At 34.4% G+C, this 106,023-nt stretch overlaps 4 protein-coding genes and 5 long non-coding RNA genes across 13 annotated transcripts; 4 read left to right on the top strand and 5 right to left on the bottom strand.

Moving 5' to 3' along the window:
• Positions 1–10,653: 10,653 nt before the first annotated feature.
• On the top strand, positions 10,654–15,589 carry LOC11409301 (putative disease resistance RPP13-like protein 1). The gene is made up of 3 exons (XM_003599425.4): positions 10,654–14,592; positions 15,025–15,134; positions 15,354–15,589. Exon 1 carries the CDS (start codon positions 10,796–10,798, stop codon positions 14,552–14,554), a length of 3,759 nt encoding a protein of 1,252 aa, XP_003599473.1. The 5' UTR covers positions 10,654–10,795; the 3' UTR covers positions 14,555–14,592; positions 15,025–15,134; positions 15,354–15,589.
• Positions 15,590–43,148: 27,559 nt separating this feature from the next.
• Positions 43,149–43,814, bottom strand: LOC11405715 (uncharacterized). Its single transcript, XR_003010118.2, has 2 exons — positions 43,631–43,814; positions 43,149–43,372 (listed from the first exon to the last, which is right to left on the bottom strand). It is a non-coding gene; the product is annotated as an uncharacterized lncRNA (long non-coding RNA).
• A 422-nt stretch (positions 43,815–44,236) lies between these two features.
• Positions 44,237–49,588, top strand: LOC112419957 (uncharacterized). 2 transcript variants are annotated; one of them, XR_003010123.2, is made up of 3 exons: positions 44,237–45,266; positions 46,360–46,525; positions 48,907–49,588. It is a non-coding gene; the product is annotated as an uncharacterized lncRNA (long non-coding RNA). The 2 variants fall into 2 exon arrangements; XR_003010122.2 differs by having other exon boundaries at positions 44,240–45,266; positions 48,922–49,588.
• LOC11407253 (uncharacterized) lies at positions 46,998–48,659 on the bottom strand. Of its 3 annotated transcripts, none has more exons than XR_005645182.1 (3): positions 48,421–48,653; positions 48,244–48,323; positions 46,998–47,247 (listed from the first exon to the last, which is right to left on the bottom strand). XR_005645182.1 is itself a non-coding variant. In XM_039831438.1 (3 exons), exons 1-3 carry the CDS (start codon positions 48,494–48,496, stop codon positions 47,054–47,056), a joined length of 357 nt encoding a protein of 118 aa, XP_039687372.1. In that variant the 5' UTR covers positions 48,497–48,659; the 3' UTR covers positions 46,998–47,053. The 3 variants fall into 3 exon arrangements, 1 of the variants encoding a protein (XP_039687372.1); XR_003010120.2 differs by having other exon boundaries at positions 48,185–48,323; positions 48,421–48,639; XM_039831438.1 differs by having other exon boundaries at positions 48,237–48,323; positions 48,421–48,659.
• A 5,139-nt stretch (positions 49,589–54,727) lies between the features above and the next one.
• On the bottom strand, positions 54,728–58,231 carry LOC11406842 (uncharacterized). Its single transcript, XR_003010059.2, has 2 exons — positions 56,867–58,231; positions 54,728–54,988 (listed from the first exon to the last, which is right to left on the bottom strand). It is a non-coding gene; the product is annotated as an uncharacterized lncRNA (long non-coding RNA).
• Positions 58,232–59,967: 1,736 nt separating this feature from the next.
• LOC120579702 (uncharacterized) lies at positions 59,968–60,778 on the bottom strand. Its single transcript, XR_005645455.1, has 2 exons — positions 60,459–60,778; positions 59,968–60,358 (listed from the first exon to the last, which is right to left on the bottom strand). It is a non-coding gene; the product is annotated as an uncharacterized lncRNA (long non-coding RNA).
• A 5,167-nt stretch (positions 60,779–65,945) lies between these two features.
• LOC11406843 (uncharacterized) lies at positions 65,946–69,146 on the bottom strand. Its single transcript, XR_003010062.2, has 3 exons — positions 69,011–69,146; positions 66,991–68,913; positions 65,946–66,482 (listed from the first exon to the last, which is right to left on the bottom strand). It is a non-coding gene; the product is annotated as an uncharacterized lncRNA (long non-coding RNA).
• A 20,172-nt stretch (positions 69,147–89,318) lies between these two features.
• Positions 89,319–91,706, top strand: LOC25488790 (uncharacterized). Its single transcript, XM_024777731.2, has 2 exons — positions 89,319–89,802; positions 89,990–91,706. Exon 2 carries the CDS (start codon positions 90,465–90,467, stop codon positions 90,906–90,908), a length of 444 nt encoding a protein of 147 aa, XP_024633499.1. The 5' UTR covers positions 89,319–89,802; positions 89,990–90,464; the 3' UTR covers positions 90,909–91,706.
• A 1,026-nt stretch (positions 91,707–92,732) lies between these two features.
• Positions 92,733–93,475, top strand: LOC11426166 (dirigent protein 21). Of its 2 annotated transcripts, XM_039831296.1 has the most exons (2): positions 92,733–92,748; positions 92,796–93,475. In XM_039831296.1, exons 1-2 carry the CDS (start codon positions 92,734–92,736, stop codon positions 93,363–93,365), a joined length of 585 nt encoding a protein of 194 aa, XP_039687230.1. In that variant the 5' UTR covers position 92,733; the 3' UTR covers positions 93,366–93,475. The 2 variants fall into 2 exon arrangements, with proteins under 2 accessions (XP_039687230.1, XP_003599487.1); XM_003599439.4 differs by lacking the exon at positions 92,733–92,748 and having other exon boundaries at positions 92,756–93,475.
• The last annotated feature ends 12,548 nt before the right edge of the window (positions 93,476–106,023 follow it).

The following is a 106,023-nucleotide window of genomic DNA, read 5'->3' on the forward strand; positions in this document are numbered from 1 at the left end:
CGTTAGATTGTAACACTACCAAAAAAAAACTTCTATAAATGATTTGGGCTGTATAGTGCGACAATCGAAAGATCAAATTAAATAATATAAGTGAAACATTTTTAAGTAACTCTAAAAGAAGTCAGATCGTCTGCACCCTTTCGTGCAGATGTAAAAAAACAAAATTAAATTAAATTAATATACCATCATCTAAAGGGAACCACAAAATCAACTGACGTTAAATATCCATTTTTGTTCGGATATTTTTCTTAACAAATTTACAGCAACGCAGTTATTTAGAAGTTTAATTTAAATATAAACCATAATTAGAAGGAAACAATGGATGAATGTTCATGTTCGTCTTCTTCCTACTAAGTCTCTTGGTGAAATCTTAAGCATTTAGGAGTCTCAATAAGTTGTTATTAAGCAAATGTGAAGTTTTAAGCAGTTATGCTTAAGAAAATGGAAGTATCTTGGAGTTGTCCTTGAGCAGAAAGTCTTTAGGTAGTGCCTTATAGCAGGAAGTCTTAAGCAGTTGTGCTTAATCAAAAAGTATCTTGTAGTTGTTCTTGAGCATTGAGAAGTCTTTTGGAAGAGTCCTTGAACAATTTGTAATCCAGAGTGATTATAGTGAAATCGCTTGGAAGTGCAAGGGACTGAACTACTCATGTGTTATGGGAGGAAAGAGTATAAAATTTCTTTGTGTATGCTTTCTCTCTCTCTGACTCTTTATCTTTGAGTTCCGTTTTCTACTGCATGCATTCAGACTCCGAGTCAGAATCTATAACATCAGATTCTGACCAGGTTTTTATAAACACTCAGAAAAAGAAACCGTCAAAAAGCCAACACAATTCAACCCTTCTTATTGTATTTTTCTCACCTTCAGTTGGTATCAGAGCACGGTCTGTGTGCTGCCACTTAACCGTGCCATATAAGAAGATCTAGTGAGAAAAATATGTCCTTAGAAAATGTTCCTAGCACTTCAGGGAGAAACCACCATGCAACTGTCTACTATGATTACAACACTTCCAAAGTTGAAAATGACAGCTACTCTAAGAAATCTCAATTTTTCAATGGAAATGCTACTCAGGTTTTTTGGTGGAAGAGTAAAATGTATAGTCACATCATGAGTATTGATGATGAACTATGGGATATTATTGAAGATGGTATTGAGATTGCTGTTGATAAAGAAGGAATGGCACGTGACAGAAATAGTCTTACTGAGGCTGAGAAGAAGATCTACAGAAAGCATCATAGGGTGCGTGGAAGTCTTGTAGAAGCTATACCTTACTCAAAATATGTGAAGATTGTCAACAAATCCTCTGCCAAAACCATCTTTGAATCTCTGTGCTCGACTTATGAGGGAAATCAACAGGTTACGGAAGCTAAGGCTAACCATTTGGTAAACCAGTATAAGCTCTTTAGAATGAGCGAATATGAATACATTAAAACCATGTATTCAAGGTTTCAATTGATTCAATCTGGCCTTCAGGTATTAAAGAAGAGATATACCGTATCTGATCATGTCAAGAAGATTTTGAGAAGTCATCCAACCAGATTCCGGACAAATATAACAGCCATTCATGAAGCCAAAGACTTGGACACGCTGAGACTGGAGGATCTCATAAGCTCTCTCAAAAGTCACGAGATTGAGCTTGTTGGAGATAAATCAGCTGAGAAGTCCAAGCCTCTACCTCTGATAGCCAAGGATAAAACTTCTAAAGTTCTACAGACTGCTGAATCAATAGAAGAATCCTAAGATGAAGATTCTGAAAGTGACTCAGACGTAGTAGAAATTGCACACCTAACCAAAAGGAAATGATCCCTCAAGTAGAAACAACATCTCAAGTAGCTCAGACATCAAGGATCAGAAGAATGGGTCAAGCACAAGGAAAGCTCTATGACAACCTGGGAAGAACTGGATGAAGCAGAAGCCGACAAAAATGAAGAAGAAGCAAATCTAGGATTGGAGGCCTCATTAGCCTCTGATAGTATAATTATATAAACTTATGCCGTTGAAAAAATCGGCTAATTTTCAACCTTGCATCAGAAGTTATTTGGTTCTAATATAATTTGAGGGATACGTGGAGTTATAATTGGTTCTGATAACTTATATTTGATACAATTTATATGGTTTTATACAATTTATATGTGGTATGAACGGTTGTAATATTTTATGAGTCTATTTGGTTCTATACAGTTTATATTTGATAAAACCAACTTAATACTTAATGTTGTATGGGGATTGGTTACATTCTCTTTATTGGTGACGACTTAAATAGGAGCATGGGTGAAGAAGTCATACTATGTGGTATGACTTCGACTTAATATAGGGAGTTTGAGGATTGGGAGTCTCGTAGCAATTTCCTTTTCCTTTCCCTTAGATGGTGTTTTTGGTTTAGAAATCGAGGTATGATTTTTGTTAGCTTGGAGGAAACATCTTTTGGAAATCTCAATGTCTCCGTGCAGTATGGCGATGGTGTCATCTGTTGCATGGAACTTCAGTTTGAGATGGACAGTGGAACATGCAGCTCTCAGCTCCACCAATAATGGTCTCCATATGATGTAATTGTAGAGATAAGAAATCAATCACAAGGAACTGAACTTTCACCGTCTTTCTTGCTCCTCCTTGGCCAAAAGTGATCAGTTACTCCACATAATCCAAGGGTTTTGTTGAGGATCCGTTGAATCCATAGTGTTCGGATCCATAAGGATAGATGTTATTCTCTGTCAATAGGAGAGTCTTGAACATGGTAGAGTACATGATATCACAAGATGTCCTAGTGTTGACCAGAATCACGCGGACATCAAATTTAGACATATACGCCTAGACGGGCAAAGGGATTGCAATTTTAGGAGCTCTGTTAGGCATCTAACTGTTGTAGAAGGCAAGTGTAACGCCCTATTTCTATTAAAGTGGTTGATGACAGTCAGTTATTTGCTATTTTTAGAGTCTTTTTATGATATTTTTGAGTTCACAAGCAAGATTAAGCAGCAAGAAAAGCAAGATAAAGTTGAAGAAGCTGAAAAAAGGCATCGTGTCACGATTTATGAAAAACGTGACACGATTTGGAGCTTTCAAGAAATATGCATTCGACATTGGTGAAAACGTGTCACGATGGCAAAAACGTGACACGATTATGGAAACCCTAATTTCAGTTGTTTGTTAAACAAGGCAGAAAACGTGTCACGATTTACTTAAATCGTGCCACGATTTTAGGAGCAGTTCTTGCCTATTTAAGCTGAAGACTATTCTGAAAACAAGGGTTACGATTTGGAGAGAGCAAAATGCCATTTTGAGACTACAAGACGGCAAGAAGGGCGATTTCTTCACTCTTTTACCAGTTCATGTATGTATTGATTCCTCTAATGATTATGTTATTTGTAAACACCATTATGAGTAGCTAAATCCATTAGAGGTTAGGTCTGAGAAGATTCTTTGTAACCCTAATTGACTCATGTTGCTGTGAAACTCTATTTATTGTGAATGACAATCTAGTTTTTATTCAATTCAATTGTTATTAGTGTTTTTTATATCCTGATCAAATATAAACATGATTTAGTGAGAATGAATGACTACTAACCATAGCTTTATACTTAGACAGAATTGAATTGTTCTAATAAACAGGGTTAATCTAGGAATGGATAATCGTTTGTTAGTGATATTAGGTTAACGTGCTTAAACCTTCAAAGATTATTAGACCACTTAAGGAATTAGGGGCTGTAGTTTGAGAAGAGGGTCTTAAGTCAAAGGATTGATTAGAACTATTTTGTTAACTATTGTGGAACTAGAAAATCATTCATAAGAATAGGTGCAGTATACCAATTAGGGGAACATAGATGATTCGAAAGACTTGATCTCATCTTTCTTCATATTTTCTAACCAAATCTATATTTTCCAACTTAATCTTTATTTTATGTCATTTAATTTTATGCAATCAAATCAAATCTAAACAAAATAATTTATATATCCTAAATATTTACTTTATTGCTAAATTGATATTAACACAGTCCTCGTGGATACGAACTTATTTTATTACTTCGATACATTTTTAGTACACATGCTAAAAATTCTATCAAGTTTTTGGCGCCGCTGCTGGGGACTGTTGAGTCATTTCAATTTGGTAATTTTGTTTTTGTTTAGGATTTCTGTCATTTATATTTTTGTTTATATATTTAAAAAAAAAATGATTTATGCTCTTATTTTTCTTCTCATTGTACCGTGCTACTAAAAAGTTTATCCAAGTTTTGCAGCTATGATAGACAGGTTATACCTCCATGACACAAGAGATTTGTATGTTGAAGTATGAAAAATATATGCTATCTTTGAAGATAGGATATTTGGACAATAAAATCTCGAGATTAAATGAGATATGTGGTCGTTATGAGGCGAATCAACCAGGTGGTAATTGTGAAGAGAAGAAAGAGGTGATCAACATCGATTACAATACTCAACTTCAAAATATTTTAGATGATTTCTTGGTGTCAAATCAAGTTTCATTTGAGAAGTTTGATGGTCAATGTGGTGATCTTGTTGAGAAAGCACATGAGTCTCAGAGGAAGCTGGTTCAGATGGAGACTGAGTGTCACGAGGTTGTTGTGGAAGAAAATCCCAAAGTGAGGAGTGTGGATATTTTTTCGAAGTCTGGATCAACGGAGGTTAAGGAAATAACTCATGTGCAAATGGATGCACGTCCTTCTCTAAGGTGGGAGAGCTTAAATTCCAAAAGATCAACAGTGAGTGCATGAGAGTATCTGATTCTTTATGCCAAATTCATGGAATTCCTACCAAACAGGAGGAAGAAGAAGGGTGATATATTCCTTCTATCATTTTTGCCACCCTAATAGTGGTTGAAGCGTCAAGCTCAATGACGTAAAAGAAAGCGTTTGGTGGGAGGCAACCCATCCTTTTTATTATGTCTTTATTTCACTATTTTATTTCTACTGTTGAGTCAAACAATTTTTCCTTAATTTTGATTTTGGTTTAACTCAGTTGTATCCCCCCTGTGATGTAATTGAACTTGCACTTGTTTATTATTGATGAATTTTCTTGTTTTATTGACTTTTTCCAGTTTAGTAACAAATGTTTGTTCAAGTGGTATTCCAAAATTTCAAAATGAGGAGTGACTTGTGATTGAAAGGCGAACTGTACGACAGTGAAAGATAGGTAGTCACAACTCCCAGAAATCTAAACTGTAAGGTTCATGGCCAAATTTTATTTTTCAATTTACTTCTAAAGAGTGTTCCATGCATTTACATTTCTGGAACTTGCAATTTTTCTCTATTGTCGATTGATCTTTGTTATTAGCACACTGAGGCAAAAATGCTTGGTCCTGTGAGCCTTTTTGAAGCCTACCCTGTTATTATTTGAAATATTATCTTTTTTTAGCCAATTTGAGCCGGTAGGTTTAGATCTTTTTGTTCGGTGACAAACTATACAATAAGCGATAAACTTTTAGGATTTATCCCTTATTGTTTTTCTGAGTTAGGCATTGTAGAATGTTGCTAAATATTAAGTTTGGGGTTGCTATTGGAATTTGCAACCAACTAAGTTTTGGGTGGGGGTACTAGAGAACAAAGAAAAAAAAAAAAAGAACATTCTCATTAAAACAATATGCCAAAATGGTGTATTAAAAAAAAAAGATTAGAATGAAAAAGGGACAAGACATTGAAAAACCGAGTAACTTTAAACTCGATTGTCCCAATTGTTATAAATAATCTCTAGTACCCTTGCAAGAATTGTTGTTCCAAAAGGTGAATGAATGATGAATTGAATTTTGTGCTTAAATTCCGTAGGAATGCCTAACTCAAATTTTGTGTAGCCTACTTATCCAAATATTATCCCATCTTCACCTAAGCCCCGTTATAACCCTTTAAGACCTCAAAGTGTGCATTGACATTGATTTTGATTGACGTTTAGAAACTTTTCAAGCGTATGGTAATATGTAGATTGCATGTCGATTGTGTGTGAACCCTTTCATATTGTTGCGTGGAGTTGTGAATTGGTATGGTTGCTAACAAGTCAAACTAGCTCATCTTTAGCTAGTAAGGTGTTGAACTTTTGGGTACTATCGCTTGATCAGGTAATTGTTATTTTACTGTCGATTGTCAATATTACAAGTAAATTCCTTGAGGACAAGGAACGGTTCAAGTTTGGGGTTGTGATGACAGTCAGTCATTCACTATTTTTAGAGTCTTTTTCATGATATTTTGAGTTCACAAGCAAGTTTAAACAGCAATGAAAACAAAAAAAATAGAAGATTTCGAAGAAAGCAAAATCGTGTCACGATTGTTGAAAACCTGTCACGATTTGAAGCACAGGATTAGGTTCATTCGACATTGATTAAAACGTGTCATGATGGCCATTTCGTGACACGATTTTAGGGACATGTGGCACAAGGAAAGAAATGTAAGCAAGAGAAAATATAATCAAAAAGAGCAAAATAAAAGGTGTCAAGAAGCAATAGAATTAAGAATTCATATAAACTTATGTTTGATCCAAGAGAAGAAAACGTGACTTGCCACCAAGGGAACTAGGTTGGAAGGTTATAAAAGGAGCTGCACAAGAGGATTCAATAACTCACGCTTGGTACAGAGAGAAGCCACGTTTTGGAAGAAAGGAATTAGGCATTCACGCAGCACGAGAGAAAAAGAAAAAGCTTGCACATGGAAACAAAAAAGAACAACATCGATTGAAAGAAAATTAGGAGCTAAGCCGGCAACGACGGAACTTTATTGGTTTATTTTCTTTACTATGTTGTTTAATTCTTTGATTATGTTTAGTTAATTTCCTTTGATTAGGTCTGAGATGATTTCTTGTAACCCTAATTGAACCATGTTGCTGTGAAACTCTATTTATTGTGAATGATAATCTAGTTTTTATTCAATTCAATTGTTCTTAATGCTTTTATATCCCGATCATATATAAACATGATTTAGTGAGAATGAATGACTACTGACCATAGCTTTCTACTTAGACAGAATTGAATTGTTCTAATAAACAGGGTTAGTCTAGGAATGGATAATCGTTTGTTAGTGATATTAGGTTAACGTGTTTAAACCTTCGAAGATTATTAGACCACCTAAGGAATTAGGGGCTGTAGTTTGAGAAGAGGGTTCTAAGTCAAGGGATTGATTAGGACTATTTTGTTAACTATCGTGAAACTAGAAAATCATTCATAAGAATAGGTGCAGTATACCAATTAGGGGAACATAGATGATTCGAAAGACCTAGTCTCATCTCTTATATATATTTTCCAAAACTATCTTTATTTTCTGTTATTTACTTTTATTGCAATCAAACCAATCAACTACCTAGTGGCAATTCAAAAGAACTTTTATACATCTTAAATATTTACTTTATTGCTAAATTGAGATTAACACAGTCCTCGTGGATACAAACTTATTTTATTACTTTGATGCATTTTTAGTACACTTGCTAAAATATCTATCATATATATATATATATATATATATATATATATATATATATATATTTTTAATTTTTAGCTAAATATTATATTATATAAGTCAAATTTTGTAATTTAATCACATGTATATGGTGTTATGTAGTGGCAAAGGTGTGCCCCTTTCATCAAGGGAACTTGAGTTTGACTCCAGCATTGCCCATTTTAGCTTTTATTTTAACTAATAATACTATTAAAAAATGCATAAAACAAGTGTTGAACCAGAGTACCTAAAGTAAAATCCAATCATGTGTACCACTAATCTTTCTTGACAAGATACCACTAATCTATACAATTGTTTTATGAATAATATTGTGAGAAATAATATACAGTTTGACCTGCAAAAAATTGTGCTACATTGATTTTCTGAGGCCAGGTCCGCCCCTGGTCTCTAGTATGATTATTTTTTAGCTGAAGTGACTTAATTTGATGATGTGGCAAAACTGACCATGTTTAATATGCTGACTAATCAAGTACACACTACTAACTACATAATTAAATTATTAATAAAATATCTTTATGAGAAGCTTTTTGCTTTATGGAAACATGTAGGGAATGTGAAGATTTCCTCTTTGGGGAAAGGCTTTTATCATTTTCAATTTTCTTCAATGGATGACATGAAGAAAATTTGGGCTGCAGGTTCGTGGAATCTTAAACCAGGTATTCTTCGACTTTCTAAATGGTCTTCAGATTTCAGCATTCATAATCCTAGTCTGGATTAGATTGTTAGAACTCCCACAGGAAAATTGGAGACCTAAAACATTGTTTGAAATTGCGAATGGGGTGGGAACCCCTCTAGATTTAGACGTTGCGACTAAGAATCGTACTTTTGGTCATTATGCAAGGATCTTGGTTGACATGGATCTTTCAAAAAGATTTTTTGATGAGATTTTGGTTGAATGTGAAGGATTTTCCTTTTACGTTGATATTGCTTATGAATGGGTTCCTGCTTATTGTCGTAATTGTGCAACAATTGGTCACGCCATTGGTCAGTGTAAATGGCTGCATAACAACTAGAAGGCTTCTAGGGAAGTTGCTAAGAAACAAAAAGTTGTAAACAAAACCTCTGAGAAGTGGCAGGATGTAGAGAAGGGTAAGACTTCACCTTCTAATTAATGATGCTCAACAGCCTATTGTTTTGCAATCAACAGGTTGTAGTAAAATTATTGTAGATGAGGACCCTCTTCTAAGTGATATGATAATGTCTAAAGAGATGGGAGCTACCATTCATGTTGAAGATGTCATCAATCTTGTGGAAGAGACTGTTACTGGAACTCTTCTTGTGCAACTTGTACAGGTGGGAGACTCTTTAGCTTATGATTCTCATACGATTGATTAATATAACAGGGACCAACCCTTTCCTGATTTGCGTATAACCGGTCCTTGGTGTGATGCTGTAACCGATATAGATTACTATCAAGATTCCACCACTAGTGATCTTGAGCATGGTTTTGGTTCTGATAGGAGGAAACTTTCTATAGTTGCTCCACCTATTCCTGCTGCGATCCAAAGAGATGGATTTTCTTAGGCAATCATGGGATAATATGGCTGAAGTTGATGTCTCCAATCAACAATTTCAAATGGTTGTCTCAAAGAAAAAGAAGAAGCATCAGAAGCAGCAGGCAGAAGCTAGCAAAGGGACTTATCCTACTAGGCTCAGGGTAAGTACTTCTAAAGGTTTTCAATTGAAGCTTTGATCTCTCTTTCTATGGTTTTTTGCTTTCTTTTAGGGTTTTGGTTTATGTTGTCCCTCTTTTTTGTACTTTATTTTCTTTTTATCTATATATCATTTGGATGTGGCTAAGGAGACCCCTCTGCCTCATCTTTCGCTTAAAAAAAAAAATAGTACTCAATATATTTTGAAATAAGCACACAGTTGGAGGTGATGTGATGATCCGAATTCAAACTTAGAATTTCAAATAAAATATCCTCCATATCAAACCACAAGCTATAACAAGGATGACAATCTCATTATTTTATGTGAGTCAATATGTATTATGCCATGTCTGTTGTAACACGTTATCCAAATCATATGAGTTACCGAAATAAAAGTGTTTTAAAAATTACTCCAAGGTAAAATTACAATAAATACTATTCACAAATTTATCAAATGCATTGCAATTTCGTATTCTCAATAAGTCTCGAGGGTTATATTTTTTTAATTGATTTATTTATTTATTAGCCAACATCAGTATGTAATATAAAAACTACTTAGGTGGTTCTTGTAGCTGGTGAATAATTGTATGAAATATTATATTTGCTCATTGCCGGCCTAACTTCAATGGTTTACAGGAAGCAACATCTTTACTCCTTTATATTATTATATTTGTTCATCATTTTGCTTGTTCCTTAGAATATTTACTATACTATTATAATTATAAGAGTAAATTACACTCCCCTCCCCTCAAAGATGCTTGAATTACACTCCCCTCCCCTCTTAAGTTAAAATATACACTCCCCTCCCCTCTTATTCAAAACATATTAGAAAAAATTTCACTCCCCTCCCCTAAGAGAAGCTTGAATTACATCCCCCTCCCCTCTTATGTTAAAATCTACACTTTACTCCCTCAATATTCTTTTTTATTATTTCTAATAATCTAGCAAAAAATAATAATTTAACACACTTAAAAAAAAATAGTATTGCGGGTCTATTTTAATATAATAAAAAATTGAATACATATTTTTCGCTATTTTTTATTCCCAATTTCATTAACATGTAGTTTTAAACCCTATTATAAAATATGAAACAACCCAAAACAAAATTAAAAATGTGAAAAATTACTAAAATCATTGAAGCATGATTATTTAAAAGTTAATTTTATACTCTAATTTATAAAATCAATAGCAATATATTTAAATTTAATTATCATTGACATTTAAACTATAAAAAAATGAATTAATTTTTCTTAAATGGTGATTCAAAATTAATATACGTACATTATAAGAATATTGATTTATGTTCAAATAGATTATTAATTAAAGTGTAGTGCATATTTAATTATTCAGGGAGGGGTTTGTAATTCAAGCATCTTATATTGAAGGGGAGTATAAATTTTAACATAAAAAAAATATTGAGGGAGTAAAGTGTATATTTTAACTTAAGAGGGGAGGGGAGTGTAATTTAAGCATCTTTGAGGGGAGGGGAGTGTAATTTACTCTAATTATAATGATTGTGCTTAATGTAATAACTTATTCCAACTCTCAATAATTTGTGCTCCATAGTAATCTCAACGAAGTTTCCCTGCATAAAGAGGTACATTACCAAACTTGTTTTCCACCATTGATATAGATTTTCAAGCTACCTTACCTTCGTTAATCAACATTCATCAAAACAACCCCGCTTAGAAAAGATGGCAGCAACTTTGGTTGGAGGTGCATTTCTCTCTGCTTCTGTCCAAACCATGCTTGACCAACTAACTTCAACTGAGTTTCGTGATTTCATCAACAACAAAAAGCTGAATGTCTCACTCTTGAAGCAGTTACAAACAACGCTGCTGGTTCTTCAAGCTGTGCTGGATGATGCTGAGGAGAAGCAGATCAACAACCGTGCTGTCAAACAATGGCTTGATGACTTGAAAGATGCTGTCTTTGATGCGGAGGATTTGCTGAACCAAATTAGTTATGAATCATTGCGATGCAAGGTGGAGAATACACAATCCACAAACAAAACTAGTCAGGTGTGGAGCTTCCTTTCTTCTCCTTTTAACACCTTCTACAGAGAGATCAATTCCCAAATGAAGATCATGTGTAATAGCTTGCAACTTTTTGCACAACATAAAGATATCCTTGGTTTGCAAACTAAAATTGGTAAAGTTTCTCGTAGAACCCCTTCAAGTTCAGTAGTTAATGAATCTGTCATGGTTGGTAGAAATGATGATAAAGAGACAATAATGAACATGTTGCTATCAGAGAGCAGCACTAGGAATAACAATATCGGTGTTGTTGCAATTTTAGGTATGGGAGGTGTCGGTAAAACGACACTTGCACAACTTGTTTACAATGATGAAAAAGTTCAAGAGCACTTTGATCTCAAAGCATGGGCTTGTGTATCTGAGGATTTTGATATTTTAACTGTAACTAAAACTCTTCTTGAATCTGTGACTTCAAGAGCTTGGGAAAACAATAATCTAGATTTTCTTCGAGTTGAACTAAAGAAAACTTTGAGAGACAAAAGATTTTTGTTTGTGTTGGATGACCTATGGAATGACAATTATAATGATTGGGATGAACTTGTAACTCCTTTGATTAATGGAAACAGTGGAAGCAGGGTCGTCATCACAACACGCCAGCAAAAAGTTGCAGAGGTTGCACACACGTATCCTATTCACAAATTAGAAGTTTTATCTAATGAAGATACATGGTCTTTACTCTCAAAGCATGCATTTGGAAGTGAAAACTTTTGTGACAATAAATGCTCAAACCTAGAAGCAATTGGTAGACAGATTGCAAGAAAGTGTGCTGGGTTGCCCATAGCTGCAAAAACACTTGGAGGAGTATTGCGTTCGAAAAGAGATGCCAAAGAATGGACTGAAGTTTTGAACAACAAAATATGGAACTTACCAAATGACAATGTTTTACCTGCATTGCTTCTGAGTTATCAATATCTTCCCTCCCAATTGAAAAGATGTTTTTCATACTGTTCCATTTTTCCAAAGGACTATACACTTGATAGGAAGAAATTGGTTTTGTTGTGGATGGCAGAAGGCTTCATTGATCATTCTCAAGATGGAAAAGCTATGGAAGAAGTAGGTGATGAGTGCTTTTCTGAATTGTTATCTAGATCATTAATTCAGCAACTGTATGATGATTCTGAAGGACAAATATTTGTCATGCATGACCTTGTTAATGATTTAGCTACAATCGTATCTGGAAAAACTTGTTATAGGGTTGAATTTGGTGGTGACGCCCCCAAAAATGTTCGTCATTGCTCATATAATCAAGAAAAGTATGACACTGTCAAAAAGTTTAAGATTTTCTACAAGTTCAAATTCTTGAGAACCTTCCTACCATGTGGCTCTTGGAGGACCTTAAATTACTTATCTAAAAAGTTTGTTGATGATATTTTACCAACATTTGGAAGGTTGCGTGTGTTATCGTTATCAAAATATACAAACATCACAATGCTTCCAGATTCAATTGGCAGTTTGGTGCAGTTGCGCTATCTAGATCTATCTCACACAAAAATCAAAAGCTTGCCTGACATAATATGCAACCTCTGCTATTTGCAAACCTTGATTTTATCATTTTGCTTAACTCTCATTGAATTGCCGGAACATGTCGGAAAGTTGATTAATTTACGTTACCTTGCTATCGATTGCACAGGCATAACAGAGATGCCCAAGCAAATTGTTGAGCTAAAAAATCTTCAAACTTTAGCTGTTTTCATAGTAGGCAAGAAAAGTGTTGGTTTAAGTGTTAGAGAGCTTGCAAGGTTTCCAAAGCTACAGGGGAAGTTATTTATCAAGAACCTGCAGAACGTCATTGATGTTGTGGAGGCATATGATGCTGACTTAAAGAGCAAAGAACATATTGAGGAATTAACGCTACACTGGGGCGATGAAACTGATGACTCGCTTAAAGGGAAAGATGTGCTTGATATGTTGAAACCCCCGGTAAACCTAAACAGATTGAACATTGACATGTATGGTGGGACAAGCTTTCCATGTTGGTTAGGAGATTCTTCATTTTCTAACATGGTGTCACTGTGCATTGAAAATTGTGGATATTGTGTGACACTTCCACCACTAGGACGACTATCTTCTCTCAAGGACCTAACTATAAGAGGTATGTCAATATTGGAGACAATTGGTCCAGAGTTCTATGACATTGTTGGAGGAGGTTCCAATTCTTCATTTCAACCTTTTCCGTCCCTTGAGAATTTATATTTTAATAACATGCCAAATTGGAAGAAATGGCTTCCCTTTCAAGATGGCATATTTCCTTTTCCTTGTCTTAAATCTCTGAAGTTATATAACTGTCCTGAACTGAGGGGAAATTTGCCAAACCATCTTTCTTCCATAGAAAGATTTGTATATAATGGTTGTCGTCGTATTTTGGAATCACCACCTACTCTTGAATGGCCCTCCTCAATAAAAGTTATAGATATTTCGGGAGATTTACATTCTACAGATAATCAATGGCCGTTTGTTGAGAATGATTTGCCTTGTCTACTGCAACGGGTATCGGTACGTTTGTTTGATACAATATTCTCCCTTCCCCAAATGATTTTGAGCAGCACATGTCTTCAATTCTTGAGACTCGATAGCATTCCGTCTTTAACTGCATTTCCAAGGGAAGGTCTACCCACATCTTTGAAGGCACTTTGTATTTGTAATTGCAAGAATTTATCATTCATGCCTTCAGAAACGTGGAGCAACTACACATCTCTTTTGGAGTTGAAATTAAATGGTAGCTGTGGCTCACTTTCCTCCTTCCCATTAAATGGTTTTCCTAAGCTCCAACTGCTTCACATTGAAGGTTGTAGCGGTCTGGAATCCATTTTTATTTCAGAAATTTCTTCCGATCACCCCTCAACCCTCCAAAACCTTGGTGTATATTCCTGTAAGGCCCTTATATCACTACCTCAACGGATGGACACCCTCACCTCTCTTGAATGTTTGAGTCTCCATCAGCTTCCAAAACTAGAGTTTGCACCATGCGAAGGAGTTTTCTTACCTCCCAAATTACAAACCATTTCTATTAAATCTGTGAGAATAACAAAAATGCCGCCATTAATTGAATGGGGTTTCCAAAGCCTTACTTATCTTTCAAAATTGTATATTAAAGATAATGATGATATTGTTAACACCTTGTTGAAGGAGCAATTGCTGCCTGTTTCCTTAATGTTTCTGTCAATAAGTAATCTCTCTGAAATGAAATGCTTAGGTGGAAATGGGCTTCGACACCTCTCCTCTCTGGAAACACTTTCTTTTCACAAATGTCAAAGGCTTGAGTCATTTCCAGAACACAGTCTCCCTTCCTCTCTAAAGATACTGAGCATTTCTAAATGCCCTGTTTTAGAAGAAAGGTATGAAAGTGAGGGAGGCAGGAATTGGTCCGAAATTTCTCATATCCCTGTGATTAAAATAAATGACAAAGTGACAATATGAATAATGGGAATGGAAGGAGGCGTGCCATCTTGTTTCAGGTATGAATTTCTTTTACGTTACTAGTCAAGAATAATTTCTCCATTTTATGATTGTGATTATGTTTTTCAACATTAATAAATAAATGGAACAAGAACAAGTAGATTAACAAGATTCCATGTTAATGATCTTGTTTCTTAGTATTGTCTCAGTTGTTTGAGTGGCAGATATCCCTCATAAGATAATCTCATTTCATTTACAAATTTTTTTATTGAAGAAAATTTACGTGTCTCAATTTTTTTATTTAATATAATTATATAAATTTGAAATACACAAATTTCTTTGGAAAATTAGGCGAAAAAGGTAGATGTACTTTTGTTCCTGTAACTGATTTGGTTTATTCTTATTCCAATGTTGTTGATCTTCCAGCATCTCTTATCTTGAATTAACTATGTCACTAGTAACTTGGTCTTTCTGCCTATATCATGTTACAGATTGAAATGCTCAAGTGACTATTTTCGCTATCATGTGATCCCGTCATATCTTCAGTTTCGCAAACATTATAAAAGAGAAAGGAAGTTCTCAACACAACATTTAGGCAGAGGTACTGTGCTTTTTTCAATTTTCAAAGTTCTAAATAAACTGCTCTAGATTTTATAAAACGTAATAGTACTTGCTGTGTTGTAACATTCATTTTATTACATATTCAGTATAAATAATTTTATTATGTGGTTGTATATCTTTCGCTTCCTCATTAAACTATTCAAGCTCCGCCGCTGCACTTTTCCTTTTCCTGGACTCATACTTGCTTCTTGTTGTGTAGGTTGCTTGCTGATGTTCATCTCAATATTTAGGCATATTGAACTGTGAAAGATCTAATTTGTGAGGTTTCTTTTTTGTTGTAATGAATTACTACCTACACTTAGTTGTAATGAATTTTATTATGGCTTTTCTTATAAACTTTGTATAAATTTGTAATAATTAAGGTTTTATGTAAGACATCAGCTTATAATATAGTTATTCATTATAAGATTTGATTCACAATCGGAAAAAATAGGTCTTCCGATCATGATTTGAATCTTGATTTGATAATCGTGTTATAGAATGTATCTTTTTAAACACCCTGCAGTGTGCAAGTGAATCATTGAGTATTACACTAGACTAGAAAATTATCTGCAATTTAAGAAACGATACAAAAATAATTATTACAAACGAGTGATATTTACATAAAAGAATCAAACAATGGATTATTTTTGTTATTTCTTGAGTCGAAAGCCATCAACTAATTCAGTTCTTTGAGTCATCACATCATCAAATAGATGATCCACCTCCGTGCTTATATCATAAAATATCTTCCCTACCTCGCACAGATTTCTCTGGTATTCCTTGGTTAAATATCATCTTTTACTTCATCACCAGCAACAAGGCGAGCAACAAAATTCTTTTTCTCTTTGATCTCACTAAATCATGGCATTTTCTTCACTAACTTTTTGGTGATTTTGAGATTAAGTGTGGAAACTATAGAACTTTCAAAACCACCAGCAATTTTTCTTAGCTCCATGTATGGCATAGCATCAACATATAAACAAGATAAGAAAACTCCACATACCCAAAATTCAATACTCTTCATTTCCTTTACACCTACCCGAACAAACAACTCCTTACCATAAACAATCTTTCCTTTACCGTCATGTGTGTGAAAAGATTTACCAAAGTTGGAGCTAAAACACCCTACTTGGTGAATTGCTTTCATTTGCTTTCTATCCAAAGAAAGGGATTTCTTATTCTCCACCAAAGTCAAACCATGAGCCAAAGAAAGCCTTGCATGGCAAAGAAGAAATGGAATTCAAAACCACCAACAAACTCATTGGATAATAACGTCCACAAGAAGCTTCACAGAGACCTTATTGATGATAGACAAAAGGCTAGAACATTTTTGAAAGCATGATAACAATAAGATTTCCGACACGGGTTTCATTTCCAATGCTAATTTGTCAATGTGTTTGGAAACACGGGAGGGAAAATCATGTAATGATGAAGATGATAATTCTTCATTAGGTTGAGCAAATTAATATTTTGAGCCACAATACCATTTAATTCACAAAATTCAATTTCATATGTGATTCATAAATTAAAAAGTAATTTTCGTAGAAGACACTAAACTCGTATATAATTTTCGTAGAAGGCACATTGGCTTGGCTTGACCTAGTTGTGTGGTTTGAGGTTGACTGCGCAAAAAGCTATAACAATGTAGGAGTTATTTTCTTTACTAATGATTTTCCTTTTACGTTTTTTACTAATAATTTTCCTGTGACAACCAATTTGGGGGTTTCTGTAACAGGGCTCCTCGTCGTAGCGGTGATTCTTCAGACAGTCATGTTCGTTCCGCAATTCCTGATCTACCATATTTGACAGACCCCATTTTTTCGACGCTGAATGGAATATCAACGCTGTGTTGGATAACAAATCGCGCAAGTTTAAGACTGTTAGCACACTTATCTTAATCTCTTTTCTTTTCTTCTAATTTTTCTGCTTAGAACTATTCTTAAATATGGTTTTGGTTTAATTAGATAATTACCGCACCTAGTCCCAAATCATGTATTACCGCACCTGTATCTGTATCTGTAATTTTTTTTTCTTGCACTAGTCCCAAATCATGAAAATAGGTGAGGTTCTGAAGAAGATAAATGAGGCTGTAAAGGTTGCTGAGAGTGAATTTGGTGATTCTAAACTTGTGCTGGAGATGAAACGAGCTCTGAAACTGCTATCTTCTCATCAAGAGAAACTCAGTTCACTAAATATCAAACTCAAAGACTTGAATATCAAGATTTATGAAGAAAAAAAGGACACTTGTGGTGATTCTTCTTCTTGAATAAGAGTTTTGCAAATTTGTCTACTACCATTGATAATTTAAAGTTAGAACAAAATTTACTCCCTTTGGTTGACAACTAAAATTGAAAGAGTGGTATTGGTTTGTTTGGCTAAGCTACCTGGCAAGTTTATATAGATTAAGGTTGTGTGTGGATTAATTGATTTTAAGAGGTATAAGAGATGAGTTCATGGCTTATGTAGTTATATAGGCATGCTCATGTATAGAATCTTCAAAAAACATAGAAAATTGTCACATTGAAAACATGATAGAAACAAATGGGACATTAACTTGGTGGTGGTCAAATGTGCTTATAGGTTTGTGTTGAGTGAGTCAGGTTTAGACTAAAAACACGTACAATTGGGTCCACTTGGGACATGCCTTGAAGTACAAGGTAGATCAATGAAACTTGTACTGAAAACATAGTAGTACTTTTCTTGATTTTGTTGAACAATCTCAAGTCAGACTTAATCGGTATTGTAACATGCGATGTGTGTGATCCCTGCTAATTAAAACAAGAACAAACAGTACTTTCTGCTTGTTATTATATAGGTTTCCTGCTGATATTCATTACAAGAGTAAGGCACCCAAGAAAGAAACCTTTAACCAAGTTTTGGCCTATTGAACTGTGAAAACTCTAAATTGTGCCCTTTGTTTTTCTTTCTAATAAGTGTTTTTGGTTTACTTTACTGTTGTACAATGTAAATATTACTTTGTATTTTCCCTTTCTATCTTAATTATGTACTGATATGTCTAGTAATGAACAGATAAAGGCAACGTTGGTGTGTGGTGCTCCGGCATGGTGGCTGTGCAGTCTACATGGTGCAGGCACGTTAGCACTCCAACGCTCAAGTTAGTGTAGTAAATGAGGTCGAAAGTGTTAAGGTGTGCAGAAAATGAATCGTACCTTGAGGGCGACGCAGAATAACCCTTATGTAGGAGAAGGAGGTACTAAAAAATTTCGTGAAATGCGGCGCCTCGGCATGGAGCCATTGGAGGACATGTGTACGGTGCAAGAAGTGTGGGGGTGTGCTTCAGTGTGGTGGTGTGCACCGGAACTAGCGTGCTCACTCAGGCTGTAACGTCTTGTTTTGACGGTTTTGGGTCCACGTGTCTTCATGGAATTGGCGCTCTAGCCTGTCCAGAACATGTAGAATCATTTACCTTGTTGCACTTGTCTGTATTCATAACGATGCTTGCAATTTTACATTCGCCAAAGCACATGTTTTGGGTTAATTAAGAACACAACATCAATACTTATTATTGAACGCGTCTTTGTAGTTTTAGCCACAACACATTGAGCAAGTAAATCATCGAGTATTACTACTAATATGACATCATGACTTCAAATTTGTACAATAAGGTGTAGCCTAGTTGTGAGAGTTAACTTAAAATCAGAAATATGGAGTATCGTGCCACGATGGAGAAGCATCGCGCCACGATTGCTGAAGCATGGTTCCTAGGAAGCTACTGGAAATTTCGTGCCACGATGAAGCCGCATCGTGCCACGATGGTCGCGCTGAAGATAAAAATAAAACGTATTTTTCAGTTAGATTTGTTTCAGTTTTTTAAGGGTTTACTTTCCACTATAAAGACAAGTCTTGTATCAGATGATAAAGTGTGTAGAAAAATAGGGTTTAGAAACCAACATACAAACTAGGGTTTATAGAGAATTTCTCTTGGCAACAACACTAGGGTTGGGATTGTTTTGATTCACCTTGAACAAAGCACTATTAGGATTGATTCTCTTGGTCACGGGAAGAGGCTGGGACTTGGGTAGAATTAGGTTTGAAGACTGATTCTTGTAACTCAATATCTCTTTGTAAAGAAACTCATATCATTATAGTGGATCGGAGAGCTGCTCTCTCCCCCAGACTAGGTCATCATTAGACCGAACTGGGTAAACAAATTCTTGTGTTCTTCTTCTTCTTCCTTTTATCTCTTGCTGTTTATTTTTGTTTGGATTATTTGCTACCCGCTTGATTTGATTACTTGGTATTAATTTGTTCCACGCATCAAGTTTTTATTGGTGTGGTTTTCTCAACGAATTCACAACAATTGGCGCCCACCGTGGGGCAAAGGTCAAATCAATAATCAGGTATCATGGGTTCGAAGTGGGATATTGAAAAGTTTACCGGTAGTAACGACTTCAGGTTGTGGAAGGTAAAGATGAGGGCAATTTTAATTCAACAAAAGTGTGTTGAAGCATTGAAGGGAGAAGCACAGATGTCTGCACATCTGACACCTGCTGAGAACACGGAGATGAATGATAAAGCGGTCAGCGCTATCATTCTGTGTCTTGGGGATAAGGTGTTGAGAGAAGTATCAAGGGAGGCTACTGCTGTGTCTATGTGGAATAAACTTGATTCATTATACATGACCAAGTCTTTGGCCCATAGGCAATGTCTGAAACAACAACTCTACTTTTACCGAATGGTGGAGTCAAAACCTATAATCGAGCAACTGACGGAGTTCAATAAGATTATTGATGATTTGGCGAACATAGATGTTAATCTGGAAGACGAGGATAAAGCCTTACACCTACTGTGTGCTTTACCTAGGTCCTTTGAGAATTTCAAGGATACTATGCTTTATGGCAAAGAGGGCACTATCACTTTGGAGGAAGTTCAAGCAGTTTTGAGAACCAAAGAGTTGACCAAGTTCAAAGAGTTGAAGGTTGATGATAGTGGAGAAGGCTTGAATGTCTCAAGGGGGAGAAGTCAGAGCAGAAGAAAAGGGAAAGGCAAGAATTCCAGGTCAAAGTCTAGGTCGAAGGCTGATGGCAATAAAACATAGTACAAATGTTTTATTTGTCACAATCCAGCTCACTTCAAGAAGGATTGTCCGGAGAGAAAGGACAATGGAGGTGGTAATCCTTCCGTTTAGATTGCAAGTAAAGATGAGGGTTATGAGAGTGCTGGAGCACTAACTGTGACAAGTTGGGAACCTGAAAAGGGCTGGGTCTTGGACTCTGGATGCTCTTATCACATTTGTCCAAGAAAGGAGTACTTTGAAACGTTAGAGCTGGAAGAAGGTGGAGTAGTTCGCCTTGGCAATAATAAGGCTTGTAAAATTCAAGGTATTGGCACTATCCGTCTCAAAATGTTTGATGATCGTGATTTCCTTTTGAAGGATGTGAGGTATATTCCTGAACTTAGGAGAAATTTAATATCCATAAGCATGTTTGATGGTCTAGGCTATTGCACTAGAATTGAACGTGGTGTGATGAGAATTTCTCATGGTGCATTGGTTATAGCTAAAGGGTCTAAAATATATGGTTTATATATTTTAGAAGGTTCCATCGTAATAGCTCATGCATCGGTTGCTAGTGTTGACACTCTAGACATAACTAAACTATGGCATTTGAGGTTAGGTCATGTCAGTGAGAGGGGCCGGTTTGGTGGAGCTATCTAAACAAGGTTTGCTAGGGAATGAAAAATTGAACAAGCTAGATTTCTGTGATAACTGCACATTAGGAAAACAACACAAGGTGAAGTTTGGAGTGGGTGTACATAAATCTAGTAGGCCTTTTGAGTATGTTCATTCGGATCTGTGGGGTCCAGCATCAACTAAGACTCATGGGGGAGGTTCATATTTCATGTCTATCATTGATGATTATTCTAGAAGAGTATGGGTTTACATTCTGAAGAATAAAAGTGATGCTTTTGAAAAATTCATGGAATGGGTTATACTTGTAGAAAATCAGATTGGAACTAAACTGAAAGTGTTGAGAACTGACAATGGCCTGGAGTTTGTTTCAAAGTAGTTTAATGAGTTTTGCAGGAAGAAAGGTATAAAGAGGCATAGAACCGTGGCATACACACCTCAACAGAATGGTCTTGCAGAAAGAATGAACAGGACTTTGTTGGAGCGTGTGAGGTGTATGCTGTTGGGAGCTGGATTGTCCAAGAGTTTCTGGGGAGACGCTGTTAGTACTGTAGCATATTTGATTAACAGATGTCCATCAACAGGGATAGATCTCAAGACACCTATGGAGGTTTGGAGTGGGAGACCGGTAGACTACTCTAACTTAAAAGTTTTCAGAGCTTTAGCATTTGCTCATGTCAGACAAGACAAACTTGATGCTAGAGCTGTGAAGTGTATTTTCATGGGTTATCCTGAAGGTGTGAAAGGTTATAGACTGTGGAAGATGGAACCTGGAGGATCAAAATTTATTATAAGCAGGGATGTTACTTTTGATGAGACCCGCATGGGGATGAAGTGCAAAGACCTGGATGCAAGCTCGGAAACGGGGACAGAGAAAATTCAGTTTGAGGTGGAGCCTACCACTGATGAAAGGGAAGAGGAGGATCAGACTCCAGTACCTGATGAGAGTGAAGGGCAAGAGATAATTAATCCTGACTAGCAGCTAGCAAGAGATAGGACGAGGAGACACATTAATCCACCTGATAGATACGGTTATGCTGACCTTATTTGTTATGCTTTGAATGCGGCTGAAGAATTGCAAGACTCGGAACCAAAGAACTTCAGGGAAGCATTAGAAAGCAATAAAAACAATGACTGGCTGAAGGCAATGAATGAGAAAATGCTTTCATTGGAGAAGAACCAGACTTGGAAACTTATTTCATTACCTAAGAATCAAAGGGTAGTGGGAAGCAAGTGGGTGTTTAAAAAGAAAGAAGGTATACCAGGGGTCGAAGCACCAAGGTATAAGGCAAGACTTGCAGCAAAGGGTTTTACTCAGGTGGAAGGGATTGATTACAATGAAATCTTTTCACCGGTGGTAAAACATTGTTCTATAAGGGTACTTATGGCGATTGTTAACATGTATGATCTTGAGTTAGAACAGATGGATGTGAAGACCGCATTTCTACATGGAGAGTTGGAAGAAACTATCTATATGCAGCAACCAGAAGGTTTCGTATAAGACAATACAAAAGTGTGTTTGTTGAAGAAATCTTTGTATGGGTTGAAGCAAAGTCCAAGGCAGTGGTATCGTCGGTTTGATGAGTTCCTAGTAAAGGCTGGTTTTGTGAGAAGCAACTATGATAGTTATGTTTACATGATGAGAAGGAATGAGAAAGTCATTCTCTATCTTCTTCTTTATGTAGATGATATTCTTATGGTAAGTTCTGACATGCAAGAGATTCAGAAGCTCAATAAAAGATTGAATGATGAATTTGAGATGAAGGATCTTGGTAATGCAAAGAAGATACTTGGTATGGATATCATAAGGGACCGGAACAAAGGTGAGTTGTTCTTATCTCAGCAGGGGTACTTGAGGAAAGTGGTGGAGCGGTTCAGAATGAAAGATTCTAAAGTCGTTGGCACTCCTCTTGGTCACCACACAAAGCTATCTATAAAGCAGTGCCCTCAATCCGATGAAGAGAAAAGCAAGATGGAGGGTACTCCCAATGCAAGTGGGGTTGGAAGCATGATGTATGGTATGGTTTGTAGTAGACCGGACTTATCCTACGCAATTAGTGTGATAAGTCGGTTTATGGCAAATCCGAGTCAAGTACACTAGCAAGCTTTGAAGTGGGTTCTGAGATATTTGAATGGATCTTTGAAAGGTGGTCTAAGGTATACAAGGTCACAACCAGGTAGGGATGCTTTGGAGGGATATGTGGATGCGGACTATGCAGGTAACGTAGACACTAGAAAATCTTTGTCAGGTTTTGTGTTTACATTGTTCGGTACAGCGGTAACTTAGAAGGCAAATCAACAATCAGTTGTAACCCTTTCAACAACTCAAGTAGAATACATAGCCCTTGTTGAAGGGGTCAAGGAAGCCATATGGTTGAAATGTATGATTGGAGAAATGGGGATTAGTCAAGGGTGTGTGAAGATACATTGTGATAGCCAAAGTGCCATTCATTTGGAAAATCATCAGGTATATCATGAAAGGACAAAACACATTGACATTCGTTTGCACTTCGTCAGAGACATGATTGAGACTAAGGAGATCATGGTAGAGAAAGTGGCATCGGAAGAAAATCCAGCAGACATGTTCACCAAATCATTACCAAGATCAAGGTTCAAGCATTGCTTGGACTTGATTAACTTCATTGAAGCATAGATGAAGGATTGGAGAGAGCAGCATAGTGATTGATGGTTAAACTGACATCATCACTGATTTGAAGTCAAGGTGGAGAATTGTGAGAGTTAACTTAAAATCAGAAATCTGGAGTATCGTGCCACGATGGAGAAGCATCGCGCCACGGGTGTGTGAAGATACGTTGTGGGCTTGATGCCCTGGATTGGTACCACATGCATATAAGAGGTCTAAGTTGCATAGTCGAGTTGGAGTCGCATTTGTCGAGTCAAAGTTGTTAAGTTGCTAAGATGGTGAAGTTGTGATTCTTTATATGAACTATTAATGAAGTGATATTTGATATGTTATTATCTAAGATGATTATTATGATGTTTGATGTTGTTAAATATAATTGTTGAATTATATGCTTAATATTATTGTTTTGTGAAATCTCACCCCTTCTGCTTGGAAATGTTGCTCTTCGTATGAGTAACTTGCAGGTGATCTAGAGTAGGTTGCTGTTTGTGCTGTCGTGAGTGGCCTTTCCTCACTGAATATGCTTCTATTCCTTTACGTATTGACTTTTGAAATTATGATTAATATTATTGAACTAAATTTATGATGTGTTTTGATAAGGCTTGCGTGCCAAGGCAATTTATGATGTTGAATTTAATTCCGCTGCTTTTATGTTGAAGTTTATCTTGAAGGATAAATTATTATTTATCTATTTGAGATTTTCAAGAAGTGTAATATCCCGTTTATGTGATGTTTTACTCTGATTATTTATGAATTTTTTATGTTGGGAAAACGGGGTGTTACATCGTGGAACTAGAAAATCATTCATAAGAATCGGTGCAATATACCAATTAGGGGAACATAGATGATTCGAAAGACCTGATCTCATCTCTCTTCATATTTTCTAACCAAATCTTTATTTTCCAACTTAATCTTTATTTTATGTCATTTAATTTTATGCAATCAAATCAAATCTAAACAAAATAATTTATATATCCTAAATATTTACTTTATTGCTAAATTGAGATTAACACAGTCCTCGTGGATACGAACTTATTTTATTACTTAGATACATTTTTAGTACACTTGCTAAAAAAGCTATCAGCGGTAAAACACGCGAATAAAACATTTATTCAAGAAATAGATGGTACGTCTTCAACAAAAACTAAATCAACATGCATATAAAAATTCTCAACAGTTGCAGCGGATATAAATTATACACCTCAAAAGTATACATGCCATGAGATCAAAATACATCATCATATAAATTCTCCAAATCCCGACATATGGGTAAAATCTCAATAATAAATAAATCCAACAAAGACATAAAGATCAACGTCCCAGTTAGAGTCTAAATCTAAGACTTCAAGAAACGATAACGGAGATTAGCTCCCGCTATCCAAGCACTCACCAAAAGCAAACTACTCCTGCATTCCGTCTACCCATTCATACAAACAGGTAGGCGGTCAAAACCACTGGGGGTAAGCTTCATATCAATCATAATCAACATAAACAATTGAGACCCATTCATACAAACGGATAATTCTATTCCAACAATATTCAACAACATAAGCAATCCACCATGTCATAAATACATAGACCATTTATCATAACAAACACCAAGCACAAACACAACTAAGACCCATGTCAAGATATGTTATGCACTTAGACACGACTTCTATATGTACACGGTACCATCAACTACAACAAAGTCGTCAACTCATGATGCAACAAAAACATCATCAATATCACCAACACGGATATAATATCCATCAACTTCAACCATGTATGCATGAACATATGACTCGACAATAATGCATATGTTCACCCCACAATTACATCACATCATCACCATTTATTTAGCATGTATGTAATTATCAACAAATCGCCATTACTTAACATATACGCATTCACCAACAACATTCACAATTCAGTGGACACACATGTATTCATCAGAATATCATGTTCAATCTACATATATGTATTTACTAATATCAAATTCCTCACATAGTTCAATATCAACATACGATTTCCCACATTTCAAGTAAAGGAGAAAGTATCAGACCTTATGATAAACATCATATGCGACACTTGTAACACCCCGTTTTCCCAACATACAAAATTTCTTTAAAAAAAACATAGCATTTATCAGAGTAGCATCATAAACAACGGGATATCACATATAACATAATCCAAGACGGTTAAATAATGATTTAACATAATATCCTTAACATTGCAGCGGAATTTAGTTCGTAATCCATAAATCGGTTTTGGCACGCAGGCCTCAGCGTAATTCTTAAAAGAAATCAGTTCATAATCATAAATAGCATAAAAGTCACGTAATAGAATGAAACATGCGTAATTCATAAAGCCCCATCCCGTTACGTATCAGAGCGACCTAGAAGACACAGTGAAGGCAAGGCCACTCACGACGGAAACAGCACTCTAAGCTCGGTCACCTGCACGTTACCCACGGTCGAGGTAACATTCAAACAGAAGGGGTGAGATTTCATAACAGATTAACATTAAACAATGCAATTAAGAATAATAAGTTAACAACATGGTCATTTCATTAGTTAACTTTGCATAATTGTTAAACTTTTAACACGTAATCGTATATCCATTAATTAGGGATAACATAACATAATCAATAAGCACATATCACGTAATCACATATTCAATCATTATCAACAAGGCATCTTAATCATGACAATGTGACAATGTTCCTAGACTCCGTATATGCATGTGGTACCAATCGTCATCATAAGTATTAATATACTTTAACCGTGCGGAGGACAAAGCTCCTATAAAACGTGCGGAGGACAAAGCTCCTAATTTTCGTGGTGAGGACAAAGCTCAATGTTATGCTATGCATGGACACATATGAACAAAACAACGTAATCGACTTATCAACATGCATCCAATAATTTGGAGCTAAACTTCATCATATACTTATGCACTTAGTTAAACAACGGAAGCAGCATAAACAGATCACATAAACAAAATGATATCATTATATCAATAGCACATAAATTACATCATTATCAAGTTTTCATATCTTGCATGAATGTACAATACATTAGTTCATGTCCATTTAATATCAACATAACTTAAACAACTCTACAGGCTGCATTAAACGTCTCCACTAGGTCTCAACACCAATTAGGGGTTCACTCATGATCAACACATGCGACACAGATCGCACAAACACTCAAGCAACTACATTCTGGTTGTACTCGCGAGGCGAGAGTACTTACTCGCCATGGCGAGTAACACTAATCTCCCAAACTGATGTTGTTCTGGGTTCAATCCTGTCCTAAAATCATTCCTAATCATATCTAGGTATGTCTAGGTACTTAAAGGCACTCAAGGTCCAACTAAAAAGTCAAAAATACAAAATATGACATGCACTCTGCCTGAGCTCGCGAGGCGAGAAAGGGTTGCTCGCCATGGCGAGTTGGACCAAACAACTCGCGAGGCGAAGGAAAGGGGCTCGCGTGGCGAGCGATGAAGTCCATCACTCGCGAGGCGAGGTTCATCACTCGCTGTGGCGAGCGATGAACAGAAGCACGGGCAGACTAGGGTTTTTCTCAAAAATCCATCACACAACATGGTTCAAAGCCTAATTTTGATTCCAGAATTCATCCTAAACATATTCTAAGGTTAAAGGACGGTTTCTACATCAATCTAAACAAGTTTTACCGTTTGATCATCAATTTTTTAGGGTTTTAACCTAATTCCAAAACTTTTCTAAATCAATCCTAACTTTGTCAACTATTCATCAGAATTACAGAGGTTAATGCTACTGAGTTATTAGTCCCACCCTTACCTGGTTATGAAGAAAATCGCAGCCCTCTTGGTCTCTTGCTCCTCTCTAAGCTTTTTCTCCCTTTTCCAAAAGTTTTCACGTACAATAAGTTTCTAAAATATTAGGTCTTCTCCTATTTATATCTTTTTCTAATTACTTATTTTATCTCACTTTCTCCCCCAAAACTATCTAAAATATCAAAACAACTCTCAACTAAATATTTTATATTATTTTCAAATCTTTATTTTATTTAACAATAAAATATATTCTCTAATCTTATCAAATTCTCCAAAACTCATAACTTAACACGTCATCAATCAAATCATCAAAATCACCACAAATCATCAAAATATATCAAAATCATGTATATATTATATAATTATAATATAATTGCCTAATCTCGATTAAATAACGATTAAACGAAAGTGGGCGTTACAACTCTCCCCCACTTAAAAGATTTTCGTCCTCGAAAATTTACCTCAAGCAAACAACTCTGGATAAGACTCCAGCATCTTACTCTCAAGTTCCCACGTCAAGCTTTCACCAGTCGCTCCCGACCAAACGACTCTCACGAGAGGTATCTCCTTGCCTCTCAACGTCTTCACTTTACGATCGTCAATCCTCAACGGTAAAGTTTCTACCGTAAGGTTGTCTCTAACTTGTACATCGTCGCTTTGGATTACATGAGATGGATCCGGAACATACTTTCGAAGTTGCGACACATGGAAAACGTTGTGCAAATTCGAAAGATGCGGTGGTAAACCCACTCGGTAAGCCACCGTTCCAACTCTTTCCAATATCTGATACGGACCAATGAACTTCGGGGTCAACTTCTTTGACTTCAAAGCACGTCCTACACCAGTCATAGGAGTGACTCTCAAAAACACGTGGTCTCCTTCTTGAAATTCAAGATCTTTTCTACGCTTATCATGATAACTCTTTTGTCGACTCTGCGACGCCTTCATTTTCTCTTGGATCATCTGAACTTTCTCAGTAGTTTGCTGAACAATCTCTGGTCCTAAGACCACTCTTTCTCCTGATTCAAACCAACACAACGGAGTTCTGCATCTCCAACCATACAAAGCCTCGAACGGTGCCATTCCAATACTAGAATGATAACTATTATTATAAGTGAACTCGATCAACGGAAGATGACTATCCCAAGTTCCTCCTCGTTCAAGAACACAAATTCTCAACAAATCCTCTAGCGACTGAATTGTCCTCTCCGACTGACCATCTGTCTGTGGATGATACGCCGAACTCAATCTCAACTTCGAACCCAAAGCCTCTTGCAAACTTTTCCAAAATCTAGAAGTAAATCTTGGATCTCTATCTGATACAATGCTCGAAGGAACACCATGCAACTTCACAATCTCTTTGATGTAAATCTCTGCCAACTGGGCAACAGGGAAACTAATATTAATAGGTAGGAAATGAGCTGACTTCGTCAACCTATCAACAATAACCCAAATTGCGTCGCTCCCTCTCGGAGTATTCGGCAAACTCGTCACAAAATCCATCGATATACTATCCCATTTCCATTCTGGCACGTCTAAAGGTACCATCATTCCAGCAGGTTTCTGATGCTCAACTTTCGACTTCTGACAAACTAAACAGGAATACACAAACTGTGCCACATCTCGTTTCAAACCAGACCACCAGAAAATCTTCTTTAAATCATGATACATCTTCGTAGCTCCCGGATGAATACTCAAGCTACTTCTATGACTCTCTTCAAGAATCATCTTCTTAATCTCTTCATTGTCTGGGATACAAATTCTTCCTCGGAATCTCAACACACCTTGATCATCAATTTTAAAATCACTGTCTTCAGTCTGATCTCTAGCAACCAACAAGTCCACAAACTTTACATCAACTTTCTGTGCTTCCTTGATACTTTTCAGAAATTCACTATCAATCTTCAGCATACCCAGTTTCACACTCTGAGGTGACCATTCGCAAACCAAACACATATCTCTAAACTGTTCTAGCAATTCGAACTCTCTGACCATCATGGCGGACATATGCAATGTCTTCCTACTCAAGGCATCTGCAACAACATTAGCTTTACCTGGATGATAATTCAAACCGAAGTCATAATCCTTCAACAATTCGAGCCATCTTCGCTGTCTCATATTCAATTCCTTCTGATCGAAAAAATACCTCAAACTCTTGTGATCACTAAACACCTCAAACCTCGAACCATACAAATAATGTCTCCATATCTTCAATACAAAGACTACAGCCGCCAACTCGAGATCATGCGTAGGATAATTCTTCTCATGAACTCTCAACTGTCTTGAAGCATAAGCTACCACTTTACCTTCTTGCATAAGTACACCTCCTAAACCCAACTTGGACGCATCACAATAAACCACAAAAGGTTCATCTGACTTCGGCAAAATTAACACTGGAGCAGTTGTCAAACGCTTCTTCAATTCACTGAAACTTTTCTCACAATGGACGTCCCACACAAAAGTTTTACCTTTACAAGTCAACTGCGTTAGCGGAAGAGCTAACTTAGAAAATCCTTCAATAAACCTTCTATAGTAACCAGCTAAACCCAAGAAACTTCTAATCTCTGTAACGGACTTTGGAGTCTCCCACTGTGATACCGCTTCAACTTTAGACGGATCCACTGCAATACCGTCACCAGAAATAACATGGCCTAGAAAACTCACTTCTTTCAACCAGAATTCACACTTAGACAATTTAGCATAAAGCTTCTTCTCTTTCAACACTTGCAAAACAATCTTCAGATGCTCAAAATGTTCTTCTTCAGTCTTGGAGTAAATCAAAATATCGTCGATGAACACAACTACGAACCGATCCAAAAATGCATGGAAGATGCGATTCATATACTCCATAAACACTCCAGGTGCATTGGTAACTCCAAAAGGCATAACTTTATATTCATAGTGACCATAACGCGTTCTGAAAGCCGTCTTCTGCATATCTTCATCCTTTACTTTAATCTGGTGATAACCTGATCTCAAATCAATCTTGCTGAAAACTCGTGCACCCACTAGCTGATCCATCAAATCATCAATTCTCGGAAGTGGATACCTATTCTTGATAGTTACCTTGTTCAACTGTCGATAATCAATACACAACCGCATACTACCATCTTTCTTCTTTACTATCAAAACCGGCGCTCCCCAAGGTGAAACACTTGGTCTAACAAACTTCTTCTCAAGCAAGTCTTCCAACTGTTTCTTCAACTCAGATAACTCAGAAGCAGACATACGATAAGGTGCCATCGAGACCGGCTTCGTTCCAGGAACAAGATCAATAGAAAACTCAACTTCTCTCTCTGGAGGCACATCAGGAATCTCATCTGGAAAAACTTCAGGAAATTCACACACCACCGGTAACCTACCAATCACTGCTTGATTCTCAATAGATAAAGTAGCCATTAACGAAAACATCAAGATACCGTCGCGTTCCAGTTGCTTCAGCTGCTTAGTAGATAAAAACTCTGCACCACTTTCCTCTTCGACGGAAGAGAAATGCACTGACTTGCTAAAACAATTAATAAGAACGTGGTTGTACTCTAACCAGTTCATACCCAAAATCACATCCATACCGCTCAAAGGTAGACAAACTAAATCCATTTCGAAATGACGACCAAACATAGACAAAGGACATTTCAAACATACGAGAGAAGTAGTCACCGAACCCTTAGCTGGAGTTTCGACAACCATCTCTCCATTCATATCAGACAAATCAAGACCCAAAGCAGAAACACAATCGAAAGCAATAAAACAATGCGTAGCACCAGTATCAATAATAGCAACTAAAGGAGTATTATTAATATAGCAAGTACCTCTGATCAAACGATCCTCATTCTCTGTCTGAGTCCCAGTCAAAGCAAAGACCCTACCAGTAGTCGGCGCCCTCTTAGGCTGAGTACACTGGGAACTAATGTGACCCTCTCCGTTGCAATTAAAGCAAACAATGTCTGTACGATTGCAATCAGCTACAACATGACCTTTCTTGCCACACCGGACACACTTCTTGATTTCCTCAGGGCAGACGTTGCTTTTGTGGCCTTTCTCACCACAATTGAAACACACAATCTCTGCAACATCCTTCTTCTTAGGCCGCCTAACATCGACCATCTTCTGTTTCCCTTTATCAGCAGGGGCACTGTACGGCTTAGGACGACTCTGCTGTCCCTTACCCTTCCTCTCATTCACTACCTTGTAGTGAGCCTTCGTATCCTCTTCATAGATCCTGCAGCTATTAACTAAGTCCTGAAAAACTCTAAGCTGTTGGTACCCAATCGCCCTCTTGATGTCGGGCCTCAAACCGTTCTCGAACTTGATGCATCTCGAGAACTCAGCATTCTCTGCAGTATAGTGCGGATAGAACTTAGACAGCTCCACGAACTTGGCAGCATACTCTGTCACGGACATGTTTCCTTGCTTCAGCTCAAGGAATTCGATCTCTTTCTTCCCGCGAACATCCTCCGGAAAGTATCTTCTCAGGAACTCTCTCCTGAAAACAGCCCAAGTCACAACAGCTCCCTCCTGCCCAAGGGTAGGCAGAAGAGCAACCCATCAGTCATCAGCTTCCTCGGCTAGCTGATGAGTACCAAACCGCACCTTCTGATCTTAAGTGCACTGCATAACTCGGAAAATCCTCTCAATCTCCTTAAGCCACGTCTGGGCTCCATCAGGGTCATAACGTCCTTTGAAAGTCGGAGGGTTCTTCTTCATGAACGTCTCCAACATCCTAGCTTCAGCATTTGCACCAGCATTCACGTTAGGTTGTTGTCCCACAGCTTGGGCAACAACTTGTAGAGCAGCAGCTAACGTAGCATCATTCCTTCCAGCCATTCTGATATTCTACAAAAGTAGCAACAACAACAACATAAGATAGTAATATAAATATTACTAAGACTTGACACGACTCTCTAACTGACCGGACGGATCGACCTGCTCTGATACCAATTGTAACACCCCGTTTTCCCAACATACAAAATTTCTTTAAAAAAAACATAGCATTTATCAGAGTAGCATCATAAACAACGGGATATCACATATAACATAATCCAAGACGGTTAAATAATGATTTAACATAATATCCTTAACATTGCAGCGGAATTTAGTTCGTAATCCATAAATCGGTTTTGGCACGCAGGCCTCAGCGTAATTCTTAAAAGAAATCAGTTCATAATCATAAATAGCATAAAAGTCACGTAATAGAATGAAACATGCGTAATTCATAAAGCCCCATCCCGTTACGTATCAGAGCGACCTAGAAGACACAGTGAAGGCAAGGCCACTCACGACGGAAACAGCACTCTAAGCTCGGTCACCTGCACGTTACCCACGGTCGAGGTAACATTCAAACAGAAGGGGTGAGATTTCATAACAGATTAACATTAAACAATGCAATTAAGAATCATAAGTTAACAACATGGTCATTTCATTAGTTAACTTTGCATAATTGTTAAACTTTTAACACGTAATCGTATATCCATTAATTAGGGATAACATAACATAATCAATAAGCACATATCACGTAATCACATATTCAATCATTATCAACAAGGCATCTTAATCATGACAATGTGACAATGTTCCTAGACTCCGTATATGCATGTGGTACCAATCGTCATCATAAGTATTAATATACTTTAATCGTGCGGAGGACAAAGCTCCTATAAAACGTGCGGAGGACAAAGCTCCTAATTTTCGTGGTGAGGACAAAGCTCAATGTTATGCTATGCATGGACACATATGAACAAAACAACGTAATCGACTTATCAACATGCATCCAATAATTTGGAGCTAAACTTCATCATATACTTATGCACTTAGTTAAACAACGGAAGCAGCATAAACAGATCACATAAACAAAATGATATCATTATATCAATAGCACATAAATTACATCATTATCAAGTTTTCATATCTTGCATGAATGTACAATACATTAGTTCATGTCCATTTAATATCAACATAACTTAAACAACTCTACAGGCTGCATTAAACGTCTCCACTAGGTCTCAACACCAATTAGGGGTTCACTCTTGATCAACACATGCGACACAGATCGCACAAACACTCAAGCAACTACATTCTGGTTGTACTCGCGAGGCGAGAGTACTTACTCGCCATGGCGAGTAACACTAATCTCCCAAACTGATGTTGTTCTGGGTTCAATCCTGTCCTAAAATCATTCCTAATCATCTCTAGGTATGTCTAGGCACTTAAAGGCACTCAAGGTCCAACTAAAAAGTCAAAAATACAAAATATGACATGCACTCTGCCTGAGCTCGCGAGGCGAGAAAGGGTTGCTCGCCATGGCGAGTTGGACCAAACAACTCGCGAGGCGAAGGAAAGGGGCTCGCGTGGCGAGCGATGAAGTCCATCACTCGCGAGGCGAGGTTCATCACTCGCTGTGGCGAGCGATGAACAGAAGCACGGGCAGACTAGGGTTTTTCTCAAAAATCCATCACACAACATGGTTCAAAGCCTAATTTTGATTCCAGAATTCATCCTAAACATATTCTAAGGTTGAAGGACGGTTTCTACATCAATCTAAACAAGTTTTACCGTTTGATCATCAATTTTTTAGGGTTTTAACCTAATTCCAAAACTTTTCTAAATCAATCCTAACTTTGTCAACTATTCATCAGAATTACAGAGGTTAATGCTACTGAGTTATTAGTCCCACCCTTACCTGGTTATGAAGAAAATCGCAGCCCTCTTGGTCTCTTGCTCCTCTCTAAGCTTTTTCTCCCTTTTCCAAAAGTTTTCACGTACAATAAGTTTCTAAAATATTAGGTCTTCTCCTATTTATATCTTTTTCTAATTACTTATTTTATCTCACTTTCTCCCCCAAAACTATCTAAAATATCAAAACAACCCTCAACTAAATATTTTATATTATTTTCAAATCTTTATTTTATTTAACAATAAAATATATTCTCTAATCTTATCAAATTCTCCAAAACTCATAACTTAACACGTCATCAATCAAATCATCAAAATCACCACAAATCATCAAAATATATCAAAATCATGTATATATTATATAATTATAATATAATTGCCTAATCTCGATTAAATAACGATTAAACGAAAGTGGGCGTTACAACACTTAACAATCATTTCTTTATCTTCATTTAATCATATAAAGCTATTCATAAAAGGTTTATAAGGTAATCGACTTTAAAGAACCAATTTCGACAAAGTTCGTATCAAGTGGCAAAAACGGCCAACATAGATATTTTTCAAAGCAAAGTAACTTATTCAAGTTTGAAAACTTACAAATCAATCTTAATCAATCATGTAGTCATGAGCTTAAGCCACTTACGAACTATCAAACATTAGCTGTTCGCAGAGATTAAACAAGTTGAAAGAAGTATTTTACAAAGCTTGGATTGGCCCTCTAAAGCCCGGAACGCAAATCAAAAGTTGGTGAAACTGGGCTTGTTCGCTTAAGTCATCAAGCTCCAGAAGCTTACATTAGTTGTTCGCTTACTGTTCGCTTAAGCAATCAAGTTCCAGAACTTACTGTGGTTGTTCGCTTACCGTTTGCTTAAGCGAACAGTCATCTGTTATGCAGAAAAACTTTCGGGTTCCAACCCTTTTTCATCCAAAATTCCCAATTTTGATATCCCAACGTCCAAATATGTTTCCAAAGATTTTTTTACCGGTTTTAGAACTTAAAAGGGTTCCTAAAACACCTTAAACATGTAAACAAGTTCCATTTTAACATGATTCACCAAATCAACCCATTTTCACAAAACCAACAACAACAACTTAATTCACATCACAAACCCATGATTATGAACACCCAAGCTGTGAATCATCAACATCAATATCTCATGACAACAACAACATCAATTAAACATGAATCTCACCACATTTCAACCACAACATAGCACAATTCAACAATTAGAGCACAATTCACAATATACCCATTTTCACATATTATGGACATGCAATTTCATCAACAACAATTCAATTATCACCAAATTCATGTACTCAAACATATCATCATAACAAGAGCACGAATTTCAACAACTAAGTGAAAAATAATCACTTATTCACATAAGCACTTATGCATAGATTTAGGGAAGAAATTAAACTAAGAGATTATGATTGAAATCTAACCCCCTTATCTCAATAAGCAATAATCCTAGCAAAAGCTTCAATTTAGCTCCTAGAATCTCTATCACCTCTTGGTTCTTCAAGCTTTCTCCTTTCTAACCCTTTTGCCCTTCTCTTGAACTTTCTCTCTCTACCTCTCTCAAAGTTTTATGAAATGAATGAAAACCTATTTTTCTCTAAAGACTAGAGCTTATATAGGCTCCTCTCAAAGGGGCTTAACTCTTATTGCCTTAGTGGGCTTAACTCACTCATTCACTAATTCAAAAATGTTTCTACTCACGTAACGGTAAAATACTAACAACGATCACTTACCGGCTCACAACTAATTACCACACTAGTAACTTAGTAAAATAATGGTTCTCACTAGAAACACTACAAAATAGCCCTCACCATGAAATTATTAATTTACCCTTATTCACAAAATGACCAAATTACCCTTTTTGTACTAAAACCCATTAAAATGCACCCAATGAAAAATAATCACACACAAGCATATGTAAACACATATTAAAACAATTAAAAATAATTATAGTCAAAATCGGGCTGTTACAGCAAGTGGTGGTCGTCCAACAACTCGAGAGGGGGCGACAACCAAGTGGTTCACATTCATCAACTCTTTGAACTTCCTCTTCAAGGTTCCTACTATAGTGTTGATTCCCCCTGTAATAACATTGATGGTAAGGATATGTTCACAAGTGCATGAGTAAGGGTTACCTCGACATTTTTATGGAAGTGGGGGAAGTTCTCCAATCGATCCATCATAGTTATTATCTCTGCATCCTTGTTAGCAACGCTAACAATTAGTTCATCGGCGTTCTTTTTAGGCGAGGCATTTTTGGTGATTTTTCTCAACTTACCTCGTTGTGTGAAGATTTTGATTGCATTCTTAAGGTGGATGCAATCGTCAGTAGTATGCCCATGGAACTTGTGCAAATGGCAGTGTTTACTTTTATCATCTCAAAGTTTTTGTGTAGAAGCCTTGGGATACTTGATTCCTGCTTCCTTCAAGTCAACAGAAGCGATCTCAACCAATATCTTTTCCCTCGGCACCACAAGGGTGTGTACTTACCAAAACAGCCAATGGGTCGTTTTCCTTCTATGGCGGGTTTGCCTTCCTTCTTTTTCTCGTAAAAGGGTTTTCCCTTTGTACCTAATATAGAACTTTGCAATCCTTAGGAACTCATTGATAGTTCTGGGTTGGTCGAGTTGGACCGCCTTTTTAATATTCGTTTTAGGTCGAAGACGCTTCTCAATTAGCTGCTTTTTCGTCCTTTCATCCGCCCGTCGGACTTGCACAACTTCTTTGTTTAAACACTCAAGGTTGTCTCATAAAGGCTCGTTCTTTCCCTACACTATAGCCTCAAGGGAAACAACCGTTTTCAATTGTGTCTTTGATGTTGAAAATTTCGCAATCAACTCATGGCACAACTCGTCCCAAGATTCGATGGAGATTCTGTTGAGATTTTTATAACAGGCCAAGGCTCCTCGTCGTAGAGTAGTCATAAACAACTTACACTTGACGGATCTTAATACATTATTGTAGTTAAGCACAACATCTATGTTCTCAATGTGCTCGCCTAGATCTGTTGTGCCGTCGCAGGTATCCATCTAGGTAAGTTTCTCTAAATTAGTAGGGATCTAGGTGTCCCTGATCCTACGAGTGAAAGGAATGTATACCACACAATCATCGTTAGAATACGACGAGGACTGCGAGCATCTAATATGCCTATATGAGGACGGGGACCTTGATCTATTGTGACTCAACGAGTGTCTGGGGGATCTGGGACTCAATGGGAGTGGGCTCCTTCCCCTTATGCTACGTTGTGGGGAAGGAGGTCGAGCGTTATGTAGAGGGGCTAGGGACCTATTTTGGGTAACGGTTGGATAATGGAGTCGAAGTTGGATCCTCGATCATTTCCTTGATGCGCCTATTATGATCCTCAATCATTTCCGTCTGGCAGTGCAATGTTTGGAGCATAGCATCTGCAGGAGATATGTTGTTGGCCTCCTCATTGAGTCATGGCGGATCATATAGTGGAGCCTCGTGGAGAGGATTGGCTAGTTGAGAATATGGCAGTTGTGCTCTTCCCTAGGACTTTCATCTGGAGATGGAGTCGATGTTTGACTGTCGCGTTGGGTATGGTTAACTTTGCTCTGGATTTTGGATGTAGCACCGTTAGTCACCCTGAAGAGTGATTGTTTTTGGGATTTTTGTTGTTTTGGTCTTTTGTGAAAGAAATACATGCGGATAACTAGTTTACCACAAATGGCACCGCTAATCGTACTTGAGCAGATGAATGACGTCCAGTGCAGTTGTTATGGGTGTTTGTAAGCTTTGTAACGTCGTGGTGGGGGGGTTATAGAGAGTTATAGGGTCGATGAATCGTACCTTTGGGAATTGCAAAGAATCCACTTATATATAGCTTATATATAGCAAGGAGGCGTAGAAGTTATTGTTAGTGGCACACCGTGGCTCAACGGTTATAGATTAGCGGCTATATATTTCATATCTTTTAAAAGTGAACAAAGTCTTTGAGGCTATTAAAAAATTAAAATGAAAAATAAATATCGTATAACAATTATAACATAGATATCAAATAATAGATATATAGTAAAAGAAACTATTTTTAAAGTATTATAAGCGGTAGGTTATGAAAGAAAATTCGATATGTCTGAATTGAAGAGCACGCATGTGTCGTATCTCTAAAATAAAGAGAGAAGACAATCTAAATAATATTTGTTGCTGCTTTATTTAATTTCATTACCACTATCTTAGAATACAAGAAAATACTATAATGTTCTTGAAATTAAAAAAAGAAATAAATTCAAATCATTAGATGGCAACAAAATAGGTAAATGATAACTCATCGACGAAACTGCTCATCAAAGTTTTCTCTGTAAAAAACAAATACACATACACAACTGTTTCCAACACACTCCGCATTCGAACCATTGAGACATGAAACTTCTAGACAATCAGCATCATCTAAACAGTTGACTTTCTCTGTAATAAAAACAAGAATAAAATACACAGGTTTTAGCAAATTAATAAATATGAAAAAGGTTAAAAACGGATTACCTCTGGCATTTATTGAAAGTTGAAAGAGGGAAAGAATGATAATCATAACATAAATAAACTTCACAACTTTAATCATATTTTTCTCCTTTTCTTGCAAGAAATGTTTTTATCAGTTTAAAATTTATAAAGCTCGTCCTCCCTTTACATTAATGTAATAGTTTAGTACTTACGAAGTAGGAAAAAATTGTTTCCTAAACTTATTATTAATAAATGTCTTTTAAGTACATCAATGACTTGTGTTTGTCCTTTTATCACACCAAGAAATCAGGCCTCACACAAAATTTACGATTCATAAAAGTCTATTTTTTGTATCTTTAATTAAATTTTCACTTTTTTATAACCTATTATAATAGCAAAGGGAAAATAACAAAAAGATTACTAATAGGAATAACTACATTTCAAGTGACACTAGTAGAAAGGTGCACGCAAAGGGTTTTTGAATCAGGTTGATGAACGAATAAGAAGAGAACCTTGATAAAATAAAATGAATATAACTTTTTTTTTTTTGAAAGAATATAACTGTTATTTACTCCTTGCCTACCGTGATATAATAAATTTTGAATTTAGAAAGGTTATGGCTTGAGCTTAACCATAGGCGTCTGCATAAGTTGTTAAAACATTCACTACAAGAATAATAGCAATTTCCATGAGTAATACCCATGGCAAATCCATGGGTTATTGAAAATAAAAAACATATAAAACTTACCCATGGCAAAACCATGAGTAATATGTAAACTAATTTTTTTCCATGGTAAAACCATGGGAAATGTGAAAATAAAAATAAAATTATCTCTTTATTGTAGTAATTTAAAAATAAAAAAAATATAAAACTTACCGACGTTGTCGCTTGGTTTAAAAATCAAAAAATTATAAAACTTACCGACGTTGTCGCTTAGTTTATTTAACTAGAATCCTTAGTTTATTTGTTTAATTTAATGGATCATTTTAGTTTTACTATAATTGTTTGTTTTTAATTAAAGTTAGCTGAGATAAACTCAAAGTTAGTTAAGATACAAAATTAATTACATAGTTTAGTATGGATGTTAGCTATTTTTAAGCAAAGTTTGTTAGTTTGTTTGATTACTTGATAAACAAGTATTGTGAATAAGTTTGTATATAAGTATGATATAAACACACTTTCATTACCAATGAAACTTACAAAGTTCACGATCAAAATTATGTTCTTTTCTTCTCTTCTCTCTCAATATTGAAGGTGAGAAAAATACAGGGGGTTGAATTGTGTTGGTTTTTTCTGAATGTTTAATACTGGTCAGAGTCTGACTGCAGCGGATAAAATAGAAAAACAAAGAGAAAAGAGAGATAGAGAGAAAGAGCAGACACAAAAAATTTTATACTAGTTCCTCCCACAACACAGGAGTAGTCCAGTCCCTTGCTCTTCCAAGGGATTTCATTATAATCTCACATATTACAATGGCTTAAGGACTCTTCCAAGAAACTTCTCAATGCTCAAGCATTCTTGCAAGAGACTTCTTTGCTCAAGGTCACTACCAAGAGACTTTCATTGCTCAAAGAAAACTCCAGGAGACTTCTATTGCTCAAGCACACAAGCAAGAAACTTCCAATTCTCAAAGGGCACTGATGGTTCGATTAGGCAAGTGTACCAAATCGTTTACCAAATAATAAAGTGATAAGTAGAGTATCGTATCCACATGGATTGTTGTTTCGTCTAAACAGTTCGCATTACCTATTTGGGAAAAATAAAATAAATAAAGATATAAGGGTTTAAAGTCTTGCAATTTAATCTGCTTGCATCGACGCAAGGTTACTTGCTTGATTGAAGAATGTTACCTAACCAAAGGAAATAATCCCTCAAGTATAAACAACAACTCAAGAAGCTCAGACATCAAGGATCTTAAGAATGGGTCAAGCACAAGGAAAGCTCTGTGACAACCTGGGAAGAACTAGATGACGTAGAAGCCGACAAAGATGAAGAAGTAGAAAATCTAGGATTGGTGGCCTCATTAGCCTCTAATAGTATAATTATATAAGCTTATGCCGTTGAAAAAACCAGCTATTTTTCAACATTGCATCGTAAGTTATTTGGTTCTAATATAATCTGAGGGATACGTGGAGTTATGATTGGTTCTATAAAATTTATAATTGATACAATTTATGTGGTTCTATACAATTTATATGTGGTATAAACCGTTATGATATTTCATGAGTCTATGTGGTTCTACACATTTTATATTTTATAAAACCAACTTAATACTTAATGTTTTATGAGGATTGGTTACATCCTCTTTATTGGTGACGATTTAAATATGAGCATGGGTGAAGTAGACATACTATGTGGTATGACTTTGACTTAATATAGGGAGGCTGAGGACTGGGAGTCTCGTAGCAATTTCCTTTTCCTTTCCCTAAGATGGTGTTTTTGGTTTGGAAATCGAGGTCTGATTTGTTAGCTTGGAGGAAACATATTTTGGCAACCTCAATGTCTCCGCGCAATATGGCGATGGTGTCATCTTTTTCATGCTACTTCATTTTGAGATGGGCAGTTGAACATGCAGCTCTCAGATTTGACAATGTTGGTCTCCCTATCATGCAATTGTAGAGAGACAAGCAATCAATCACAAGGAACTGAACTTTCACCGTCTTTCTTTCTCTTCCTTGGCCGAAAGTGATCAGTTTACTCAACATAACCCCAGGGATTTGTTGAGGAGCCGTTGAATCCGTAGTGTTCAGATCCATAAGGAGATATGTTATTCTCTATCAATAGGAGAGTCTTGAACATGGTATAGTACATGATGTCGCAAGATGTCCTAGTGTTGACCAGGATCCTACGGACATCAAAGTTAGGAGCTCTGCTAGGGATCTCGCTCTTATAGAAGGCAAGGGGTGGTCGTACATCAACTCGAGTGGGGCGACAACCAAGTGGATCACATTCATCAACTCTTTGAACTTCCTCTTCATGTTTCCTACTATAATGTTGATTCTCCATATAATCACATTGATTGTAAGGATGTGTTCCCAAGTGCATGAGTAAGCGTTACCTCAACATTTTTAGGGAAGTGGAGTCCACCAATCGATCCATCACAATTATTATCTCTGCATCCTTGTCAGCAATGCTATCGACTGGTTCAACGGCTTTCTTTTCAGGCGAGGCATTTTTTGGTGATTTTTCTCAACCTACCTTGTTGTGTGAAAATTTTCATTGCATTCTTAAGGTGGATGCAATCGTCTGTAGTATTCCCATAACACTTGTGGAAATGGCAGTGTTTACTTTTATCATCTCAAAGATTTTGTGTAAAAGGCTTGGGATACTTGATTCTTACTTCCTTCAAGTCGGCGGAAGTGATCTTAACCGATATCTCTTCACTCGACACCTCAAGAGGTGTGTACTTATCAAAATAACCAATGGGTCGTTTTCCTTCTCTAGAGGGTTTGACTTCCTTTTTTTTCTCATAGAAGGGATTTTCGGAGGACTTATGTTGAGGATCCTCCTTCCTCTCTTTGTTCAAATTATCAGTGTACAACTGCCCTTTGTACCTGATATAGAACTTTAAAATCCTTAGGAACTCATTGATAGTTCTGGGTTGGTCGAGTTGGACCGCCTTCATGATATTCGTTTTTGGTCGAAGACCCTTCTCGATCAAGTGTTTTTTCATCCTTTTGTCCGTTCCTCGGACTTGCACAACTTCTTTGTTGAAACACTCAATGTAGTCTAGGAAAGGCTCGTTCTTTCCCTGCACAATAGCCTCAAGGGAAACAATCGTTTTCAACTGTGTCTTTAATGTTGAAAATTTCGCAATGAACTCATGGCACAACTCGTCCCAAGAGTCGATAGAGATTCTGTTGAGATTCTTATACCAGGTCAAGGCTCCTCGTCGCAAAGTAGTCATAAACAGTTTACACTTGACGGATCCTCAGACATTCTTGTAGTTAAGGACCACTTCTATGTTCTCAATGTGCTCGCCCATATCCGTTGTGCCGTCGTAGGTATCCATCTAGGGAGGTTTCTCTAAACAAGTAGGGATCTAGGTATCCCTGATCCTGCGAGTGAAAGGAACGTATGCCACACAATCATCGTTAGAATAAGACGAGGACCGCGAGAATCTAATATGCCTATTTGAGCACGGGGAGCTTGATCTACTGTGACTCAACGAGTGTCTAGGGGATCTTGGACTCTATGGGAGTGGGCTCCGTCCCCTTATGTTACGTTGTGGGGAAGGAGGTTGAGCGTCATGTAGAGGGGCTAGGGAGCTCTTTTGGGTAACGTTTGGAGAATGGAGTCGAAGTTTGATCCTCGATCATTTCCTTGATGCGCCTATTATGATCCTCAATCATTTCTGTTTGGCAGTGCAATGTTTGGAGAATGTAGTACCGTTAGTCATCCTGATGAGTGATTGTTTTTTGGATTTTTGTAGTTTTGGTCTTTTGTGAAAGAAATACATGGATAACTAGTTTCCCACAGACGACACCGCTGATCGTACTTGAGCAGATGAATGACGTCTGGTGCAGTTGTTCTGATCGTACTTGAGAACAAAGTCTTTGAGGCTATTAGAAAATTAAAATGAAAAAGAAATATAGTGTAACAATTATAACATAGATATAAAATTATAGGCATATAATAAAAGAAACTATTTTTAAACTTATCTATTTAAAGTATTATAAGCCGTAGGGTATGAAAGAACATTTGATATGTCTGAATTGAAGAACATGCATGTCGTATCTCTAAAGTAAAAAGAGAATAAGACAATCTAAATAATATTTGTTGCTTCTTTATTTAATTTCATTACCACTATCTTTGAGTACAAGAAATAACTCTAATGTTCTACCACTAAATGCATTAACGAAAATGCTCATCAAATTTTCCAAACCGCGGTGGAACACATATACAAATGTTTACAACACACTCCGCTTTCGAACCAAAGACACATAAAACTTCTAGACAATCAGCATCATCTAAACAGTTGACTTCCTCTGTAATAAAAACGAGAATAAAATACACAGGTTTTAGCAAATTAATAAATATGAAAAGGGTCTCGTTAACAAGTTCCTCTGAACACTCTTTAAGCATTCTAAAATAAGTAACTATTATTTAAAAACTCAAATATTTTGATTTACAAATGCATTAATCACACATATTTTCATAAATACTTACTACTTATGGTCCTGAAAGGATGTCTCAGAGACACTTGTTAACATTTCCCAATATGAAAAAGGTTAAAAACGGATTACCTTTTGCATTTTTTGAAAGTTGAAAGAGGGAAAGAATGATAATCATAACATAAATAAACTTGACAATTTTAGTCATATTTTCCTCCTTTTCTTGTAACAAATGTTTTTATCATTGAAAATTTATAAAGCTCATCCTCCCCTTACATTAATGTAATAGTTTAGTACTTACCAAGTTGGAAAAAATTGTTTCCTAAAATTATTATTAATAAATGTCTTTTAAATACATGTGTTTGTCTCTTTATCACACCAAGAAATGAGCCTCACACAAATTACGATTCATAAAAGTCTATTTTTTTTTATCTTTAAATAAATTTTCACTTTTTTATAACCTATTACAATAGGAAAGGGAAAATAACAAAAAGATTACTAATAGGAATTACTACATTTCAAGTGACACTAGTAGAAAGGTGCACGCAAAGGGTTTTTGAATCAAGTTTATGAATGAAGAGAACCTTGATAAAATAAAATGAATATAACTATAATTTGCTCCTTGCCTACCGTGATATAGTAAATTTTGAATTTAGGAAGGGTTATGGCTTGAGCTTGACCATAGGCGTCATCATAAGTTGTCAAAATATTCACTACAAGAATAATTGCAATTTCCATGAGTAATACCCATGGTAAAACCACGGGTTATTGAAAATAAAAAACATATAGAACTTACCCATGGCCAAACCATGAGTAATATCTAAACTAATTCTTTCCCATGGTAAAACCGTGGGAAATGTGAAAATAAAAAAATAAAAAATCTCTTTTTTGTAGTAATTTAAAAATAATTTTTTTTTTTGTGGTAGTCGGGGTTTGAACCCCGGATCTTGCATATATTATGCATTGTCCCTACCAACTGAGTTAAGCTCACGCAAACATGTCGCTTAGTTTATTTAACTAGAATCCTTAGTTTTTTTATTTAGTTTATTTGTATAATTTAATGGATCATTTTAGTTTTACTATAATTGTTAGTTTTTAATTAAAGTTAGTTGAGATAAACTCAAAGTTAGTTAAGATACAAAAGTATTACATAGTTTAGTATGGATGTTAGCTATTTTTAAGCAAAGTTTGTTAGTTTGTTTGATTACTTGATAAACAAGTATTGTGAATAAGTTTGTATATAAATATGATGTAAACACGCTTTCATTATTAATGAGACAAAGTTTACGATCAATAGAATGTTCTCTTCTTCTCTTCTTCTCTCCTCTCTCAATATCGAATGTGGGAAAAACAAAGGGGTTGAATTGTGTTGGTTTTTTATGATTCTTTTTTTATTCTTTTTGTGAGTGTTTAATACTAGATTGACTTTGAGTGCAGCGGATAAAACAGAAAAACAAAGATAAAAGAGAGATAGAGAGAAAGAGCAGACAGATGCAATTTTATACTAGTTCCTCCCACACCACAACATAGGAGTAGTCCAGTCTCTTGCACTTTCAAGGGATTTCATTATAATCTCACAGATTACAATTGCTCAAGTACTCTTCCAAGAAACTTCTCAATGCTCAAGCACCCCTGGTAAAGAAACTTCTTTGCTCAAGGTCACTACTAAGAGAATTTCACTGCTCAAGGACAACTCCAAGAGACTTCTATTGTTCAAGCATGCAAGTAAGAGACTTCCAACTCTCAAAGGGAACTATGGTCAAATTAGGTTAGTGTACCAAATCATTTACCAAGTAATAAAGTGATAATTACAGTATCGTATCCACGAGGATTGTTGTTTCATCTAAACAGTTCGCGTTAACTATTTGGGACTAGGTTATCTTAGTGTTGTTATTGTAATCAGGATTTGATTATAGTAGAAAAATTCCTCGAAAGGTCGAGGAGACTAGAAGTAATCTTGTGTTCTGGGGCGAACGAGGATAAATTATATCATGTGTTGTCTCTATCTCTTATCTCTTTTGTTTCCATTTTCTATATGTGTTTTTAGAAGTGTTTAAAAATCCTCAAACAGAATTCAAATCCCCTTATTTCTTGTGATTTTATCATCTTCAGTTGGCATCAGAGATAGGTCTCTGAACTTTCACTTAACCAAGTCAAAGAAAAGATTCTGATAATGAAGGTGATAAAAACACAAGAAGGGGGACGGGGCCGGGGTTAATTGTGTTGGATTTTTTAAAACTTTTTCTAAGTGTTTCTACAACTATTCATAGCCCTAAAGGAAAACAGAGTCTGATACAGAGTAAAATGTAGTGGTTTAAAATCAAACACACACAGAGGGAGAGAGAGGGGGGGGGGAGGGAGGAAGAGAGAGAGAGAGAGAGATTATACTGGTTCCTATCACAAACCTAGAGTAGTAGAGTCCGCTTGCACTTCCAAGAGATTTCACATTAATCTCAAAGATTACAAAATGCTCAACCACACAAGCTATAGACTTCATTTGCTCAATCATAGAAGAAAGAGACTTCTAATGCTCAATTACACAAGTATTATACTTCTAAAATCTAACTTATTCAAATAAAAGATTTTTGGTATTAATTTTTATAGAGTAAGGGCAATTGTAAAAGTTCAGAGTGTTGTGTATTTTCTTCAAATCTTTACCTCCTTATATACAAGAAATTATGAGAGACGTTGGAGAGTGAAACAAATCGAGTCCTTTAGAAGCTTGATTAAAGACATGGGAATATTGCTAGATTTGGTTAATATCGTTGAATAGTTATACAAAATTATTTTTCTTCTTTTAGAATGATCCGTTTTATTCCCTTTGTCATTGAATTTCTTTATTTGTTTTTGTACATGGTCAGTAGGCGACAAATTGTATTATTCAGAGTCTGATAGCAACCTTCCTTCACAAGGAAACAAAACTAGTCAGAAACTTATGATACTGACATGGTTTCAAAGTCTTGACACCTTCTGACCTTCAGATGCTTCTGAATAGACTTCCTCTTTTGATCCAAATGTTGACTTCAGGTAAACTTTTCTTCAGAATTAATTCCAAGTCTTTAGCTTCTCATTTGCTTCAGATGTTGTTATATGTGTAGAGAAACTTATTCTTTGAGAATCAAAACTTAATTTAACAATTTGAATTTAATTTCATGGTATGCACGCTTGAACACATTAGCATATTCAATTTATATTTTATACTCTTGTTATCATCAAAATTTTAAAAACATTGTACAAAACTCATTTTGGTTCACCATTTGAATTCAGAGTTTGAGGTTTTAAACCTCCCCCTGAGTCTGTTGATCCAAAGGCTGAGTTATATAAGCTACCACTAAACTTTAGCTAGATTAATTAAATTATTTTAAGTGCATAACAATTTCATATCATAGAAGATGTAACTTATCAAAAGCAATAAATTATTTCTAAGTTCTTCTTATGTCAGAGTAACCGTTAAATACTTAAGATATTTTAAAAAGAATAATTAATATGCAAGCAAAGATACTGAGAAATAAATTCATTTAGAAACAGTAAAAATGTTTTGATACATAATAAAATTCAAAACAAAAAGATTGTGCAAAAAAAAAAATAAAGGGTAAATAAATATTCCCAAGGGTTTATTGTTTTCAAAAGGTTCAAAATGGCCTTGATATCACTTCTCATTTCATCTTTCTTGGCCATTACAAATTCCATTTTGGCTTCCAGAACCTCCTGCTTCTGCTTCTGCTTCTGCAAATTCATTGTTTCTCTTTCTGCAAATTCAGTTACTAGTGTCTGAGTAAGGATTCATTGTTTCTCTTTCTGAAAATTCACCAAATAACCTAATAGTTCTGTAAAACATTCCATTTATATTTTTGTGTTTTTGATTATACTAATGGTAACTAAATCGAAGCTAAATACTACCATAAAAACTAAAAATGGTGGCAATGTCGTGATTATTGTAAATTTTACAAAGGATTTTGACATCACTTGGAAAAATATCTGAGGGTGAAAAGAAATGGTTATGAGTTTTCACAACAATTGGTATAATAATATGCGGTGACAATTTTGTTATTTTGGTGAATTACATTCTACATCTGTGACATATACCTATGGACAAAAGCATTTCAACCTATTAATTTTTCTTTTCCCCCTTATCTGAAAACAAATTCTTTTTTCCCTGTCACATAAGCACTGACTCGTCTCAAACCTCATCTCCACACAAACCAACTCCGCCGTTCAAGTTCTAACCATGGAAGAACTCTCCCTTGCGTACAAAAATGCCATCGGAACACGACGCACTTCATCTCAAACCAAACATAGAAAATAATTTATGAAAAACCACTACAGTTCTACCATTCCCTTCTTGTGTTTATATGACCTTCACCGCAATCGTGCGACCTCATGTTGTGAGAGAGACAAATCTTTAAGTTTACCAGCTTCAAAACCCTAGGGGTGGGAGATTTGATAATGAGCGGTTAAGATTCAATATAACTGTGAATTACTATGAGTCTTCAATAGGTTTAAGGGTCTCGTAATACATTCCTAATAGTTCCTAGATAGATAATAAGACAATCTAAATAATATTTATTGCTGTCTTGTTTAATTTCATTACCATTATCTTAGAGTATAAAGAGATAATTAACTACAAGGTTCTTGAAATTAAAAAAAAGAAAAAAAATTCATATTATAAGGTGGAAACAAGATAACCAAATGCATCAATGAAGCTGCTCATAATAAAATCCTGTAAACCGAAATTTACGGCATACACAAGTGCTTCGCAAACACTTCCGTTTCTCATCAAAGTTGCAGACAAGTGTTACACAATCAGCATCAACTAAGCAGTACCCTGAAATAGACAAGGGAATAAAAGAGTTTAACTAGAATGAGATAAAATTGAGTACTTATTAAAGAAAGAAATATGAAAATGATTAACACCGGATTACCTTGAGCATTCATTGCAACCAACAGAAGGGAAATAATGATAATCATAACATAAACAAACTTGAAAATTTTAGCCATATTTTGTTACTTTTCTTGTAGCGATTGTTTTTATCACTTTATATTTATAAAGCTCATTCTCTTCATATATAAATCAATTAGTTTTGTCCTCGTAAGCTTAGCTCAGTTGGTAAGGACAATGCATAATATATGCAAGGTTCGGGGTTCAAATGTCGGCCACCACCAAAAAAAAAAAAAAAATAGTTTTAGCACTTAAGAAGTTGGAAAAAAATTGTTCATAAAACTATTATTACTATTATTATTAAATGTCTTTTCAATACATGCATCAACGAGTTGTGTTTCTCTCTTTAGCACACCAAGAAACGTGGTCATTTAATAAAAAAAAGAGGTCACACACAAAAGTTACTCATCATAAAAGTCTTTTTATTTCTTTGATAAAATTTTCATTACTTTATAACCTAATATGATAGGATAGGGTACTATAGACAGGTCTCAAGTCGATGATGTTTGGTTCAAGCATATTCCTTTAAAGGTGTCTTTATTGGCGTGGCGTCTTCTTCGTAATCGGGTTCCAACAAGAGATAATCTGGTGTGGAGGGGTATTCTTCTTCCAACGGACGGAGCTTGTGTGGCTGGTTGTGAAACATTGAATCGGCAACACACCTTTTTTTGCATTGTAATTTTTTCAGTCAAGTGTGGTCTGGTGTGCGGACGTGGTTAGGCATTATTCAGTGCCGTCTGGTGAGCTTCGACATCATTTTCATCAATTCACTAAGATAGCAGGCATGCCAAGAACTTCTTTTTTATTCTTAACTGTAATTTGATTTGCAACTGTTTGGGTGATTTGGAAGGAGAGGAATAATCGTTATTTAAAAACATGATGTTTGATCGGTCAAGACTCATTGAGCAGGTCAAGCTAACTTCATTCCTATGATTGAAATATAAACAGGCGGTTTTAGCTTATACTTATCAGGATTGGTGGAGACACCCGTTGTTATGCATGAGTGTGAACGTGTAATTTATTTTTTTAGGTTGGTGCCACTTTATGGGGTACCTTGACACTGTAATTATGTAAACTTGTGTTTGGTTTTTCTCTTTGCGCTTCTTGTGCAAAGGGAAATACCCTTGAGTAATATATATTTTTTATTTTGATTTGTTAAAAAAAAATATGATAGGATATGGAAAATAAAAAAAGATTAATAATTCCCTCAAAAAAAAAAGATTAATAATAGGAATAACTTCATTTCAAGTGACACCAGTAGAAAGGTGCACACAAGGGAAATAAAAATAACTTAATTTCATTTGAAGCATGTTAATGAATTAATGTGTTGAGAACCTTGATAAAATAAAAGGAATATGATTGTTATTTGTTGCTTAACTAATGTGATATAATAAATTTCAAATTAAGCAATACATATGGCTTGACCTAGGTGGCACCATGAGTTGTTAAAATATTTTTCATAACTTTGCACCTTATTTGTAGTTGCCCTGAAAAACAATCATATACAAATAACAAATGAGATACCACCAATTCATTTTCACATATATTGATATCATATGGAATTATTCCTTTTCATATACGAAATAAATGGGCTATCTTCTCTACAAAAGAGTTATCTAATATAAATCCAGTTTAACGGAGGATCCTCTTATTTTTTATAAAGGTTAGTAAATTAGTAGTATTATTAAGTTTTTTTTTCAGTATAATTAATGAGTTGTGTTTGTTCCTTTAGAATAGCAAGAAGACAAAGATCACAAACATAGCATAGTAGTCATAAAAGTCTATTCCTTTCTTCAAGGGACATTAGTAGAAAGGTGCACGCAAAAGTGATTTTGAAGCAGGTTAACGAATGAAGCTGAAGGAACAATAATAGATGGAAAGAAAAAGAGAGAGGATTTTATTATAGAGAAATACAATGACTTAGGAAAGAATTGCAACAGTGTGCATGGGATACTAGTCCGTCCAAATAACTTAGTTTATAAATGGACATCCACTTATAATATTAAATAGAAAGATACCGATTGCAGCTGATATATCAAACAGAAAGATATATATATATAGAGAGAGAGAGAAAGAGAGAGAGAGAGGGGCAATGGAACTTATATTGGTTCCTCATACAATTCAAGAGTAGTCCGGTGCTCTTGCACTTTTAAGAGATTTTCACTATAATCACAACTGATTACAAATGCTAAATGACGCAACCTAGGGACTTCCAAATGCTTAAGCACACAAGCAAGAGACTTCTAACGCTCAATCACAACTGAAAGAGACTTCCAATGCTCAAGCACACAAGCAAGAAACTTCTAGATGTTTATGAATAAACAAGATTTGTTCTTAACAATTGATATACAATAAGAGGTGTAAACAATACAATGCAGAATAGACTATAAGACTTAGAGTTTATAAGATACAAACTTTGATAAGAAATTATTAAGTGTTCTATTCACTTTTTGATTTGATAGAGTAATGACACAATTAAAAAGTAGAGTCTTGTTCTACTCCTTTAATTTAAGTCTTCATCTACTTAATTAGGCAAGGATATGAAAGACGTTGGAGAAGAGTGCCAACACATTAAGAGTCGTTGAGAAGCTTGAAATCAAGGATGATAGGTCTTTGCCTGATATGGATAATGCCATTGATTAGACATTCAAAATTCCATTGCTGAAACTGGAATTATCCATTCATTCTCTTTATCCTTGAAGTTCCTTGTTTGTTTCTACACATGGTCAGAAGAGGACAAATTGTATTATCGACTTTGACAGTGACAACTACAAAAGAGGAAAAATCTAAGGTGGCGTGGATCCCTCAAGATATTTTGTACTTCAGAGTCTAATGGTCTTCAGAGTCCAATGTAGATAAATTACGCTAATGATACAATCATATAAAGAATTTAGATGTTATTTCTTCAATAATATACTAAGCATGTATGTTATCTCGATTTTGGGGTATTAAGTCATTAATTAGGCTTGAACCTTTCAATCTTTGATATTCTCTATTTTTTCTTGGGAAGGGTAAAATTGAGAAAACCCTTAGAAACTCTAAGTTCGGGGGTCGTTTTCGTTACGGGAAGGTGTTAAGCACCCGTAACGACTATAGTATTCTATAGGAACCGCTTTCCTAGCTTTATGTCTACGCTTTACTTTTATGCTTATTTATTGAAAAAGAGAGTTTATTTAGGTTAAGGATTTGGAAAGAAAGTGTATGAGATTTCATTTTTATTGGACTTGGAGAGGTTTTGACCTCTTGCCTACATACCCTTTTAAGGGATCAAAATTCCATGTAGTTCTCTTCCAAAAGTATTTTTGGTGTGTTTCAATTGATTTTAGTTTTTGAAAATGGTTTTGAAGAAGAGAAAGAGGCCGTAAAGGCATGAGAGGAAAAGATAGTGAATTGTTGGTTCAATTATTAACGAAAAAATGTCTAAGTAGAAATTAAGATTCATTTGAATTTGATTAAGAAAATAAAGGAAAATACAATGGAGTTTTGACTCCAAGGTTTATTAGGAAAGATTTGAGTGATGGAATTAATTTGCTTTGAAGAATGAACATTTTCTAAGTATCGCGTCTCCTAAACATACATCTAAAAAACGGTAAACATACAACGTGTGTGCGTGTCGGTGCTTGTGTCGGTGTACATCACTATAGAGAGTTCATTGTCCTTTACATTTCCCTAGTTTACATGCTATGGTCTTGTAAGGAATTAAAAGGAAATTAAACTACCTAAAATTACATGTCCATTTGACATAGAAATTGAAAGATAAAATGCCTAAACTACAAAAAAAAAATGAAGATAAAGTGATAAGGTGCTTATGAAATGGATGAAACATGAAATAGAATGGTTAGTAGAATAAGGCATAAATGGTAAGAAAAAGTAAGCAATTGAATATGAGATAAAACGGTGAAAATGACGACAATAGCCGAAACGTAAAAGGAAACACATTGCTTGAAACACAAGAAACTAAAAAATCACATCTAAAACAGTAAAACAAACACATGATCAGAGGCATATTCATCACAAAATTGCATATCAATCACTCATATCATATATCAAAATATTATGAACAAAAATGTTGCAAAAATTCCCAAGAATCAACTTAAAAAGAGAAAAAAAAAATCAAGAACTAACACACACATTTTATCAATTTCTTAACATGCAAAAATATCACAAAAATATCAAAAATGTATCAAGAAACACATAGAAAATTTTTAGGAATTTTATGAAAAAAATAAAGCAAGCAGGAGGTCCACATAGCAAGAAACAGGGGTGTGCATAGCATGAAAAAAAGTAAAAACGCAGAAAAAAACCAAAAGAAACAGGCCCAAGCCCAAGCCTAAGGGGTCCGGACGCACAGGAACCACAGGATTGATCTAGAGGATCAAACCCTAGATCTAACGGTCAAGATCAAAGGATGGTGAACCAAAGCTGGACCGGTCCGGTTCGGTTGCTTATAAAATGTGGAGGGACCGGTCCAGTTTCATTTTTCACTTCCCTCTCTCTCTCTTCACTAATTCTAGTGAGAGAAGCTCTCACTTCTCTCTTCTCCCTCCCTCGCCGGTTTCTGAGAAAGCCGGCCGGAGAGGATGAAGATCTGGCCGGAACCTTCAAGGTCCGCCGGAATCTTCATCTTCTCCGGCGAGATCTGCAGATTCCGACGTTCAAAAATTTCAGAATTCGACCAAAACTACTTCAATCCACTCGCCTTCTAATCCTGAGTATGAATCCACCACTGAAATTTGCAGGCAAGGCTTAAATCAACGTAGATCTAGAAAAAGCTTTACGGTTTTTCGAAGAAAATTTTAGGTTTTTTACTTTTTTGAATGAAACTGTTTAGAAACTCCAAGATCTACGTTGATTTGTCTGTGTTGATGTGTTTTGAAAGAAAAGGAAGAAAAAGAAATTTTGAGTATGTTACCTCTGGTTTTAATCGGAGATTTCGAGCAAGATTCTTCGGAAACACTTGATTCTCGTTCTGTTTGATGATTTGGTGCTCGGAACCAAAAATAAATCGGTGATTCTTTCACTGATTTGATTTCTTCTTCTTTACGGGTTCAATTTCTCCATTTCTTTCCTTCTTCTTCTCCTTCCTCTGACTCTGTGATCGGTGCTGGAGTTCCTCGCCTCCGGTAAGGAATTCGTGCCTTGAACTGCAGAGGAGTCAATTCGGTGATGAAGATTCATCAATGAATCTACGAGAATTGACGAATTTGTTGATGGATTTGGTTCTGGAAAATTTAGGGTTTGAACTTGTTCTTGTGTTCTTGGTGAATTTTCTGTTTTTGATCCTAACTGACAAGAGAGAGAAGATTCTTCTCTGTTTGTGATGTGGCATGTAATGAATGGGATCCTTTTTTCTTCTGACACTGTGCACTATTTATAAGCTGCCAAGTGTGCCTTTGGACCAGTGAAATGGTGACACCTGTACTTGAACTTGAAATGGCTCGGCCTTGTACAATTTGTGACTTGGCACCTTTCTGCAAAATAATAAACTTGAAGGACTAATCTGCAATTGTAAAAAAAACAAAAAATGCAATTTTAAAAAAATGGGACCAAAATGCAATTTTAGAAACTGTCTCAGGGACCAAAATGCAATAAAAATAAAATTGGACTAGAAATTGGTAAATTGGACAAAACGTAAAGTGAAATCTAAAATAAAATCAACAAAAGGACTAAAATGAACCAATTACAAAAATGAGGTATTTTAAAATACCTCTCTGTCGAAATTTTGATGGGAAAAGACCAAAATGCCCCTAGGGACTAAACTGACTCAAACTGACTCAGATGCAATTTTTGAAATGATTTTTTTTTAACAAAAACTCAACAATGATTTATAAAACAAGTTGAAAAGACTCAGAGACAATCACAGGGACTAAAATGGGTTCCACTGCAGGAAATGACCAAAATACCCTTCTTGTATGATTTTTGCAAATATTTGAATTAAAATGCAAGAAAACAAAGCAATGATTCATAGAGACTTTTTTAATGACTTGTAACACAAGAAACGACACTTTGGATGGTTTTATGCAAGAAAATCACAGACAAAATCACAATTGAAAATACTTTGAGACAGAGACAGTAAAAGGTGCAGATGAAACAAAGTAAAGGTTCAGAGTAAAACAACAGTAAATTGACAATTATCAGTAGTAGAAAATAAATTTGAATGAGTATTTTTAGGTCCAAAATCAGGGTATAACAATGTATAAATAATTTTCTCAAACATTTCAGCGGAATTAAAACGTCATTACATCGACATCTAAATAAATCATCTCAACAGTCATCCGTAATAAAATAAATCACCAAGTAGTCATGTCATCATACAACTCATATCATCATTAATACATAGTCTCAAAAATTTCCAACAGACATAATAAAGATAACATCAAAGACAGACCCCTAATCAAAGCTCTAAAGTCTAAGACCCCAAAAGCAGTAAACGAGGTAGTGTCCAAGCTATCCTCAAGCGACTCACCAAAGCAAAGCAAACTAGTCCTCCACGTCGTCTACCCATCCATGCGAATAAGGTAGGCGTTCAACCAAATGACCACTGGGGTTAGCTTACAATTCACAATTAAACATAATCAAATGAAAAATAGCGGCATAATTAAATTTCATTGATTAAACAACATTTAAGTAACTCAACATCATTAGCAATGCAACAAGAAATATAAGTATATTGAATTACAAGTATAATCCCATACTTCACATAATCACCAAGTATGAGTCACCAAGTTTCACCATTTCAACTATTCATCAAGCACATAAGTAAACATGACACATTTAATCAATCATCAAATGTATGTTATGCGCCTAGTAACGACTATATATGCATGTGGTATCGATTACCTCAAGGTCGTCACCTTAGATACAAATGTATCATAAAAGACTGTCATTGGATATAATTATCCTAATCACCTTCATTGGATATAAATATTCTAAGACTTATGATGCATGACCATATGACTCACTATGCACATGTTCAAAAACAAATTCGACATCATTTTCACCTTCATTTTGCATACATGCATTCACCATCAATATCATCATCATTTGCATGTAATAATTCAACAATATAATTCATTATCATTATCATCAACACCGACACAATTCAACTCAAGAATCAACAAGTTCAAAAATTACATTTTGCACCAAAGACGAACAATTGTCCATATCTTAACATTCCACATATTAGACATCCAATCATCATCAATTCATTCACATTTTATCATATTAACATGAATTAAATGTCTCCTAAAAGTTATCCGACCATAAAGCATTAGTTTGACAAAGTTATTCTAAGTTTATGAAAACTAGCATTTTTCGATTATTCTGCCAAACTCAAAGCAACTAAGTTCGAATGCCTCAACCAAGTATATACACAATTCACATATAAGTGCAGTAGAATATACATATACGTTTCATAGGCCAATTCCGATTATTCCCAAAATTCACCTAAGTTCGTCTCATTTTGTCATTTTTCAAAAGAATTCAAGTTTTCAAAGTAAAACCAAGTTAAAGTTCATGGTTACCATCCAAAACATTTTTATAAATCCTAACTACAGTAGACAAACCTAGTCCTACTCTTTAACCTTGAGAAAATGAGTTTTCAAAAAAAATTGTGTTCTTGACATATTTCACAAAGTATGATACGATTTCACAAAACTAAGTTCAATCTAATCCAATTGATGTTTCCAAGGGTTTAGAAAGTTTAAATACAGTTAAATACATCAAAAGAATCACTTAGAGGTGTTTGAGAATGACCCAAAAAGGCTGGGAACGCCAAAATCTAGGGTTGTTGTCACTGAGCAACTCACTATGGCGAGTTGCTACTCACTATAGCGAGTTTGACAGTAACAGGGAACCAGATTTTGGGTTCCTCTAGGGAACTCCCTCAAATTTCATCGAAAGTCCTCAACTTTGATCCCCCTTGATCCCAAATTCGACTCCAAAACTTGTACACTAGTTTATAAACATTAAAAGGCATTTAAAACAACAACCAACATTGAATCATAACGCTAATTCACCTCAAATTCATCATCAAGTTCATTTTCACCAAAAACCACCATTTTCTCATTTTTCATTCAAATTTCACAAACAACCATACCAATTCAAACCCCATCAACATAAAAATACAAACAAACATTCATGAAGTGAATTCAAATACATTTTAGCAATATTCACTCACCAGTTCATGATTTACACTCAATTAATCAAAAATCTTCAAAACAACACAACAACAACAACAACTATGGAGTTTAAGCTCTTAACACAACGATTTCGTTAAGTTTATCATTTCCATAAATTCACATGAATTAGGAGCACGAATTTCATCATTCAAAACCACAAAAGGTCACAATTAACACATAAGCATTTAAACTCATAATTGAAAATAATAGATTATGACTTAATTAGTGAAAAGAAACCATCCCCCTTACCTCAAGTTCTTCAAGAATCCAAACCATAGCTTCATTTTAACTCATAGCCTCCAATCCTAAGATCTCTCTTGCTCCTCTTTTCTTCTTCTTGATCCACTATCTCTCTCTACATCTCTCTCAAAATGTTTTTGTGAAATGAGTGAATGAATGTAATGACCTAATTTTTCACAAGTGTTGTGTTTATATAGTCTCCTCATAATTGGGCTTAGTCTCTAATTGTCTTAATGTGCTCAATATTCTTACCAACTAATTCACCAAAGTTACTACACACTTAAACCGTCAAAATAATGAATAACTACTGTCTTACCCCAACTTACTAGAAACGTAGTAAAAATAATTATTCCCACATAACACACCAAAATAACCCTCCAAATAAAATGATTATTTTACCCTTGCTCCCCAAATGACCAGAATACCCTTGAGTCTAAAATAACTAAAATAACATTCTTAAGCCAACGTTTACTAATCCCGAATAAAATACACACAAAGGCAAATAATCACACATAAACACATATTAACACACTTAATAATTAATTAAAATAAATCTAGCAAAAAACGGGTTGTTACATTTAGAGCCTAGTAGGTTGATTATCAATTGATGGATTAATTTTCCTAATATTAAGGGGAGATAATAAGCAGCTGAAAATGTGAACCTGTAGTTCAAATAAATTATTTGAAAAGAAATATTATTGTCTCGTCTTGATCCTCAAGATATAACTCATTTGCAAAGGTAAACACATCAAATATCAACTTCTAATGCTCCAAACGAAATATATGTCCATGTTGGATAATATAATATTGCAAATGAGTCTCAACCGTGTCCGAAGCATGGTAGGACAATCGGTTCCAAATATAAAAAGCCTCGAATAAGAAAAGGAGCTTAAAAGAATGATAACCCAAACGAGGATATAGAAATTCTAGAGTTTTCTGACATAATTGATTTTTGAATTCCAGAAGAAATAATTAGGTACCTGAAACTTATGAATTATTGATAAATTATGTCATGAATGAAAGATCTCAATAGAATGAGATTGAATCGAAATCAAGTCAACGTTGACGTGTTTATGCATATAATATGACGCTATATGTAATAAGTAATAATGAGGATCATGGTTTTAAGTCTATTAAAGATTATATTTGCAAATAGAAAGAGACAATTCGAATGAAATCAAACTCACTTCATAAAGTAGAATTTGTTTTCACTTGTAGTCCGCACACTTGAAGGTGTGAAGTTAAATGAATATATATGATTGTTCGCGCGAAAAAGAAATTAGAATGGTAAAATACATATATAGAGTTTGATATGTTCACTTGAAGTGAATAGGTAAATGTCTACCATTTATTTTTTAGAGACATATTCTTTAAAGACATATTCATCTGAAGTGAATTCAAGTACTTTTTCATACTTGATTAAGTTCAGTAGCACATGAAAGGCTCAAATTATATGAAAGATGTGTTACAATATATTTATATGGCTTACTTGATATTTTTATAAGAATTTAATTTTATTGAGGCATACAATTCAGATTCTCGAAGAGATTACTTAATCAAATAAAAATATTGAAACATGTTGTTAATATTCTTAGTGAATATTTTATAAAAGAGTGGTATAAAATGATAGTATTTATCCATTTGCAAATAAATTTGGGAACTCTGAAAGAGTTCGAAAGTTGTTAAAAAAAAGAAACTAAGATGAAATATGTAGCAAAGATATATATATTTATTTGAGATGACAAGTCGAGTATTTGAAAATATCACTTTTGTGAATCATGAAGCTTATATAGAAATGTGCTAAAATGGTTATAGATGGACAAATTATATTTGTTAAGCACTCATATGATTGTAAAATCACTAGATGAAGACAAAAACAATTGTTAGAAAATTTGAGTAAATAATGAAGAACTAATTGATTCTGAAGTACCATATTTTAGTTCAATTGAAACATAATAATATACCTTGATAACTATTCATGTTATGATATATTATTTGTTACTTTATTATATTAGAAATGCAGGTTATTTGTGTGATGCTCATATGAAATTTTTGGACTACATAAAGAAAGTCAATAATGTATTTGGTTGTGGTCTATGATTGAACACATAGAATAAACTTGCAATTTATCTTCCAGATGAGTGAATGAAACAATCATTTATGAATATGATACCATGTGCATTACTCACTTGAAAAGATATGATCATGAGAGGAATGATGATACAAGCAATCAAATTTTTTTTTCATGTGATAATCTTGCAAACATTTTCACAAAGTCACTTCCAAACATAATTTTTAAACAACTCATACAAAAGATTGATCTTCATCGTCTCAGAGATGAATGTTTGATTGAGGGGGAGATATAAATATATTTTGCACTCTTCTTCCCTTCACCATGGTTTTGTCCCAATGGGTTTTTATGGTAAGGTTTTTAATGAGACAGATATATCAGAATTGTACTCTTTTTCCTTCACTAAGGTTTTTTTTTCTCATTGGGTTTTTTCTTAATATGATTTTAACGAGGCATATCCTCGATGGACATCCAAGGGAAAATGTTATGAATATATCTATTAGTGGATGTCCTCCGCATCCTTGTAACTTCCACTACTAAGTGGACTGTAAAGTGGTTATTCATCTACCTATTTGTGTCCTATAAATAGGATCTATATTGCAATGTAAAGACACATTTGAGAAGCAATACAACATACTCTTTTGTTATCTATTTATCCCTTTCTCTCAACTCTTTTACGTTGTAAAATATCTTACAATATTTTAGATTAATTTCATAACAATAATTATAATTTTGTAGTTGTTATATATATATTCATATATTTCAAAAGAGAACAAAGTCTTCGAGGATATTAAAAAATAAAGTGTAAAAGAAATATAATGTAGGAATTAGGACATAGATATGAAATTACAGGATTGAGAAAATTAAATAAACTAATTTTAAACTTATCTACTAAATTATCTTCAAAAAAATAAAACTTATCTACTAAATTATGATTAGGGGAAGGGTATGAAAGAAAATTTAATATGTCTGAGTTAAAGAGCATGTCGATATCATTATCATTATCTTAGAGTGCAAAGAGATAACTAGGTTCTTGAAATTAGAAAAAGTACAAATTTCATTCATTAGGTGGCAGCAAGATACCTACTTTCTTCAATTATATTTATAACAAAAAATGATTTTCAAATATATTGAATAATTAATATATCGGGTCACATTTATAGATTAGATATATTAATTATTGGATATACTTAAAAAGTTGTTTTTTTATTATAAATGTAATCGGATGGTGTAAATGACAATTCTTAATTATTCTAACAGAGAATTTGCTGACTTTTCTTGGGTCTAGCACTAAATGCATCAATGAAGCTGCTCATAATAAAATCCTGAAAACCGCAATGGACGGCATCGACAAGTGTTTATCACACACTGCGGTCTCTCATCAAATTCGCATACAAGTGTTACACAATCGGCATCAACTAAGCAGTCATCTTCAATAGACAAGAGATTAAAAGAGTTTAACTAAAATGAGATAAAATTGAGTACTTATTAAAGAAAGAAATATGAAAAGGATTAAAATTACCGGATTACCTTTAGCATTCGTTGCAACTAGAAAGAAGGAAATAATGATAATCATAACATAAACAAACTTGATAATTTTAGCCATATCTCGTTACTTTTCTTGTAACAATTGTTTTTATCACTTTATATTTATAAAGCTCATTCTCTCCATATATAAATGAAATAATTTTAGCACTTAAGAAGTTGGAAAAATTGTTCATAAAAAATTATTATTAAATGTGTTTCCAATACATGCATCAATGAGTTGTGTTTCTCCCTTTAGCACACCAAAAAACGAGATCATTTAATAAAATAAAATAAAATAAAAAGACGAGGTCACACACAAAAGTTACTCTTCATAAAAGTCTTTTTATTTCTTTGATAAAATTTTATTATTTTATAACCTATTATGACAGTATAGGGAAAATAAAAAAAGATTAATAATAGGAATAACTTCATTTCAAGTGACACTAGTAGAAAGTTTCACACAAGGGGAATGAAAATAAATTAAACTTCATTTCAAGTGACACTAGTAGAAAGACTCACGCAAAGGGATTTTGAAGAATGTTGATGAATGAATGTGAAGAGAACGAATATGATTGTTATTTTATTTTTTTTTAGAAATCAAAATGGATTATATATATATATATATATATATATATATATATATGTATATAACGATGAATGAAAAGCTCCGTGCACAAGGAGTGCAAAGAACACCAATGACAAAGTTACAACTTCAAAGTCCTACAATAGATCCAACAAAACAAACAAAAATAAAAATCAGCAGACACCTATACAAGGCAGCGGATATCTTCACCGATTATGATAACAGTAATTAAAAGAAACATGTTTTGCTTTCAGCCACAGAAAAGATAGTAACTTGACTTTCTCTAAAAGAACCAAAGAAGTAGACACCATATCTTTAAAAATACGATTATTCCGTTCCTTCCATGATTGTTATTTGTTGCTTAACTATTGTGATATAATAAATTTCAAATTAAGGAATGCTTATGGCTTGACCTAGGCGGCACCATAAGTTCTTGGAATATTTTTCATAACTTTGAACCTTATTTATAGTTGCCCTGAAAAACCAAAACAGTCATGTGCAAATAACAAATGAGATACATCGATGCATTTTCACATATATTGATACCATATGGAATTATTCCTTTTCATATACGAAACAAATGGGATATCTTCTCTAAATTTTGGAGTTATTCCTTTCATATACGAAATAAATGGGCTATCTTCTCTACAAAAGAGTTGTCTACTATGAATCCAGTTTAAAGGAGGACCCTCTTATTTTTTATAAAGGTTAATAAATTAGTAGTATTATTAAGTTTTTTTTTCAGTATGTATTAATGAGTTGTGTTTGTTCCTTTAGCAGACCAAGAAGACAAGATCACAAACATAGCTTAGTAGTTATAAAAGTCTATTCCTTTCTTTTTCTTTAATAATTTTTTTTTTATCATTTTATAACCTACTCATGATAGGAAAGGGAAAATAACAAAAGATTAAATACTAGAAATAATTTCATTTCAAGTAACTTTAGGAGAAATGTGCACACAAGGGGAATGAAAATAAATTAATTTCACGTGACAAAGGGAATGAAAATAAATTAATTTCAAGTGACACTAGTAGAAAGGTGCACGCAAAGTGATTTTGAAGCAGGTTAACGAATGAATGTGAAGAGAACCTTGATAAAATAATAGTCATCAGGTTCTTTGAGTAAGCACAAGAATAAAGAGAAAACGACACGAGAGAGAAGATTTTATTATAGAGAAATACAATGACTTGGTAGACAATCATGATAAGTGCTAGAGAAAGTTGTATTTTAAATGAATATTCAAAACACTTTTGTTACTTGTTTTGCAAGTTATTGAGGGAAAAGCCGAGAGAAAAGTGATTATTGCCTTTTTACGCTTTATCTATCTTACTTCACCCATTTGTGCAGGATTTGAACTCAAGACATCAAGCAAAGAGAAAAAATGGAGAAAAGTACAAAGAGGCAGAAAAATGAAGTCACTCGCCTCAAACTCGCCGTGGCGAGCAGCAAAAGCGAGCAGACCTATTCAGTCATCACCAACTCGCAATGGCCAGATGAAAGGCGAGCAATTCCAGTAAGCAACAGAGATCACACGCCACCAACTCGCAATGGCGAGTAGAAGGCGAGTCATCTCGCAATGGTGAGAGCAAGGCGAGCAATTCCAGAGAGCATCAGTTTTTCACACGCCCTCAACTCACAACGGCGAGTGAAAGGCGAGCAACTCGCAATGGCGAGTGAATTTAATCGTGAGGCGAGTTAGGGCGGCCTAAACTCCTCAAAGGCGACGTGGCTCAAACTTAATGGTGAAGAAACATCAACTCGCCATGGCGAATAGAGTTACTCGCGAGGCGAGTTGATGCAGATCAAGAATTCTATAAATAGCCCATTTAATCATTACATTAAGGGATCTTAGTTTTTCTCATACTCTTCACTTGTAATACTTTTAGAGAGAGAGATAGGTCTTGTTCTAATAGAGTTAAAGTGATAGAAAGTGGATTCTTCCTCATTTGTTGAGAGATCACAAGTTTGTAATGAATCCTTCTCTTTCAATTCATTCTTGCAAGGCTTCCATGACAATGAGTAGCTAAATCTCATTTGTTGGGATTAGAGGTACTTGATCTTAGCTTAACATGTAATCTTTTGATCTATAAATATATGGTTCTAGCATTTGATTTGATATTGATGTTATTCTTGCACTTTAATGTTTATGTTTGATTTGATTGTGATTGAGAAATACTTTTGAATCTAGGTTTAGAATAATCATCTATCAAAACATAAGTTCTAGATATGGAATTGATGTTTTGATAATCACCTTTTGTATCCAAACTTAAAGCTTTCTTATCATTCAATAGATTGAGAAATCATCGATTAAATGATAAGACCGACTCTTGAAATATTCAATAGTTTGAGACATTGACGATTGAATGATACAATTGATTTCACAATATTGTTTGGACACGAATGGTGTTGTCGAGGGATACGTGATAATATCAAAGAAAAGTTAGAATCCATATATGGTCATTAGGTTACGTGTGACGCTTGATTAAGGAACTCTAATCCTAACAAGTTTCACGCCTTATTAATCTCAATTTTATTATTCGCAACTTAGTTACTAAAACAAACAACAAATTATCTTTTAACTTAGAATTATATTAGGTGTCAAACGGTCTGTGATATCGCACTAGTCCTTGAGGAGACGATATAAATACTTACTATTGGTTGATGCAAAAATACTACATCAAATCACAATAGTATGCATGGGCTAAATGTATGGTCAAATAACCCAGTTGCTAAACGGACATCCACCACTACTAGAAAAAGCAAAATTAGTAAGGGAAATTAGTGACGGAAAAAATGAAATTCCTCACAAATTCCTTGGTCGCAAAATTTAGTGATGGAATTAGAGAGGGATTTCATGTTTTCCCTCATTAAATATGATCCCTTACTAATTTTTGTTTTTTTAGTAGTGCACTTGTACTATTAATAACACTCCTCACTTGGATAGCCATCTAGTATATGCCTCGTTAAAACTTTACTGGAGAAAAAATTCCAGTGAAGGAAAAAGGGTACAACATCATTTTGTGTCATAATCTGCCTCGCTTAAAACCTTGCCATGAAAACCCAATGAAATAAACCATGGTGATGACTATATTTGGCAAGTGCATCAAATTGTTTTCTAGTAATAAATTAGCGAGTAAGAATGTCCTCACATGGTTTGTCGTTTCAACTAGGCAACTAGCTAAAGTTATTAAAACAATAAACAAAAGCATTAACCGTGGGAGTTTGCAAATTTGATTTGATTGTGCAAAGTGACTAAGTTGATTGCGGAAGTAAAGGGTTTGATTGCAGAATGTGGCGGAAATTTGAATTCTTTAAATCCCTCTATTTCTTTGTTGGATTAATTCAGAAAATTATCAGTTATGAGATAAGGTTCTATTTAGGTGGCTAGTTCGATGGGATTTAACGTTACTTCAGATGTCAATCCTTTTGAGATCCAAATATGGTTTAATAGTTATTAAGGTGGGGACTTACTCTCTCATAGGTAATTGAAACAAAAACGAAGTTAATATTCCTAAATTGTTATAAAAAAGAACCACCTAACCTTTAGAATCTTAGAAGTTTACCTCATAACCTTACTTGTCCCTAGTAGATTAAATGGATAGGCCTAACCTTATCCTACTAAGGGAAGATAATAAGGTTTATACGCAATATTCAGAAAATTGATTAGAAATATCTCTGCAACCTATTTGCATGTTCGGCCAAATGCTTAGGTATGTTACACTCCCTATGATTTGTGGAAACATTATTAAGCCTTTTGCATATAAAAATTAAATAAATTTCAAAATATAGCTGAATAAAAGACTTAAATTTTTTAAATCCAAAAAACAAATAGATGTGAATTGAAGACAAATTAAAAAAACAAATAAAACATACTCTAGAAACAAAAGATGAGGAGATACTCCTCTATTGATTCTCCTAGCGCTTTCCTTCCTCTTAAACTACCACATTATGAATGAAAAAAGTGAATGAAGGTTCTTGTATTTATATACTACAAGTTTTCAATTAGGTTTGAGTTGAAAAACTGAGATTTTTCCACAAACCCACATAGAAAAAACAAGGAAAACCCTGTTTTTACTCAGCCTTGCGTGCGCCCTGCGCATGTGGTCATGTGCATCGTGGCACGTGGCTTCAACTCCTATGCGATTTTGCCTTTTTCTTCGTTCTTTTGAGTGCTTTCTTCCTCCAAATTAGTATTCGGACTTGGGACAGATTTCCAAAAACTTGTAATATCTTCATAGGCTTATTGAATCTTTATTCCATTTATTCCACTTCTTCGTGAGGTGTCATGCTTTGCCGAATTATATGATGTTTCAATAGAATACTTATAAAATACCTATGAATTTTTCGATTTATGAAAAAACTATAATTACATGACTTTATATGAAAATATTACGAAATGTCCCTTAAACCATGCATGAACAATTTCTCTAAAACTTTACTTTAGAATCTTTTCCAATATGTTTTCTTCATTTTTAATGGACGAGACTTTTAGTCTCTTTCACAAGTTACAACACTATTCATTGACTAGAATGATGGTGCGGGAAAATATCTCTTACCTTAGGCGCTTATCTTCTCAATCCCAAGAAAATGGTACTACATATTGATTTTTGAACGAGGCACGATCAAACTTTAAAAGGTAAATTCTATAAGGTTAGAACCAAAACTAAATAGAAAAGAGTAAAATCTATTCCTTTATGGTATGTTTGGATGGAGGGTTTAAGAGGGGAAAGGAGGAGAAGATTTAATTTTCTTTTTTAAATTATAGATATTATAAAATGATTTTTAGAAAATTGAATTAACAACATAATAAATAATTATATAATACTTCAAAAACACTTAATTTATTTTAAAAAAACATTTTGCATTGTTCGTAATTTAAAAATTAAAAGTGAACCCTCCCCTCTCTTTCCCTCATAAACCCTCAATCCAAACAGACCGCTGCTGACCTGCACCTCCTAATTTTTGGCTTGGATTGTCCTTTCGATTTTTGTGCTATGGATTATTTTTACTCCCACTACTATTTCATTTCAGCAATCATTCATCTTTATACTCCAACCAGCTTCAATATTTCGAAGAGGAAAACCTCATAAGAAAGCTCGCTATTTTTGTGCTCGCTTTGTTTTCTGCAATTCCTCACCTTTGAGACACAAGAAATGTTGAAACTATTGCTTACAAGAATCAAACTCGTATTCATGATTGACCACAGTAAAGAAAAATGGAAAGAAAGTATTGCTAGCAAGCATGCAATTTTTATCAATATTAGAATATACTTAGCAAGAAAGATTTCTAAAATATTTATTGGTGAACATTTGTGTTAAACTAGAGTAGTAATTTGTTTCTCTAACTTGGTTGTTAAATCCCCTCATCAAACCTTGCACGTTAAGCTTTGATTCCAATATAAATGCACTCTAGATTACTCCAATTGCTGCTTGAGTAATTTCTTCCTGAAAAATCAAATGTTAAGAGGTAAATGACTGAGATATTTTTTTGAAGAAAAACCATTAACAGTTTTCTATTGACGGGCTTCTACGCGAAAAAATTAGAGAAGGTATAAACAGATATGATAAAATGTGAAGAACCATCCTCCCTTCATTTAGTTGCTGCTCTAAATTTTAAGAATATCTAAAAATTTATATTAATGGGAAATAAGTTATATGCCTCTGCAAAATTAATTCAAAAAATGTGACTGTATAAGAAAATTCCAGAAGATTTTTGTTCTTGTTAGTTAAGATTTTGTTGAGTATTTAAAAATCTACATAAACGGGAAAGAAGTTATGATGGTTTCTTCTTCAAAACCTATGCTGTAAACTGGTTTTAACTATTCTTGCGGTTATTATTTGAAGTTTCCTCTTAGCAACCCAAGAATGGTCAACTAAACAGAATTTAACTAGTAATAGCATTAACTTATCCAGATATAGATTATTGGCTGGCGACATAAAAGAAAAAATGTACCTGAAATGGAAGTGTGATTCTTCATTTCCTTTGCCATGGCTCATATTATCACTTCATAATTTATTTTTATGACAGGCATGTGAGCGATCTTGGACACATGACGACTTCTCCGATTGGCATATCTTGCTGTTAATAGCGGCTTCCATTAATGTTCAATAGCTTAAGAGAGAAGGGAAATTCATCTCTTCCATCACAGCAATTTTCTAAGTACAAATCCACAAGTGATGTGCAATTGCTCCACGTTTTAGGAAATGCAGTGAGAGAGGAAATATAAGTGAGTTGCAAGTGTTAAAGACAAGTAGAGCTCAGAAACATTTTAGGCAGAGACAGAATCGTGTTACTAAATTAACTTGCAAAATTATAAGTTTCACAAGTCTCTAAACCGTCTAAAAACCATCCAAAAATGCAAGTTTCTAAAGTTGTTACTAAAACTATCCATCAAAAAAATTTTGTTAATTTGTTTAAAAGTTTAATCCTTCTAAATTACAAACCTCAAACCTAAAGAACCCTTTGTGTAATTTAGCCAAAATAAAATGTAAAAGAAATATAGTGAAGCAGTTTGGACATAGATATAAATTATAGGATAGAGTAAAATAAACTAATTTTAAACATATCTAAAGTATGATAAAGGGTTCTGTTTTTCAGGAGGAGCTTTTGGGTCTCATTTTGGCTATGGAGTATGCAGCTGCGAATAATTGGACTCGTTTATAGCTTGAAAGTAACTCTTCCAGTGCGGTTCATGCTTTCAACAATCCCTCTCTTATTTACATTCATTTACGGAACCGTTGGCATAACTGCACACACCGTGGTCTGATGGTTATTTGTTCACATATTTTCTGGGAAGAAAACGGTTGTGTTGACAAGTTCGCAACTTTGGGGCATGCGTTGATAGACACTACTTGGTACATCATTTTGCCTTCTTTTTTGTTGGCGGATTTTGCTAGGGGACAAGAATGGGCTACCTAGCTATAGCTTTCCTTAGCCTTCCCTGGTCCTTTTTCTTTTGTACATTGTTGTCTATTTCCTTCGAGGGTTTTGGCCTAGTCCCCCTCTTGTAAGTATTTTTTCCTTTTTTTAATAATATTACGTATTGGAAAGGCGATAAAGGATGTGAGCTTCTGTTGGGTGCCAACCTAGTTGGATGCTTCAAAGTCTCTCGAATACCTAACCTTTCTATTAGCCTTCTAAAAAAAAGTATATTAAGGGGTAGAGTATGAAAGAAAATTTAATATGTATGAATTAAAGAGAATGTCGATATCTCAAAAATAAAGAGATAATAAGACAATTTAAATAATATTTATTGATGTCTTGTTTGATTTCATTACCATTATCTTAGAGTACAAAAGAGATAATTATAAGGTTCTTGAAATTAAAAAAAGTGCAAAATTTCATATTATTAGGTGGCTGCAAAATATTCTAACAGAGAATTCACTGACTTTCTTGGGTCTAGCACTAAATGCATCAATGAAGCTGCTCATAATAATATCATAGAAACCGCAATGGAAAGCGAAATGTGATTCACTGCAGTCATTAAAATGACGCAGTCACACAGTTAAACAATACAAAACCATCTGATCAAATCAAGGGTCCTAATTTACCTTCTTTAATTTTCCACTTTCAGCCTACAACACGGGGTATTAAAAATTGAAAGCCTCCCTTTTCATATTAAAAATTGAAGGTGGTTTTGCCTTTTCCATAACCTCCTGTGTTTTGGGATGAAAGTGGAAAATTAGAGAAAATGAATCTGGACCCTTAATTTGATCGGATGGCAATACATTATTTGAATTGTGACTGCGTTATTTTTCTGACTTCAGTGAATCACGGTCCATGGAAAGCATTGACAGATGTTTATTATACACTTCGGTTTCTCATCAAAGTCGCATAAAATTAGATTTACACAATCAGCATCAACAAAACAGTCCTCTGCAATATACAAGAGAATAAAAGAGTTTAACTAAAATGAGATAAAATTGAGTACTTATCAAATAAAGAAATATGAAAAGGATTAAAACCAGATTACCTTCATCATTCGTAGCAACTAGAAAGAGAGAAATAATGATAATCATAACATAAATAAATTTGACAATTTTAGGCATATTTTATTACTTTTTTTTTTTTTTTTCTTGACAAGAAATTTTATTACTTTTCTTGTAACAAATGTTTTTACACTTTGTATTTATAAAGCTCATCCTCTCCATACATTAATAAATTAGTTGTAGCACTTTATTTTTTAGAGAGATAAATAGTTTTAGCACTTAAAAAATTGTTCATAAAATTATTATTATTAAATGTATCTTCGGTACATTAATATGTTGTGTTTCTTCCTTTAGCACACCAAAGAGACGACGTCACACACAAAAGTTACTAGTCTTAAAAGTCCTTTTATTTCTTTAATTAAATTTTCATTATTGTATAATCTATTATGATATATAGGAAAGGGAAAGTAAAAAAAGATTAATAATAGGAGTAACTTCATTTCAAGTGACAACAGTAGAATGGTGCACGCAAGGGGAATAAGAATAACTTCATTTTAAATGACACTAGTAGAAAGATTCACGCAAAGGGATTTTGAAGCATGTTGATGAATGAATATGAAGAGAACCTTGATGATAAAATAAAAGGAATATGATTGTTATTCGTTGCTTAACTAATGTGATATAATAAATTTCAAATTAAAGAATGCTTATGGCTTGACGTGAGGCGGCATCATGATATTTTTTATTTTGATAACTTGCAACTTTTTTTTTTAATAAGGCAAAATGAGATTTAAACTATGACTGACGATTCATCTCGCACAAGATATGCAAAAGAGAATCATCACAAAATAATATAAAGTCTAGTCAGAGATGCCAAAAAAACAAGCACCAAAGTAGTGAGACAAAAGAAACATGAGGGTTAGAGACCAACACTCATATAAGATAAAGGATGCCGCCGCCATTCATGATAGCTAAAGACAAAAGTAAGCAGATTTGTCCTTAACCAATGGAAAGATAACAGTTTAACATTTTCTGATAAAGTTTTAGTATATGTGAAATGTGATTTGTCCTCTGATGAAAAATGTGATTGTTCCTTTCCTTTCAAATAATCCAGACACAAGCCATCCAAATTATTCGAAAGAATGTGTATGTCGAACGCGAAAGGCCAGCCATTTGTCCGAACTGAAGAAAATGATACTTACTCCCTACTGGAGCAACAAAAAATTTATGCAGCCACTGCAAGACTGCAGACCACACGCTGCCAAAGATGTCGTTGCTGAAAAGAAGGTGATCCGCAATCTCCACCGCACCCCCCCCCCCCCCCCCCCCCCCCCCACACACACACACACACAAGAGAGGATATGTCGCCCAACCTGATTGTCTTTGGTTGAAAGCCTGTTGCAAAAAAGTCTCCAAGCAAACAATAACACCTTTAACGGAATTTGTTTTTGCCACACATCAACAGAATGTCCCGATGAGGAGGTGATTCAACCACCGTGAAATAACGATAAGTCCCCTTAACGGAGTAACCATTAATGGGATCTATGAGCCACCTCCACCTGTCAGAAATATGATCCTGTAAAATAATATCATGCAACAAAAAACAGTCATATGCAAGTAACAAATGAGTTACCACCGATGCATTTTCACATATATTGATACCATATAAATCACTTCTCACGTAGGCGCATTAAATTAGTGATGTCATATGGAATTAATCCTTTGAGTACTAGGAACACTCTTTAATACTCACTCTTTTATTGGTTTAAATCATTGTGGGTTTACACTTTAAAAATTGAACAAACACAAAGTGGTGGAACATACATTAATATCGTCCAATAAAGAAGTGAGTGCTTGAGAAAGTGTTGAAAAGTGAGTGTTATTAAAATTCCTATTATTCCTTTTCATATACAAAACAAAAGGGATATCATATCTAAATTTTGGAATTATTCCTTTTCATATACGAAATAAATGGCTATCTTCTCTACAAAAGAGTTATCTAATATTATGACCCTCTTATTTTGTTTATAAAGGTTAATAAATTATTAGTATTGTTAAGCTTTTCTTATGTATGTATTAATGAATTGTGTTTATTCAATTCTTTTACAATAATTAAATTTTCTTTATTTTATAACCTACTCATGATAGGAAAGGGAAAATTACAAAAGATTATTACTGGGAATAACTTCATTTCAAGCAACTTTGGGAGAAATGTGCACACAAAGGTTCACCATAATGATTTTGAACAAGAACAATAATAAATAGTGTTGTGAATTCGCTGTGAAAACCACATCAATAAAACTTGATGCGTGGAGCAAATTAATACCAAGTAATCAAATCAAGCTCGTAGCAAATAATTCAAACAAAAACTAACAGCAAGAGATAAAAGGAAGAAGGAGAACACAAGAATTTGTTTATCCAGTTCAGTCTAATGATGACCTAGTCTGGGGGAGAGAGCAGCTCTCCGTTCCATTATAATGATATGAGTTTCTTTACAAAGAGATATTGAGTTACAAGAATCAGTCTTCAAACCTAATTCAACCCAAGTTCCAGCCTCTTCCCGTGACCAAGAGACTCAATCCTAATAGTACTTTGTTCAAGGTGAATCAAAACAATCGAACCCTAGAGTTGTTGCCAAGAGAAATTCTCTATAAACCCTAGTTTGTATGTTGGCTTCTAAACCCTGTTTTCTACACACTTTATCATCTGATACAAGGCTTATATTTATAGTGGAAAGTAACCCTTAAAATATGGAACAAATCTTCATTGAAAATACGTTTCTGTTATTTCCTTCAGCGTACCATCGTGGCACGTTACGATGCCATCGTGCCACGTTACGATTCTATCGTGGCACGAATTTTCCAGTGACTTGCTTCAGGATCTTGTTTCAACAATCGTGGCACGTTGCTTCTCCATCGTGGCACGTTTCTCCAGATTCCTGATTTTAAGTTAACTCTCACAAATAGAAAGAGAAAGAGGATTTTATTATAGATAAATACAATGATTTGGTAAAGAATCACAACAGTGTGTGTGGGCTAATAGTATGGCCAAATAACTCAGTTGCTAAATTGACATCCACTTTTGAAACTAATAATACCATCCTCCTCATGGAAAAATAATACAATATCATTTTGTCATAATTTGTCTCACTAATAACCTTACTATGAAAATTCAATGAGATAAACCATGGCGATGATTATATTTGGCAAGTGCACCAAAACGTTTTCAACTAATAAAGTAGCAAGTAAGTTAATTCCAGAGGGTTTGTCGTTTCAACTAGACAACTAGCTAAAGTTATTAAAACAATAAACAAAAGCAATAAATTGGGGAAGTTTGCAAATTTGATTTGATTGTACAAAGAGACCGAGTTGATTGTGGAAGTAATGGGTTTGATTGCAGAATGTGGAGGTAATTAGGATTCTTTTAATCCCCTTTATTTCTTTGTTGGATTAATTCAGCCATTTATCAGTTATGAGATATGGATCTATTTGACTGGCTAATTCGATTGGATTAAGCGTTCTTCCAGATGTCAAGTTGCTTATGTTGATCACCTAAAGGTTATATGTTCAACCAAATCCTTAGGTATGTAACACTCCCAATGATTTGTGGAAGCATTAAGCCTTTTGCATATAAAAATAAAATAAATTTAAAACATGACTGAAAAAAGACTTATTATTTGAATCCAACAAACAAATAGAGGTTCATCTTAGAACCTTAATTAATAGGTGTTTAGTTACTTATGTTAACTAAAGACAAATTATAAAAGAAATAAAACATACTCTAAAGACAAAGGATGAAGAGAGACTCTTCTGTTGATGCTCCTAGAGCTTTCCTTCCTCTTGAACTGCAACATTATGAATGAGAAAAGGTGAATGAAGGTTCTTGTAAACATATACAAGTTTTCAACTAGGTTTGGGTTGAAAAACTGGATTTTTCCTACAAACCCACAGAGAAAAATAGGGAAAACCCTATTTATACCCAGCCTTGCATGCGCCCTGCAAATGGGGTAATGTGCATCATGAGTATAGGTACTAGAAAAAGGTTTTTCTCCTAAGTTTTGCTCATCCATGGCGCGTGGCTTCAGCTCCGGCCCTATGCAATTTTGCCTTACTCTTTTATCTTTTGAGTGCTTTCTTCCTCCAAATTGGTATTGGGACTTGGGACAAATTTCCATAAATTTGTAATATCTTTAGAGGCCTATTTAATCTTCATTCCATTTCTTCCACTTCTTCATGAGGTGTCCTGCTTTGCCGAATTACATGATTTTACAATACAATACTTACAGAACACCTATGAATTACTTAGTTTGGGGAAGAACTATAATTGAATGACTTGATATGAAAACATTATGAAATGTCCCTTAAACTATGAGCAAACTTGTCTAAAATTCCTCTTTATTGACTCTAATTGCTAAAAAAAAAGTATGAAAAACATACTAAAAATAACTTAATATGACATGTCATCACAACCCCAAACTCTAAATATTGCTTGCTCTTAAATTCTAAATTTGCATAAATTTTGAGAGAGAATACCATTCCTTAGAGGTTTCTTAGATCATCATCCATTACATTTCAAAACTCATCTAAGTTACCACTTTCATGCAAGCGGAACATGTATGTACCTCCTAAAGTCAGTAAGGTTGATCATGACATTTGTCCACTCTAAATTCCAAACAAACATTCAAGATCACTTTAATTACACATTTTAAAGGTCTTTCAAGATTATAAGTGGCTTAGGTCAAGGTGGGATATATTTGAGAAAGTAGGCTAACAAAACAACTAGGAAGTAGATTTTTGTTAAGAGGCCAATTTTTGGCTCTTTACATTTTTATTTTTTTTGTAGACCCACTTTATGTGGTTTATCTACATTTTTCATTCTTTTTCATTTTTTTTTATAACCAAGGTCTACTGGTACCCCGCTCCATATTTAGAATGTTGCTAATTTCAATGAGTAATCCCAAAGTTAGTTTCATATTATATTTCAAAAGTCTATTTAACTTAAAGGGAAATCAAATAAACAACATTATAGGTTCAAAACTTGTGATATGATTCGTCAATTAGTGGCAACAGAGAAAATTGCATCGATGTTCAAAGCGGTTTCAAAAATGATAATAATATAGGGTGGCTTGAAAAAGGATCAAAGTACCAAAAAAAGGGTCTCGTGTGTAAAATATTGTAACCGATACTCCATAGACCTATAGTAAAGTGGTGTATATTTGGCTTCAAGTCTCACCGATTATTGATATATGGATGTACTAACAAGTCCATCAAATTGAAACATATAATAAAGTAGTAAGTTATTGTCTCCCTAGATATTACCGTTCAACTAAGCAATTAATGGAAAACCTCATAAGAAAGCTCACTATTTGTTGTGCTCGCTTCATTTCTGCAATTTTTTTTTTTTGTCTAGTTGCCTAGTGGCTGGAGCTCACACATTAAAACGTGGATAAGTGGGGTGTCGGGGGTTCGAACCCAGGCCCCTGCATAAATTATGTAATGTCCCTGCCAATTGAGCTATGCTACTAGTGTAACGCCCTAATTGTTATTTAATTATTTTTAGTTGATTTAAAGTCTTTCATATGATTTTAAAATGATTTATGTTGATTTTGTGGTGTGGTGTATTTTATTAAATGACTATTTTCATTATTTAATAGAATAAGTGGAGAAATAGAATTATTTTGGAGTATGGGAATTTAAATTAGAATTAATAGAATTAAGAGGAGTTAAGAATATTTTGGAGGTTACAATAGGTTGGAAAAATAGAAACTGAGAGTCAGAACCAGTTTCACGTACAAATACAGGTTTTGGGAGAAAACAAGAGAAAGCTAGGAGAAGAGCCAAAGGGGGAGAATCTGATTGTGTAAGAGTTTGTTCATCAAAACTAAGGTAATAAAGATTAGTAGGAGTGGTGGCTCAAGTGTCTTAGGGCTCTGATACGTAACGGGATGGGAAATTGTTGCTAAGTTTATCATTCCTTTATGTATCAATTTTGGAACATGTTGTTGAAGCTTTTATTGTCGTTGAATTAATTCCGCTGCAAAGTTTTAATTATTACGTTGTTGAAATTTGAAGGATAATTATTTAATTATTCCATTTGTGATTTTTAAGAAAAGAGGGGTAACATTCCGTTTAAGGTGTTTTACTCTGATTAATTTATGAAATTTTTATGTTGGGAAAACGGGGTGTTACAATTGGTATCAGAGCAGGTCGGTCCGTCCGGCCAAGTAGTTGAGTCGTTTGTGTCGTGTGATAGTTAAATATTATCGTTGTGTTTTTCTAATTAATAATTATGTTTTATTATGTGATCAAGTTGACTGACTAACTTTAATGTGATTTTTGTGTATTGTTGAAGTTTCTATTTGTTATACATAGTTTAAGATATTTAAGCAATAACTGGATTTGTTTTCTTTTGTGCTTTGAATTTCGAGGACGAAATTCTTTAAGTTGGGGAGAGTTGTAACGCCCTATTTGTTATTTAATTATTTTTAGTTGATTTAAAGTCTTTCATATGATTTTAAAATAATTTATGTTGATTTTGTGGTGTGGTGTATTTTATTAAATGGCTATTTTCATTATTTAATAGAATAAGTGGAGAAATAGAATTATTTTGGAGTTTGGAGATTTAAATTAGAATTAATAGAATTAAGAGGAGTTAAGAATATTTTGGAGGTTACAATAGGTTGTAAAAATAGAAATTGAGAGTCAGAACCAGTTTCACGTACAAACACAGGTTTTGGGAGAAAACAAGAGAAAGCTAGGAGAAGAGCCAAAGGGGGAGAATCTGATTGTGTAAGAGTTTGTTCATCAAAACTAAGGTAATAAAGATTAGTAGGAGTGGTGGCTCAAGTGTCTTAGGGCTCTGATACGTAACGGGATGAGAAATTGTTGCTAAGTTTATCATTACTTTATGTATCAATTTTGGAACATTTTGTTGAAGCTTTTATTGTCGTTGAATTAATTCCGCTGCAAAGTTTTAGTTATTACGTTGTTGAAATTTGAAGAATAATTATTTAATTATTCCATTTGTGATTTTTAAGAAAAGAGGTGTAACATTCCGCTTAAGGTGTTTTACTCTAATTAATTTATGAAATTTTTATGTTGAGAAAACGGGGTGTTACAACTAGAGTAGCCTAGTGTGTAGTAATTTGTTTCTCTAATTTTATTGTTAAATCCCCTCATCAAATCTTGCACATTAAGCTCTGATTCCAATATACATGCACTGCAGATTACTCCAGTTGCTGCTTGAGTAATTTCTTCCTGAAGAGTTAAATGACTGAGATATTTTTTGGAGAAAAACCATTAACGTTTTTCTAATGACGGGCTTCAATCGGAAAAATCATCCTCTCTTGCACATACAATAAATAGCCCTTCATTTAGTTGCTCTCTAAATTTTAAGCATATCTAAATATCTATATTAACGGGAAAGAAGATATATGCCTCTGCAGAATTAATTCAATAAAATGTGACTATAAATTTTGGTATTTGCTCTAAAATAAAAGAATGGGAGTCGGACCATTAAGCAGAATTTAATTTATAGTAACATTAACATACAAGAAAATTACTAAGATGTATATAATTAAAATTATGAAAATATGGAAATACAAAAGGACAAAAATCAAAATAAAATAAAAATAAAGTCATATACTTATAATAATTTTGCAAGTCATTTTATTCTAGAACAGGCACAATTTTGCATTGCAATTAAGCAATATTATTTATAGTAGCACCTTTCACTAAATGATGATAGCTAGCATGCGGTAAAATATAATGCAAATATCCACCAAGTGAATTTCCCACAAGATAAACTGGTTCACCAATGACCTGTATCAAATCAATTTGTATCATTGGTTTAATCATAACTTTCATGTATTTGTTTCTGATACATATTTCAGAATAATTAAAAATTTATACAAAGGGGAAACAATTTGTGATGTTTCTTCTGCAAAACCGATGCTGTAAACTGGTTTTATATAACAAAATAGAAGACAATACAATATCAACTATTCTTGTTGGTGATGATTTCAAGTTTCCATTTAGGAAAATAAGAATGGTTAACAAAACAGAAGCACGGATACGGACACCGGACACGAACACTGACACGCCGACACAACTAATAATTTGAAAAAATCACATAATTCAGTGTAATCACAAGTGTCGGTGTCGGACACGACACGTGTCCGACACTGGGACACGCCTAATCCGAGGAGTAGTGTCCGTGCTTCATAGCACGTAACGTAATATCATTTACTTGTCCAGAAATAGATTATTGGCTGGCGACATAAAACAAAAAATGGACCTGAAGAAATGGAAGTGGGATTCTTAATTTCCTTTGCCATGGCTCATATTAACATTCATAATTAATTTTTATGGACAGGGATGTCAGCGATCTTGGACACATGACGACTTCTCAGATTGGCATACATTGATGTTAATAGCGGGCATCCGTTAATGTTCAATAGCTTAAGAGAGGAGGGAAATTCATCTCTTGGCAATAAACCAAGTCTTGGACAATCATCAAATTTCAATGATTCCAAAGAGGAAGGCAACATGTCTGGCAAGGACATAAGTTCTGTGGACAAGTTACAAATACAAGTGATTTCGGAAAAGAAGGCAACATGGCTTGAAAAGACTCGAGCCCTGAGCACATTTCCTTCTAAGTATTTCATTTCAGGGAGATTAGCTATTGTCAGAGACACAAGGAAAATGGGCAGCAACTGCTCTTTCAATAAGGTGTGAACAATATTATCACCACCGATTTCCAAATCCGATAGAGCTGTAAAGTTTTGGAGACCCCATTAAGCAACAGGTGTAGTACTTGTCATGATTTGAGAATGTGTTGGCTGAAACTTGGGAGGGAGGAAAACTCCTTTCCCACATGACGATAAACTGTCGAGAGTCAAGCTTTCAAGAGCGGTTAGGGTGTCCATTTCGTTGAGGTAGTGATCTAAATGCATCACAATGACTGACCTGAAGTGATTGGAGAGTTGACTGGCCAAGGGAGCCATTTTCTGAAATAAATGTTGTGAATTCGATGAAAATCACACCAATAACAACTTGATGTGTGGAGCAAGGGATAATCAAGCAACCAAAACAAAGTGTATGGAACAATTAAATACAAGCCAAAAGTAGAAAACAACGGCGAGAAGAACACAAAGAAGAGAAGAACACAAAAGAATTTGTTGACCCAGTTCGGTCCAAATTGACCTAGTCTGGTGGAGAGAGCAGCCCTCCGTTCCACTATATGATGAGTAACGTTACAAAAGAGAAATCAATGAGTTACAAGAATAAGTCTCCCGCCTAATTCTACCCAAAGTCTCAGCCTCTTCCCGTAACCAAGAGACTCAATCCTAATAATGTTTCCCAAGGTGAATCAACCTTCAAACCCTAGTGTTTGTTCCCAAGAGACAAACTCTATACAAACCCTAGTTTTGTTGTTGCCATTCTAAACCCTTGTTTCAGCCCCCTCTATCTTCATGTTTACTCTGATACAAGGTCTATATTTATAGTAAAAAAATTGCTTAAAATTTGGAACAAATCTGCACCTAAAAATACGTTTATGTTATTCGCTGCCAGCGCACCATCGTGCCACGATGCGACCCCATCGTGCCACGATTTTTCCAGTGCCTTGCCCCAAAACTGAAACCTCCAATCGTGCCATGATGTCCAGCCATGTGCCACGATTCCTGCAGATCCTGATTTTAAGTTAACTCTCACAATTATCCACCTTGACTTCAAATCAGTGATGATGCCAATCATCAACCTCCTTGCTGCTCTTTCCATTGCTTCCCACTACACCATGTAGCTCCACAAGTTTACACCCTAGCCTCTTCAGCCATTGGAATGTCTTCCGCCTTCTCGAAGATGCTTGTAGTCCAACTACGCTACGAATTTCAGGTAGTTCTACAAGACTATACCATAACCTCTTCAATACGAGACATCTCCCGCTTTCCTTGAAGATCTACTTGTACCCAATCACCCTTGGTTTTTAGAGTAATCCACAAGTATACACCTCAACCCCTTCAGCCATCGGAATATCTTCCGCCTTCTCGAAGGTCCTTGCAGTCTAACTACACTAGGAGTTTTAGGTAGTCCCACAAGCATTCACCACAACATCTTCAACGCAGAACATCTCCCGCTTCCTTGAAGATCACCTTGCATCCAATCACCCTTGGCCTTCTTTTAGAGTAATCCCGTAAGCCGTGCTATACATTCTTCAACTTCATGAAGAAATCCCTTGCTCACCATAGTCGTACCATTACCGGTGTGTTCATTTTCACCTCACGCTGAGTGTACTCTACCTCAACTAGAAAATGCATACATCCCACTATGTCTTCAACCTTGAAACTCCACCTCAACTGGTAGATCATGAGTATTCTTACCACCGCCTCTCCAGGCTGATGTTGAGTGTTTAACGTCTCTCCAGACGATCACCACTCCACTAGGCATCACTCCCAAGGTGAGACACATCACCTTCTTCATCCTCCAAACAACACCACACCATCAGAGCACCCGCATCCTCATAACCCTCAGAGACAATTTGTGCGGAGTTACCATTAACCTCCGGACAATCCTTCTTGAAGTGACCCATCTTGTGACAGTTAAAGCATTCAAACCTTTACTTGTTACCACTCTTTCTCCGATTACCTCTACCGCCACCATTCCCTCTTGAGACACTTAGACCTTCACCGTGTTCATGAGTCAAGTCCTTGGACTTGGTCAACTCCTTGGTTCTCAAAGCCGCTTGAACTTCTTCCAAGGTAACAATGCCTTCCTTGCCATAGAGCATGGTATCTTTGAACGATTCAAAAGATTTCGGTAGAGCACACAACAAGAGTATAGCTTTATCCTCATCCTCAAGTTGCACCTCAATATTCTCCAAGTCATCAAGGATTTTGTTGAACTTCGTAAGTTGCTCCATGATGGCCTTTGACTCTACCATCCTGAATGAGTAGAGTTGTTGCTTTAGGAATTGCCGATGAGCCAAAGACTTTGTCATATACAAAGATTCCAACTTTGCCCAAATCGATGCCACGGTTGGTTCCTTTGCTACTTCTCTCAAAACTTTATCCTCGAGGCACAAGACAATGGAACTCCTGGCCTTGTCTACCATCTCGGTCTTCTCCGCTCGTGACATGGTGACCGGTAACGAACCTTCACCCTTCAAAGCTTTCTCACACTTTTGCTGTATTAACACCGCTTCCATCTTTACCTTCCATAACCCAAAATCGTTATCTCCGGTAAACTTCTCAATATCCCACTTTGAACCCATGATACTAGATTATCCTTTGACCCTTGCCCCACGGTGGGCACCAATTGTTGTGAATTCGATGAAAATCACACCAATAACAACTTGATGTGTGGAGCAAGAGATAATCAAGCAACCAAAACAAAGTGTATAGAACAATTAAATACAAGCCAAAAGTAGAAAACAACGGCGAGAAGAACACAAAGAAGAGAAGAACATAAAAGAATTTGTTGACCCAGTTCGGTCCAAATTGACCTAGTCTGGGGGAGAGAGCAGCCCTCCGTTCCACTATATGAAGAGTAACGTTACAAAAGAGAAATCAATGAGTTACAAGAATAAGTCTCCCGCCTAATTCTACCCAAAGTGTCAGCCTCTTCCCATAACCAAGAGACTCAATCCTAATAGTGTTTCCCAAGGTGAATCAACCTTCAAACCCTAGTGTTTGTTCCCAAGAGACAAACTCTATACAAACCCTAGTTTTGTTGTTGCCATTCTAAACCCTTGTTTCAGCCCCCTCTATCTTTATGTTTACTCTGATACAAGGTCTATATTTATAGTAAAAAAATTGCTTAAAATTTGGAACAAATCTGCACCTAAAAATACGTTTCTGTTATTGGCTGCCAGCGCACCATCGTGCCACGATGCGACCCCATCGTGCCACGATTTTTCCAGTGTCTTTCCCCCAGTCAGTCATTCACTATTTTTAGAGTCATTTTTAATAAGTTTTTAGTCTATTTTTATTAGTTTACTATTTAATTTAGAGTCATTTTATATATTATAGTTTTTTATTTATCGAGTCAAGTAGTGTATTTTTATCTATTATTATTGCTCAGTAGCTACATGATCAAACAAGAGAGAAAGATAGCGTGACATACAAAGGAGGGCTGGATTGAAAATAACAAGAACATGTATTATGCATTAGTATTGATGGTGGTATTGGATGAAAAAGTGGACCAAGGAAGCATATATCATGCTAACATATATTTTTGAGTTATATACATTGGCATCAAAAGATTAAAACAAGCCACATATGTCCCCGTGAGCATAGCTCAGTTGGCAGGGACAATGCATTATTATATATAGGGGCCGGGGTTCGAACCCCGGACACCCCACTTATTCACTTTAAAAGTGAATTTCTAGTCACTAGACTACCTGACTCAAAAAAAAAAGAACAAGCGACATACAACTTTGAAGGAAACGTGGAATTATAAAGTGGGCTTTGACCCATGTTGTTTGTTGACCCGAGGGTTGGAACTTCAGCTTTGTTATAAAAAAGGCCAATTCACGCTTTTGTACAAAAGAAAAAAAAGGAGCAGATTCACGTTTTGGAGAGCTTCCTTCACGTTTTGGAACGGGTTGAAAGAGAGGCTGCTACGACATGTACAAGAAGAACAGCGATTAGAAAGCAAATTCAGGAGGCAACTACGAAACTCTCGGTTTATTTTCTTTTCTCTGTTGTTTTAATTTTATGAACATGAGTAGCTAAGGTTTTAGTTTGATTGAGGCATGATGAACCTTTTGTAATATATGAATCAGTAGTTGATACTCTCTTTATTATTAATGTTATTCAGCCTTTATTCAGAATTACTTGTGTTCATTGCTTTTCATATAATTGCTTGTATGACTATCAACCCTAGCTTCGTGCAATTACATGAATTGATATTAGGAATTGAATGACTATTAACCCTAGCTTTTAATTCTGAAATAGTAATCCTGTTTGATTCAACATAGGAACCTAGAGATAGGAAATTGAGGATCATGACTCATGAATTAACGTACTTTTATCGCTTCCGCAGTTATTCAATCGGTTTAAGAGATTAAAAGATTATAACTTAGGAAAGGGTTTTGAGTCAAGAGATTGATCAAAACTACTTAATTAATTTGTCGTAAAGATTGAATAGTAATTAGTAATAAAGGGAGGTAAACTACTCATATAAAGCAATAGCGGATTCATCGGCATAATCATCCTTCTCGAATCATCTTTCAACAACTTTTATTTACTTTTTATGCACACAAACCTACTACCTCAGGCACTTACAAAATTTACACATCCTAGATATTAACTTTATTGCTAAGTTGAGATTAACACAGTCCTCGTGGATACGAACTTATTATTTTTATTACTTCGATAGTTTTAGTACGCTTGCTAAAATATCTATCAAGTTTTTGGCGCCGCTGCCGGGGACTGTTGAATCATTTCAACTTGGCAATTTTGTTTTTGTTTAGGATTTCTGTCATTTATATATATATTTTTTTTTTGTATATATATATATATTGAAAAAAAAAATTATTTATGCTCTTCGTTTTCTTCTCATTGTACGGTTCTACTAAAAAGTTTATCCAAGTTTTGCAGCTATGATAGACAGGTTACACCTCTATGAGACAAAAGAGATTTGGTCATTGCAGTATGAAAAATATATGATATCTTTGAAGATAAAATGTTTGGACAGTAAAATCTCTCTATTAAATGAGAGGTGTGACAATTATGAGGTGGATCAACCAAGTAGTAATTCTGAAGAGAAGAAAGAGGTGATCAACATCGATTACAATACTCAACTTCAAAATATTTTAGATGATTTCTTGGTGTCAAATCAAGTTTCAGTTGAGAAGTTTGAAGTTCAGTGTGGTGATCTTGTTGCAAAAGCACATGAGTCTTAGAGGAAGCTGGTTCAGATGGAGACTGAGTGTCACGAGGTTGTGGTGGAAGAAAATTCCAAAGTGAGGAGTGTTGATATTTTCCCAAAGTCTGAACCAACGGGGGTTAAGGAAATCACTCGTGTGCAGATGGATGCATGTCCTTCTCTAAGGTGGGAGATCTTAAATTCCAAAGGTTTAACAGTGGGTGCATGGGAGTATCTGATTCTTTATGTCAAATTGATGGAATTCCTACCAAACAAGAGGAAGAAGAAGGATGATATATTCTTTCTATCATTTTTTCCACCCTAACAGTGGTTGAAGCGTCAAGATCAATGACGTAAAAAAAAGCGCTTGGTGGGAGGCAACCCATCCTTTTTTTTTTAATGTTTTTTATTTTGCAGGTATTTTTTTTTCAGTTAAAAAAAAAAGCAAACAAAAAAAAAAGTGAAAAGATGGACCCAAAAAAAAAGGAGAAAAAAAAATCAGAGTCCACATCAGTTCTTATTTTTTATTATTTTCAATAACTTATCTTTATCAGATGTCAGTTGTGTCATTTCTCAGTTTGATTAACTTTAATTATTTGCTTGTTTATAATTAATGAATTTTCTTGTTTCTTGAAATTTTCCAGTTTGATAACAGTTTGTTTCACCAATGATAACATCAAAGTTTAAAAGGGGGAGTGACTTGTGTTTCAAAGGCGAAATGTACGGCAATTAAAGATAGGTAGTCACAACTCACAAAAATCTAATACTGTAAGGTTCATGACCAAATTTTATTTTTCAATTTACTTATATAGAGTGTTCCGTGCAACTACATTTCTAGAACTTGCATTGTTTCTTTACTGTTGATTGATCTATGTCATTTACACATTGAGGCAAAGTGCTTGGTCCTGTGAGCCTTTGAAGCCTACCCTGATTATGATTTGAAATTTATCCTTTTTGAAAGCCAAATTGAGCCGGTAGGTTTAGATCTTTTTGTTCGGTGATAAACTACATTACAAACTTAGAGACTTTTAGAATTTGTCCGAATCTGAGTTAGGCATTGTAGAATGTTGTTAAAAAATAAGTTTGGGGTTGCTATAGGAATTTGCAACCAACTAAGTTTGGGGTGGTGGTACTAGAGAACAAAGAACAAATCATGAAAAATACACACAAAAATGGTGTATTAAAAAAAAAAAAGAATGAAAAACAAAGGGACAAACATTGAAAAATCTGAGTAATTCCAAACTCGATTGTCCCAATAAGTTACAAATAATCTCTAGTACCCTTGCAAGAATTGTTGTTCCAAAAGGTGAATGAATGATGGATTGAATTTTGTGCTTAACTTCCGTATGAATGCCTAACTCAAATTTTGTGTAGCCTACTTATCCAAATATTATTCCACCTTCACCTAAGCCCCGTTATAATCCTTTAAGACCTCAAAGTGTGTAATGACATTGATTTTGATTGACGTTTAGAAACTTTTCAAGCGTATGATAATATGTAGACCTGCATGTTGATTGTGTGTGAACCTTTATCAAATTGTTGAGGGGAGTTGTGATTGGTGGATGCAAGCAAGTCAAACTAGCTCAACATATGGCTATTAGGGAGATGAACTTTGAGGATATCATTGGTTGGTGAGCTGTTATTTTACTGTCATTTTTCATTCAACAAGTTTGTTCCTTGAGGACAAGTAACAGTTTATGTTTGGGGTTGTGATGGCAGTCAGTCATTCACTATTTTTAGAGTCATTTTTAATAAGTTTTTAGTCTATTTTTATTAGTTTACTATTTAATTTAGAGTCATTTTATATAGGCTTAATTGCACTTTTGTTTATCGAGTCAAGTATATTTTTATCTATTATTATTGCTCAGTAGCTACATGATCAAACAAGAGAGAAAGATAGCGTGACATACAAAGGAAGGCTGGATTGAAAATAACAAGAACATGTATTATGCATTAGTATTGATGGTGGTATTGGATGAAAAAGTGGACCAAGGAAGCATATATCATGCTGACATATATTTTTGAGTTATATACATCGGCATCAAAAGATTAAAACAAGTCACATATAAACATTTAAGGAAACGTGGAATTATAAAGTGGGCTTTGACCCATGTTGTTGGTTGACCCGAGGGTTGGAACTTCAGCTTTGTTATAAAAAAGGCCAATTCACGCTTTGGTACAAAAGAAAAAAAGGAGCAGATTCACGTTTTGGAGAGCTTCCTTCACGTTTTGGAACGGATTGAAAGAGAGGCTGCTACGGCATGTACAAGAAGAACAGCGATTAGAAAGCAAATTTTGGAGGCAACAACGAAACTCTCGGTTTATTTTCTTTTCTCTGTTGTTTTAATTTTATGAATATGAGTAGCTAAGGTTTTAGTTTGATTGAGCCATGATGAACCTTTTGTAATATATGAATCAGTAGTTGATACTCTCTTTATTATTAATGTTATTCAGTCTTTATTCAGAATTACGTGTGTTCATTGCTTTTCATATAATTGTTTGTATGACTATTAACCCTAGCTTCGTGCAATTACATGAATTGATATTAGGAATTGAATGACTATTAACCCTAGCTTTTAATCCTGAAATAGTAATCCTGTTTGATTCAACATAGGAACCTAGAGATAGGAAATTGAGGATCATGACTCATGAATTAACGTACTTTTATCGCTTCCGCAGTTATTCAATCGGTTTAAGAGATTAAAAGATTATAACTTAGGAAAGGGTTTTGAGTCAAGAGATTGATCAAAACTACTTAGTTAATTTGTCGTAAATATTGAATAGTAATTAGTAATAAAGGGAGGTAAACTACTCATATAAAGCAATAGCGGATTCATCGGCATAATCATCCTTCTCGAATCATCTTTCAACAACTTTTATTTACTTTTTATGCACACAAACCTACTGCCTCAGGCACTTACAAAATTTACACATCCTAGATATTAACTTTATTGCTAAGTTGAGATTAACACAGTCCTCGTGGATACGAACTTATTATTTTTATTACTTCGATAGTTTTAGTACGCTTGCTAAAATATCTATCAAGTTTTTGGCGCCGCTGCCGGGGACTGTTGAATCATTTCAACTTAGCAATTTTGTTTTTGTTTAGGATTTCTGTCATTTATATATATTTTTTTTTTTGTATATATATATATATTGAAAAAAAAAATTATTTATGCTCTTCGTTTTCTTCTCATTGTACGGTTCTACTAAAAAGTTTATCAAAGTTTTGCAGCTATGATAGACAGGTTACACCTCTATGAGACAAAAGAGATTTGGTCATTGCAGTATGAAAAATATATGATATCTTTGAAGATAAAATGTTTGGACAGTAAAATCTCTCTATTAAATGAGAGGTGTGACAATTATGAGGTGGATCAACCAAGTAGTAATTCTGAAGAGAAGAAAGAGGTGATCAACATCGATTACAATACTCAACTTCAAAATATTTTAGATGATTTCTTGGTGTCAAATCAAGTTTCAGTTGAGAAGTTTGAAGTTCAGTGTGGTGATCTTGTTGCAAAAGCACATGAGTCTTAGAGGAAGCTGGTTCAGATGGAGACTGAGTGTCACGAGGTTGTGGTGGAAGAAAATTCCAAAGTGAGGAGTGTTGATATTTTCCCAAAGTCTGAACCAACGGGGGTTAAGGAAATCACTCGTGTGCAGATGGATGCATGTCCTTCTCTAAGGTGGGAGATCTTAAATTCCAAAGGTTTAACAGTGGGTGCATGGGAGTATCTGATTCTTTATGTCAAATTGATGGAATTCCTACCAAACAAGAGGAAGAAGAAGGATGATATATTCTTTCTATCATTTTTGCCACCCTAACAGTGGTTGAAGCGTCAAGATCAATGACGTAAAAAAAAGTGCTTGGTGGGAGGCAACCCATCCTTTTTTTTTTAATGTTTTTTATTTTGCAGGTATTTTTTTTTCAGTTAAAAAAAAAAAGCAAACAAAAAAAAAAGTGAAAAGATGGACCCAAAAAAAAAAAGGAGAAAAAAAAAATCAGAGTCCACATCAGTTCTTATTTTTTATTATTTTCAATAACTTATCTTTATCAGATGTCAGTTGTGTCATTTCTCAGTTTGATTAACTTTAATTATTTGCTTGTTTATAATTAATGAATTTTCTTGTTTCTTGAAATTTTCCAGTTTGATAACAGTTTGTTTCACCAATGATAACATCAAAGTTTAAAAGGGGGAGTGACTTGTGTTTCAAAGGCGAAATGTACGGCAATTAAAGATAGGTAGTCACAACTCACAAAAATCTAATACTGTAAGGTTCATGACCAAATTTTATTTTTCAATTTACTTATATAGAGTGTTCCGTGCAACTACATTTCTAGAACTTGCATTGTTTCTTTACTGTTGATTGATCTATGTCATTTACACATTGAGGCAAAGTGCTTGGTCCTGTGAGCCTTTGAAGCCTACCCTGATTATGATTTGAAATTTATCCTTTTTGAAAGCCAAATTGAGCCGGTAGGTTTAGATCTTTTTGTTCGGTGATAAACTACATTACAAACTTAGAGACTTTTAGAATTTGTCCGAATCTGAGTTAGGCATTGTAGAATGTTGTTAAAAAATAAGTTTGGGGTTGCTATAGGAATTTGCAACCAACTAAGTTTGGGGTGGTGGTACTAGAGAACAAAGAACAAATCATGAAAAATACACACAAAAATGGTGTATTAAAAAAAAAAAAAGAATGAAAAACAAAGGGACAAACATTGAAAAATCTGAGTAATTCCAAACTCGATTGTCCCAATAAGTTACAAATAATCTCTAGTACCCTTGCAAGAATTGTTGTTCCAAAAGGTGAATGAATGATGGATTGAATTTTGTGCTTAACTTCCGTATGAATGCCTAACTCAAATTTTGTGTAGCCTACTTATCCAAATATTATTCCACCTTCACCTAAGCCCCGTTATAATCCTTTAAGACCTCAAAGTGTGTAATGACATTGATTTTGATTGACGTTTAGAAACTTTTCAAGCGTATGATAATATGTAGACCTGCATGTTGATTGTGTGTGAACCTTTATCAAATTGTTGAGGGGAGTTGTGATTGGTGGATGCAAGCAAGTCAAACTAGCTCAACATATGGCTATTAGGGAGATGAACTTTGAGGATATCATTGGTTGGTGAGCTGTTATTTTACTGTCATTTTTCATTCAACAAGTTTGTTCCTTGAGGACAAGTAACAGTTTATGTTTGGGGTTGTGATGGCAGTCAGTCATTCACTATTTTTAGAGTCATTTTTAATAAGTTTTTAGTCTATTTTTATTAGTTTACTATTTAATTTAGAGTCATTTTATATAGGCTTAATTGCACTTTTGTTTATCGAGTCAAGTATATTTTTATCTATTATTATTGCTCAGTAGCTACATGATCAAACAAGAGAGAAAGATAGCGTGACATACAAAGGAAGGCTGGATTGAAAATAACAAGAACATGTATTATGCATTAGTATTGATGGTGGTATTGGATGAAAAAGTGGACCAAGGAAGCATATATCATGCTGACATATATTTTTGAGTTATATACATCGGCATCAAAAGATTAAAACAAGTCACATATAAACATTGAAGGAAACGTGGAATTATAAAGTGGGCTTTGACCCATGTTGTTGGTTGACCCGAGGGTTGGAACTTCAGCTTTGTTATAAAAAAGGCCAATTCACGCTTTGGTACAAAAGAAAAAAAGGAGCAGATTCACGTTTTGGAGAGCTTCCTTCACGTTTTGGAACGGATTGAAAGAGAGGCTGCTACGGCATGTACAAGAAGAACAGCGATTAGAAAGCAAATTTTGGAGGCAACAACGAAACTCTCGGTTTATTTTCTTTTCTCTGTTGTTTTAATTTTATGAATATGAGTAGCTAAGGTTTTAGTTTGATTGAGCCATGATGAACCTTTTGTAATATATGAATCAGTAGTTGATACTCTCTTTATTATTAATGTTATTCAGTCTTTATTCAGAATTACGTGTGTTCATTGCTTTTCATATAATTGTTTGTATGACTATTAACCCTAGCTTCGTGCAATTACATGAATTGATATTAGGAATTGAATGACTATTAACCCTAGCTTTTAATCCTGAAATAGTAATCCTGTTTGATTCAACATAGGAACCTAGAGATAGGAAATTGAGGATCATGACTCATGAATTAACGTACTTTTATCGCTTCCGCAGTTATTCAATCGGTTTAAGAGATTAAAAGATTATAACTTAGGAAAGGGTTTTGAGTCAAGAGATTGATCAAAACTACTTAGTTAATTTGTCGTAAAGATTGAATAGTAATTAGTAATAAAGGGAGGTAAACTACTCATATAAAGCAATAGCGGATGCATCGGCATAATCATCCTTCTCGAATCATCTTTCAACAACTTTTATTTACTTTTTATGCACACAAACCTACTGCCTCAGGCACTTACAAAATTTACACATCCTAGATATTAACTTTATTGCTAAGTTGAGATTAACACAGTCCTCGTGGATACGAACTTATTATTTTTATTACTTCGATAGTTTTAGTACAAATCCATTCAGTTGAGAAAGCTACATCCTTCAATGGAAAGACTCTCGAGCGTAGGAAAACCATTCAGTTGAAAGGAGGTAAGTCCATCACAACAATTTTCTAAGTACAAATCCACAAGTGATGTGTAATTGCTCCACATTTCCGGAGGCAAGAATGCTAAATTCTTACAGTCGGAAATATCAAGTGACTTCAATGAAGTGGGAAGTCCATTAGATGAAAATGCAGTGAGAGAGGAAATATAAATGAGTTGCAAGTGTTGAAGACAAGTATAGCTCAGAAACACTTTAGGCAGAGACAGAATCGTGTTAAGTTAAATACTTTTGCAATCTCCAGAAGACATGGATAATCACTTTGAAGCAACGACAATTCAGATGACCCTCGAGAAAACAAATTTAGTGGAGGAAGGGTTATGCTATACTCAAAAGATTTCATGCAAAGGTACACCATGTTAGAAAACGAAAAAGCTTATTTTTTTTAGTTTGAGTTAAGCTGAAAGAAGCTTTTTCGATTAAGAATTGAGTCGTGACTTTAATATCATTTTTTCTGTTGCATTGCATATATTCTCTTACTATCATTTTTCTTTAGTTGTTTATATTAATTTCGTGACTTTACATTTAATATGTAGATATGCGTATCGGTGGCGATGACTTGAAGAACATGTGTTTGATTGAAATTGAAATGCTGCTTCAGGAAAACGGACCTCACTTACTGACTTCAAATCTATGCCCAGGCCAAACGCGGCAGACATGCCAACTTTTACAAACAAGCTTATCATTGATGAGCTAAATTACAACAAAGATGAACTGGAAAAGACACACGCTGATATGTTACTGATGTTGACTGATGAACAAAGATGTGTGCATGACAAGATCATGGAGTCTGTTGGTTCTGACGACAGTGGTTTCTTTTTCTTATATGGTTATGGTGGTACTGGAAAAACCTTTATATGAAAAAGATTGTCGGCTGATATTAGATCGAAGGGGTTAATTGTATTGAATGCTGCATCCAACGGTATAGCGACTATTCTATTACCAGGTGGAAGAACTGCGCACTCGACGCCGACAGTCCCTATTGAGATTAATGAGGCGTCATCGCTTACGATGGAAAAGGATAGTCCTAGGGCAGACCTGGTGCGTGCTGCAAAGTTGATAATTTGGGATGAGGCTCCAATGATGCACCGATGGTGTTTTGAGGCAGTTGACCGATCAATGCATGATATCAGGTCCAAGAATGATCCCCTAAACGATTTTAGACCTTTTGGTGGAATGACAGTAGTTTTAGATGGTGATTTCAGGCAGATATTGTCTGTAGTCCGAAACGGATCGAGGGAGGATATTGTTGATGCCTCAATCAATTCATCAAAGATATGGGTTTATTGTAATGTGTTGAGGCTTACTGTTAATATGAGATTGGGTGCATCTTCAGTACCTATAGAGCAGGAAGAAATTGCTAATTTTGGCAAGTGGACACTCTCAATTGGAGATGGCAACGACGCTTCAGATGAGAATGGTGAAATGAAGGTAGAAATTTCTGAGATTTGCTGATATCGGACACAACAAATCCGTTGATGCCACTTATAGACTTTGTGTATCCCGATTTGAATGATAAACTTCGTGACCTGCTATTTTTCTAAGCAAGGGGAATACTCGCACCAACGCTTGATTCAGTTTAGCATGTTAACGAATATATGATGTCACTGATTCCAGGTGAAGAGAAAGAGTATTTAAGCTCTTATTTTGTTTGTCGATCGGGTGAAAATTCTGATGTCCAAAGCGAGTGGTTCACAACGGAATTTCTTAATGGTATTAAGAGCTCTAGAATTTCAAATCACCGGTTGAAACTAATGGTGGGGAGTCGAGTTATGCTGATGAGAAACATCAATCAGGCCAATGGACTGTATAATGGTACGAGGCTCACAGTTACACATCTAGGGAAGAGCACGATAGCTGCTACCGTAATTACAAGAAAAAGGACAGGTACCAGGGTATTCATCCCCAGGATGAATCTTATTCCGAGTGATCCGGGAGTACCCTTCAAATTCAGGCGCATGCAATTTCCATTGACGCTTTGTTTTGCAATGACAATAAATAAAAGTCAGGGTCAATCTTTATCTCGAGTGGGAGTTTATCTTCCTAAGCCTGTGTTCACGCATGGATAACTCTGTGTTGCTTTCTCTCGAGTTACTTCAAGAAAAGGTCTGAAGCTGCTCATCTTGAATGAAGATGATAATGTTTGCAAGGAGACCACAATGTTGTGTATCGTGAAGTTTTTCGAAAAGTATGATCATTGGTTATGTTTTAGAATTGTTGTTGCTATAATTTAGAAAAATAAAGTTGCGTATTGTTTGGAAGTCGTTTTATTTATAATTTCTTAATTTGTAAGGCGTACTGGTCATTACAGGACATGCAATTTCTATATAAGCAGATCCTCCTGCAGTTTACTTTTAATTGATGCACTTTTCAGGTATAACAATACGCGGAACCTTTTTCTTATATCGTTATTACCGTAAAATACAATATTTACACTAGACCATTGGTTTTGTAAAAAATAAAAACAAATAACAATCAACATTTCTGTAGACCAAACTATATTTATACACACCCGTAAATTTTTTTTTTTTTTTTTGGAAGAAGCTAAACTAACCCCCTTAAATTGGCACCAGAGAGAATCGAACCTGAGACCTTGTAAGCCAATACCACTAGGCCAACCCAAGTGGATTATCCGTAAAAAAATTAACGTTTGCATTCACATACTAGGTGTATACATCTGACACTGACTATTATATAAAAAAATAATTTTTTTTTTAGTTTTTAGGATTAATAAAATACATTATGTCAACAAGTAATAATATACAGTATGTCGACGTATTTTTGCAAAAATATTACATATGCTAAGTTTAAGAATGACTACATCTTATACTACAAATAATTAGTATAACTATAACTCCAAATACTTTAATCGTTGTGTGCAATGTTTAGATATTTCAAAATATATACAAAATAAACAAAATTAAGATGATATTTTTTCCATATCAAATTTAAATTATAACCATACTTATAACTTTAAGATAACATAATATAAAATCTATATATTTGATAAAAAAGTTTTTTATTTCCGGTAATTGGCACGGGTCACTATACTAGTAGTTTTCAATTTGGAGAGGATTCTGTATCCTATAAATAGCGACAAGAATTATCCTGAATTGATCCCGAAATAGAAACAAACCAATGAAAAAGAGTGTTGAGCAGATATGATGGGAGGTAGGGACAAAAAGATGAAATAGTACTTTAAATAACATTTTTTATATTCCTCGCGATGAACGTGGGTAATAATTCATTCCATTCCAGGAAAAACTATTAAAGAGTGATGATGTCTCTTTCGTTGTTCAATCATAAAATAAAATAAAAAAAAGAAATTAAAGAAAAGTGTCCTTCATCAAAATGGCTCTTATTTCACGTAGTTTATTATTTCTCTTCTCTCTAAATATAATTTTTACTCAATCAACTTCAACAAATGGAGTGTTCTCAAAACAATCCAACATATATTTACCTTCAGAAAAATTGACTCATCTTCACTTCTACTACCATGACATTAAAAACAAAAACAACCCAACAATTGTGCAAATTGTTAACACACCTGAAAACGTGCCTAATGGATTTGGTGCAACTTATGTAATGGATGATGAAATCACTGAAGGGCCTGAAATGAGTTCAAAGCACATTGGAAGAGCACAAGGGTTGTTTGGTCAAGCTTCTCTGCATGATATTGGAATGTTTATGTTGACAAATTTTATTTTCACAGAGGGAAACTATGCAGGGAGCACACTTAGCATGTTAGGGAGGAATCCTGTTGCTGAACAAAATAGAGAAATGGCAATAGTTGGTGGGACTGGACTGTTCAGGTTTGCTAGGGGATATGTCATAGCAAACAGTGTTTACTCTATTTCTTCCCCTGAGAATTTTGTTATGGAGTACAATATCACAGTGTATCATCATCTTTAAATTATGCCCTTTGTTGTGTGAGTTTGAATAAGTGCTTTAAAATTTGGACTACTTGTAATCTTTGGTGTAGTAGTAAAATAATTATGTTTGCTATTTTTATGATGTTTTAATGAGTCTTGAAGTTTACCTATATGTATAAACTTTGATCGTTCACAATAATTAAAGAGACAGTTATGTCTTGATAATAATAAAAAAGATATAACTACGTCATTGAAAATAATAAGCAAAAAAGACGACAATTATGCAAAAATATGAAAAATCTTAAAATAATTAGATAGAGACTAAATTTTCAAATTAATTTTTTTGAACCAAAAGGTTTTTTTTTTTTCTTAGCAACTATTTGGGTCGCAGTGTTTATACGAAATTAAAAAAAAAAATTCTTGACTTAAAATTCAAATGTACCCTCATTCGCTGCATTAACCCATAATTATAAATTTATATTTTTTATTTATAATATAAAAAAAATAAGTAAATGACGTCAAAAAAACTAAACATTTCATCATGACGTTAGGAGTTATGAGGGAGTCTACAATTGATTGGATCATCATATTTATGATTCGTTAATAATAATGATGAAGACCGTTGGATCATCATATGAGGGAATTATGACGTTAATAGTAATTAATGGTTGTGATTAATTACAACTAATTCCTATGGTAAGATTTTTCTACACCTTCTCTCTAAACAACCCATTAGAATGCACGAGTGAGAAACACTATATGCAGATTGTATTATTTCAATTTCAAAGAATCATAAATCATTTTCAATTTCAAAGAATCATAAATCATGTGTATTCCTATAAACATGTGTATTCATTCAATTTCAAAGAATCATAAATCATCACGAACATATAATTTATTCAGAATTTTGTAAAAGTAATGATTAAAACACGTTACAATCAGATCCAATATTAGCTCTATGAATAATCAAAAATCTAATTCAGTTTTTTATCAATGAAATCTGATTCAATCAATATCACACTCCTCAATCGGATCAAATAAAAAATTATTGCTGAGATAATATTATAGACATATGATGATTTCAAGACATTCAAGGTTTAATTTTAATGGCAGAAGATTTAGAGTACTACCCTTTCTCAATGGAGAGAAATTAGGAAAAAACAAAAGAACAAATTTAAAGGTGAATACTAAAATTCATTAATAGTAGTGAGTGATAGGCTCCAAAATATGGCTGAGTGAATCGATACATGAGAGCAAGTTTAGATTTTTTTTCATCAATAGAAGAAAGCAAAACAAAGGCATGGTAGAGAAATAGTATGGGAGAGTATTATTTAGGGATCACGTGAGATGAATATTAATTAACTTTGACCATTATTTTTTTAGGTAAAACAGGAGAAAGGACAAACATCAAGAAGAAACAACGGCATCCCAACTAGGTTGGAACCCCGATGAACTCCCATCCCGCACCGCCAAACTCAAAATTTATTAAAAAAAATGGGAGAAAAAGATACAAGAGGGGGGACTAGGCCAAAACCCACAGAAAAAGAAAATAAAAAACAGAAATAGACAAAAAACCAAAGATAAGCATAAACAGCCACCTACGGATATCTAAACCGAGGCATACTACACCGGTCCGCGAAAAAATCCTGCTGAAACTCTGACGGTAAAGTTGACAACCACACTTCCCCAACAACTGAATGACCGTAGTGTGCTATTCTGTCGGCACAGATGTTGCCTTCTCCGTAAATATGAGAGGAAAGAACCTGAACATTAAGAGCACGGGCATTATGCCACCGGTTCCGAAGAAGAATAGGCACCAACGATAAATTTTTGAACACAAGAAGTGCACTAGAAGAGTCACTTTCCAACCTTATGTTAGACCAACCATGTTGGGCAGCAATATTAAGGGATAAGATTTGGAGTAAGTCAATAGAGTTACTCTTAGAGTCAATGGATCTCTCCTCCTATATATATATATATATATATATATATATATATATATATATATATATGTTCATAAATATCAAATCTTGTTGCTAATATAGAATTATAATTCACAAATGACACATTAACATCTCTCTTAAGTGTGAGACTCTCTATGTCTATGATATGATAAAATAGTCAAATAAGGTCAGAGGCACAACATGGTAATGGGTTGGCGGCGGTTTAAAGATGGATGTTTTTTTTTTTTCTCTTTCCTTTTATGAGAAAAGAGAAAGTTACTCCCTCTATCTCAAATCAGGTGTCCACTTTCCTTTTTTTTTTCCCTCAAATTATTTGTCTATTTTATAATGTCAATACAACATTTATTTCTTTATCACTAACATATCCTTATTATGACCTATAACTATTTCACTAACTATAATTAACAACGGTCTATTAGTAAATGATACACATTTTGTCATTAAAATAAACATTATTAATCATTTTCTTAATAATTGTGTAAAACTTAAACATGACATCTAATATGAGACGGAGGGGGTAATTAGAAAAATAGAGATTATGAAAAAGTAATTCGAACATGAGAGAAATGGCAAGAAAAAAGAGTGAGTTGATGATAATTTTATGAATTTGTTTAAGAAGTCGAATATTACTAAGTAATTATGTTACAAGAAACATTAGACTCATTCAAACACGTCACATCAATTTAAAATGTTTAATAAACATGTATTTTTCAACTCAACATAACGCTACATTTTTCATTTCTTAGATCCCACCAAAGACTAAAATTGAAGGATATTAAAATAATAAAAGTTAAATAAAAAATGTACTGCCTTGACAAAAAAAATAGTAGGAAAGTGAACGATTTCCAAAATCTAAAATTTAAAATAAAAATATTATGACACCCAAAAACTAGCAAAACAAAACATCTTAATGTTGGAAATTTAAAGAACCTACGTTGGGTTGTATCATTGAGTTGGACTAAAAGACACCACACAAATGATATTGACGCCATATTTTCTTCCAAATTCTTTAGGCACATGTATATGACTCATCTCACTTATAACTTATTCAACATCTACTTTACCATCCATTGTAGAACTTTAACTTTAGCATCTCTTCCACAAGTGTGCGATTCTCCTGTCTATAAATACGTGACATAGTCAAATAAGGTCAAACCGAAGTACATCATGGTTAAAAAGGTGGATTGGTGGTAACTTAATGAAGGGATGTTTTTGTTACTTTATTTCATGAGAAAAGATAAAGGAAATTTAAAAAAAGAAAGAAGATGAAAAGAAATTTGAGATTGAGAGAAATGATACTGGTAAAAAATAAGAATTGTGTGTTTTATCAATGAGGTTATAAATAATGGAGTGAGACGTAGATGATTTTATGGAATTTTTGAAGGAGTTGAAGATTTTGTGCGATTAATTTACAAAAAAAAAAAAAAAAAAAAATTAAACTCGATTAAAAAATGTAACAACATTTAAAGATGTCTACTAAACACATGTTTTGTCAACTTAGCATAATCTATCAATGTTTTTCTATGGTTAAATTCCACCAAAGACTAAAGGTGAAGAAATATGATATGTTAGAGATTGATTAAAAAATATTGCATGAAAGCGAACAACAACCAAAAACTTAAATTTAATATAAAAATTAAACAATTGACATCCTAACTAATGAAACAGTTCATGTAATATTTAGAATTGTGAGAGAGTCCACAATATGTTGGATCATGACATTAGGTTAAGAGCACCACACAATTGTGATTGACAGCACATCATCATTCAAGACGTTAAGACATTAAGTGTATTGGTCATCTTACTTATATGTTTCTAAACATCTACTTTGTCATCCAATGTAGAACTTTAAGTTACAATTGACACATTAAAATATATCCTTTAACTTTGAAACTTTATACGTAATTTGTTGACGATCAAATTAGCTTAAAAGGAAGCACATCGTGGTTAAAAAGATGGATTGATGATGGTGTTTTCACAGAGGCAAGTTTATGTTCCTATCTTTCATGAAATGAGAGAAACAAATTTAAAAAAAAAAATAAGAATATGAAAAAGAAATTTGATCATGAAAGAAATGATAGATGAAAAAAGTAGTGTGTTTTGTCCATAGAAGAATTGAAAATAGAGTGAGTTACTGATAATTTTATGAGTAAGTTAAAATAGACTCAGTTAAAAAAAACCACATTATTTTAAAATGTAAAATAATCATGTACTTTTTCTACTCATCATAAAAAATGTATATTTTTCCATTAAAAAATTCAACCAAAGATCAAAATGTTAAGGTATCTTATATGATATTGGTTGGATATAAAAAATGCATGAAAGCAAACGATATCCAAAAACTTATATTTGAAATTAAAATTTAAGCAAATCAAAAACTAAAAAAGTAGTTCATCGTAACGTTCAGAGTTTAGAGAGAGCCTACAATAGGTTGGACCATCATATTTGACTAAGAGAAACCCTACAAGTGAGATTGACACCGTGTCTTCGCCTAAAATCTTAAGACATTATATGTATTTTTTATCTCGCTTATATGTTACTCAATATATACTATTGCAGCCAATATAGAAGTTTAACTCACACATGACACATAAACATATATTCCTTAAATGTGAGACTCCATATGTCTAATGATCTAGTGAGATAGCAACATAAGTTCAGAGGCACAACATGGTAAAAAAAATATGGGTTGACGGTGATTTCAAAGAGGGATGTTTGTTTCATTCTTTCATGATAAGAGATCAAGTAAATTAGGAATGGAAAGAAGATGACAAATAAATTTGAACTTGATAGAAATGATAAGAGATAAAACAAGGAGGGTGTGTTTTATCCTTAAGAATCATTAAAAAAAAATGCTACTCAATTTAAAATAGGTAATTATGCAACCAAAAATATTAGGAAACTATGCTACCACAATATTAGACTCATTAAAAAAATATCACTCAATTTAAAATATCTAATACACATGTATTTTGTCAACACATCATAACACATCTACATTTTTTCATTGTAAGATCCCACGAAATATCAAAAGTGAAGGAATTTGAAATGATATAGAGGTTGAATAAAAAAATCTGCATGAAAGCGAAGGACATTCAAAACAAAATTTTTAGATAAAATATCAAACAAATAAACCCATAAACTAACAAAATAAATCATCATGATGTTTAAACTTCCGTGAGAGCCTACATCGGCTTGTATTATAACATTAGACCGAAAGAAATTACACAAGTGAGATTCAACTCACATCTTCTTTGAAAATCTTAAGGCATTATGTATATGAGTAATCTATTTTATATGTTGCTCACATTTACTCTTTCTTACAATATGGAATTTAAACTCACACTTTACACTTTAACATTTCTCCATTAAGTGTCATGATCTTCGTGTCCGTGATCCACCTCCAAGAACCACTTCCGCTCCCCCCACAATATTGAACCGGGATGTGATACCACTGTTGGAATCTCTGGAGGAGCCTACACCGGTGTAGATAGAGAATTTGGAGAAAGAGCAACCACGCAAGTGAGAATGATACCACCACATCTTCATCAAAAAATTTAAGACTTACATATAAGATTTTTGTTAACTAATACTTGAAACATCACAATATTCTCTCCCTCAAATATGACGAAATTCTAGCCCGTACTTGGCATGGGTGTCCATACTAGTTGTTTAATTATTTAACACATCTTGTATGTATAATTGGTTAATTTTGTTTTAACTTTGTCAACACGCACGCACGCACGCGCACACACACACAATATCTTAATACAGCTATAAAAAATATTATTTTTTAATGGCTAAAATATGGTTTTAGTCCCTGCAAATATGCCTCGTTTTGGTTTTAGTCCCTGGTAAAAAAAAAATTGTTTCTGGTCCCTGCAAAATTTTTTGTTTTTGAAAATAGTCCCTGACCCCACTTTTGTGATGATTTGCATACGTGGTACATTATAACTGAACCAATTTTGTAGTTTTTGGTCCCTGCAAAATATTTTGTTTTTCAAAAAGGTCCCTGCAAAATTTTTTGTTTTTGAAAATAGTCCCTCCAAGGACTATTTTCAAAAACAAAATATTTTGCAGGGACCAAAAACAAATTTCTTTTTTACCAGGGACTAAAACCAAAACGAGGCATATTTGCAGGGATTAAATCCATATTTTAGCCTTTTTTAATTTATAAATCTAGAAAAGGAAAAGAATCAAACTTATACTTTAAAATAAAATAATTCATTGTTAATTATTTAACACATCTTGTATGTATAATTCGTTAATTTGATTTTAACTTTGTCAACAAATTCAATGACTTTGGCGTCATCCACGTTGCAGATCCGGATACATGGTTATTTCGGAGATTTAAATATAGTCATATGTGTAGGCAATTGTACTTTGCTGTTTTATGCTATTAACATGGATGATGTGAGCCTGTTCACATATTCATCCTTTTTGTTTTTAGCGAATTTGCATGATATCGATGTACTATATCAATTTGAATGAATGAATATCTTTTATTTTGTCAAAAAAAAAAAACTTTGTCAACAAACGCACGCACGCACGCGCACACACAATATCTTAATACAGCTATAAAAAATATTATTTTTAAAAAAAATATACGATATTACTATTAACTCTATAATTTATACTAAACTTACTTTAAATTTATCTTTATTTATATGTTTAAAAACATAAATATACAATATTTTTGTTTGAGATCAGGGATGTATTATTATTTTTCTATAAATTCATTTTTTATTTAGTTTAAAATAATATATGTTTTTTTTTATACTTTTATAACTACATTAATTGTCTATGTTTGGCACGGTTATCATACTTGTTAAAGAGAAATGAGAAGGAATGAAAATGAAAAATTACCACACTATTGTAGGTATTGCTATCAGAACGTGCACCATAATTTTATTTTATTTCTTTTATTCAACTTAGTCCAATTTTAATAATTTTAATCCCCTAAAAAAAGAAACCGTTGGATTACGAAGGTCTATAAAATTTTATAGTGTATCACCATCACCTAATTTTTTACTTTCTTCTTTGTTTGTAGTCTATCAATAACAACAACAACGACCCATTTTTAATAAAGAATCTGAAAACTCCATCTTTAACAACAACAACAACATGTTTGTTCAAAAAAAATAAAAAATAAAAACCGAGACTGAAACAACAACAACACCATATCTAATTTGCTCTCTTTCGATTTCAACTCAACAATAACAACACTAGTGGCAACAACCTCTTAAAAAAAACACTAGTGGCAACAATTCCTCTTTCAATAATAACAACAGAGTGAAATTTTCACTTCCTCCTTCTACTCTTTTAACGTGTCCTTTCTTCTTCTTCTCAATGCCTTTTTAAATTCTTCTCAATGCCTTTTCATGCTTCTTTGTTTAATTTTCAGATTGGGGATTTTTTTGTTGTTTGAAAATTGAGGATTTTTGTGTTGTTTGATAATTGGGTTTTGAGATACAGAGGGAGAACAAGTTTGATGATTAATTTTTAAAATGTTTTCATTTTTCTGGGTTTGATAATTGGATTTGAATAACCATAATAGTTGTTTTTGTTGTTTGACAGTGGTGGTGCTCCGGTGCTGAAGTCACAGTGGAGGAAGAAGAGGATGAGGTCACAACAACATATGTACAGGAGCGTTTGGCGTTCTTTCACACAAGGAATTCTGCAAAACGTAAATCAACTTATCCAATCTAAGAAGGAGAAGCTAGGATTGTTGTTGATGATTTGGATTTTTCATATTATGAATTAATTCTTTGTATTTGATGGAAATTGTTTATGGGTTTTTTTTTCCTCGATTTCTTTAAATGTTGGATGAATATATGATGATATTGATGAATAAGAAGAGGGAGGAAGATGAATAAAAAGAAGAGGGAGGAAGATGAATAAAGAAAGTAAATAAATTAGATGTTGGTGATACACCGTAAAATTTGATAAACCTCCGTAATCCAATGGTCTCTTTTTTAAAGGGACTAAAATTATCAAAATTGAATCAAATTGAATAAAAGAAATAAGTGAAATGACGTGTTTGAGAAATTTAAGATTTATGGGACCAAATTGAATAAAAGAAATAAGTTAAGGGACCGGCAGATCAATTAAGCCGATTTATTTTGAGTGCATCCGAAACTTGCTGCAACTTCTTCTCTTTTTCCACTTCCTCTAATATATTTGTAAGCCACGTTGCTAAGTTGTACACTTAAAAAACCCCTACACGATTAGTGGCAAATATTAACTACATTATAGTGCTTTAGATGTTTACTATTTTTCACGATTTTGGACAAACGGAATGATATTAATAATCTGGCAAGGCCTTAAAATATGATTGTTGTTGTGTTGTTCGCAAAGGCCTAATACAAAATATGTCCTTTTTTTTTTTTTTTAATTTATCAATATATAAAAGGTTAAGAAATAAATTTATATTTTATAATAGGAATTTATCCACAAATAGGAATTGACACAATTAATATATACATCAATTGTTTTCATTTATCAATTCTCTAGACAATTGAACAAAGTATTAACGATAATAAGCAACAAGAAGGGAGATTTTCTTGCCATAAGTAGCACTATTAACAAATAAACACACATTGTGTAGTCTTCCATTATGACCAAGACACCACAAATTAATATTCTCCACCGTAATATTTTGACATAAGGGTTAATAGGTCTTTATCTCCTTGTAATATATGTTATTTTTTGTTTTCCTCCGTAAAATTTTTATTTTGATTCACCCCCGTAAAATATTTTTGTTTTGATTTACCCCCTAATAGGCCAAACAAAAATCAATTTTTGCTATTTTCACGATTTTAAACCAACTGAATGATATTATGTAATCTGGTGAAATTTAAAATATGATTGTTGTTGTGTTGTTTGCAAAGGTGAAATACGGAATATGTATTTTTTTTTAATTTATCAATATATAAAAGGATAAGAAATAAACTTATATTTTATAATAGAAATTTGTATTATTTAATTATTTAACACATCTTGTATGTAAAATTGGTTAATTTAGTTTTAACTTTGTCAACACACATGCGCGCACCCATGCACGCGCACATACAATGTCTTAATACAGCTATACAGTATATTATATTTAAAAAATATAGATTATTACTATTAATTCTATAATTTATATTAAACTTACTTTAAATTTATAATATTTATTTTTTAAAAACATAAATATACAAACTGCTTCTGAATACAAATTGGTAAGCTCAAGACAAACAAAAAAATTACACGCATTTTTTCAGATATTTTATCCAACCTACTACTTTGGTTATGAGACTAAGTTCACTACCTTCACATAGGAATTCTAACAATTCGTTTTAAGTTTTATGAGATTAAGTTCACTACCTTCACATAATACTGCTAACAAATAAAGCATATTAAATGCTGAAGGTTTCTTAGTTATAAAAAATAAATGAGGCTGATTTCTTACTGAAACAATTGATGATGATATAGGCGATATTACATGTAAGAGATATTTAATATCTTCTATATTTTTGGGAACTATGTTAAATACAAAAGCAAACAAAAAACGTGAATTTTAAAATAAAAATACAAATTACAAACATCATACAAACAAATTATAATAACATTCGACTAAAACAAAAAATGATTTTACTTTGGAATTTATCCACATACATAAATTGACGCAATTAATATTTTTTTTTGACAATAAATAACTATATCATTTCATTAGCAATAATAGGTTCAATACAATCAGGCATCTCAGTAAACAAATGGAAACTAGATAACGATGTGGCCGCCCTAGCAAGACTATGAGCAACCTTATTTGTTTGTCTCCTAATAAACTCAACCTGCGAGTTTGTGAAAAAAGATGAGAATGAATTTCTACACTCTCTAATAATTGCTCCAAAATCAGATTCATCTTTACGATTGTTATGGAAACTATCAACTACTCTCTTAGAATCAGACTCAAATACTACCTTATTAATATGCAACTCCTTAAGCCATCTTATAGCTAACAGTAGACCTAAAGATTCTCCAATATCAACTTTAAGAATGGGTGAAAACCATTCAGTCTTAGCCAATACGAAACTCCCTTGATCATCCCTAATGCATATACCTATCCCGACTCTGTTGCTTACCTTACAAAAAGCTGCATCAACGTTACATTTGTACCTTCCTAAATCCGGTTTCTTCCACCGATGATTAGCAAAATGTTGCTGCTGTACAGTCGCTCCATTACGACATGTTTGCGCATTTTGCCAACTCGTGAGGAGATTCCTACCCCTCTCACAAACTGTTGTCCGCAATATAGTTTCATTCCTCCAAATGAGATCATTCCTTTGTTTCCAAATGGACCATAGTGTACACGCAAAAACAGCTTTGACATTCTGATCTGCGATTTGCAAAAACTTGAAAATTAGAGAGCTAACCTGCTGTTCTGAAAGTAATAGGGGCTGCAATATGTTCCAAATATTAGTGTGCTGCCAACATAACTTGCTGTTATGACAATGGAAAAAAACATGCATGCTATCTTCCGTTCCATCGTCACATAACACACAATTGCTTGGACAATTAACGCCACGGTCATGAAGCCTTACTCTCGTTGGTAAACAATTGCGGCAAGTTCTCCATAAAAGATTCTTCACTTTTGGTGGAACTTGGAGTTTCCAAATTACATCCCAATTTCCTTCCACTCTATGATTATTGGAATCTAAAAGTTGCTGCAAGCTGATACGGTAACCGCTCCTAACCGAGTATATACCATTGGCTTCAAAATTCCAAACACGTTTATCATTATGAATCACTTCAAAAGTAGGAGTTTGCAGGATGCGCTTCAGATCAACATTACTTACTAAGTTTCGAATAAGCCCTACATTCCACATCCTTAATTGGGGTATCCGAACATCTGCAACTGAGATGTTAGACAATTCCTCTGGCAAGGAATCCGGTTTGGTAATTGAGCTGCCATCATTTACCCAGTTCTGATCCCAAAACGGGATATTGAGACCTGAACCTATACTCCATTTATACCCTGCTTTGACAACATTTCTCGCGCCCCAAATACTGCGCCAAACGTAACTTGGATTGTGTCCACACCTAGAATCCAAAAAATCACATTTCGGAAAATATTTGGCTTTGAATAATCTAGTGACTATGTTGTTTGGATCAGTCATAAACTTCCATGCTCGTTTGCCTAACATAGCATTATTAAAGGCACGAAGGTTTTTGAAACCTAAACCACCATTCATCTTGTTGATACTCAATCTTTCCCAAGACATCCAGTTTATCCCTTTAACATTTTGCCTGTTATGACCCCACCAAAATGAGTTCATCATTCTCTCTATGTCAACAATAATTGAATTTGGAATAGAGAAAATACTCATAATATATGACGGAATCGCTTGAAGGACAGATTTGATAAGAATTTCCCTTCCTGCTTGAGACAAACACTTGCTACTCCAAGTGTTAATTCTTTTCCAAACTCTATCTTTAATGAATTTGAATGTTGTTGTACGACTTCTACCCACCATAGATGGAACTCCCAGGTATTTTCCTGTACCGAGAACTTGTTGGACACCAAGAATGTGAGAAATTGAGTTTTTACGGGTGATGTCCACATTTCTGCTGCAAAATATTTCCGACTTCTGGAAATTGATAGCTTGACCAGAAGCACTTTCATAAGTTACTAAAATATTTTTCATAGCTTGGGCCTGACCTTCTGTTGCTTTAAAAAATAGAAAGCAATCATCTGCAAAGAGCAGATGCGAAATAATTGGAGCATTATTGCAGATTTTAGCTCCCCGAATATCTCCTCTACCTTCTACTTTCCTAATAAGAGATGAAAGTCCTTCTGCACACATAATAAACAAATAAGGAGATAGAGGATCCCCTTGTCTGAGACCTCTTCCGGGAACAACAGGGCCAACCTTTTCACCATTAACGAGTACTGAGTAATCAACTGATTCAACACACAACATAATCCAATCTGTCCACTTTTGACAAAAACCCATCTTTACCATCACTTCTCGTAGATATTCCCAATCTATTCTGTCATATGCCTTACTGATATCTAATTTTAGAGCAACTTCACCTTCGGAGCCTTTAGTCTTACACTGCATAAAGTGAACAATTTCGATTGCAGCCAACGCGTTATCTAAAATGGATCGGCCTGGTACAAATGCTGATTGGGTTTCCGATATACATTTGTCCAGAACTTTCTTCAATCTATTAGCTAACACTTTAGCCACAATTTTGTAGAGGACATTGCACAAAGCTATAGGCCTCCAATCCTTCATAGAAACTTGCGTGTCTCCTTTCGGAATGAGTGTGATATTGGTAGAATTCAGATTTGGTGGAAATACCCCATGTCTAACCATCCACATGCTGCATCGAACACGTCCTTTACACAAATATTCCAAAAGTTCTTGTAGAAGCCAGGGTTAAAGCCATCTGGACCCGGACATTTGTCGTTGTTCATTGAGAACACTGCATCACTGAATTCCTCCAACATAAAACAGCTAGTGAGCGATTCATTATCTTCGGTTGTGATAGTTGTTGGAATTGTACTAATGACTCTGTCACGATCTCCATCCTTTTGTTGAAAGAGATCAAGAAAGTACTCCTTAGCTATATTTTTCAGACCTTCACCCGTGGAACAAATCTCTCCATTAGCATCTTCAAGCTGTGTAATTTTATTTGCAGCACGCCTTGTTGTTGCAGATGCGTGAAAAAATTTAGTGTTAAGATCAC

Source organism: Medicago truncatula, chromosome 3, assembly GCF_003473485.1.
Source record: "Medicago truncatula cultivar Jemalong A17 chromosome 3, MtrunA17r5.0-ANR, whole genome shotgun sequence".
Classification (NCBI taxonomy): Eukaryota; Viridiplantae; Streptophyta; class Magnoliopsida; order Fabales; family Fabaceae; genus Medicago; species Medicago truncatula.

What these genes read in the sequence shown, in the direction of transcription:
- LOC11409301 (XM_003599425.4), top strand. Translation starts at nt 10,796, where the DNA reads ATGGCAGCAACTTTGGTTGGAGGTGCATTTCTCTCTGCTTCTGTCCAA.
- LOC11407253 (XM_039831438.1), bottom strand. Translation starts at nt 48,496, where the DNA reads ATGGCTAAAATTTTCAAGTTTGTTTATGTTATGATTATCATTATTTCC. An exon ending in GGTTGCAATGAATGCTCAAG is followed by an intron (nt 48,324 to 48,420) that starts GTAATCCGGTGT and finishes TGTCTATTTCAG; the next exon opens with GGTACTGCTTAGTTGATGCT. An exon ending in GCGAAGCACTTGTGTATGCC is followed by an intron (nt 47,248 to 48,236) that starts GTAAATTTCGGT and finishes CTGAATTTGCAG; the next exon opens with AAAGAGAAACAATGAATTTG.
- LOC25488790 (XM_024777731.2), top strand. Translation starts at nt 90,465, where the DNA reads ATGGAAAAGGATAGTCCTAGGGCAGACCTGGTGCGTGCTGCAAAGTTG.